This window comes from Parasteatoda tepidariorum, chromosome 5 (assembly GCF_982258835.1).
Source record: "Parasteatoda tepidariorum strain Cologne lab strain chromosome 5, Ptep-v5.0, whole genome shotgun sequence".
In the NCBI taxonomy this organism is placed as follows: domain Eukaryota; kingdom Metazoa; phylum Arthropoda; class Arachnida; order Araneae; family Theridiidae; genus Parasteatoda; species Parasteatoda tepidariorum.
The window spans coordinates 14,738,063-14,882,241 of NC_141759.1; the positions used below are offsets into that span (position 1 = coordinate 14,738,063).

Sequence of the window (144,179 nt, forward strand, 5' to 3'; positions counted from 1 at the left end):
TCCTCTTGCCCTTCCAAGAATTTGTGATCTCCAAGAGGACTTTTAATCTTCTAGGGATGATCGAGTCATAAATGTATTCGTACGGTACCAGAATCAGGATGGGGGAAAAAAATGCGGTGGCGTAAATTTAGACAAGGCTATTTTTTTATAATTTAAAAGTCTTATTTTTGTTTTCCCTTTAATTTTAACATATCTAATGAATGATTGTTCAAAGTGTTACTATATAATTTTTATTTTGAATTAAATAGTGATATGTTAAGAAATCAAATTATTATTGCTCCTCTCCCAAATAAATTGCTATAGAAATATTTTGCCTACCAGATCTATTTTATTTACCCAGATTGTCGCCACTCTAAGAATGCATGTATGACTTGCCCGTCTGGAAGAAGTTCATTGGAATTTTAGTTTGCGAAATGTTTTGGAATTTTCATTGCAAATTACTTTGAAATCTTCTTACAGCATGCTAAAAATATATGCCTCCAAATTAACTTGTGGGTAAAAATATTTTTGATAGTCGTCATACCCATAATTATGCCATGACCATCATCTGTAACTCTCAGCACCTATAAAGCCCGTTTCTTTAGGGATTCTATACAATCAAAATTTTTTTCTTCATTTTATTACCTTTCAGTTGCATCAGACTGGTGTAACCGGGGAGCACCCCAACAGAAGTTACAAACTACCTTGTCCTAGGTGGGTCCATCGGTTTTGCACTTACATTAACATTATTATTATTATTATGTTAATGTTAGATAGGCTATACTATATGAATAGCCATGTCATTATCTTATCTCTTTGAATCATCTCAGATCCGATGAATCAGTGAGAGCCCACCAGTTGCTGGTACAGAGTAACCGGAACTATTCAAAGACAAATATAGTTATCCCATAGTAACTCTTTTAAAGAGTAGGAGTAGTTATCTTTATTCTACAAGTTTAACTATTTAATTGGCTATCAATTTTTGACCGTTAGTGTCGTAAGTACATCTAGTTTTTGCCCTTGGTGTTGCCAAAATGAGCTAATATGGAAGATGGGAGCGAATTGTAAACCTGGTCACCAGAGGATCAATGTTTTAATGTACCTGTTCAACTTTAATGTTTGAAAATCCATCCTGCAGGGTTTGTTTCAAGGCTGACGGCTTGAACAGTTGAAATGTTCATAGGTAAATAACAGCATTAACAGGTACGCACTAATGTTGGATAACGGTAATGTCTGCGCACGGATCACAGTGGGTTTAAATTCCCGTATTATTGCTATAGTAACAAGCTTATTCGTGTGAGTTATACAATTTATAGAATGTCAATCATTTTCATTTACAAGTACATATCTTGTAGTTGGAAGGTTGCGATTTGCGCTGCAACGAGAATCTGAATAATTTGAATTTTTGGTGCTAAGTGGTTCATTATTATGTGTTTATGGTACAAGAGAGCTGAATTTTCGGTACGTTGTTAGATTCTTGAGTAAGGAATTCCGTGATTGGGCTTTAGGCGAACCTCGTTGAGCTGGACGGAAACTGCACTTAAAAGAGGAATAGTCAATTTGTTCACATCACCAGCAATCAATATCTTCAGCAAAGAATTCTTAAATAAAAATATCACACCCACCCCATAGGCTGCCTTCTTCTAATTGGATGGTATACCATCCAAGAAGTATTGCGAATAGTTTAAATATTATACATAGCCTCTTCATCCATTTTATTACCTTTCATTTATATCAGACTGGTGTGACTGGGGATCAAACCGCTAAAGCTGTGGACATCAGTAAGGGGGGGGGGGTCCATCGGCCGTGTACCTATATTGCCCTTTCTATTATTAATATTTTATTTTAATGCTTGTATCGTCCATTTACATGTGCTCTGAAAAGCTAAAAATTATAGCATTGTAATGCGCCTTTTAAATGTGGCAACGAGGGGAGTTTTCCACGCTGTCCAATCATTGTAAATTTTGCCTCGACTCATTGGCCAATTTTTTGCAGCTCCAGTGAGGTGAGAAATAGAATTAGTTTAAGATTCGGGTGTCTGGGGACTCACATGGGGTCTTTACCATCACCTTCTTCATAAGAAAGCATCCATTCAAGCTTTTATAAGTTGACAGCGCAGACTATTTAAAAATTTAACCAGCTTTGCGATTGAATCGTAATATTTTCGAATCGAATTTTATAAGTCTTACGAATTAGCTTATGAAAAAAAGATTTATTCTTTCTTTAATCATTATCCTGAGGAAAAAAAGCATTTTTACCGTCATTTGTTTAATTTTTATCACTATATTTTTAGTATCTTTTTTATCTTATTATAATTTTTTTATTTATTTATGTATTTATTTTTTGATGGATTTTCAAAGAATATGTAATCAATCCAATTGCAAGCAAGTGGATTGTGTGAATGCAATGTATAACGCTCCTGAGCAATTATTTTGCATAAAGAAAACGAACGTGATTTTACCCTTGGCCAACTTATAATTTATTTCTTCATTCATTCATATTATTCTTTTTTTCCCATTCATATTTTATTCATTCATATTTCTTTATTCCTTTTGCTCGTATAATAGGCTCTGAAGTACACTTGTATCTGGAAATTCTTGTTGGCAAAGAATGCCAATGCTTTTTAAAGAACAATGTAAAATATTTTCTGCATATGTTAAACAGAACTTATAAATTTGTACTAAGTACTGATTGCGCATTAAATTAATTTTTTTCCGGTTATTTCTGCGAAAAAACATTTATATTTTTCTGCTGATAATATCTGCCTTAAATCAAACAAGCTGGATATCTGAAAAACATCCGATAGCAGTATGGCAGCAACCATTTTTAACCGTTATTATAGGCACTTTGTTCCTGAAAAATCTTTTCAATGTGGTATCTTTCTTTATATATTTTCTTTGTGTTATCTTTTCATTATATGCACTATACATTGATGTTTTACAAAATGTCTTTTTTGTGGGCGTGAGACGAAATTTATTAAATATTTGTAAAATACACTCTAGATCAGGGATGGGCAAACTTTTTTGGTCGAGGGCCAAAAATAGAAAGAAAAAATTTTTGGTGGGCCAAGTAAAACTTTCAAAATTTAAGAAAAAAGCTATATACAAGTTTTAATTTAAATATTTAGTGAGATAAATGAAATTGCGATTTCATTTTTAAAAATTCTTTACATTAAGGTTCGAAGTGAGATGTGCTTATTTTAAGGAACAAGGCTAAATGCTTTTCTGTTAGGCTACTTCTGAAATGAATTTTTCTAAGGTTCATAGTTGAAAACTCTTGTTCACATATATAAGATTAAGCAACATTGTGCTGATTTTCTGGGCATGAAATATTAAATTTTGGAAACTAGCTTTTGGTAATGATTTGTAAAACTTTGGCATATTTAGAAACAACTGCTTCAGATGATTGTTAGATTGTCCGCTCGCTGGATCCTAAAATGAGCAGTCTGCCAAATGTGAAGTACAATTTACCTATATTAGATTCCTCAAGAAAGACAAATGCTAGTTGGAGCCAATCTAAGGCTATTCTATAAAGAACTTCTGAAGAACTTCTGAATTCTATAAAGAACGTTGAAGCTGTCTGTGCTATTTCCATTAATTTATGTTTTGTAGAACAAAAATAAAAAGGTCATCAGTACTTTGTTAAAAAAGGAAAAACAGAAATAATTTTAAATAGTTGACAAGAAAATGGATGCATATTGTTTATATTTGCCACTGATCGGCAAATTAAAATTCTATCCGCGGGCCGGATAAAACCTTCCGGCGGGCCACAGTTGGCCCGCGGGCCGTAGTTTGCCCATCCCTGCTCTAGATGAATGATTATTTGTCACAGACTGTCGGAAAGAATTTGCATCAGCGATGGCTCGCGAAACATTTTATAAATATTTTACTAGAATCATACTGGCTAACAATTTTGAGTAACGCCTACAATCAATGTAAAGCTTTGTAAGTGCAATGATGAACCTGTTCTCTCTCTCGATGAAGAAAAGTGGTCTACTATATTAGGTAAAGCAATATTTGTCTAAACTTTCAAAGCTAATTTAACTTACCTATTGCTACATCATATTTGAGATGAATAAAATACAATATGAAAAATTTTATTTTGCATACTCGGTAGTTTTAAAAAAGTTTATTAAAATAGTAAAATAAAATATTCCTTCTGGATACTACGCTATATAGTATAATAAATACCCTATGCTGTTTAAAATTTGAAATGAAACTCTAAGAATGAAGTAGGCGTTACTTTCATTTAAGATCTTATACAAAGTAAAACTTTCATCTACTGGTTTTCTTTTCTTCTAAGAAACTGTTGTTTTATATCAAATATCATAATCTGGTCTAGACAAATGGCTTGACAAACTATACGTCCTTAACACGTTCACGCCGGGGAAAAGTGAAAATACTGGTAGAAGAACTATTTCGATATTAGATAATATTCGGGAGGAGTTAATCTATTCTCAACAATAACAATTCACTGTGAGGAAATTTTTAACGGCGAAGAAGCAATTCAATCTAAAAACTGCATGTGCTAAAAACAATTGGTAGTTATTGATTTTTATTATTCCCGGAAAAAACTAAAAAATGAAATTTATTCTTACCAGTTTTTACTCCGGTGCGCCGCCAAGATGAGAAAATCTAACGTGACCCACCGGTGGGTCACCCCGGCGTGAACTTGTTAAATATCTTGGAAGAAGATTCCCAAATGTCTGTATTTCTTCCTGTCTTTCCACGAATTTGTGATTCCATGAGGGCTTTTAATCCTTTCTTGACAGTCGAGACATAAATGTATACGTTCGGAACCAGAATCAGGAATTGGAAAAAAATTAAATGCGGTAGCGTAAATTTAGATAAGGTTTATTTCTTATAATTTAAAAGCGCTATTTTTGCTTTTACTTTAATTTTAACTTATCTAATTAATGTTAGTTCAGAACGTTACTAAATATTTTTTTTTTAATTAAGTAGTGATATATTAAGAAATCAAACAATTCGCTCATGGACTGCAATAGGGGCATAACTCAAAAAACGCGCGATTTGGACTAAGAACAGATGTAAATGCTCATTCTTTTCAGCAGCAACAATAGCACAACTCATAATTCAACTTCGTGGTAATCTTTGTTCAAGAAAACTGAAGCATTTTCCTTCGCAATGAAAAGTTTAAACCCACTTATCTCAAAACATAATTTTTTTTTTAGTTGTTCCAGCCCATGAGCGAATTATTACTCCACCCTTTAATAAACTGCTATAGAAATATTTTTCCTACCAGTTCTATTTTTTTAACCCTGATTACCATCACCTTGAAAATGCATATATGACTCCCTCGTCATGCCATGCCCGAAGTCGTCAAATTAGAAAATCTATTTCGCAATTCATGCCTTTCGTACCTCATTTGAAAAGAAGAAAAGGCGTTAACTTTAGACACTTCCCATTATCTATCATCTGTGAATGGCAATTTTTAAAAACATATCATTTAAATTATGAGATTTATATACTGGTAATTTACAAATATTTATTTAAGATTCATTAAGATGCCTAATGCAAGGAACTTTTTTTTAAATTTTACGTTATTTTAGTATTCGTTAAGTTATTACAGAGATGCCAACTGATGTGGACACTCAAAAATAATTTAAAAAACGGTAAATAACTTCAAAGAAAATTTCGCAAATAGTTGACAATACTTGCTTGCTGTTTATTACAATACAAAGCATGAAATAAGTATTATTAAGTGGTGAATTATATAAGCCTACGCATTGTTTAGAAATAGTGGTGGAATAAAATCTACTAAATCGAACTTATTAAACCAAGAATTACAATTAATAGACTACCACTTAAAAATATTTATTCGCTGTGCCTATGTTAGCTCTTTTCTCCAGCAATAAATGATAAGTCGGCCTGTTTAATTCAGGGGCTCTAGGAAACAGGTTTGTTTTCATATGCGGTGTGAAGGTATTTGCAATCATTTGCAACAAGGAAGCAAAATCGTGTTTTGCGTCGCTGTGCGTTCGGCATGAAGTCACCTTTACCAACGCCTCCAATAACTGAAAGGCTTAAAACGATTACTTATAGGTGGTGCGTTCAGACTACCATGAAAATAAACCAGTTTGCGATAGAGCCATTTAATTCAGATCTAATAAAAATAAGAAAATGGTAGCAAATATATGTCTAAACATTTGTTTAATTTATGAATCTAATTGATCTGCCTTATTTATTTATAAACCACTACAGATTCAATTCTAAAATATGTATTATAAATTTTTCTCAGGTACCATTTGAGTCACAGCCACCCCATAGACTGCTGTACTCAAACTGTCTTTTATTTTAACTTTTTATACCATTTTATGATGTATGGGATATGGGCCTTCTGCGCGGCCCAGGTGCCCAATTTTTTGTAAATAAATAAAGAAAAAAAAACCATTTGAGTAAAATTTTGGTCCTGATAGGGAATTCAGGAAGTTAATTGGAATAACCTGAGTATTGCTACCACTTCAAATATGAAAATAAAATCTTCCGGAAGAGTTGGCAGGTATGTTGTTGAGAATAGATTAACTCCACCCAAATATTAGTTAATATTGAAATAGTTCTTCTACCCGTATTTTCTCTTTTCCCGTACCAGTATTTTCACTTTTCCCGGCGTGAACGTGTTAAATAAGTATTATTTCAGAAACACGTTTACAAGAATTAATATAAATAAAATAAGAGTGCGTGGTATCAAACAAAGTATAAATTTGGTGACGTGGACTACGTGTGCTACCAGGTAATGTTCATTGAATTTATCTAACATTGCGAATATTAAATATTTCAATAGGTGCAGTAAACTATTTTTTGATGAAATATAGCTATAAGCTAGCAATTATCACTGATGTTATCTAATTGATAATAAATGTTATCTAAAATTGAATTGTTAAATTTAAAACAATGGCAAACGCTTAACTAATCAGAAAATTCCATTTCATTTTTAACTCATCCCGCTGGATAGGTTTGTCGTAGAATGTTCTAATGTCGACAGTGACATTCCTCGTGATTTGAACTAGTATTTGTATGCCAATGTTTTTCGGTCTAATGGTTTCGGAGTCTATAAAGGACACACACATCCACATACATTCATTTTTATATATACAGATAAGTATATTTGCTATTTATTTCATAATCCTTCGACAATTTAGTTTATGCATATTTGTCAGTGACAGCCAACTAGAGCCGAAACTGTTTTTTTCTTTTTCTTTTAATATAATTTTTATTAGAACTTGCTAAGGTTTTTGGAGCATGGCTATTTTTCTATTTGACCTATAATTTACTGTTAAAATATTTATAAGAAGCAAAGTTCTAATACATTGAAATATTAATACACTATCTTTACCGCTGAAAAAAATATTTACTGAAATTACGGAAAACCCGTTGTAGAATTCTTATCAAAATTGTACCAATTATCATAATACCAGAAGAACAAATTACCGTTAGTAGTACACAATAAGTAAGCGACATCTGTAAATGGCGATTTTCTACAGCTTATTTTTGCTTTTTAGTTCAGAAGTTACTTTTTTTTTAATTTCAATTAATACATATTACCAACAATAATTAAACATAATTGTTGTTAATGATAGTATGACGATTTCTTACGGTTCTTCTAGACAATTAAATATCTTTACTCCATTTCTCTTGCATTCTAGTGTAAATCTTATTTCGTTTATTTAAATATGTACATATTACCTTAGTTAATTAAACATCATTGGCGTAATTTAACCTCATTCACACCAATTTTTTATTTTTCTCCCAAACCAATCAGTACCACTTCCCACTAATTTTTGCTTTTGAACACATAAATATTTTTTTTCTATTCCATTAACGTTGGTTTCGGTTAAAATAAGTAATTTCTCAGCAACATACGTAAAATATTTCATGAAGTAATAGAAAATTAAAGCTTAGTTAATTTCATTTAATTTCGCTGATACATTTAAACGCTCACTGAAGTTCTTTTACCCATCCATCATATGTTAATTTATGTTGAAGTTGTTTTAGTTATGAATTATTTCGAAGATATCCAAAGGAAATAAAAGAGAGTGAAAAAGAAATAAGTACTGCCAGAAAATAGCACAAATAATGTAGCATGTTGTATAAATATTTGAATTATTTTAATGTATTAGGCGGGCAGCAAACTTAAAATGAAATTATACTAACCCCAGAATATACATAATCTGCAACAAAACAAAAATCTTACAAATAACAAACAAAATAAAAATCTTACAACAAAAACTATTTCCACAAAGTGGGGCAAGTTGACATTCCTGCACGTTGTTCCAGTTCCTTTCCTGCACTTTGTTACAGTTCTTTCGTGATGAAACTTTTGGGCGATATTTCCGTATTGTGATCTATCGTGCCAACTACAATCGCTAAGATGCCAAACAGTTTTTGAACTTGCAAATTTTTTTTAAAAAAATTGTAGATGTTTGATCAGGGCTAGCTACAAGTTATTCCTATCCAGTTTTTCCCTTTCTGTGATGTTTTTTTTTTTGTTCCTCGTGGGCCTCTGCCCGGAAGTTGCCACGACTTGGCGATCACGATATGGAAATCTCCAACTTTTGAAATGTTGGCAAAATTACCAAACAAATATAGCTTCATTTTTTTTTTTTTACCATTCTATAAAATAAATTTCAAAAAGCGTAGTAGTTGCTAAGCCTGTATAAGTACCGAAAGGAAAAAAAAATATTCTCTTTGCTCATAAAAGAGCTTTTCTCATTTTAAAATGTGAATCCGGTAGGTACAAATTCAAAAACTGAGGTCAGGATTACGTTAATTAATATGAATTTTAATACACGCATATCTGTCAACTTTTCCGGATTTTCCGGAAGATTTTATTTTCATATTTAAAGTGGTAGTAAATATATACTATTTTTTTCTTTTATAAACTTAATTTTTAAATGATTTTAATCACCACTATTCTTTCAAAAATTAAGCACATATATTAATATGCGGTACTATCATGGTTGTAAACTTAAGTTTTTTCAAATGCAACGTATTTGCTTGCTTAAAATTGAAGTTTTAATTCCATTTTAATACCACTGGGAAAAATGATAATGGAAGGGATTAAAGGTTGGCAGGTATGTATACGTATTTTTTAATATTAACATCTTAAGTCTTAGTACAAGCGCAAAGAACGGGTGGAAAGATGGGTGAATTGACAATTTATCATCATTTCATTTACTAAAGTTAATTGTCAACCAATCCGGTAACAAAACCGTTTACAAAATTTCATTCCAAACAAAATAAATGCCGGTTTTGGAGCTTGCTCTAACAGTAAGATTCAAGCTACCTCGTGACACAATGTATCTCGTTTCGAAAAAGCTTAGTTGGAAAGTAGGCGTTACTTCAAATTAAAAAATGTGAAAAACTATTCGATAAGACGTATCTGTTATCAATTCAAAATCTCTCTATTTAAAGTATATTGTTATAGTTAACAATTTCTAGTCCTAGTGTTATGATTTAATTGGGCACCTGGACAGCGAATCGGCCCCTATCCCATTTATCTAGAATTTTAACAGTGTTTTGATTGAGCATTGAGATAAGCAGGCAGTGGGGTTGCTTTTATGAATTTTTCTAACACTTTGCTTGAATAACTAAAAAGGAATGAAAAAATTAAATGAGCAGCTTGCTCTAAACTGTTTGTTTGATTTTGGAGTAGTTCAGAATCGCATCAGCATGAGGAAACGTTATTTCCAGAAGAGTTGATGAAATTATTTGTTTTTATAGTTATGATATGAGGCGTCGGTGGTGAAATTTGCAGCTATTGATCTGTAGTTTTAATCTTTGATATAATTTTCAAATTTAAAGATTTCATTAAAATTTGCTGTTATACATTCTATGGTTTTGTCGAAAAAATCTGCGTATAGCTTATATATATGCTGTGATAGAGTTGGTATTTTGAGGTCTGCATGTATATTGGTATTCCGGATGAACAGGTTATTTTTCTTGTCTTGGCATTGGTTTAATTTCTGCAGTAGATGTTGAGGTATCACTGTCCAAGCAGGTGAGGCATATGTGAGTATTGGGCGGATCATTGCTGTATAAAGTAGCTTCTTTAGTTTAAGTGACATATTCTGATTATTACTGCATTTGCTTTATCTATTGTGCTTTTGATATGATCATTCCAGGTGAGTTTGCTATTGATTATAAGGCCAAAATTCTTTTTTTTTACTATTGGTATTGGTATATTGAGCATTTTTGGTTGAAGTTGTGGAAGTAATTCAATTTTTCATTTTTGTATAATTAATATTTATGATTTTCCAGCGTTTACTGCAGTTTTCCATTTTAAGCACCAGTCTTCGATTTTGTATATATGGTCCTGTAGTTTTAGAAGAGCTTGATTTGGGTTTTTGGATTTAATAATAATACCGGTGTATTTAATATATATATATATATATATATATATATATATATATATATATATATATATATATATATATATATATATATATATATATATATATATATATATATATATATATATTCAATATCATCAATATATATATATATCTATATATATAAAAATCTCTTGTCACAGTTTTAGTGGTTAAACTCCTCCTAAACGGCTCGGCCGATTTTGGCGAAATTTTATACGTATATTCAGTAGGTCTGAGAATAGGTTTATAACTAATTTTTTTTTCATTTTTTGGACAAATTTAACGTATATTTTGAATATATCTTTATTTAATCGTATTCGGATCCAAAAGAGACATAGAGACATGATAAATCAAAAGTAATATTCACGCACGTTGCAGCAAGTCATATTAAACTTTAATACTTATGCTCACCCTTAAAAGAAGAGCATCAAACATATTTGCAAGTATGTGAATGAAGGCAGTGATATGGCAGTATTTCGAGTCGAAAATACTGCTCTTCCAGTGAATAACAACGACGAAATAACGCTGTACCAAATTGGCCGGTACATCAGCTCCAATGAAGCTGTTTGGCGTAACTTTGGATTCCCAATTCATGATCCAACCGTTAGTCATTTAGCCGTCCATCTTGAAAACGGTCAGAGCGTATATTTCACGAACGAGACTGCGATTGACCGAGCTATAAATCCACCAAATACTACACTAACCGAATTTTTTTGAATTGTGTAATCGTGCGGATGCTTTTGGTGCCTTAGCACGGACATTACTCTACTCAGAAATACCACACTATTTCACATGGGCTCAAACAAAAAAATGGACACCCTGCAAGCAAGGCACACCGATTGATGCATGTCCCGGTTTATTCAAATCAAACACCGTAGGGGAGAGTATTTACAGTCAATCCAAGGCAGACTGAGTGCTTTTATTTTCGACTGTTGTTGGCTAATGTCACCGGCTCATTGTCATTTCAAGATATACGTAAAGTCGATGGACATCAGCATCCAAAGTATAAAGATGCATGCCTTGCACTCGGCTTGATGGAAGACGACAACCCGTGGAAATGTATGCTTGCTAAAGCAGCACTGAACTGTACTGCAAAGCAAATTCGTCTACTATTTGCTATAGTATTAACTACATGTATCCCGGCACGTATAGGAACGTTATGGGATAATCACAAAGATTCGATGACTGATGGCATACGGTATCAACATCGCACACGTTACAACGATCTAACGATAGCATTCAGCGATGCTATGTGCAATGAAGCACTGATTGCTATTGAGGATCTTTGCATTATTATTGCGAACTTGCAACTCAGTCATTTCGGTATGCCTTCGCCAAATCGAAGTGCATCTGATTTATTAACCACTGACATGAATCGTGAACTTCAATACAATACGATAGAAATGGCAGCGATTGTTACTCGCAATGCTCCACTAATGAATGAGGAACAAAGGAACATTTATGACCGCATTATGCTCGCAGTTTTGGCTGAACAAGGTGGATTTTTTTTGGATGCATTAGGTGGAACTGGCAAAACATTTATTATTTTGTTAATTCTCGCTGAAATGCGATCAAATAATGGCCTCACGTTGGCCGTCGCATGATCTGGCATTGCGGCAACTTTATTGGATGGAGGCAGAACAGCTCATTCAGTATTTAAGCTGCCACTAAATATTCAAAACAATCCAGATGCAGTGTGCAACATAAAAAAAGCAATCGTCTATGGCCACAGTGTTGAAACACTGTAAAATTATCACCTGGGATGAATGTACTATGGCACACAAACATTCGCTTTAAGCGTTGAACAGAACATTGAAAGATATAAAAAACAATGACAAATTATTTGGCGGCACTCTGTTACTCCTTTCAGGTGATTTCAGACAAACACTTCCATTAGATTGGCATTTGCAATGACAAGGCCAAACAATGTCTGTTTTTGTCTTAGATTTGAGCACACCATGTTTTTCACACGGTGTTCCCAAATCTAAGCATTCATACGTGGCATGCTGTCGAGTGGGCAAACCATCCAATTTATTTGTGTTAGCTTAAGATGGAAAGACAAAAAATATTGTACACTCCATTGCACTAAGAGATTAATATTGTTGACTAATACTTTCAGAATTCGTTGTATATATAATTTATAAATAAAAGTTACAATAAATTAAAAAAAACTATTATTTGGTGTGCTGTTATTTTCACATTTTGACACCGTTCACAGCGCTCCATGCCTCTTCCACTCAAATACCACATACGCACACATTTACTATAAATAAGATGTATATTCATACTCTAGAAATAATTCATGTGGCAAAGCAACGTTTGCCGGGTCAGCTAGTATATATATATATATATATATATATATTGATGATCACTGACTGAATTGAGAGTAGGTCGTGTTCACCTAAGCCTAGTTCACAGACCATGCCGTACCATCGAACAGCACGCGGCGGGAAGGTTTCGCTTCCCGGCCGCGATTACGACCTCAGCAAACAGGACGATATCAACGAGCTCTTCGACCGCCACCCCAGGTACGCCAGACGAGTTTTGGATGAAATAATCAAGACTTCAACTACTCCCAAGACGCCCACTCCCGCAGGACCAGCCCCCGAGGAGATGGAAATCCCAGCCGAAGTCCCTCCCGCCTCTGAGCCTGACACCGCAGAGCAGCCAACACCCCAGGATGCAGAGACTTCTACCCCGGAGCTCACTGTCGAGCCAACAGAAGTGATCAGCGCCTCTGAAATAACGACAAAGATAAATCCCGACTCCAAAAGACCGGAGAAGAAGAGGAAGAAGAGAAAGCTCTCCGAACCGACTCCAGACCCTCTCCCGGCTCCAACACTCCCTGAACCCATGAAAGAAATTCCCACCGATGCCTCTCCTGTTCTTATTAAGAAAAATAGGAAATTTCTTATTCGTGGACTTCCAGTGAACTTCGAAAGCAGTAAAATTTCCCTAGAAATAGAGAAACTCAACATAGAGACCCTCAAGATCGTCCAATTCAAGAAGCGGGTGGGCGGGGCCTTACGGCTCCTCCCTTTTTTTCTACTCATCGTGAGGGAAGCAGCCAACCAGCATCTCATATTCCACATCGAGTACTTCGTTCGAATCCCGGTCAAGATTGAGCGTTTCCGCGGCAGAAAAAGTCCTCTCCAATGCTACCGATGTCAGGCCTACGGCCACGCACAAAGTGCATGCTCGGCGCCGCCGAAATGACTAAAGTGCGCCGGAAGCCAGCGCTCATATGAATGCCCCAAGGAAAGGACGACTCCCCCGAGATGCTGCAACTGCAATAAAGAGCACACAGCGAATTTTTCTGGGTGCGAGGCCCGCCCCAGGAAAAAATTTCACCATCATAAAACGGACTCCCCAGCTTCAACATCCATTCGACTTGTTAACATCATCAAGGAACAGCAGGAGCTCCTCAAAAACGAAGAAGCAATCTTGCTTCTCACCTCCATTCTCAGGGGTAAAACCCCTGAACTCTGATGATTCCAACACCCAACAAAGACTTTCTACTCCCAGTTCAAGCTGCCTGCCCCATATTCTACGAAACAACTCTTACCCCACTCATCCCTTATTGTTCCTACATCTTCGATGGAGAGGCAGATAGCCCTTCGGGCTAGGTACCTCGTACAACATAGATTATATCAGTATCAGTATATATATATATATATATATATATATATATATATATATATATATATATATAGCTCAATGTAGACAAAAACGATTAAAAATGAGAGAAAAACGAAGAGAATTAATAAGTTTTTTTAACTGCGCATAAGCTACAAGTATATACAGAACTCATAAAATAAGTTTAAGTATTGAGAAAACATGGAAAATAATAAGGATTAATTAAAAGAGAAGAAGAAAGATTAAAAAAATAAAACGATTTAAAAAATATTCCTCGCTCCTCGCCTCGATTTCGCTCAACGCCTTATAAAATTCCTTTCGTGTTTTGTTATATATTTCCTTTACTTATTATGTTCTATTTTTTTTCTTGATTTGTTTTATTTCATATAAAGTTTTCAATTAATGTGTTCTATTTTCGTTTCATAAATTTTTTTTAGTGCTCCTCACACTATTGTATTAGTATATTTTGCTTTGGCTATATTAATACAATATTAGAAAGCACTTTTTTTGTGTATATAACCGTGTGAGCTGATGAAGAGGTTATATTTTTTTTTCTTCTTTTTTTTAAGATACGTAAGAAAATATTTTACATTTTTTTAAAAATAATTTTATGTTTATAATTTTTCCTTTTTTCTTTTATTTAATCTTTATATGTTTTCTCAATATTAAAACATGTTGGTTCAAAAGCATTGGCTTACGTTTTATCTATTATTTGAAACAGAAAGTTCTCTTGTTAAAAGATATTTTGTGTTGTTCTGACAGAAAAAAAAATAATGTTAGAATTAATTAAAAATCTTACTTTTTGCAGAACCTTCTATCGTAATGAGCCAAAAATCAGAAAAGTAGGAAAATTTGGAATTCTCTTTGGAGAAAAAAATTCACTAATATTTCACGAGAATTTACTATCACAACTCATGAAAAAAGTTTCTAACAACAACAATCTTCAGTTCTCCAATCACCAACTCAGAATATTTGAATAATTCTAAAGTAATACTTTCTGACCTATGCAAAATAATAATACTTTATTGATGTCAGCGATAGTGATTATAATGGTTAAAAAAGGTCAAGTAATCACTGGAAAAATTTATTGTTCACAGTAGTAGTACAGTATAGGGGGTAGTAGTACAGTATAGGGAAATGAAAATAAATTGATGTTAAATAATGTGTTGTTAAAAACAATTATAAAGTTATAGCATAATTTAATTATAAACTAATGGACAATCATTTCGAATTTCCAATTTAACAGTCACATCCTTTGCCTGATATGTAAAGTAACTCCAAGGGTCGAACTCCAAGGGCACCTGAAAATATAAAATATCAAAATTACAATGCATAAAATCGTTACACGTATTTAAAATTAAATTTTCATAAACACATTAAAAATTTGAAAAAAATTATTTTCCTTATTAACTTTTATTATTTCTTAAATTTTTTTTTTTATATATATTCAAAATTTTTTTTCTTTCTCTTTTTTGTTTACTTTCTTGTTTTGTTTGTGTTTTTATCGTATATACTGGGTTCTATGTACCTGCAGCTTATGTGCAGTTAATAAAACTTAATAAATCTTAAATTCTAATACTTAATAATTCTTACATTAATAACAATTCTACACTCTTAATAATTCTTAAATTCTAATAATCTTAAATTGTTCAAATACGAAGAATAATACATAGATGGAAAAATTAAAAACAATTTTTAAAAGAGAATAAAATTATGAAAAAATAATTAAAATTTTTAGAACATTGTATGTTAATTAAAAATATTGTGTTCATAAATTTTACGAAAGGTTAATGAAAACGCTATGATTGCGAAACGCTAACGAAAAACAATTAGCGTATGAAATGTAACCATTGATGATAATTGCAGTTTATTACTCTTGTGTTTTATTTTTAAGGTTAAGTGCCATTGCTCGGTATAAATTTTTCCGGAATACAAAAAGCAGATATGTTTTTTTTAAAGATTAAGTGCTTAAAAAACGAAAACCTAAAGAAAATAATAGAAAAAAAAGAATCATGAAACCTCTTAGAACATAGTATTTTCACTACAAATGAACAACTGGGCAGGCTCCTGCTTCCAAATTAAACAAAAAACGAACATCGTCATATTGCTATTTGCGCGGAAAATTACCATTTCGAACGCGTTTTGGAGATCTCTAGCAAAATAAGTTGAAAATATTACATTAACGAAACTTAATTCATAATCACCTTTCTTAAAGGTTAATGAGATAAATTCTGATAGATTATTCCATTTAACAGACATACTTGTTTATTATTAAGAACCTTGGTTAGTACGAATAATCTATATTATATTAAACGCCAATACGTATGTATCAATAAAACCGATGATATTTCTTTTCTCGCCTTGGCAACAGTTTTCATTTTTAATTGATAGGCTTCGGCGCGCAAGAGCACGCACTGAGCATCATATGGCTAATCTATATTATATAAAACGCTAATACGTTTTAATTGATAGGCTTCGGCGCGCAAGAGCACGTAGTGAGCATCATATGTCTAGTCGGGTGAATTCTCACCGAATTATCAAAAAAATTCTCACAAAATTATCTTCATCGAAGCCGATGCTTTACATCCGGCGTTCAGTACTATTACATATTGTTTTACAACACATGGTTTTAGCCCTCTGGTGGGAAAGACTTTAAAACAAAACTTACAACAGTTACTTTTCTCAACAACTGAAATTCAGAAAAGTGTGATTAAGAAAAATATGCGAACTGTTTGCAATTTCAAATTAATATTGAAATGCACAAATTTAGAATTTTCTACAGTGAAAAGTTTTCGGAACTTCAGTGTTCACAAAAGTATACAAAAGCTAGACGTTAAGAACGTATCCAATGAGCGAGCATCGGATTGCGAAGCTATCCGAAATGAACTGCCAAAGCAGTTCCGGGGGTTGGCGAGCACCAGCGAGCAGGGGGCGAAGCCTCCTAGTATATATTAAATTGTTGGGACGTATGGACGAACCTGTGAATAAAATAAAAAAATATGAGAATTAGGTTTGATCTTACTTTGGTTTGGGAGCATGTCTTAATGTTGAAGCAGCTAAGAACATAGACGAGACACACTTTGGAAGTAAGTCGGGCAAATGTCATACCGATACAATTTCTGGGTCCTAATCCAAAAGGAAAATAGACGTTGGGATCCCGTTTTGCTATTTCTTCAGCTGAAAATCTAAAATCACAATAACAATAGAAAGGCGTGGTAAAATAACACGTTGTTGATGAAAACCAGATTTAGAAAATATCTGTCTAAATTATACAATTTCTTAGAAGATAGCTTATTCTACAGGGTTTTTTAGGAAAGCGTTTACTTTTTTTCTCTTAATGAAAATAAAAAAAGCGATGTTCTTAGAGCGAATGTTGTTTCTAATGCCATTTGAGAATACCAGCTAGCCTGCTTTGTGGAACCAAGCGAATGTAAGGCAGATGTTTTTCGCGATGGTGCCATCTATGAACAAGAATATGACTTCAGTTACACACGCATGCATGTCACAGCCCGTTTTAAGAGGCCGACCCGTTCATACACTCTTTCTTTCACCAACAGATCATAATTTTGATCTGAAACAGAAAACGATCAATCTCCAATTGGGTACCCCCAGAGGTTGTAGTCGTAGGCCATTAAGGAAAGGGTTGCGATTGTTCTTGTTTTCTAGCGTCTCCAACTATTGCCAAGAATACGACTTCAGCCCCACACACCAACCCGTTCATACATCCATTCATTCATCCACAGATCGTAATTTTGACCTGAACCTGAGAACGATTAATCTCCAATTCAGTATCCCCATAGGTGTAATTTGTTATAGGAAACTGAAGAACTTCGTGACCCCATAGATTTAACGTGTCTCGGTCATCATTCACTACAACGGGAGTCTACAGCCGGCTGGATTCGAATTCCCGCTGTCACAAACGCGAGTCCAGAGCCGTGCCAATCACGGTCCTCACTCCTAGAGGTATTGGTTTGTTATGGGAATTTGGCGGACTTTGTGACACGATAAATTTAACGTGCACCAGTCACCATTTACTTCAAGGGTATTCTTTGGCTCACGGGGATTGAACTCACAACCCCTTGGACATGAGCCCGATGTCCTACCAACCAGGTTATCCTGTCACTCTTAGAGCGAATAAATACTTTTTGAATCATATAATGTGTATTCTGGTCTTTTGTCCTCTCTCTGGCAGTAGCATGATTCTACGCAGATAAAAGTTATGTCTTTTGGCTGGTAAAAAAATGATCCAGGTGATTTTTGACTTCCATATAGGAAGCGAAACTTTTACCGTCGAAAACATTTTATGAACATTATCGAAACATTTTATGAATATTATCGTATCTGTTTCTCACCTATAGTGATGATGCTCTCTCAAAATGGGAAAATTTTGTCTTACGCTTCAGAATCAAATTACAGAAGTCAACGGACGTTGCAAATTTCTTTCTGTAAGAGCATGAAGAACTCATGTAACGAGATTAAACGTTCAGGATCTTGAACGGTCGAGTTCGATAAAATTAATCTCTCGGTAATCTCAGTAGTTGTTATTCATCCATTTGTATAAATTAATGTCGTAATTTTGGTTTATGGCTTGTTAGAAATACATACATTTGCAGACTTGTGTGCTCAATTTAGGCTGATAAACCCTTGTCAATAGAAGGACATATAGCTCACTACAGAGAAGAACAGCACGAAAATACATCCAGGGTAACAGTAGGATTCAAACCAGCTACCTCAACGCTTTGCACAGCGCTTTGCGAGCTATACCGCTCGGCCACGGAGGCCCCGTCTAAATTTTGTCTTCAGCTTAAACTGTTGTGGTGTATCGTCATCAAAATGCTAGCAAATCCAAGTCCCGCAGTGGACTGATCGTTAAGACACGGTTCCCAGCAGATCACCGAAGTCAAGCATCACTGGCTGCGGTCAGTGAGCGGGTGGGTGACCACTTGGATCAGCCTGCGTAGGGGCCGAGGGTGTGCGGTATTGGTCCTCGTTAAACTATTCTACCGTAAAGTGCTCGACTTCGCGCGCAGGTCGTCGGGCTACCGAAGCGGGGGAGCTATCCCCTCCGCAGAGGATCAAAATTGTGATGGAATGTCTTCGGATCATCCTCAGGGATGTTTCCCAGACCGTCGCCAATAGCCCATTGTGCAGCTCTAGTGCGACGTAAATGAACAACAACTACAAATTCAAATTTTACAAACCTGTTTCGACATCGGTGTACTGCTAATACATTTCTACAAGCACATCGGATAATTTTTTTTTCTTGCTTAAACAGTAGTTCTTTTTGATAGTAAGAAAAGTATAACATGAAGAAACTTCAGTATATTAGTTTCCATATTTGAAATGATTCCAACCCATAAACTACAGTGTAGAATCAATCGAGCTTTTCCTAAACGTAAGTGTTTTGTTCTGTCAACTTTCAAAATATCGAACTATTATTCGGCTAAGTGAGAAGTTGGCTGCGAAAAATATAATTATGTCCTCAGTTTAAAAAGAAAAAAAAAAGAAAAAAAAAAGGAAATTACTTTCCGACAACCCAATTTCATAATATCAGGCACTGTTCGGAGCAGCTGAGTCAAAAATGCATTAAAAATATACTTAATTGCCTCATTTATCACAATTTGTATTCTAACGGATGTTCTCTATACATTGCGATAAGGAAGCGAACATCTTTAATAATTTTTAAGTTTCTGATCATATTTTCAAATACTCATATTTAATGTTCTAGAGATATAACCTTAAACTGGCAAATTAATTTGCTCAGACAATATTTGTTGTTGTTGTTGTTCATTTATGTCGCACTAGAGCTGCATAATGGGCTATTGGCGACGGTCTGGGAAACATCCCTGAGGATGATCCAAAGACATGCCATCACAATTTTGATCCTCTGCAGAGGGGATGGCACCCTCGCTTCGGTAGCCCGACGACCTGCGCGCGAAGTCGAGCACTTTCCGGTAGAACAGCTTAACGAGGACCCGTACCGCACACCCTCGGTCCCTACGCAGACTGATCCAAGTGGTCACCCACCCGCACACTGACCGTAGGCAGTGATGCTTAACCTCGGTGATCTACTGGGAACCGTGTCTTAACGATCAGTCCACTGCGGGACAGACAATATTTGAAGTTGAGAAATCAGGCAAAAAACCCGTTCTTTCTTTGATTTTTTTATTTTATTTCTTATGGCTAGGCAAATTTAAAAAAAAATAGTCAAACACAAACTAATAAAAATACAATAATAATAACCAGAGTTGACGGAAGTCTTTGCCTTAAAAGTTCTCTGGCCTGTCAAGGGATGGTTGACTGTGTAAATCTAAACTCAGGAGCTAAGGTTAAAATTCGTCGCAAGACTTCCAATTTACTACTTCCGTTTAGTTTAAGTTTTTAAAAACGCACCTTCCAATATTATTATACTTGTATTTTTTTTACAATGTAACGCCTTCTTTCAATCTAACGTTTAACGAAACAAACAACAAATTAATTTGGAAGACTCCGCAAGCTTGCTATGCTGCCACCCAAAAAATAACCGATGGTGCTATTTCACAGAAATATAGACAAATAAAGGCTGACACTCAAAACATGTATAACCTTACAATTTATTTATGTTGTGATATTAATTTCGTTAAGTTTGTCTCAGGCCTGTTAGAATTTATAAATTACAGAAAACTCTTATGAATTGTAAAATTACGTGTAAATTAAAGCACAAATCACAATAATAAGATTTCCTAGAATATTGTCACATTAAAGTGGTTTAACCCCTTGGGGACAAGCGATAAAGCATTCGTACAAAATCAGAATCAAGTTGTATTAAAATAAAAAACGGTAACTTAAATGTGGTCTTTGCTTAATTTGACAGACTTACTTTGCTTTTACTTTAATTATTGTTAGTTTAATCATATATATAATCTATGTTAATTCAAAGTATAACTATATAGTTTTATTTTGAACAAAGTAATGGTGAATTAAATAAATTAAACAATTATAACTCCGCCCACAAATAAACTGCTAAAGAAATACTTTGATTACCAGTTTTATCTTTTTATCCTGGTTGATACGGTTTTATGCTGTCACGTATTTGTGACAGTCGGTGCGAAAGGGTTAATACAGATGACAAGATGAGGTTTAAATGATGCATTTAATAAAGTGAATAAAGTGCAAATGACGAGAACAAGTCTGCACACAGAACTGCCTGTTTACAATGAGGGGATTGCTTATATACTAACAAAGAACGTTCTAGAGACTTCCTAGAAATAACTAAAGAGGAAATGATGTAAATTGAATGTACCAGAAGCTTCTGGAATGTTCATAGAATTAAATAAGAAAAATCGGGAATTAGTGTCCGCTTCCCGTATCGAACCTTGGACCTTCTGCTTTGTAGATTCGAATTATATCTCTGAGCTACTGAGACTTAGACTGCTCGGCAATATTAAGCCTGTTCACACACCACCTCATAAGCATAGCATAAGCGGAGGGATACACCGGAAGTTTTCTAAATTTCTTCCGGTTTTAAGAAGCATTTTATTGTTTACATTCAATCAACCATCCTTAGAGCGCCGTTTCAGAATTGCCTTTAAGAACTGCACAGTCAATGTGCAGTTCTTAATGTACACATTGTCTATATTTACAGAACTATAGAGGGACAACAAGGACTTGAGGCGATTTCAATTCGGTGTAGGTGTTCAGCCAGACACTAATGTCCAGTTAGTGGACGGAACAGTGGAATGCTGTGGATGTCTTCGAATCATCCTAGTGGGGAGTGAGTAGTGTGTCTACCACTACAATCCTCAGAGATTTTTCCCAGACCGTCGACAATATCTCATTGTGCGGCTCGAGAGCGACGTAAATTAAGTATCTACATATTTGATCAAAAATTCCAGGTAGTCTGATTTCATTTTCACAGCAGAAATCAGAATTATATTTTACACCTTCACTTGACGACAAAGAGAAAATAATGTTAAGTAAAATACAGCAGAAATTTAGAAAAATAACAAAATAATACAAATATATTGAAAAAAGGAAGACCGAATTTATACACCCCAAATATTCCAAATAATATTGAATAAACAAGCATTTAATTAACAAACATTGAATTAACAACAGCGTATAACATTTAAAAATTGTTCAACTCAAATTCACAAAAAAAATATGATCCAAACTACGCAACAAACCATTAACCTGAAATACTAACTAATTAATATTAAAAAAAGCTAATACCAAATTAATACTAAATAAAAAAATTTTCATCATATGGAAGACTTATACGAAATGTGAATAATTCCAGCTTATAATAGCGATCGCTGTAGAAATCAAAATGTACCGTGCGCCCCGGGGGTATTAAGTATATTTTTCGACTTATACTAAATAAAATAATAAAAAATAATAAATATTTGCTAACATTTATTTTTTTGGCAGAAATTACCTTTGGATAAACGAATTTTATAATTGTGAGGAAAAAGTTTTGAAATTCTCTTAAAAAGTTCTGGAGATATGGCGAAATGCGCAAAAACTAAAATTAACACGAAGGGGTTCAAACTTTGGACCGTTCTCCTGACCAAACTATGGGGACCCTATTTACCGGATTGCTGTACTTTCTATATTTGGGGGACAAAAATCTGAACCAGTTGAAAAAAGGGTATGTTTATTCAGATAAAGTACGTTTTTGTGTCTGATTTCATATTTTTTTAAAATACGAATTAATTGGTACAGACGTTATTTTAATATCGCCTGTACCAGTTAATTAGCATATTTGAAATCACCCCTGTTAAACCCCAAGGAATAAGTCTTAGAACATGAAGATCCGATCATTATATCGAAAGTTATTTAGACTGGTTCGTCTTTTTTTTTTCTTTCGATCCACTGTACCTTTGATCGTTTAGTAGCGTATTTTAACTATACGAAATAAAGGTTTAGAGAAAGAATTTTACATAGGTTACCTGTCTGGATCAAATTTCTCAGGATTTGGGTAATACTTTGGATCCCTATGGATACCCAGAATAGGCAATTGAAAGATGGTATTTTTCTGGAGAGTGATACCAGTTTCACCCAGCTTATAATCCTTATCAGATCTTCGGGTAGCTCTAAAAAATAAAAATAGAACAATTTATTTGCTGCTGTTGTTGCTTATCTTCAGCGATCAGCAAAGATGTAATCATGTCCATAAAAAATTTAACTCAAGGACCAACAGAGAACGGTCTTCAAGAGCTCAAAAAGAATGTCCTAAGCAGTCATAAATGTGCTCAGTTGAGAACTAAAGTGAAATCTCCAGGCAAACCCACCTCTATGTAGCGACCACTTTCGAGAGGCGCAGAAATTTTTCCACAGATTTTGCATTGAAGAAAACCATTAAAAGAGTGTGTCGAAACCTGTCCCAGCGACCGAGCAAAACTCTGCATCAAAAGCAGAAAAGGTCTATTAAGGAAACACGATATAATATCGAAACAATAAATACTAAAAATTTAAAAAAAATAAGTAATGAAAATATTTGTGTGAGATTCTATTTAGAGAGCTCTTTCTGATGATCTCTGAAAGAGATTACACAGCCCCATGTAGCATTTAGGGTACACTAAAGATGATGATTTATTTTTAGAGTTGAAAGTTTGAGTAAAAAATTAAATTTCATAGAAAAACTAAGCATACAAACCTCTTCTCATTTCTTAAAGCTAACCTCATTTTTATGATATAAAATTAAATGCATACTTAAACAAAATACATAATTGTTCATATATTTAAAATAGATCTATTATTCATAATCGGTAAATTTGTTTTTACTTATAATTAAATCAAAAAGAATCATTTTCGTTAATGCTAAATTATTTCATCGATCCGGTTTTCATGAAGCATGGCATTTCTAAACCAATGAAATGGCACTAACTAAAATTAAAATCGTTTGTGAAAAATCATGTACCTCCTATAACTGCAAGCCTCCACAAGATTTATTGTATGTAGTCCGATCAGACCATTGTGAAGGATATCCACTTTCCGAACGAGTCATTTAATACAAAATCTAGTTAAAATAAGAAAGTGGTAGCAAATATATAAATAAAATTTATTTTATTTCTGAATATTCTTGGTTTGCCTTATTCACTTGTCAACCACTACAGATTCAATTCTCAAAAATATAGGATGAATTTCTCTCAATTATTTTTATAAAAGGTTTTGGGTTCATGTGCACAACTGGTTCACTTTTTAAACAGTCTGCGCGGACTACTTAGAAAAGACCGTGTGGAGGCTTCTTGGTGTAGGAGGTGATGGTTGACCCCTTAGAACAGTGATGGGGAAACTACGGCCCGTGGGACAAGTCCGGCCCGCGGAAAGGTTTAATCCGGCATTCTCACGACGTGCAAACATTCTCACGACAGCACTCTTAAGAGTGCTGTCGTGAGAATGTTTGCACGCGTTCTTACTTCGAAATGTGACGACCCGCATAAAAACTACCTGCGGCGATATTTAAAACGCAATAGTATTCTGGACAAATCCATTAGACCTAAACAGATGACTCATCTTCGCTCGAAACTTCCAGACACTCTCGCATTTTCGATTAATTGTTCTGTTTTCTGGAAAGAACCGGAAAAATCCAATCCCCGAACAATCCTTGCAGGTACAAGCAGGTATAAATACATGCGAGATGAGATACAATCTTTGCAAGTAGGTATAAATGCAAGCGAGGCCGCCCGAAGTTCAGTTAGTTAGCGACTTAGTCATCTGCAACGACCCGCTGTGACTCGAGTAATTGTTTGTGCAATCCCCGAAACTCCCACTGCCTCAATAGTCCGTGGGCCGAAGACTCAAAAGCAGTTCCAAACTGATTTTCGTTCCTACACTCTGGCAATTTTAATCTTCCAAAATAGAACTCAATCTTGCCTGGGAAATATAAATTCACGAAGTTCTCCAAAATATAATAGTCCATTAATTGACAGTTATCAAAATATTGAAGAACCATTTTAATTTCATGAATACAGAATTTTGCCCATGAATATCCAAAGAGGAGGGTACTGTGACGTCACATGAAAATGAATTGACCAATCACAACCAAAAAGCTTCGCGATTTGCGTCTGCTCTAGTTCTTGTTTCCTTTGCTTCAAACTGCTTTACAATTTTTGTATACACGTTATAAAAGTTTAATAAAATTATAATTTCATTTTAAGAGGACCCGCGCAAGAGCATTAGTTAGCAGTAAGCTTTCGTCAATTGCGTTTCTGTGTGTTGTTCTCCGTAGTAAGTAACTTCTAAAATGGATGTTAAAAAAAGAAAAGTGGATTCAGAATGTCGAGTTTTTAAAGAAGAATGGACGTGGAAATATTTCTTTACTTTATTTAAAGAAAAACCTGTGTGCTTACTTTGCAATACAACTGTTGCAGTTTTAAAAGAATATAACATTCAACGCCATTTCAAGAGCAAACATGAAAACCACTCCTACTCATCGTTAAGTGAAGAGGTGAAAAAAATTAAATCGAAAGATTTAATAAAAAATTAATCAAGTCAACAACAATTATTTCAGAGAGCTAATGATTCTCAAAGATGCGCTACGAAAGCCAGTTATGTGTTGGCTTATAATATTGCTAAATCTAATAAAGCATTTTCAGATGGTGAATTTATAAAACAGTGCATGATAGATGTGTGCGATATTATGTGCCCTGAAAAGAAAAATGATTTTCAGTCACTGTCTCTCTCAAGAAGAAGAATCACCGAGAGAATTGAAAATATTGATAAAAATCTAATTTCACAACTGACTACAAAAACTCAAAAATTTATTTTTTATTCAATTACCATGGATGAAAGTCAGATATCAGCGATACTGCACAGTTACTTATATTTGTAAGAGGAATCAACGCCCACTTTGAAATTACAGAAGAACTTTCAGGGCTTCAGTCAATGAAAGGAACAACGACTGGTGCCGATATATTTTGTGAATTTGAAAATTGCATCGATAAACTTCGTTTACCTATTGATAAGTTATGTAACGTAACTACAGATGGTGCTCCTAATATGGTTGGAATCAATCAAGGATTTGTTGGGAAATTTAATTCTAAGTATCCGGAAAATGATGTTGTTTTTTTGCATTGCCTTATACATCAGGATGCTCTCTGTAAATCGGCTTTAGATATTGACCATATACTTAATATTGTTGTAAAATTAGTAAATATGATTCGTTCCAGAGGTTCAATAGTTTTTGGAGTCCGTACATGCTGAGCATTCCGATATCCTGTATTATTCAAAAGTTCGTTGGTTAAGTGCTGGAAAAGTATTTGAAAGAATTTGGGATTTCAAAGACGATATTGTGAATTTTCTTCTTGATAAAGACATTTATAGTCAATTTGACGTCTTAGAAAACGAAACGTGGCTTTCTGATTTCGCTTTTTTCACAGACCTCCTCGTACACATGAATATACTTAATCTCAAATTGCAAGGGAAAAATCAGTTTCTTCACGATATTTGGCAATACCTGAAAAGTTTCAAATTACAGTTATTATTATTTGCTAATCAGATCTCTAAATCTGATTTTTCTCATTTTCCAAGAATACAATCTCTAAAATTCACTATATCAAACAATAAGATTAAAAAATACGAAATTAATTTGAGAAAACTATCTTCACAATTTGAAAGGAGATTTCAGGACTTTAGAAAAATGGAACCAGAGTTTAGTATTTTTGCGACCCCATTCAATGTTAATTACGAAGAAGTTGATGCAAAATTTCAACTTGGGTTAATAGAACTGAACTGTAATACTCTCCTAAAACAAACTTTTCATACAGTACCATTACTAGAATCTTATAAAAATTTAAGTCCAGATAATTTCCCAAATCTAATTACTCATGCAATGAAGATAATGACAATGTTCGGCTCATCTTATATATGCGAACAAATCTTTTCAACAATGAAGCTTAGGAAAACTTCTTTAAGAAACAGAATTACAGGTGAGCACCTTTCATCAATTTTAAGAATTTCTGCTTCGCAAATGGAACCGGACTATGATGAAATTTTGAAGAAACAGTCTCAATTTCATTTTTCTCATGCACCATCAACCAGTAATGACACCAGAAAATAAAGTGATAATACTTCACATCAAGAACTACACTAAATTCATTTTATATTTTGTGCTTATAATTTTCTTACCTTTTCCTTTTTTATTATTAAAATAATAAGTGCATGTAATAATATATGTAAATGTTTATAGAACACATACATTTTTTAACGATTAAGCATTATTCTATTGCCCACTACGATTGTCTAGTTATTACAAATAAAAGTTTAAAAAAGTTTCTCCACCACTGCCTTAGAACGAACAGTCTCCATTAATGCCATTTTCATACCTGTTAACTTTTCCGGTTTTTCCCGAAGATTTTATTTTCATATTTAAAGTGGTAGTAAATATATACCATTTTTTGTTTTCTAATTTTAATTTTTAAATCATTTGATCACCACTATTCTTACAAAAATTAAGCACATATATTAATATGCGTTACTATCATGGTTGTCAACTTAAGTTTTCTCAAATACAACGTATTTGTTTGCTTAAAATTGAAGTTTTAATTCCATTTTAATGCTACTGGGAAAAGTTATAATGGAAAGGATTAAAAGTTGGCAGGTATGCATTTTACTGTGGAACAGATTGTGATAGCTCCCGAGAGGTTTATATATATTGGTGTAATACTTACACGTTTTAGTTTGTAAAATCTGGGTAAAAAAAATGTCTGGTTGAGTGTATAAACCCATAGCTTAAAAGAAGATAGAGAAAGGCTAGTTCATTCTTAACTTAAGGCTGAAGTTACGATTCCCCACCTCATGACGTCACGCCACACACAGATCTCGAAATCACAACTAAAGGATATGAAAACTTTGCTGTTTATACTTTAAGTAAGAAATGAGTTGAATGTTCGAAACTTTTCTGATAATAGTTGCCAAACTTTACTCCGCTAGTAAATTATTTCTGTTCAAAAATATAGTATTCATACATTTTCTTGGTATGGTTAATGGTATTAAAAAATAATATTTTTAAAGTGGAAAAATATCGCAATGGTTTTCGTCATCGTTTCAATATAGTTTTCTAATTTAATTTTTTAACTCTTTTTTGTTAAATCGGACACTTTTATAGTCACGTATTGTGCAATAATAATAGTTTGTTAATTTGGATGACCAATTTTAATATATTTTTTGACGTTTGACAGCAATTTTTTTTAATTCATTATCAGTAGGAAACAACAATGCTAATTTTTTACGCTTTATTTAACAAAAAACTGGGTGCCTGGGCCGCGTAGCGGCCCCTAACCCATACATCATGGAATAATTTACAGGTTGAATTACAAACATTTTGATTTATGCAGCATTAAAGTAGCAAAATAAAATAAAAGATCAGACATATTTGCTTGAAAAATTAAACATGAATTGTTACTTAATATGAATCATGATTTATGAAATAATCAAAAAAAAATTATTCATGAATATAATAAAGCACAGTTGGTGTTGAATCATTGTATGGGATTAAGTTTAATGCAATCATAAGTTGTGAATTTTAAAAATGAATGAAAAAATTTTAATATAAACAAGTACAATTTTAATCTTGAATGGAGTTTAAATTTAATGCAGTCATGAGTTGTGAAATAGATGTGAATAAAATCAAGATATATAGAAATACATTTGACATTTTAGCATTAATTGTGTTAGAATTACGTAATTTGTAAGAAAAATATGAAATGAAACAAAATCATGAAGTTTTAGCATAAGTTTTCATTACCTTAGTGGCGCCATCTAGCGTGGCAATAAACAGTATTTAATTTCGTGTTGATAAATTTACCAGTTCAAAGTTCAGTATAATAGAGTTCTATGTACAGATCAGAGAGAGACATTATTCAGAAGAGGACATAATTGATTGCAGTAGTTGAAAAAGTTCTCTGTCTTTTAGTAGTTCTTGTAGTTCTTTTAAAATTGAGACCAGTCTATGAGCTTTGCCTGCTTTTGTAGTGGGAACTGTAGCTGGAGTAACAGGATGGCCCCTCCTGGGGGGACGGATGCTGCATCCCGTGTAGTTAGCAGTGTGTGCTTCACCACAGTTACAGCATTTTGGTGGTATGTTGATGTCCTTATGGCACAAATAGGATCGGTGACCCGCGGCACATTTAACACATCTGGGAGGTAAACAGCAATTACTTTGAGTGTGACCAAAATTTTGGCAGTTGAAACATTGAGTTGGACTGTTTCCTCCGCGGAACCTTTCTATTTTCACTGGGACATCGCATATGCTATTGATTGAGTAGATTTGTCGGTTATTTTCAGATTCTATTAGTATTATGAGAAAAAGTGGGAGGAGCCGATAGGCCTCGCCCACTTTTCTCTTGAACTGAATTATTTTCTGTGATTTAATGCCATTCTTGTCCAATTCAGGGTAGATATAATCTGTAGGGAAACCCTCTGGAAGTCCTCGTACCAAAACTTTTATGTTCTTGACCGGTTGAACAGTTTCTGTAGTTGTGGGCGGAACTGTGACATCCTCTATGGGTGGAGCTATGTAGGAGGTGACTATTGCATCAGGTAATGGCAAGGAGGTGGCGGCAGCTATGGGTGAAGAAGAGGAGCATTCTGTAATCATAATTTGTGTATCCTCAATAGTTTTGGCTTTGTTGTGCTTTTTCTTCTTCCTTTTTCGTTTTTTTGGAGGGGGTTCTGTATTTGTTTTTGCTGTGCTTTCTGTATCCGTGGTTGTCCTTTCGTTTTTCTGTTCCAAGTTTTGGCCGTCATCATGAGTTTCCAAATCTGTATCCTCAGTTGTTTTAATCGGCATTTCTGGAGTGTTTTGGCTATGCGTGGAACTCAGGTTTGCCTCCACTGTTTTACTCAATGCTTCCAGTGTTTTCCTACCTTCTTCCATTTTTTCCCAATGTTCTTCCGATTCTTTCCTAGATTTCTCCACCATTTCCATCACTTGCTCATATATCTTTCGTTCGCTAGGACTCATGCTTTCCACATCCGCCACTGGCACTCGTAATGTCCTATCGACTAGTCGTTTTCCGCCTCGGCCATGATGATGATAGGTAGCCATATTGCTTGATTTGATTTATTAACTTAATAGTGATGAATCATAAATTGATGACTACAACGGCAGAAAAACTTTAAAACTTAACTTGTAACATACACAAACTCTTATAACAAATCAACTTTAGTAGATACTGGCATAATTGCAAGAGAATGAAATACGTACGACTCACTCGAAAGACACGAGTAAAATGGAAGCCAGTTCTGCACGCAAATGGTCTTGTGCACAATGCTAATTACTAAAAAATCTTTGGGCATATAATAATGGAAATATTATTCTTGCTGGTAAATATTTAAAATTAAGGCGTTATAATTAAAGATTAATTTGAATAATGATATTAAGAAATAGGCAATGAAATTGGAACAATTTTTAAGCATTAATAACTTTTATTTTTGAAGTTCGGAATTTAATTTTCTTCAACCTTGTTCATTTCTGTTTAAAGTTCCGAAACGGTATTGATTTCAATGGCGAAATTTTAATAAAAGTTCTTAAACGTCCAAACGTAAAACACAATGTCTTTTTTGTTCACAGCATTATAAATTCTTCTTGCGCATTTTATAATTCATTTGATGTTATCTTTCTATTTCCTGAGGTAAAACATGGAAAATTACGTTTTCTCATTTTGAGTTTTATAATAATTCTAGCTATCTCGCAAGCTGATATTTGACAGTTAAATGTTTGCAATCTGGTAAAAAGGGAATCATCTCAAAGTAAAAAATACATGGAAAACAATGAATGTATTTAAATTAGTTTCGAAAAGAATTGCAATTTATATTTAAAGTTGTTGATGAGTAGTTGATGCTGTGCCGCCATGACGTTACTGACTAAAATCAGATGCTCACGAGTCTCTTCACCTTTTATTTACTCCTTATCCCTGGTATTAGCCTCCTTATTAACAGAAAAACCTATACAGTCAGATAATTGGGGTCGGAAATTATTTTCATGAAATATTAGAACTAAATGCCAAAATGTTACAGCAAATGAAAACTTTTTTTTTTGAGAGATGTATCAGAACTTACCTTACAACTGGAGGATACAGCCTTAAAGTCTCCGATATAACATTATCCAAATATTTCATTTTTTGCAAAGCTTCATACGTTATTTCTCCCTAAAATATGATATATTTAAATTTGTTTTAAAGGATGAACAGAAAGGCATTAGCATATTGAAATTAAGAATAAGAAAATGGGAAATTCCTGTTACAATTTGAATTTATTCCAGATTTTGAAGTATGCACCATACTTATTTCTCGCTTTCCAGTGGGTTGTATTATTTCATTAATTCATCATAATTGAAAATGTCCAACGTAGTGTTTTATTGGAAGATGTTGGTATCGGCTGTTGATTACCTGATAAGATAAAATTGTAGGACAAACAAAATATGCGCTACGTATACATACTTCTAAAAAAATTCAACAGTTTTCGATGTCTAACTCACGGCAATAGCTTCAAAATTGTCGAAGCATCGGGGAAGCGAAAGAGAAAGACAGTAGAATAGTAACCTCACTTACGAGCGTTTCCGTACAATCTCACGTTCTTCCTCCATCATGAGAACTTATAACTAGCAGAGTAACTTTTATTATTATTTATCTTATTTCTTTCAGTATAATGTGATGTTTGAGTTGAAGATATGTATAACCTCTTCAGTAATTCGGTCCACATTTGTGAACCTCCGCTTCTTAGCTTATTAAAACACGCTAATAAGAAAATTTTCAGTTTTATCCACACTGAAACATTCAGCAACATTTTTAACTTTCTGGGGATTAAAATATAGGCGGAACACGAAAGTTATTTGAGTAGAATTCCAAATAAACAGAAGTTAATTTTCAAAAATTGACACTAAATGCACGAGCTAGATAACGTAAATGATTTTAAAAATTATATAAAGGGATACCTGCAAGGGATGTAGTGTGGGTAACTCGATTTTGATTGGTTGTTGAAACCTGGCATTTGTTTACTTTAGCAACTGTCCTTTCCATTTTACTTTGAGTAAGCTAAGCCTGTTTTGTATCAATTCTCTTAAGTGACCAATTCGAAATTCTTTCTTAAAAAAATTCTTTCACTAAGATTCTCACAGAAGGACGAAGCCATGTAGAATATAAACAAACTAATCAAGCATCGAAGTTACAATAAAATGTATAAACAAATAGTAAATCTAAGGTAAGTGAGAGAAATAGACGAATATTGATACGGCTCTGCATTTAATAAACTTCAAACTGGACGTTAAATATCCTCAGTGGTTGACGGATCATGGATTAGAGTCCCCGTCAATGTGAGAAGTTTTCGTGGTTTTCCTTTCCGTATAACGCAAGTGCTAGTTATTTCCTTCAAAAAGTTCTCCCAGAAGGCAAATTTCTCCCAATACTTAATCCAGGAGTTATCTTGTTTTCTGGATTGGGTTCAAAATTAAAAGGCTACTGAGTTGAACATTAGTAGTCATCCAAAAAAATTGGGTCGACTGTTCAACGGCGGTTATAAAATAAAATAAAAATGCTCATTTAACGTCGTAAGTCACATACACTATCTGGCCATTAATGACCGGACAACCCTCATTTCGGATAGATGAGGTGCTAGTATCAAGTCAGTAGGGCGTGGGACCGCCACGCGCCCGAATCACAGCTTTAACCTTTCTAGGAAGGCTATCCACTAGGTGTTGGTACACGGCGGCAGGTATTGCCCGCCATTCCTCCTGGAACATGGCGAAGAGTTGAGTGGTGGTTATGGGGCGTTGTGGTTTGGCCCTCAACCGGCGCTCCAACTCATCCCAGAGATGCTCAATTGGATTGATGTCGGGACTTTGGGATGGCCAGTCAAGCTCTTGCATCCCCATTTCATCAAACCAGTCCGTGATGGCATGTGCTGTATGAATGGAAGCGTTATCGTGTTGTAACACAAACGGGCCATTATCGAACTGTTGCCACAGGGTGGGAAGCACCGAATTGTCTCTATACCCTTCTGCGTTCAGGGTTCGACGCACTAACACCAAGGGTCCAAGGCTAAACCATGAGAAACAGGACCACACCATAATTCGCCGAACTTCACAGTGTCCGGTCATTAATGGCTAGATAGTGTATATGGTTATCGGTAATCTTCTTCTTCTTGAAGTGCAAGTATTCGATTTATTTATTCTGAAAATATATTTTTTTCTTTTGACTCAGAAGCTCTGTGATCTGTATGAATAAACATATATATTTTTTTACATAGTTGAATTCCTGATCCTCAAAATAGGATATGTAGACGAAATTTCGAAAATATAGGATCATACATCGGGGGATAATAAGTTATATATATTTGGTAATAATCCCAAAAAAAAACAGCCAAGCAAAGTCGCCGCCGCAAATGAATATTTTAAGATAGCCTATAGACTAGTTCGAAAGAGGAATACCTAATTTTACACCGTTGCTAAGCAGCCAAGTTCAATCTATTAAAAGAAAATCCAAATAATATGTTTCATTTGCATTTTATTTGATATCATTTCATCGTAACTTAAAAGTTAAAGAACTTATTAATAATTGGTTGGAACTGCATACATAATCAGAGCCATCAAAAATCATCACTGGTGATAAAAAGTACATACTCGCGGAATTCCATTAACTCCTCGCAGAGAATCCTAGGTTCTTGCGAACACCATTTGGGATAGGTTAATTTACATAATATAACTAACAGTGATCCTTTATTTAAAAAAAAAAAAAAAAACAATAACTGTATCGTTTTAAGGACATAGGTTGCTCCCCGTTTTAGGACGAATTTGCAGAATTTTTGCAATCTAAATTTATTTTAAATTTAAAAGTAGCTAAATGTTAAAATTTTTCAATTTTTTGAACTTTAATTTTGATTTATCTTCAAGTAAATTCTTGCTTTTGGCGAAACTTTTAGTGACTACATTTTGTTAAAATTAACGAGAAAATAAATTTTAAAAGTTCTGATTCTTCATTTATTACTTATCGGATTTGTTTTTCAGCTATTATTGAGTTTTGATTTAGATTTTTATGTATTTATGTAATTTTCTTTATATGGGTTTCTTTCCACTTACTTGTCTGAAAGATCATTTTGTTTTCTGTGAATAGTTATTTCATATTTTTGGAACTTACTTCTTGAATAGATATGGGTAGGACTCTTAAATGAATATTTTTTTGAGTAATTTCGAATATATTTTTAATTGTTGGAAAAGATTCATCAGTTTTGATTTATATATGTTTCATAATAAGATAAATGTTAAAGTTTCGATTTTTCAGCTTGAAATAAGTATTGGGCAAAAGTTATATTAATTTAAGAAATAAACAACTGAATAAATATTTGGCAGAAGGGATTAATTAATGTAATAGGACTGAAAGTATTATCGAACAATTTATTAAGAAAAAGAAGAAAAAGAAATGTTAGATTATAATTTCATAAGATGTAAAGTTGATATAATAATAGGCTGGAAGCAATATAATTAATTTATGAAAATATAATAAGGAATATAATGCATAATAGTTTCGTATATTGCCTCATATGGTTTTTATAAATATGTGATATCGTGCAATGATGGCTTGGATAAAGCTTTCGCCTTGCAATGAAGTGAACCGGGTTAGAATCCCAGCAATGGCTAGGCGATACGAATTCTGTATTTAACTTGTTACACCGACCACAGTGCTGACGTGCTCATGATGGATTAGAGTCCATTTGCTTTCAGGCTAATCGTGGAAAGGTTTTGTGGTTTTCTTCTCCATGTAACCCAAATGCGAATTAGTTCCATCAAAATGTCCTCCACAAAAGCAAATATCTCCCGATACTTGATCCAGGAGTTCCCTCGTCTTCTGAATTGGGTTCAAAATTACAGGGCTACGGAAATGAACATTAGTAGTCGTAAGCGCAAAAAATTGGGTCGGCTGTTTAATGACGGTTATAATATGTGGTATCAATATCTTACTTGTTAAATAATAATTAGATTGAAGTTGGATTGAATTAAATATTGATTCTTAGTTTTAATACAAAAATTTTTAATAATTTCCTTTCATTCTCTTTAAAGTTGGCCCAGGACTACTAGCATTTAATTTTTTGGCTTGTTCTAAGTTTTCTTCGATACATTTAACAAATTAATCTCTGGAAAAGTGTTGAGCTCTGAGATTTCTAAATTTGAAATATGTTTTTTTTCTAATGGCAGGCACTGAATTTTGAATCTTTGCCTATGAAGATGCCGGAATTGTTGCTCATTTAGCGTTACCCAGTGGGCACCTGCGAACCAAAGTCACGGAGGCAAGCAACGTTGCCCACGTCACACTGCCACAAACTGGGTGGGCCACATTCACACATCACACACACAACAGAGTACAGCACAAAGAGAGAGAGAAACATCCATGTTGTTTGCATATTGTTATGGGCAGATGTCAGATTTTATAAATTCCATAAATTTAATTGCAATTGAAAACAGATTTTGTGTCTTTTGGTATCTTATTTCTTTGTTGTCTTATTCTTTTATCGAAGTTATGATTTTTTTTAAATATCAAAAGATTTATTGATGTTTTGTCTTGTCCGCGAATCGAAAAGTTCATTTCGTTCACTTTTTTTCATAGTTTTGTTTACAAAAATTACTCACTGATTTACTGCTTAACTATTTGCTGTGTAACGTCATGAAACTTTCTTCACCATTTCGCCAATTATATCACGCACCATTCTGATTTTAAAATAATTAGGCAATAACCCTCTTATTTCAATATGAACCATTAATTTAAATACCCGATACAATCAGACTTGTCACAGCCGGTGTCATGCTAGAAGGCTCCACAGCTTTGCATTGCACGTTCTTCAATGAGATATTAAGAAATAAAGGATCTCTATGTAAGATTTTTCAGAGGTTCAGTTCATTTTTGTGCTGTCGCATAGGGCTAGATCTCCTAGAAAAGAGAAGGCCTCAGCATGAATCAATTTAGTAGTCCGACGTTTCGAGTATAAATTGTGCAGTGGGTGAAAAATAAGAAAGATGTCACTATGTTCAGACTACCAATCTGCGCAGTGGTGGTTAATACGAAGGATGCCACTACGTTTGAACTACTAAAGGATTAATGTTTATAGTAACCCGAGTTGAGGCCTTCTTCTTTCTCAAAGATATTGGCTGGACGGACAGAGAAATGCTTCAATTCAGATAATAAAGTGGCCAGCAGATTTCTTGACCTGAATCTCATAGTTCTTTTCAGGGATTCTCTTGATGGAGCATTTTTTATCACTTACCAGAAACCTCTGAGTGCTAAAAATTGCTTCAATTGAGCTACCTTAGTGATAAAGGAGGATTTACTGTAGGCTATCACCATTTACTGCATGAGAGTTTATTATGAGGCTAGATTGCAGTCAAGTTATGGTTACACCTCACATTAAATCTACAAGTGCCATTTAACTATAACATTTTTTAACTATTTTGATGTGATGTCAAATTAAGCTTGGTATTCAAGCCGTAAAATTTTATAGTTGCGATAGTTTCTTATTTGTTATAGCCTCATGAATATTCATTTTAAATTTTACTTTATTATTTCTTAATTTGTTCTCGAAAATATGTTCTTAGCAACTGTCTTTCAACAGGAAAAATTACAAACCAGATATGGCAGCTAAGTTATAAAATCTAGGTAAATACATTGCTGGCATGAAGTTTCTGTAAGAGATTAAACTATAATTTTGAACAACATTAATAAATTTCCAAAAATAACATTTACGAGGCCTTACGTTTGTTTCTTGTAAGTGTTCTCTAATTTCCTGATAGACATTTTCTTGTATGTTTTCATTGATAGCCAGTAAGTATATGATGAAAGTTAGTAATGAAGCTGAGTTGGCGTGAGCAGCTAAATAAAAGGAGAAACACTGGGAGACCAATTCGTCAAATGTAAGAGCTGAAATTCAATAAATTCATAAATAAAACGAAACGAGAATCCTTATAAAATACACAATGCCTTTGAAACGTGTTCAAACGCTTAAAATTAATGCTTTCTTTTTTTAACATACAAACTTTTCGCCAATTATCAGTAACTTATTTTTTTATTTTCTAAGTTATCCGAATTACCCATTATATTATTTTTATTTATAAATTTTCAGTAAATATTCAATTTCAACTCATCCCATTTTCTCACACATATATACTATATGGTAGTCACAAACTCAGCTAATTGACTAGATTTGTTAGCTGCAGTGGAGTTCGCGATTGTTTGGGACGATTAACGAGTGGACAGTAAAATTTACGAATATTTTATTACCGGTCGTCCACTATAGGACATCCGAAGCGAACGAGTAATAATAAATAGAAATAAACATTGCACGAATCTGTCACAAAAATCGATGAACTACTTTTCACATGACGACAACAATATTTCATTAATTGCCATCAACATTTTCCACTGCATTGAGTAATTGTGCTATTCAATTAACCATCAAGTAGACGATATAACAAATTAAAATTTCAATCATTTTGATATTTTTAAATATGCAACATTGTTATTATTATTCAATGAGAGTACGCAACACACAAGTGTAAGTAACAATATTACAAATAATTACAACTTTTTGTTCGCAATTATGAAATTCAAACTATTAACAAAAATTAAAATTATTCGATTGGCAGCAAACATAATTTAGAGATCGAACGTTTATATGTTCCTTTAGATGTCTGAATTATAGTTATACGTACAATATTATCTTTACCTCTTATAACTTTTATTATACAACTGAATGGCCAATTACTGACAGGTGTGTTGTCTTCTTTCAAAATAGCCTTGCTGCAAGGGAGAATATCAATCTTCTTAAATTTCCATTTGTATCTCTGTTGTAGGTGATTTCAGTAACCACGTTTACAGTTTCTCCAAATTGTTTGAACAAATTTAGTTAATAATTTCTCGTACTTAACTGATTTGTGCTTAACTGATTTGAAGAAACGTTTATTTCTGATTAGCAGTTTTCGGACTACTAATGTTCGGGAGTTAGAAAACTATTATATATATATATATATATATATATATATATATATATATATATATTATATACGGACTGAAACAAAGAAAGTGACAGGAGGTCCGAGCCTTGAAGTTTCTGAAGATCCTCAGTGATTAACACCAAACAACATACGAGCTCTTAATATATGTAGAAAAGTCTTCAATCGATCTCCACCTTTTGTTTCCTCTAGATTCACAGCTTCCATGCGTTTTACCATGTTTACTATTTCAACGTAGTTTCTTTAGCTAGTTTTCGTCCCCTTGATGCTTTTAATCATTCCTCCTATATTGTTCTGTCCATATTTTTAACATCCGGCATTTGAAACTTTACCATCTCAACCGGTCCCACAGTGGACGGATCGTAAAGACTCAGTTCCCAGCAGAACACAGAAGTCAAGCGTCACTGGTAGCAGTCAGTGTGAAGGGGGGGGGACCACTTTGATCAGCCTGTGTAGGAACCAAGGGTGTACGGTATCGGTCCTCGTTTAACTGTTTTACCGTAAATTGCTCGACTTCGCGAGCAGGTCATCGGGATAACAAAGCAGGAGAGCCATTCCCTCTGCAGAGAATCAAAATTGCGATGGTACGTCTTCGGATCATCCTCAGGTATGTTTCCAAGACCATCGCCAATAGCCCATTGTGCAGTTCCAGTGCGACGTTAATAAAATACAAACCTACCATCTCAACCGTTAAAACTTTTTATTTTATTTTGAGAGACGAAACAGGTTAAAATTTCTATTAAACATGTAGTTATGTGCCCCTCACTTCTCACCTCGGTATATAAAAGTGCTAGAAAAATGATTTGGAAACCATTGGTTCGGAAAAAAACAGGAAAAGTGATTACTTAAAATATAGTGTTCATATGGAACTTAGTCCTCGAAAAATACTATAGTACAGTGGTGGCCAACCTGCTGCTCGCGAGCCACATGCGGCTCATTGACGAATTATTTGTGGCTCTCGATAAATGTAACCGAGTTCCCTCTTAATTTTGTGCCAATTTTTTTAATTATTATCGTTCCGTTTGTGTTTCAAAGTGTCTTAAATTACTGCCAATAAATATTACTGGCAAACACTGAATTTACAATTGCAGGGAAAAGATAAAATAATATCTGACTTTTCACAGTGTATATTTAGTTTTCAAACTAAATTACAATTTTTTCAAAAGGTCATTAAAAACAAAACATTTTGTCATTTTCCTCGAATTAAAAAATTTTGCTCCAATATTAAACAAGAAAATCTCAACGAGAATATAAAAAAGCTAGAAGGAATATTGACGCAATTCCAAAATGGATTTCAAGACTTGAAATATTTTAAATCGTCTCTTGATTTTTTTTCTGAATCCATTTGAAATTTTCTAAATTGAAGGTGAATTTTCCATTTCCAATATAATTATGACTCAAAAAGCATCTAAAGAATTAGAATTAATAGAGATGCAAGAAGATCAAGCTCTACAATTTAAATAAGTCGACGTCGATTACTGAATTTTAGAAATTTGTACCAGAATCGAAGTATCCTGAATTAAAAAAGGCTTTTTGTCAAATTTTAAAGAACTATCAGGAGAAGTAAAAAAAATAATTTTTATATTTAAATTCAATACACATATTTTATACTTTTAATTATGTTTTTACAAAATATAATTTCTGTAAAAAAAATTTAATACCTTTTTTGCGTACCTTTTAATTCCGGAGAAATCACCGAAAATCACCATCAATTCCGTAGAAAAATGGCTCGACTATTAAGGAGCTTGACCACCCCTGCTATAGTACAATTTTGAGTCTAACTTATCTTCTTAGGCAACTCAGTTTACATTTTAGCTTTTCATCTTGTAATGTTTATTACAAAATTAGAATATGCAAGTTTCAGAAGGTATTCTTACTTTTCTGATGTGCATCAGTGGAACCATTTTGCTGAATATCTTGTCCGTTATTTGCGCTCTTATGATCCCCGTTTTCAACACAATCCTTTTTATTGTTAATGGGTGCTCCCTTATGAGCATTTAAGAGTAGCTGAAGAAAGTCATCTCTAGTCTAACAGGCAAAAAGAGAATTCAATATTATTTATATTAATAAAGGACTTTTAGTATAGACTGCGATACTTTTTATTGCATTTATAAGAAAGCAACACTTTGGTAGAAATCATTCATATGAAATTCTCCTTCAAGTAGAATATTAATTTGAAACGATAGAAAAAATAAGTCCCGGGAAACGAATACACGGGGAAATTTCAAATCCTGTCATAATATTATTATGATATAACTCTTCCCCTCTTTGTTACAACAACTAATCTCACCATAATTTGTTTGCTGTTGTTTAATACTTTGAAAAATAAAACACTTCAGCAACATAAACTGTACAGTTTACTCTTGATTTATCTGATATACTCATATTTTACTCTAATTTAAATTATAATTTCAGTTGCAAGAAAATTTGCCAGCAATGGTTTCTAAGACGGTATTTTAATTATGGTGAAAATTTTATCGAGGCTTAGTCCGGTAAGAACATCACTTTTTAGAAATGAATAACTTCATTAAAATAGTATGAGTAGAATTTGTTTCTTTTAGAATGAATCTTTTTTCTTACAATGAATCTTAGCATTAATCTTTGTTAAAAATATAAAAAGTTGAAAATTTGAAGAAAAAAAAAACATATTTACATAATTGCAGTGCATTCTTTAAAATCATGATTTACACTGGGGAATAAATTTTGTGCTGCATTTATACAAATACTTGATCTTTCCTAGTTCGGGTGTGAAAGTTTCAAATTTAAAATTAGTTTTTCCTCCAAGGCCTCAGATTTTTAATGAAATGCAATTTTTAATCTATACATTTTTTTAAGATGCTTAAAAACATTATATACCATAGGACAGGGGTGGCTAACCTTTATGCACCAACGTGCCATTTTTTCTAAAATATATTTTAATGAAGTCATAGACGTGCCGACAAATAGTTTTGACTTCGTGATTATTGGGTAAATAATAATACTAAATTTAATCAACTCAAAACTCTATATTTCCTACGAAAAAATGTTATTCTCAACTTTTGCAATGTCTCAGTTATACGCGTAATTCAACTTAAAGTAACATCAGTGTGACTTCTGTTGTTGCAGATTAGATGACAAATAACTTAGATTGGGGTTATAAGATGTTAGTTTAAGCAGAACTGTTACATTTTTTTGCTAGTGATTTATTGTTCGCTTGTTTTTTTGTGGTTATTAATTGCTTTTTTGGCTTTAATTGTTCTTTTTTTGTGAATTTTAATTGAATTGTTAATATGCTTCATAGTAAACTTTGTGATCGGTGGCGTGCCCAAAATATTGTGTCGCGTGCCATAAGTGGCACGCGTGCCACTGGTTCGCCATCCCTGCCATAGGAGGTGTGACAAATTCTAACGGAATGAGTACTCATTATCTGGATTAAAACGGCGTGGAATGACTCATTATTCAGAAGACAGAGTAAATAAAAGCTTAGCAACCCTATCAAGGTATAACGGCATTTCCGGGCATGGGTTTTTATGGAACCGTGATGATGTGCCCCGATTCCCCTCGTTTTTCGCAACATTTATGCGACTTTTTGTTGTAATAACGCGTCTATACTTTTGCGGCAAATTATAGACTAAAAATGTCATTAAAAATTGTAGTTTGGAAGGAGAAACCGATTGCGGACATGAAATCAGTGATATGAAAGTATCTAAGATTTGCTAAAAAAAATCTCGCACATCAGAAAAATTTGTTCCATAGTGTTATAATTTTTTGTATTTTCCATTAACAACTGCTGAAAATCTTAGTTAAAAATGCATTCAAGATACTGAATCATAAATTATAAATAAATGAATCGTACTTCTTTAGTTCGTTTTCTTTCAGAGATTATATTTTTTACGAAGGTAGTAAAAAATTCAGAAGAGCTTGAATCTAGCCCAGATACCTTGACAATTTTTCCAAGAAAGTCCATGGAGTTGAAAAGTACTTAATAAAGGAAAATAAAACAAGGATTAAAAATATTGCAGGAAATTATTTATATTTTAACCCCGAAACAAACCCAGAAGATTTCTATTAATTCAAACTTACATGTTAGACTCATTTTCAATTTGAACTTAATTCCATTATTTTTAACTACATGTTGAACAAAGACATTTGCTGGATCATTGAAGGAATCGATTTTCGTTGAAAAAATAGAACTTGCAGACACGTCCAATATAAAAGCATCAAAAAACCTTAAAAAAAAAACAAATAAAATTAGAAGCAAACACATATTGAAACTTTGTCCTATAATTATTGCAAACAATACGATAAATTAGAGTTTCGATTGATCTCTTGATTAAAAGGTTGAACTCAAATTCAACTCATTCCTTCTACAAGCCGGGATAGCTTGGTTGGGCATTGGGTTCGTGTTCTTGAGAACGTAAGTTTGAATCCCAATAGCCAAAGAATCTCCGTGCATTAAATGGTTAAAGTTCTTTAAATTCCAGTATCAAATCAATACCTCAAGGGATATTGAATTGGAGATTGATCGTTATCTAGATAGTTCAAAATTATGATATGTGGATGGATGAAGGAATGAATGTGACGAGTAGTGGCGTGTGTTCGGCTGAAGTCGTTTTCTTGTCTATCAATGGAACCACTGAAAAATCAAGAATCGCACCCTCTGCCTTAAAATATTATCCTTGATTTTGAGCAAGCTTGATGGTATTGCTCGAAACTTATCTACACTACCCATAAATCTTTGGCATTGCGAACAAATAAAATTTTTCGAATGTTATTGCTATATTTTTCTTTCAATGTATTTAAAGTAGTTCTTCAATTAGTTCTTTAATGAGAATTAAAAGAAGGCAAGGTTTCAAATATTCCCTTTCCCCCTAAGCTCCAATTTTTTCGCAACCTCTAGATTTCAATGAAAAACTAGACGCGGTTTTGTACTAAAAATCAAGATGTCCGAAGAAAAAAAATTATAATATCCTGCATTGTGATATTTTATTCTCGAATTATGTTTTATTAATGCTTTTCGAAATAATTCTTCAATTTGCTTATAGAAAACTGTAACCTATGCGAATTAAATATATTCGCAATGGATGAAAATATCTTAGTATTTTCTTAAATGGATCGAATGGCGTTTTGTCTTTGAAAAAATGGCACCTGTCCCGTAATACGACATAGTTTCATCAAAATAACTTATGTTTACAACTAAAACTAAACCACAGCGTCAGATCCAAATCATCCAGTCTCTTTTCCTTCAGCGTTCCATGAGAGAAGCATTTTCTTTTTTTCTTTCGACGAAGCAGCAAAAAGGTGGAAAATGAGTTGATCCAGCAACGTTGTTGTGAACGCTGGTGCATAGCATGACAGAAAAAAAAAGTGAGAAGGGAGCTGACAAATGCTAAAATAATAATGAAAGTAAATAAAATAGAAAGTGCTCTTTTACCAGGTAGAAAAACAGAGCTTGATATCACGTGACACTACGTCGTAGTGATTGAGTGGAGATAGCAATCGTTTTATCAAATTTAGTCTCATAACAATGGAAGATGGTCCCGCAGTGGACTGATCGTTAAGACACGGTTCCCAGCAGATCACCGAAGTCAAGCATCACTGGCTGCGGTCAGTGTGCGGGTGGGAGACCACCTGGATCAGCCTGCGTAGGGACCGAGGGTGTGCGGTATTGATCCTCGATAAACTGTTCTACCGTAAAGTGCTCGACATCGCGTGCAGGTCGTCGGGCTACCGAAGCAGGGGTGTCACCCCCTCTGCAGAGGATCAAAATTGTGATGGCATGTTTTCGGATCATCCTCAGGGATGTTTACCAGACCGTCGTCAATAGCCCGTTGTGCAGCTCCAGTGCGACGTAAATGAACTACAACAAAAACAACAACAATGGAAGATGTGCTAATGGACGCGGGATTGATCGACAAAATAATGCGGTCTACGTGATCAGCACGATATGAGGTGATGAGATTTACCCACCCTAGGACGCTTGATAAGGTTTTATGTACTTAGATCCTGGAAGAAATATATATTTTTAGCGCTGAGCTGTAACTTTTAAACTGAAGTACGTTTGAAAAAAATAACTATAAATGTTACATAAACTGATATGCTGGATTTGCAACAAATAAATAAATATTTTGCAGATATTATAGTTATTATTTAATTTATCAAAGAAAATTATAAAAATGAAATTAATGAATATTATTTTCATTTCAATTACTACAATAATAATAATAATAGCTATAATATTTTAACAATAATTACTTTTAACAAAAATATTATTTATAATATTTTACTTAAAGCTACAAGAGTGTTTACGATGCGTTTACGTAATGGCAATCATACAATGAATTAATCTTTCTGCAAACTAAGATTAATAGTTCAATCACTTTTCTTTTATATTAACTTTTTAACTGTTGTACCACATAATTTAAAGGTGAAATGAGATAAGTAAAAGGTACAAAAATAAAAACAATATATATATATATATATATATATATATATATATATATATATATATATATATATATATATATATATATATATATATATATATATATATATATATATATATATATATATATGAAATAACAGGGCAACAACCCCGATATTTATTTGATTAATTGTCCACATCACAGGAAAAATGAAGTTCTTTTCTGCATAATCTTTTTTATTTACTAACGATGGTGAAATTATACATCTCAGCCCCCTCCAAGCTGGAGAGGGGAAGACTCATATCCCGTCTAAACTGACGTACGTTAGCTAGGCATTATAAACAACAAAAAGATACGCAAAAACATTTGGTCCTGCATTTTATAGGATGATTAAAAAGTGTGAAGAGACCAGTCATTATTGCCTTTTCTGTATTCTTACGCCTCATCAAAATAATTTATTACTCACAGCAAATCGTTTAATCTTTTCTTATATGGAAGTGAAAGATCTTAAAATAACTTCTCTTTTGAAATATAAATCTAATTATTATTCGTTGGCAAGTTTTTAGCCTTGAAGTCCCAAAATAGAATTTCTACCTTTATCCTTTACCAAAGATATTTCATGAAAACGAATGAAGTTTTAATGCTTTAATTAATACAAAAGTATTTATAATTTTTGTATTACATCCCCCCCCCAAAAAAAAAAAATTTGGTAAGCCAAAATAAAATTCTAGAATACTATGAATTTATAAACTTTATGCTGGTATGACTGTCCTCTTTCTTACAAATAACCTTTTTTTAAACAATGTGAAAAAAATCATTTACAGTAACAAATCTTAATTATAATTGTTTCATCAAATAGATTAACAGACAAGATGTGAATATTGAAACGTGATATAGCGTTTAGTTTTGAATATATATATATATATATATATATATATATATATATATATATATATATATATATATATATATATATATATATATATATATATATATATATATATATATATATAAATATATATATATATATATATATATATATATATATATATATATATATATATATATATATATATATATGTATATATATATATATAAAACTATAAAAATGAGAAAACCAAAAGTATTCTTCAAGACACATCTTTTGTTGTAATTTAATGCGATATTTCTGAATAATGAATAATTATCCTAAGATAAAAATTATTCTTTATCTGCGTCGATATCACAAAAATTTTTTTTGAAAAATAGCATGAAGTAAAAGAAAGCAGTAATTAAACTTACTGGCTTGTAGCAAAACGCGGTTTAGGTTTAAAAGTGAAACACTAATTAAACAGTTAACAAAACTCGCCAAGAGGTAAAATCTTTAAAGCTGTGTTTATAGCTTGAATCGAATAAAATAAAATTACAAAATATATTTGGTTGAAAAAAAAATTTTAAGCAAGTAACATACTAGTGCTGCCGTCTATGAGAAAAACTAGTAAAAAAAATTTATTCTGAAAAATAATTTAATAAAACCCATAATAAGAAGAAAATGCAATTGCTTTTATTAAAAAAGATTGGTAAACGTTGTAATTTAATTAACAGTCTAAAATAAGGAATAAATCATTCACTTCCGTCCCATTACTCATAGGGTAACTTATTTAAAAGTCAGAGCCTGCACATATGGATAGAAAGCCGTTTATAGACTTTATCCTTCATTCATACATCCTTACATAATTTTAAGGCTTACACAGTCCCATCTTTCATAAAGTGATTGATTTAAAAGTCAGAGCCAACACATATGCATAGAAAGCCGTTTATAGACTTTATCCTTCATTCATACATCCTTGCATAATTTTAAAATCTACACTCTACACGTATCACCTGCATTCATCGGGGGATGTAGATTATAAACCGGAGCCCATTCCCTTCTTAAAAAATAATAATAATAATAAATACACAAAGGAATAAAATAATAATAATAAACTGTTTATTATACTGGACTATCAAAATAATTCAAGTTATTTTAAGAGGCTACAAATTATTAAGAAGTTACTTTAAAAAAATTTAATTAATCTAGTGTAAAAGGTAATACATCCGAACTATTCCGTCCAGTGTCTTTAAGAATAGTTTATCATAGTTAGTTCTTACCTTAAAAAAATCAGAGGTCATTCTAAAAGCAGAAATATTAAATAAAAAAGCAAAGATTAATGTACCAAATTTTTTAAAAATATTTTTGAAATACAATTTAAGAAATGGACTAGGAAAATAGCTATAAATTAAATCGTTTTTGTATTTATCATCATCTATTAAAAACTTTATTTGCTAAGTTAGAGTTTAAATATTAATGAAAAATTACACTTAAACTTTTTGACAAAAGAAATGATTTTAACTTTCCAATGAAAAAATTCATTTATTTTGAGTTAAATCTAAAACATTTGCTGAAGAATTACTATTATTTGTTTTATTAAGAATAAATTCATCTGGATAAATTTCTTTGTCTAGAATATCGAAATAGTTAAAATTAATAACTAATAGATCATCAATGAATCTGAGAAAGAAGGAGTTAATTGGAAAATTTACATGTGATTTTACAAACACACACACACACATATATATATATATATATATATATATATATATATATAAAAATTCAAAATGAAGAATAAAACAAAGAAAAAATATAGACATATGAAAAAAAGGGGTGGGAAATAATAAGTAAAAAATAACAAACAACATTTTATTTTAAAAAAAAATGAAATGTTAATTAAAAAACCGGAAAAAAAGATATAACCTTTTCTTCAGCCCACACGATTATATCCGCAAAACAGAGTGCTTTCTGATATTTTATCAATAAAGCCAAAGCAAAATATATTAATACAATAGTGTGAGGAGCACTCAAAAAATTTTTTTATAAAATAACTACAAATAGAATAGATCATAAAAAGTAAAAATAACATATAAAATAAGATAGTAAAATAAAATAAAAAGAAAAAACATTAAAAAGGGGGGACTATAAAGCGAGTAGCAAAATCATAACAACTTACAAGGACGGATATTTTTCAAGAATGATTTAAAAATGTTTTCGCAGAAAGATTGCCAGATTACAAAATATGAAAACATAAGATGAAAACAAAAGCGCAAATCGAGTGTAACAAGAGAGTTTTAAAGTGTCGTTCTTACTGCACTGCTGAAGTGATTAGTTATTATGAGTTTTGATTTGTTAGTTACCAAGGATGGGCCCGAAATGGATCTGCGCAAGGTAATATTATACTGGATAATTTTAAAAATTGATCATAGATAGTTTTAGAAGATAGATGTTTACTTAAGAAAAAATACAAAATAGAAAAGAGAAGCATAAATTGCCTGCTTTGCAAATAATTTTAGCCGTGGATTTGCACGATATGGATTAGCAAATAGAAAAATTATTTAAATTATCAAAGAAAAAATTTTAATAGATAATTTTAACACGGATTTGCCCGAAATGGATTTGCACATGGAAAATTGTATAAATTAACAAAGAAATTTTTAGCAAACAATTTTATCCACGGATTTGCCCGAAATGGATTTGCACATGGAAAAACTGTATAGATTAACAAGGGAAATTATTAATCTATACAGTTTTTCCATGTGCAAATCCATTTCGGGGCAAATCCATTTCCGTGGATAAAATTGCTTGCTAAAAATTTCTTTGTTAATTTATACAATTTTCCATGTGGAAATCCATTTCGGTCAAATCCGTGTTAAAATTATCTATATAAATTTTTTCTTTGATAATTTAAATAATTTTTCTATGTGCTAATCCATATCGTGCAAATCCACGGCTAAAATTATTTGCAAAGCAGGCAATTTATGTTTCTCTTTTCTATATAGTATTTTTTCTTAAGTAAACATCTATCTTCTAAAACTATCTATGATCAATTTTTAAAATTATCCAGTATAATATTACCTTGCGCACATCTATTTCGGGCCCATCCTTGGTAACAAACAAATCTAAACTCATAATAACTAATCACTTCAGCAGTGCAGTAAGAACGACACTTTAAAACCCTCTTGTTACACTCGATTTGCGCTTTTGTTTTCATCTTATGTTTTCATATTTTGTAATCTGGCAATCTTTCTGCGAAAACATTTTTAAATCATTCTTGAAAAATATCCGTCCTTGTAAGTTGTTATGATTTTGCTACTCGCTTTATAGTCCCCCCTTTTTAATGTTTTTTCTTTTTATTTTATTTTATTAATTAACAACATTTTATTTTTAAATAAAATGTTGTTTGTTATTTTTTACTTATTATTTCCCACCTCTTTTTTTCATATGTCTATATTTTTTCTTTGTTTTATTCTTCATTTTGAACTTATCTAATGAGTGCTGTTTACTTGCAGCTTAAGCGCAATAAATGATACTTATTGTTTTTCTTAACTTTCTTAGTGTTTTCTTGTATTTATTATATATATATATATATATATATATATATATATATATATATATATATATATATATATATATATATATATATATATATATATATATATAAAATTAATACCCATGGGAATACTATTAATTTGTTGAAAAATAAAATGAGGTAATTATATATTATATAATTTTAGCTGAGTTTAATATGTACTAGAGAATTCCAATTTTTCTTCATTAATAATATCACTGATATTAAATATGCTATGAATTTGAAGAAGGTCATCATGAATTTATTTGTTAGAAGGGAAGTATATAGGTTTTTGAAATCAAAACAGTGAATTCAATTTATTTAACTTACATTACATTATTTAAATTATTTAGTGTATTTAAAACCTGAATACTACTTGTAATATTCCAATTTAAATGATTATTATTTTCAGTATGCTTATTAATTTTTTAATAACTTTTTTAAGAATGTTCTCAAAGTAAATAAGTAATTGTAATATTCCAATGTAATAATTCTCAAAGTAATTGTAATATTCCAATTTGAATGATTATTATTTTCACTATGCTTATTAATTTTTTAATAACTTTTTTAAGAATGCTCTCAAAGTAAATACCGATTTATTTCATGTTACTTTTAACGCCACTAGCAATAAACCTAAATTTGGTTGAAGTCTTATGGAATTTTGGATTGGCAAAAAGAAAAGGAAAATGGTTAATATTTTTTGGTTTAATTTTAAGTCTTTTATAAATAGCATTAATTTTATTAATAATATAATCACTGTTGATGTTATGTTTTTTGTATGTTATATTGCTATTAAGTTCATTGGAAAGAAGTTGTTTATAAAAAAAAATTTCAAATAATTGCAAAATTATTACTAGCTTTATCAACAGTAGTAATACAAAATTTATTTTGAATATTTTTAATTTCTTATTTTAGAACAGAGTTAAAAATTAATTTCTTACGAAAAGCAAATCTGACCCTTTTAATATTGATTTTAAAATGATTTTCTTTCTCCATTCGAAAAAACCTTCAGTTGGGAAATTATGCTTGTAAGATAATCAAATCATCAAAATTTTTAATAAAAATAGAAATTACTTTATTTTTAGATGTTGGAAAAGATGGTCTAAATTTAGAACCTAGAAGCATAAATTTTTAAATTTTATCATTATCAATAATATCTAAATTCTCGGTAACAACATGTTTGTGGAAGGCATCAAAAAAAGAAGTATCTTTATACTCATCATAATTACACAAATAGTTCAAATTATCCGTAGCCCTATAATTGCAAATTAAATTTTTCAAATCTTTTGTTTATCTAAAAGTTGGTTTACAATTTAGTTGAATAGGAAGAAGCTTTTTATTTTTACCAAGAAGTACGTTTAAGTAAAGATTATTAGAAATTTTATTAGGAAAATCTATAATTAAAAAATCTTGTTTGGATATATTCTTCCGCGTATAATTATTTTTAAACCTATATCTAGCTAAATCTTCAACTAAGTTTAAAAAATTTTAAATTTCTTGTTTTGAATTAATTTTTATTTGATCTAACTTTAAAAAAAGTTTCTTATGAAATTAAGCTTAATCTCTAAAATCATAGTTTTAATAGATTTAATAGCATTGGGTTGATCATAGCAACTAATGCAATTATTAACAAAATCTTTTAAGTCATATTTAATTTTATTTTTGTTGTTACCTCTTTTCCCTCTATTATTATTGTAATTTTTTAAAAGTTTAAAAATAAAATAAATACACTCATTATTATTAAAAGACTTAAAATTGAAGTTAGTATTTAGACAGTAAGGATAAATATAGTGTAAATAGTGATCTCGCGTCGTGGCGGGTACTATGGTTACGAAGAAAGATCACTTCGAATAGGGGTGTGGGGTGAATAGCTTTGTCTTAATCTTAGCGTAGGTCGTTGTAAGTAAACCAATTGACATCTTCTTTCCTCCATTTCACCCCCATTAGAAATGTGCTCTCGCTTGTTACCATAGCAGCAGACAGCACCAGACTTTCAGTCTGGAAGAGTTCTCCTCAAAGCCGCAGTATCATGGATTCATTAATATATATATATACTAGCTGTACCCTGCGTTCGTTGCAACGCTTTCAGTTTGAATTTTGTATTTAAGTGTGTAAATGAGATTTCCAATTACGATTTGAAATGAGAATTTTATTTAATGGTGAAAAAACCAGTGATAGTCTCAACAGTTAATTCTCTAGGATATCGTTAGTGCATTTTCAAACAGACATGTATGGTGATGCACACGGACCATGAAACATGTTTTGGATGATGATTTGAAAAAATTCTGGATCAATGGCGATATCAGGTATTTCTGCTGATATGAGCTGACCAATTCGTCATGGTGTGATTTTTTCAATAAGCCATATCATGTGGCAATTCTCTTTTTTTGCCATTCAACAGAATACATCAAACACCGTGTCTCTCCAAAAACATGACGCTTCGCAATAAAACCAAGTATAGAGCTTAATATTTGTTTTAACTCACGTGCGGTAATGCCTCATGAAGATTCGATGATGTTTGCCTAGGTCTATGTTTGTATTCGATGATGTTGATGTTATAAGAGCTCTTTAATTTCAATTCAAGCAGGATTGCATGTGAATGTAATAGATAACTCTGGCTGCTCATATGCGCACCGATACTTGTAGCACTGAATGAAGTCATTTGGAAACACGAATATACCGACATATATTCGCCAAGAAAAGTTTCAATTAATTTCCTTGACCCGATAACAGCGTTGATAATGGCTCGTCTGGCGACGTTAAATCTGGTAGTTTCACTTTGCCTCCAGAACAGCAAATTCAAGCTGTTTCATTCTTACATTTGAAAGCACTGCAAAACATACATAATTGATCCATTTTTCTCGATGATGACGCTTGGCTGAAAACTGTAGCTCGTTGTCGGATCATAGTGAAATGCACTGAGATTCAAGTCAGAGTATTGGCAGCGTCTGAATAGGGAAGTGCGTTCTTGATTGATTTTCATTTTTGCATCCCGTTGCTCTGATGTGTCCAACGAACGGGCATGAGTAGTGCGCAGTTGATTCGTTAACAGTCTTCTTTCCTGTTGCTCAGATCTTTCTAAGGAACGGGCTAAAGCATTGTGTTCTCGATTTGTTTCAAGTCGTTTTTCGTTGCTCCGATGTTTCTGAAACACGGGTAGTTCTCTTTCTGCGTGCTTGAGATTTTGATCGACTAAGAGCAATTCGTTTAGGTGGCATATTTTTGCAAATTTTCTCTCTCAAACAAAAAGAAATTTAAAAGTTGACAGTGGTCGCAAATTTGCTAAATCGAAAATTCACATATTTATTTTGAGTAATAAAAAAGCAATAAAACTGCAATAAATTAACTAAGAAATATAATAATGATAAAATTTAAAACAAAAATCTATTTCTTAAATGAAAGATTGTTTGTTTTGTTTGTTTGTTTTGTTCATTTACGTCGCACTAAAGCTGCACAATGGGCTATTGGCGCCGGTCTGGGAAACATCCCTGAGGATGATCCGAAGACATGCCATCACAATTTTGATCCTCCGCAGAGGGGATGGCAACCCCGCTTCGGTAGCCCGACGACCTACACGCGAAGTCGAGCACTTTACGGTAGAACAGTTTAACGATGACCCATACCGCACACCCTCGGTCCCTACGCAAACTGATCCAAGTGGTCACCCACCCGCACACTGACCGCAGCCAGTGATGCTTGACTTCGGTGATCTGCTGGGAACCGTGTCTTAACGATCAGTCCACTGCCGGACCTTAAATGAAAGAAATAAAATGAATGTGAATACGAAAACTTTGTAATAATAAACAATCTAATAGTTTTCAAATGACAACTGTCAGCAATGAAATCTTCAAAAACTATTCTTAATTATGCTAACCTAAAATTGCATACTAAATATAAATAACTAGTGGGCTACACCCCCTGCTCGCTAATGCTCGCAAACCCCCGAAAATTGCTACGCAAACATATATGGTTAGCTTCGCAAAACAAGCTCGCTTCGCTCGCTACTAACTTGGGTATATTACAAATGCGCAAAATTCTAAGAATTGAAAACATTCATTCAAATCTATATAAAAACTTCTTTTTTAAAAAAAATTACATCTTTTTAGTAAATACTAAGTCATTAAAATAAATTTGAATTCAAATAAATCACCTGTAATTCGTTAAACATATTAGAAATATGCTATAGTATAAAATCTTAAAGCGTAACAGCACGACTGAGACTGTTTTTTCATAACTAATAACAATAATAAAACAAATAAAATCGTCAAATAAATTCGTAATATATAAATTCGTGAAAAAAGCGCTTTCGACAAAATACTGAAATAGAGATCTATCGACAAAGACTACTAGCTTAATAGTAAGAGATTGCCGCAGCTGATAAGGTGAACTTCGGAAGAGATCACATTTGATGAGAATGCTCTCTCCGGTTATTTCAGTTTCCGTTTTTAAAAGAGCTACATGTTGAGCCACCTCAGCTAGATTTAGCATGTGACATTTTTAACAACAACCATTGGTCGATTTTCTAACGTTGCCATTCGGGGAGTTGTAATGAGGTTTTTTTTGTCGCCGATATATATATATATATATATATATATATATATATATATATATATATATATATATATATATATATATATATATATATATATATATATATATATATATTATATATATATATATATATATATATATATATATATATATATATATATATATATATATATATATATATATATATATATAATATATATATATATATATATAATATATATATATATATATATATATATATATATATATATATATATATATATATATATATATATATATATATATATATATATTTAGGGGTACGCTTACAGATCTACCTCCCCGTGGTGTACCCTGGTAACGTCTTTTGACGGCTAAGAGATCTGTAGTTTCCGGCATGTCTTCGCTTTGCTCCCGCCCCTCGAGGGTTTTCGGCCTGCGCTTCCTGCAGTGGAATGCTGGTGGCCTTTCTCAGACCTATGATGATGTTAATGCTGCTGGTAAAGAGGTTGAAGACCTTCTCAATTCTAGTCTTCTTGAGCTTATCTTTAGAGACTCAGACATTCCCACATTCCCCCATTATAATGGAACTCTATCTAACCCTGACCTCCTACTTGTGTCTTCCCATCTTTGCCAATATACGAGGAGATCTGTGATTGAAGACTCAGGTTCTGGTCATAGACAAGTAATTGCCACTGTTAAAGTCCCAACTTCACAAATGGCTAATAAGGCCTCGAAGAAAAAGTCTTGGAACTTTAGAAAGGCCGACTGGAGAAAATTCTCTAACATCTTAGACGAAGTCCTACAAAACAATCCTATTAACCTGTCGTCTCACCCATCTACCTAGATCAACCAGTTTAATAAACACATAATGTACTCAGCTCGTAGATCTATACCAAGAGGTAGACCCAAGGCATATAAGTGTTTTGAGCCTTAACATTGAATGAAATTAAGACTAAGCGAGACCGTCTCAGAAGAAAAGCTGAGCTTACTGGAAGATCTGTAGATATCTCTGCTTGGAGGAAACAGACAGCCTTTTTTAAAAAGGCAGTACTTTCTGCAAAACGAATGTCTTTTGAGCCTTTTATTAACAACCTCAACTTTAGGGAAAACAGTACCGAAACTCATAAGTTCCTTAGCAAAATCCAGAATAAGTTTTCCCCACCTCAAAGACAACCTATCCATGCTGATCACCGATGCCTAACTGATGAAACTAAAATTGCAAACGCGTTTGGAAATTTCTATCACTCTTCCCAAAGAAAGCGCTGCTTTGCAAGAAAGAATTCGAAGGTTCTCAAGAGAAAATTTAATAGCTCTCCCGCTGAAGATCGGCAAAAAGACGATAATATCTTCTCTGATCTTTTCAGTGAATATGAATTCGATCTGTCTTTAAAAAGACTTTCTATAAAAAAGTCTCCTGGCGATGACGGGACACACTCTGAATTCTTGAAGCACATGGGAAATTACGCAAAAAAGGTACTTTTAGAAATCTTCAATGTTTTTTGGAAAAGGGGAGTCGTACCTAATTGCTGGAAGAGTGCCAAAATTATCCCTGTCTTGAAAAAGGGCAAAAGCCCAGACTCCAATGAAAATGTTTGGCCCATCTCTCTGACAAGTACTACTGCCAAACTAATGGAAAGAATGTTCAATACGAGACTCAACTGGTATCTGGAACATTTCAATTTAATACGTCACGAGCAAGCAGGTTTTAGAAGAAATCGATCCGCTGTTGACCAAGTTACCTTTTTCAGTCAGGCGGTAAAGGATTTCTTGGATAATAGAGAAGTACTGACTGCTGTTTATATAGATTTTAAATCTGCCTATGACTCCGTTTGGAGAGAATTCTTGATACAAAAACTCGCTGACTTTGGTGTCCACTCATGCATGCTTAATTGGTTTCGATCTTTCCTTTGTGGAAGAAGCTGCAGAGTTGAATTCGGAAATGGAAAATCGAGAGGCTTTAATCTCCGTACTGGTCTCCCACAGGGAGCTGTTACCAGATGTGCCCCTTTCAACGTCTACCTCAATGACTTGATAAACACCTTAACGGCAGTGCCTAACATCCATTGCCTCCTATACGCGGATGATCTTGTTTTCTGGACCACAGCATCAAAGCACCACGCTGAATCAACTGTTGAGACCACACTTAATCTTGCACTGGAATTTCTCAGTCGTTGGTGTGAGGAAACTAATATGGTAGTAAATCTGAATAAATGTGCCACTCAAACTTTCTTACTAATGCATCGACCTATTATACCAAATCTCTCTTTTTCTGGCACTACGCTTGAAAATGTTGATTCCTTCACTTATCTCGGAACCGTTTTTGATTCTAAACTGAGCTGGAGGAACCATGTTGCATTTGTTGCCGAACGGATAAAAAGAGGCTTCTCTATTTTAAAACGACTAGCTGGCACTCTCTGGGGATGTGCCCGGTCTACCCTCGCTCTGACTTATCAAAAAGACATCCTTCCAATTTTTACTTACTGCTCTGAACCACTCATCTCTATGCCTACATCCCTACTTCAAAAGCTTGAGGTCTTACAAAACCAGGCACTTAGACTAATAACAGGTGCTGTAAAAACTACACCTATAGACGCAATGACCTTGCTCACAGGCATTAAACCTTTGGATGTTGTCTTTAGGGAAAGGGCTGTCTTACTATACTTTAAACTTACCCAAATGGATAATTTCTGGACTAACTATCAACTTACTCCTCGAAATTTAAAAACTCAAAATGGATTTATTCAGACTGTCAAAGATCAATTGGTTGGGATCGATCCGCTCCAACTAGAAGGTCAGGTGGAACTGGTGAGCCCTCTTGACTACCAAAAAATTAATGTCAGGCTCTCTCTTGAACAGGACATTGCTAAAAGTGAAACATCTACCGCTGCTCTCCACCTTCTTGCGCTGGAGACGATGGGAATCCGTTACCCGGAACCGGTCCGGCTGAGAGTTTTTACAGATGGCTCTTTTCATCCCGTTCAACCAAATGCTGGAGCTGGTATCTCTTGTAATCTCTTCTCTTTTGGTGCCCCAGTGGGTGCCAATAGATCTGCTTTTGACGGGGAAGTTGTTGCAATCCGTATTGCTCTTGAACAGCTTTTTTGTTTAATTGAGTCTTTTTCAAATGTGGTTATCCTTTCAGACTCGAAGGCGGCGCTTTGCTCGATTGAATCTATGCATTGCCCTTCCAATTGCGACGTTTTAAAATGTCAGGATGCGATACGTAAATTCCACCATTTTGGCAAAACTGTAGACCTACAATGGATTCCCGGGCATTGTGATATTGCAGGAAATGAGAGGGCTGATGTTTTGGCAAAAGAGAGGCACAAGAATTCTCCAGGCTCTTAATAGCCCAGTCCCCTTTTCAACTTTAGAAAGGATTATTAGATCAAAAATCAATGGGGATTTCCACCATCAATTGTCAGAAAGGGTAAAAACCAGAGTGTGGAGAGATCTTCGACAGAACACCATTCCAGACTGGCTGCGCCGCGAAGTTGTGTGCTCAGTTTCGACTATATACCGAACATGACTGCCTTGCCGTGCACCTGTTTCGTTTAGGGCTGGCACCTGATCCCTATTGTTCTCTATGCATGAGCCAAGCTGTTTTGGATGGCAGCCACATCCTGTGCTGCAGGGCCCTCCGCGGGTCATCGTCTACCGAGTGATATTGGGAAGCAAGAGCGCTCCTAAGGAAATGACTTTTTACTTTCTTGTTTTGTTCCTATGTTTTTGCTTTTTCATGTTAATTACCTCTGCCATTTGAAATAAATATATATTGTAATACAAAAATTAAATACTTTTGTATTAATAAAAGCATTAAAACTTCATTCCTTTTCATAAAATATCTTTAGTAAAGGATAAGGGTAGAAATTCCATTTTGGGACTTCAAGGCTAAAAACATGCAAATGAATAATAATTAGATTTATACTTCAAAAGAGAAGTTATTTTAAGATCTTTCACTTCCATATAAGGAAAGATTAAACTATTTGCTATGAGTAATAAATAAATTGATGAGGCGTAAGAATACAGAAAAAGGCAATAATGACTGGCCGTTTTACAACTTGTAATCATCCTATAAAACGCAGGACCGAATGTTTTTGCGTGGCTTTTTGTTGTTTATCATGCTTAAATGAAATCCGTCAGCTTAGACGGGATATGGGTCTCCCCCATCTCCGTCTGGAGAGGGGTGAAACTGCTATTTCACCATCGTTTAGTAAAATAAAAGATTATGCCGAAACTGGACTCCTTAATCATGCTACTTTGACTGTAAATAACTAAAAAATAACGGTGTGGATACACCGTTATTATATATCTTTATATATATATTTCGTCTGTTCGTGTGTATGTCACTGAACTCCTCCTAAACGGCTGGACTGATTTAAATGAAATTTTCTGTGTACCTTCAGAAGGATTCGAGAATGGTTTAGATTCACAATAGAACATTCTGCCACAAACCGTTCCAGCGGTATCAGCGAAAATCGAAATGGAATTTTCTGATTGGTTAAAAGTTAGCCATTGTTTTAAATTTTGCTGTACACGAATCAGTTTTCAAATATCTTGAAGATAACAACAGTGATATTTTCTATCTTATAGCTCTATTCTTTTAGAAAAGTAAATTACATATACTTTAATATTTAATCATAATTCGGTTCTTTATTTCAGGTGAGCACAAGCACGTAAAATCAACGAGAATAAGTTTCGTAATTATTGGTCGTATCACGGATTTAGTATTGTGAAAACTGTTTAATAACAATCAAGGCAAAAGCAAATTTTATTCATCTTGCACGCTTTTAATAATTATTTATATTTAGTATGCAATTTTAGCTCAATTTAGTATGCAATTTTTCATTGCTGACAGTTGTCATTTGAAAACTATTAGATTGTTTATTATTACAAAGTTTGCGAATTCACATTCATTTTAATTATTTCATTTAAAAAATAGGAGTAGACTATATTTGAGGGTGCCCCTTGATTCTCACCAAGTTGTGATAGCGGTTGATCTCCAAGCTGGCCGATGTTGAATCCCAATCGTGATTCTGATTCGTTTAAATTTCAGCGTAATTTTTAAATGTTCAACGGTATATGTAATTTCAGAAGTCCGTTAGTTCTATGTTGAATACCGGCTGGTTAGGTTACTTTTGCTTCTGATCAATAGGATCGAAGGTATGTGGGCAGTCATAAAAAAAGGACTTTAGAAAAAAATGTCACCGCCATTCCGATACCACAGACGCCATTTTCAATTCGTATTTCGCCGAATTTATGTGGCGATGGAGGAACACAGATTCTATTCATGATAAATTTAGACAGTATCTAACTGCTATTAGAGAATTCTGTGCACCTAAAACTGAGGAAATTCAAGCTTAATGAATAAGTGAGATGTTTTTTTTTCCTTTTCTTTCTGTGCTTACTCCATTAATTTTTATTTCGATTCAAAATGCATTTTATTGGGTTTATTAATTTTGCTTACATTGGGTTCATTGCAATTTTATAAAGTTTTGGCCGATGTCTTGCTGAAATTTTCCAATGTATTATTAAAATATCATTATGTTTTGGCAGCCATTCCTGTTACCGCGGTGTTCCGTGCAAACAGGAATGGTGATAAACATAAGTTACCAATTTCGTCAAGGGGCACCCACAAGTATATTTTTTACCAAAAATAGATTTTTGTTTTAAATTTTATCATTATTATATTTCTTATTTCATTTATTTCATTTTTATTGCTTTTTTATTATTTAAAATAAATACGTGAATTTTCGAATTAGCAAATTTGCGACCACTGTCAACTTCTACATTTCTTTTTGTTTGAAAGAGAATATTTGCAAAAATATGCCGCCTAAACGAATCGCTCTTAGTCGATCAACATCTCAAGCACGCAAGAAGAGAACTAACCGTGTTTCAGAAAAATCGGAGCAACGGGAAGAAAGACTTGAAACTAATCGAGAACACAATGCTTTAGCCCGTTCCTTAGAAACGTCTGAGAAACAGGAAAGAAGACTGTTAACAAATCAACTACGCACTTATCAAGCCCGTTCGTCGGAAACATCAGAGCAACGGGATGCAAGAATAAAAATCAATCAAGAACGCACTTCGCTATTCAGACGCTGCCAATACTCTGATTTGAATCTCAGTGCATTTCACTATGATCCGACAACCAACTATAGTCTTTCACCCAAGCGTCATCATCGGAAAAATGGATCAATTATGTATGTTTTGTAGTGCTCTCAAATTTAAGAATGAAACAGCTGGAATTTGCTGTTCTGGAGGCAAAGTGTAACTACCAGATTTAACGTCGCCAGCCGAGCAATTATCAACGTTGTTATCGGGTCAAGCAAATCAATAGAAACTTTTCTTGGCGAATATAGGTCAGTACATTCGTGTTTCCAAGTGACTTCATTCGGTGCTGCTACAAGTATCGGTGCGCATATGGACAGCTAGAGTTATTTATTACATTCACATGCAATCCTGCTTGCGCTAAAATTAAAGAGCTTTAGTAACTTAGGCAAACATCATCGGATCTTCATGATGCATTATCACACGTGAGTTAAAACAAATATTAAGCTCTAAACTTGGTTTTATTGCGAAAAGTCATGTTTTTAGAGAGACACGGTGTTTGATGCATTCTATTGAACGGCAGAAAAAGAGAATTGCCACATGATTTGGCTTATTGAAAAACTCACACCAGGACAAATTGGTCAGCTCATATCAGCAGAAATATTCATGACGCCATTGATCCAGAATTATTTCAGATCATCATCCAAAATATGTTTCATGGTCGGTGTGCATCACCATACATGTCTGTTTGAAAATGCACTAACGATATCCTGGAGAATTAACTGTTGAGACTATCACTGGTTTTTTCACCATTAAATAAAATTCTCTATTCAAATCATAATCACAAATCTCATTTACACACTTAAATACAAAATTTAAATTCAAACTGAAAGCTTTGCAACGCACGCAGGGTACAGCTAGTATATATATATATTATTGAAAACGTGCAATTTGAATGAAATTTGCTTTTGCCTTTATTTTTATTAAACAGTTTTTACAATATTAAATCCGTGATACGACCGATAATTAAGAAATCTATTCTCGTTGATTTTACATGCTTGTGCTCACCTGGCATAAAGAAACTTGCGCGAATTATAATTAGATATTAAAGTATATAAAATTTATTTTCTAAATGAATAGAGCAATAAGAAAGAAAATATCACTGTTGTTATCTTCAAAATATTTGAAAACTGAATCGTATGTAGCAAAATTTAAAACAACGGCAAACTTTTAACCAATCAGAAAATTCCATTTCTATTTTCGCTCATTCCGCTGGAACGACTTTTCGCAGAATATTTTTACATTATTTCGCTTCAAATAATGTAAAAAATTTTTTCTTCTTTTCTCATCTTTTCCCATTTTTTTCTGCCTGATCTCCGCAAGAGCTACCTTTCTTAGAATTGCCTTCCTTATCTCTTAAGAAGTCATATACGTAACATCTCTTTCTGATTTCATCACCTTCATTTAAAAGCTGATCATGACCATGAGTCACAAATGACCACACGCTTCACGCTGGAAACTGAAAGAGAATTTTTTCATAGAGGATGGGTAGGGCAAGAATCACAAACGAAACTCATTTTCGTGCTTTGGACTCAAAGCATACTTTGTTGGTTGACTTAACAGTAAAAAAATGTATAAACAAACAAAAATATCGGATTTTTTCAATAAAAACCGTTGTCAAGTATGCTTCTTATATTATTTTACGATTTAATTCATTATTTCAATTGTTTTTAATATTAAACCATAATTAACACTCTGCGAATTAATTTTTTACTAATATATAAATATATTTATAAATATATAAATATGTTAATAGTTAATACATATATAACATTAACATTTAAAAAAATCTTACTGTGTCCTCGAAGTATGTAGGCCTCTATATAACAATACATCCCTCTATAACAATATATTTACTTGGCCCCCAAAATATTGCTGCATCGAGGTTTTACTTATATATATATATATATATATATATATATATATATATATATATATATATATATATATATATATATATATATATATATATATATATATATATATATACATATATATATATATATATATATATATATATATATATATATATATATATATATATATATATATATATATATATATATATATATATATATATATATATATATATATATATATATATATATACATATATATATATATATATATATATATACGTAATAAGTAAAAAATATAGAGAAAGCATGGAGAAAATTAATAAATAAGGATTTATAAAAAAGGAAGAAAAAAGTAATAGAAATAAATATTTTTAGAAGAAATATTTAAAAATTTAATTTAAAAAAAAATTAAAAAGCGAGAAAAAAATAATAAAAAGATAAAATTTCGTCATCAACTCTTATATTTGCAAATAAGAGTGCTTTTTAATATTGTAGAAAAATAGTCAAAGCAAAATCTTTTAATGCAACAGTGTGAAGAGCACCCCAAAAAATTGAACCTCAAATGAAATATTTTAAGCAAAAAATACAAAACAAATCTTATATAAAGCGAGTAACGAATTCAAATGAACTTACACATACCGCCATCTTTAAAGAAATTATTCAAAATATTTTCGTTACTAGTTTGACAGATTAAAAAAATATTAAAATAGAAGCGTAAATACAGGATAAAGGGATCATTCGATTTCGCGTTCTTACTGAAGCACGTTTGATTTGTTCGTTACTTTGAATTGGTCCAAAACAAGATGTGCGCAAGGCAATAATATTATACTAGTTAATTCAAAGTTTATAATTAATAATTTTCAATTTTAATTATGCAATTTTAAGGATTTTATATAAGTTTTGGAGAAGTTAAGTTAATATTTATTAAAAAAATATATTTAAAGTATAAAATTTTTAACCGAATTGGATTTGCACATGAAAAAAATGTAAACTTAGTCAATTAATTTACTAATAATTATAAAGCACGTGCTATATGATTCAAGGATTTTACATAGAACTTAATTACATTACTAGGTTATCCATTGTTTGTTTGTTTTTTCAATTCTGAAGGAGTTTGTCTATTTGTGATTAGGATAAATGAATATTGCTAGATATTCTTTTAATTTTATTCATTTGATTAAAAAGGAATTTAAAAATTTTTTTTAGAAACATTAGAATTCCATGTGCAATTGGCCTATTTATGTGTGAGCTGATGATGAGATTATATCTTTTCATTATTTTTTTTCTTAATTACCATTATTATTCTCTATTCTCTTTTTTCTCTTATGTATATATATATATATATATATATATATATATATATATATATATATATATATATATATATATATATATATATATATATATATATATATATATATATATATATATATATATATATATATAATATATATATATATATATATATATATATATATATATATATATATATATATATATATATATATATATATATATATATATATATATATATATATATATATATATATATATGTTAAGGCCATGGAATCGGACATAACTATAAACGCCGCTACATGGCGATAACTGATTACTAGACTATAGTAAATAACGAGAAACAATCTTGTAACGAGATTATTACGATGTATAGGTAACGAGATCTGTGATTGTCGACACACACCAGTCAGGGTCCGAATGTACAAGAATGTAATGAAATATTCGATCTTTCACCGACGTATTTGATGTTTGTCGACATTCACCGGTGAAAGTCAACAACCACCGATTTCGGCCTTTCGCCGTGACATATATATATATATATATATATATATATATATATATATATATATATATATATATATATATATATATATATATATGTGTGTGTGTGTGTGTGTGTGTGTTAAGGCCATGGAATTGAACATAACCATAAACGCCGCTAGATGGCGATAACTGATCACCAGACTATATTGTAATAAAAGAAAAGACAATGACGATCTGGTAACGAGATTATTACTATGTATAGGTAACGAGATGTAATGTACGATGTTGATGTTTGAAGAGAAGAGACGTTCTTCTCTGTTCGCTATACTACATATTTGTTGTTTTTGTCTTAACTAATTTACTTTTGTTAAATTAAATATTTAGTTACCAAGTACATGTACTTATTTACCACTCAAATACTAACAAATGGGGGCACGGCCTCCTTAACCCTCCCCTAGACTGTAAACCTAAAGCAATGTTTCGAATTGGATATTTATCGATAACGAAATTATCTTCTAAAAGAAAAAATAATAATAACTGTATTAAATATCAGCAAGAGAGAGCTGATTATTTGAAGTGAAAAAGAAAGACGACAACAAACCGGTGAGTTTGTTCAGATTTCTACTATTCTGAATTTTTAAATTGTCATCATGATTACTTTGAATGAAATATCTCTTATGAAAAACTTTCTTAAAACTGCACATTCATCTACCTTGAAATTACTATTTAAATGCATTTTTGATGACGAATATGACAGAAATTCAAGGAAAAAATTGCGTGTTTTTTCGTGATTTCCCCCTCAAACGGATATAGTTAAAAGAAAAGATAAAGTATTACAAGAATTAAATTCAGCGCAATTAATCATAGTTTGCAATAGTTTAGGAATAGAGTGTATCGGTACTGTTCCGGAATTAAGTGAAAATATTTTTGCTATATTAAATGATTTGGAAACACTTAAAAATTCCATCTCTGAGACATTAACTGAGGATGAATGTGAAACCGAAATTGAATCTTCAACTTACCTTGAGAATTATAAATTAGCGTCTTCGAGTGATTCTACTTCCGTGTTCACAAAAGATGAAAATTATTCAATTATGCGAGAACTTATTTTGACAATGAGGCAATTTAACGGTACCGACAACTTTTCAATCCAATCTTTTTTTTGCCAACTGTGAAGAAAATTTTACTTTTGTTAGAAACATTACGGATGCTCAAAAAATAATCTGTGTTAAGCGTTTGCTGAAGGGATCCGCTTTAACATTCCTCCATACTTTAAAAAATATTTTCTCATATCCTGAATTAAAGAACGCTTTATTCAAGGAATTTTCGGATCAATTAACTTCTTTTGAAGTACATAAAGAAATGCAGAATCGAAAATTGCGAAATAGAGAAACTTTGTTTGAATATTTTTTAGCGATGCGCGAAATCGCCTCTAAAAGTAACTTTACGATAGACGAACAATCAATTATTGAACATACTATTAATGATATACCGGATTCTAATCAAAACAAAATTATTTTGTATCAATGTAAGACTATCTCGGAATTTAAAGATAAGCTTAAAATTTATGAAAAAATATTTAATTCCAGAAATAAGACCTCGTCAAATTCGCATAGTATTGACGATAGACGATGAGTAACGAGATGTAATGTACGATGTTGATGTTTGAAGAGAAGAGACGTTCTTCTCTGTTCGCTATATTCCATATTTGTTGTTTTTGTCCTAACTAATTTACTTTTGTTATATTAAATATTTAGTTATCAAGTACATGTATATATATATATATATATATATATATATATATACAGATTACAGAAGATTACAAAATCGAAAGGTAAAATTTGAAACTAACTTCGATAAAAGTCACTATTCTTAATTCCTTGATTAAATTTTGCAACAACCCTGAAGTGAAAATTTTTTTTTCATAAGTTAATTAAATTAAACATTTTAAGTTAATGATCTCCTCTGGAGAAAGAACTCCGATCCTATCCATAAATCTCAATTTTACAAGAAATGAGCAGTGACATTACATGAAACTGAAAATCGCTGTACGATTTCATTGACTTTGGCTCAAGAAAGATCGCGGGCAAAATTAGAAATTAGAAAACATATTTAATTACGACTCTATTACTAATATGTAGAGAAATGGAGACATTGGATTTTTATATTTTCGCTGAAATTGCTTCAATTTTTCTAATTTCTAAATTTGCCCGCGATCCCGCGATTTGGCACGCAGGAAATATTCCTGCGTGCCAAATTAAGAAGCGGGCCCTAGAATTTATGTACACATAGAAAGATGTCTATAGAAACCTTACCTTCTCACAGATATTGATTCCTCTTTTTGGGCAGATATTTTGAAATTTTGAACCAATGTTTCGGAGCACTCTTTGAATATTCCCAAAAGCTAGAGGGAAAATTATTCATAAACTGACAATACAAAATACAATTCAAATTAGCACCACAAATAATTTTATTAATAGTTATAATATATGCTGTAGCTGTAGGATGATATTGTAAATGTCCCACTATGATGTCTTTATAAAAAGAAAAGTACATGAACCAAAACTTGCAAGATCAAAAAAATTTCAAATGACATTTTGCAAAAGTTCGTGTGTTGGGTTCATGATAGCAGATTCTGGCTTCTGTGTCATCAAATTGGAGGGAAATCGTGTTCAATCAATTTCAAACAAGTTCACGAGATTTAATGCTCTACAATAAAAAGCTAAAATAGTTGGGGGGGTTCTAGAATATGCGCCCCAGATTTATTCCAATAAGCAACAGAAATCTGCACCACGTTTTTCGTATGATAATAAAGTCTCGATTAGATCAGGGCTAAAGAGAATACAAGGGCTAGTTCACTCCGCTCTTAGAGCTGAAGCTACGATTTCCCTCCTCATGACGTCACTGTGTCTACAGATCTCGGAGATCGCAAGCAAAGATATGATAACTTTACATCTTTCTCTTGTTAAAATAAGTTAGACTTTTTCTGGTTATTAGCCTTCAAACTTTACGTAATTAACACATTATTTCCGTTCATAAACATAGTTCAAAAAAAACTTTCTTGGTTATTATATTAAAAAAATACCATTTTAAACTTATAAAAATGTTTTGCTAGTTGGTGAAAAATGACACGATAAATACTTTATTTTAAAAAGTTCAGTTTTAACTTTAACTATTAAGAAAAATGAAGGCATATATCGACACTTTTTTTATCTACATATTCTTTTATAAAGATAAGTTAAGTTAAATTTAGAATCCCTGATTTTAAAATATGTCGTTAATAGCAATTTGTTCATACTTAATCATTAGGAAACATCAACCTTAAACGCTAATTACTGAAACAAAATAATAATTTAGGTTCATAATGACATCAGAAATTTTACAATTGTTTATAGACATTTAAATTTACGATGATATAATACATAGATATTTAAATTGAAGAGAATATAATTTTTAAAAAAAATCATAAATATTTAGAATAACTACATTAAAAAATATGTTATGAAATTAGGAGAATTTCAACTATATACTATATATTTTATTTATACTTTTTACTTACATTTTAATTTTCTTTGACTTTATCTATTTTTTAATTCTTTTCACCTGCCTTTCTTTATGAAGTAGCGAGGCGGTTTCTATTTAGATAATGAATTTTTATAAAAGTTCTTTACGACAGAATAAACGTATTGCGGTTTTATATTAACTGTGTCATTTCGGAATCCATTCTTTACATAGTTGTTCATTTACTTTAGAGAACACGCGAAAAATTATACTTTTTCCTTTTGTTTTTATATCAGAATTTTTGCAAGTTGCAATCGCGCAAACTGGCATTTCGATAATAGTTTTAAATTCTTGTAAATTCACTGCAAAAACTGAGGAAAGTCATTATAGAAAATAACAAATGTCTTAGAATATCTCGCAAAAAGAAATGATCCTATATTAGTTAGAGCTAGTAAGGCCAAACGCTCCGTTCTTGAAGTAAAAGCGCGAGCTTTGCGCCAAAGTGACGTCACTAGAGTGACGTCGGAGGATCGGCGCGGCAAGAGATACTTCAAAGGAGTGAACCAGCCCTTCTATTCTCTTTAGCCCTGCGATTAGATAGTTATTGGACAGATTCAGGACCTTTATTCTTCCATGAGGTGAATCAACGCCTCCTATAGCTGAAAGCCTCCACACGGTTTTTTATAGGTAGTCCGATCAGACCACTGTGAAGGATATCCATTTACCGTACGAGTCATTTAATACAGAATATAGTTAAAAAAATAAAGTGTTAGCAAATATATGGCTAAAAATTTATTTTATTTATGAATACTATAGGCTTGCCTAACTTGTTGGCTTGTCTAACTTGGCTCACTTGTCAACCACTACAGATTCAATTCTCAAATATATAAGATGAATTTCTTTCAATTACTTTTATAAAAGGTTTTGGTTACATGCGCACAACTAGTTCGTTTTTTAAGCAGTCTGCGCGGACTACTTATAAAAGACTGTGTGGTGGCTTCTTGATGTAGGAGGTGATGGGTGAATCCTATTTCTGATTAGTAAGCTCTTGATTATATGTCGACTGGCTCATCATTTTCCATAAGAAGGAAAGCCTCTGCATGGACCTATTTAATAGTCTGACGTAAAGAACATAAACTGCGCAGTGGGATCGTAATACGAATTATGTCATAACGATCAGACTATTAAACGATTGGATTTATCGTTTATGGTTACCCGCGCGGAAGCCTTTTCTTTTCTAGGAGATGTTGACCGGCTGCCATATTCCACAAGGACAAATCGCCACTCTTTAGCCAATGATTTAAAATCACGCCACACACCAACTATTAATCTAAATGTTTCTCCTTTTGAACAAAATTATTTTTCAAAAGCTATTCCACACATAAGAAACTGTATTGATATGCTCGTGTGAACGTTATCTAAAGAGCGAAATTGCTTGACGCATATTTCAAAATAAAATAAGTTACAAAGCAAGACTTTTCTCATTAAATTATTCACATATCGTTAATCTGAGTAGAACAAAAAGAAAAGCATTGCTTTCAGAGGAGAAACACCCGTCGTTACCAGATAAAAATGATTAGAATTGTAAATCATGCATTATTCCTTCACTAATTCTTCATTTCCAATTAGATTGTGACCATTTGGATCATGTGATCTTTATAAGAAAACTAAAAATGCTTTATTTTAAAACTCTTTGGGTAATTACCATGATTGACAGTTACTCTATATATTACCACCATGTGTTGGGCTCAGTATGACAGATCACTGGTTTAGTACAGTGAAGTGGGAGATTTGATACCTGTCATGTGTGGTTGCTGAAACGTGGCATTTGTTTAAGTTAGCAACTGTTCTCTCTATTCTATTTCGAGTAAACCACGCTCGTCAAGTACCCATTCTCTTAAACGACACATTCTAAATTCTTTCCCAAAGATTTCAATTATTTACTATATATTTACACAGAGCGTTCTCCTTTCAATTACGTTCGAATCCCAGCGAGGGCTGGTCGATACAAATTCCGCATCCGCCTTGCACTGACCACAGTGCTGACGTGAAATATCCTCAGTGGTAGACGGATATTGGGTTAGAGCCTCTTGCCGTCAGGCTAACCGTGGGAGGTTCTAGTGGTCTTCCTCTCCATGTAACGCAAATGCGGTTAGCGCCATCAAAAAGCCTCCGCGGAGGCAAATTTCTCCGAATACTTGATCCAGAAGTTCTCTTGTCTTCTGGATTGGGTTCAAAATTACAAGGCTACGTAGTTAAACATTAGTAGTTGTGAAACCAAAAATTGGGTCGGCTGTTCAACAACAGTAATAAAATAAAATATTTATGTATTTACACAGATTCTTAACAGAAAGACAGCATGAAGTCATGTCGAACATAAAAAAAACTAATTATGCATCGAAGTTTCCAGGTATAGAAAAAAATATCATGGTTACAATAAAATACATTAAAAAAATAATAAATCTAAGTTAAGTAAAAGAATTATACTAGAAAGAATTGTTTTCCATTTAATTCGATGTCCGATACAGCTTTCACTTCCTAACTTCTGTAGAGAAACTTAGCTCAACTTTAATACGCTATTTTGCTGATAAAGATAAGCTGGTGCTGACGTCATAGATCACACGTGTGAGTGTGGGAGATCTTTTTCTTCTTGAAGTGCAAGTACCCAATTAAAGGGTAATTCCAGACAGTATTCTTTGGGGGCTAGGGAGAGTTAAGCGAGATGGGAAAGGAGACTACTAACATATTCTATATTCTTTGCTGATATTTTTAATATAGAGTTTATTTCAATTATATCCATTACAATATTTTTTAAATAACAAAAGTTCCTTGCAATCGATTTGAACGACTTACTCTTTTAAGCTTGCTTATTGAGAATGCAGGACTGATGATGGATCTAATTCTCTTCCAATCTTCTCCTTCGTTTACTAAAATAGATAGATCGAAATTTTTGAGCCCAGTAAAGAAACTCTAAATAAACAGAAAAAAAAATTGATTTAGTTAAATAAATCATGATATTTAGCGAAAAATAGTATTTTCTCTGCTACAAGAAGCTAATAGCTTGTGACGTAACTACCACTATAAATATTAAATACTGAATGAGTAGTATATAATATATTAACATGATTCTATCCAAAGGTACTTTGTGATAGATAAATGTTGACACTAGACAATAAAATATATCCCTTCACTGGTGACGTGCGGACGTGATCAGAACTCATTAACATGATAGATGGTCCACATTAAACAGTTGATTAGCGTAATATAAAACTGCACAAAGAAAAATCGGAGAAATTAAATAAAAATTAGCGAAATGCTATGAAGAAAAAATATATATAATGAGCAAAAATGTTACAAATAAATTAACAGCATGAATTAACTAGTGGTATCCGTTCATCGAATTCTAACCCAGATAATATTCTGCAAGTGGAGTAATGTGGCTTAACTACCACTATAAATATTAAATACTGAATCACTAGTATATAAGACATTTAAAAGTCGATTTTATCGAGAGGTACCTTATGATAGATGAAAGTTGACTTAGTCTATAATTAAATCTTGATCGTACGAACGGAAGTGTCTCTACACATTGTAGACTTAAGTGATTAACCAGCCTTAAAAGACTTTATGAACGTTTATTGAAATTAATTGAAGATAATGTAGGGGTGGAACAATAAATTATGAGTTCTGCCATAGTCTTTTTACGACTTATAAAATGAAGATAATGTAGTGGTGGAACAATAAAATATGAATTCTGCCACAGTTTTTTCACAGACAGGTATGCTGCCGATTATGAACCAAGAGAAACTGATAACGGATAGTGGTATTGCTTCGGCTGCCATAATATTACTCTATCAGTGCTACTATTAATTGAAACAAGTGAATTTATTCCGCTAAATTATTTAATCCCAAATTTTATGTTTACCGGAAGTATCACTTCTACTCTAACTACAAAAGATTTTTTTTTAATATTACTAACAGCCAGAGGTATAGAAAGACTTTTACGCAACAAAAGGGTGGGACAAATAAGAACATAAAGAAACGAAAAACATAACAGTCCATAGCAGTTCGTAGGGGTGCAATATAGATCTACCTCCTCGTGGTGCACCCTGCTAACGTTTTTGAGGCAAAGTGATCTTTGGCTAGTTCCTTGACTAGAAAAAAGAGTCTTGCCAAATGACAGTGGTGGTGAACGGCAAACGAAGACAATAAAATAAAATATTCAAATCAAATACATCAAAAGTTTGAAAGAAGTCGAGTTCGCGTCCAAGTAAATTATTATGAGTAATAGCTTTAAGGTATCTGCTCCAATACATCAGTAGAGAGGTCAGGCTGTTAATGATATTTCTCCATATTAATTATAATTTCTAAAACTCAATAGATGGCGCTCTGTGCAGTAATGTAAAATCATTAGTTTTCTAATCAGTTTCCTCCATGACACTGCACCATTATCATCATCCTTATTGTTATTAAATATATATAATGTTAAAAGGCGTTTATTATGATTGAAACCCCGAGATATGAGATAATATCACCGTATTTAATACAGGTCACTTTCTGTTACACAAAATAATCAAGGGAAACATGTTTGCTTAAGTAGCCTAGTAGCAACAGAACAAGTCAGTGAAGCATTAGAATCACTAACAGTCAATGCAAGCTAAAAGTGAAATAGCTGACATATACGATAATGAAAAACGTAATTTAAAATCACATACCTGCCAACTTTCAATCTTTCCGAGAATGGATTTTCAGAGTGGTTGTAAAACAATAAACGAAAAACAATCTGATTCGAAAATTTATTTATATTTTGATCCCGTTGAAATTCGCTTGCGCAAAGATTATTATGCTTTGGTATATTTATTGTAATTATTTATATGTAGTGGTGGCCAGACTCATTTAGAATTATCATTATAATTCAAAAAGTTAATTGGAATAACCTGAGTATTGCTACCACTTTAAATATGAAAATAAAATCTTCTGGAAAATCCTGAAGAATTGGCAAGTATGAAATCAATGGAAGCTAAAAGCGCCGGTGTAAATGGCAAGAATTAAAATGCGGATTAGACCTAGAAAATTAAAGATGAAAATAAAAAGACTAAATTATTAAAAAGTAATTAAGATGAGGGGGGTATAGAATTGTGGAGCTTACTGCTAACTCTGATGTAACCCTTCTACAGTTGATTCAGCTTTCGTAAAACTTGTGGGGAGTAGTTATCAACTATGTCAACCTTCATCAATGCATACCCTCCAACTTATAAGGATTTTGAAAATAATTCTTTCTAGTGGTAGCGAACCAAAGTAGAAATTTTTAAAGCAAATGGATCTCTCATAAAACTTTTATCAGAACTTAAGAATTTAGCCATATGGCCTGCACTTTTATAAGTAATAGTGGACAAGTTACGCTAAAATTAATTTTTTTTAAATATTAAGACATTAATTTTGCTACCGTCTGAAAAGAAGATTTCTGAAACTACGGATATTCCGTAGCAATTGGAGGGTATGTCAATAAAAAGGCACCCTAACATAGAATCGAGTTACCATGTCTTATATACTACGGAATAGTATTTCTGTAGTGGTAGGTACACTACAGTATACCCCACTGTCGTGACTATTTAAGGGATAATTTAAATATATCCAATAGATAAAATTTATATTAAACAAAACCCAAGTTCGGTCAGATTAGGATTGAAGCAATGTGTCTAAGAAACTAGAGAAGACAATCAATAACCATTAAATTAAAAAAAATACAATTTTATTTAATAAGATATTAGCTATTATTAATAACACGAATATAGTATATTTACCAGGAGGTATTAAAAATGAGGTGAGGCAATGAGGAGGAGGCCTAGAAAATTGACAAGAGAAAAACAATATTTAAAACATATTCTCACCACCTTCTGCGGGGGGGGGGGTGCTGTCTTCCTTCTCTCCTTTTTTGGTCAACAGTTCGTTCTCGCCTTCCATTCGTCTTCGCTCTTTTTTTCTCTTCCTCGTCCTCAGGAAACCTCGGTCCCCTTTCCATTGGTTGGGGTCCTTCTCCAACGAGGGTGCTAGCTCGATCCCCACCCGCAGATTATTGGCTAAGAAACCTAAAAGAAATCAAGACCGACAGGGTCCCGACTACCTGGCGACTGCTCAGGCCTCCCTCCTTTACAATAAATCTTCTTTTAATTGCCTATGTCACTACTACATCTCACCCCTTCCTTAACAAAAAACAAAAAAAAAAATTTTACACATAGATAATTATACTTGCTGAACAGCAATTATACTCAATCAGCATAGAAAGGAAGGGAAAAAAATTTAACATTAAAAACATTAATTTTAAAAATTAAACACATCAACACAACTATTATCACATATAAGTTAATCTCAATCGTCTGAAAAAAAGTTAGATATCAAAGATGGAATAGCACAATCACTGTCTATCTATGATCGATAAGAGTCACTTCCCATTGACATCGTCGCTATAGACACAAAGAATTGTCAAAAATAATTATTAGTTCAGTGAGATGTTCACTTTTTGTTGAATGAGTCCCTCTTTACGCTTCTCGAACCCCTTCGCGTTTTCGTTATCTTTTTCTTCTTACACACCTGCTGTACACAAAGGGTTAGACTTTCCTTCTGTCAGCCTGCACTTGATGACTCTATCCCCACCTTTCTGGACGTTCATTGTCTCGGGCGCCGCTCACTACAGGTGCTCCATATCATCGCCGAAAGTCCTATGCAGATGGCTTTCTACTCCTTTCATTCATACGTTATGACTTTCCGTCATCTGAGATTTTCGGACCTTTGGTCAGAGGAATTTGAGGCGCCAAAGGACCTAGGCGTGTAGTCTGGCTATCACTCCTGTCATCGCCATTTATGTATAAAGAATAGAAAACATCTAGTGAATAGTCTCAAGAAGGCAAACGTGGCGTGGGAAAACAGCTTTTTTTTTCTTTCTCATCTTATGCATTTTGCGTAAAGGGACGTCAACTTTTTTTTTCTTTTCTTATTAAAATATGTCAACCTCCTGTCAACCCTTTTGGCCTCTCCTCACCACAAAACAAACACCATATACATTTATCAATTCATATTTTCCTTCTTATTATCATATATCATATTTTATTATCAATATCATTTTATTATCATATTTTTCTTTATTATGTACACTAATTATCCTCATTATTAATCATATTTTAGTAAATTTAATTTACTCTTAAATGAGGCAATCTTTCCTGCATTTTTTTTATCCTACGTGTGTTAACCTTTATTATTTTCGAAAAGTTCTCATCCATCGATTTTAAAGACAATAAATTTGGTGAATGCACTCTAACTACCTCAAAAGGACCGTCAAATTTTGTTCTAAAACGAGTCTTATTCTCTACAAAGACTTTGTCGCCGATTTTAAATTCAGTCTTAACTGCTTTCTTTCTTTGTCTTTCGTTTTGCAAATCTCTGGAAGTTACCATATTTTTTTCAGCTTGTTTACTGACCGATTCTATTGTCTTTACTGTATCAAAATAATACTTATTGTAATTACAATAGTCCGATTCAATTTTTTGCTCCCAAGTATCTGTTAATAATTTTAACTTCCTACCAAAGAATATTTGATTGGGGCTGAATTTCGTAGACGGGTGCAAAGATTCGTTGTAGAATGACTGGTGAAGCATCACCGCTAAATCAAAATCTCTATCTTCTAAAGCGCTAGCATAAATTGTCTTTTTTAATGAACTATGTATTCGCTCCAACTTACCATTTAGATTTGGGTTATAGCTACTCGTTCGCATAATTTTAATTTTCAAGCGTTCATTAATTGCTTCATAAACTTCTGATAAAAATTGACTACCGATCGTACTATCAGATAAAATTGCTTCGATTCTCCCAAAATTACACTGATATTCTAACAATTTGGACGTTACGATATGTGTTCTAATACTAGACACTGGGTATAACTGTATTCGCCGCGAAAAATGATCTATCATTGAAATGACATACTTCCCATTCGGAAAAACACCACACATATCTATACTAAGAATCGATCCCGGTTCCCTTGGAAGAGGAGTGTTTCCAAATTCCCTTTGCTTTTGTTTATTCGGCTTAATCTGACAACAAATTTCGCAAGACGCAACGTAATTTCTTATGTCACGATATAATCCCTTCCACCAAAATTGCCTTTGAATTAAATGAAAAGTCTTGTCTGCGCCTAAGTGTGATAAGTGCATATTCTGTATTATAGTACGCCGTAAACAACTCGGTACAACAATTTGTTTGACAAACTCTTTATTAACATCAATCTTTCCTAAATGCATTAATAACCCTGACTCATCTATATAGAATCTTTCCGTATTTTGCTTAATAGGCAATTTCCCATTGACTATTCCTTTTTTAAATTTTATTATTTCTTTGTCTTCCAAGGATTCTTTAAGTAATATCGACCTATCGATGATATTATTATTCTCATTCTTTTTTTTATCTTCTTCTAACACCGCCACTTGCTTTATGAGAGTTTCCCCTCCTTCATTCTGATTTTCCGGCAGCTCTTTTGTTATACTCTCAGGGGTCCGCACATTCTCCTGTTTCATACCCTGCTCCTTTTGACGCTCCTCGTCATTCAACTGATTATTATCCCCCTGGCTAAAGTCAACAAATCGCGATAGGTAATCTATTAAATGATTGTCTACTCCTGCTATGTGTTCAATTTGAAAATCGTACTCCGCCAAATACATTAACCACCGACCTATAATTGCGGGGGGATTGTCCAATTTTAAATTATGTAAGAGTGGCTTATGATCGGTTTTTATTATAAATTTTTCCCCGAATAGGTACTCCCGAAAATATTTAACTGCCTCGTATACCGCTAATAACTCAAGCTTTACAGCTGAATACTTTGATTCACTCATTTTCAATTTTCTTGAAAAAAACTTAATTGGTCTCAGGGTGTTATCTACTTTTTGGGCTAACAGTTCGTTCTCGCCTTCCATTCGTCTTCGCTCTTTTTTTCTCTTCCTCGTCCTCAGGAAACCTCGGTCCCCTTTCCATTGGTTGGGGTCCTTCTCCAACGAGGGTGCTAGCTCGATCCCCACCCGCAGATTATTGGCTAAGAAACCTAAAAGAAATCAAGACCGACAGGGTCCCGACTACCTGGCGACTGCTCAGGCCTCCCTCCTTTACAATAAATCTTCTTTTAATTGCCTATGTCACTACTACACCCACCAGAATTATATCTGTGATAGAATTGGATGAGAGGATACCACTAGTTGATTCGTTGCTGTTTTTGTGAGAAGCCGGGAGAGCTGTATTAAGATCACTGTATTTTTTGCTGATCGAGAGAGCTGTATTAAGTTCACGGTCATGGCCATGCCTGTTGCCTTTATCAGTGCAGTGTATGCAGGCCGACGTTGCGTGAGATCGAGACTGAGTAGCAACAGCTCGAGGAGGTGGATGATGTCGCAGTCACAAGTAGCAAGTCAATTGTTCAATGTGGCCAATTCATTGAAGTAGGCGTGCTCTAATCGAAGTGGGCGTTACTGTTAAGATAGGAGTGTTCATATCAAAGTGGGAGTTTCTGTCAAGGTAGGCATATTCACATCACGTCCGAAGGTTACCAATTATCTTTGTTGAGAATCGGTTGCGTGTGTTTTATTCTACATTTTTAGTTAAGTCAGCCGCCAAAGATAAAAAAGGAATTACAAAATACGAAATTACGAAATTTAAATGTCACTTAAATGAAATTTTAACAACTAAATTAATTACATCCAAGATTAATCGAAGACGTAAAAACAAAAGAATAGACGTGAAGCAATCACAATATGAGAAAAGTTTTACGATGGTTCAGTTCAGTTCATTAAGGAGACAAAAATACATTGAGGGTACTTTGAAGTTTACAGGTTCGCCAGAACATGAACTTCGGTACTTGAACCAAGTACGCTGATTACACCACAAGCTTACCAGATCCAATCAGATCCTTTCATTTCTTACAGTGCAACTAGTCACTTTATCGTTTTCATATTGATTTACTAAACAATTACTAATAAGTCAGTGACAGTAGCTATCAATTTAGCTAAAGCTCTATTTTCTTACAATTTTTTTAAAAGGTTTTTAAGGGGGAATCATGGTCAGGAAAAATATATAAATATAGTTAACTGAAGATATCGTAGTCGTTCTATATTTAAAAAAAGGGGGGTTGAAACGAATGGATCTTGCGAAAAACAGTTACGTCATTGTACTTTGAAAGGTTTTTAAAAATTTAAGGCATGTGGTGAAATGGTGGCAATATTAAGACCATCTGGAAGGGTTTTGATTTAGTGATAGTTCGTTAGTGTGAATATAATTAATATGTAAAGTGACTATTGAACAAAGAACTTAAGAACGTTAGTGATTTTGATCGATGTAGTTCTTAGTAATATAGTAATAGTTGGTAAAATGCTCATATTATTTTGATTTGTGTTACCTATTATAGATAATAGAGTCATATGATTTTCGGATATTAATATCTTAATTTTCATGTAATTTTGTTGCTGGTCAAAGTTACCCTTTTATCAAAACAACTTTTGTGCTATTGCCTTTTCGCGCACAAATATAGTATTCAATAAATAATCATAAGAAACTGGAGAGGTAAAATATAACTTGATTAAAAACCTCACTCCCTTCAAAAGCATATAAAAATGGATATAACAGTCGACATGTTCCAAGAGCTAAAAAATAGTCTCCATTTTCAAGTCTTGCCAAGTGTGAATCTAAAAAAAAAAAAAAAAAAAAAAAGCTTTGCTTGGCAAAAGTTTTTACTCCAAGCTGCTATATATATTTATTCAACGATCATAAGTTTGCATTTTAAATATCCATAGCTGCAAAAGATTCTTGTAATTAAATGGTAATTATTTTTTTATGTGCAATTCTATAGTAAAATATCAATGAGAAATGTTGCCATAGCTGTATGATAAAGATGTACCATAGCATATGGAAAAACTTTCTTAGTTTTATGGCAAAAATTTGCCATACAACAAAATGCCATAGGATATTCCTATGGGATTTTATCTATGGTAAAATTTTGCCTTGCACTTTTGCCATATACGTATGGCAAAAGTTTGCCATACATGTATGGCAGAATTTTGCCATACGTATATGGTAATTTTTGCCATGCGCGTACGGCAAATGTTTGCCTGACATGTATGGCAAAATTTTGGTATACGTATATGGCAAAAGTGCGTGGCAAAAATTTACCGTAGGCAAAACCCCGTAGTAATATCCTATGGCAAATTTTCCAAAGGGAATGTAAAAAATCAAAAGTGATTAGAACAAGGAAATGTAAAGATCGTTGCCAATAAAATCATTTTGTTTCTTCTCATTCTCTGGCAAGTCTTGAAAATGGGAGTGTATTTTTGAGCGCTTGAAACATGTGGACTGTTATTTCTATTTTGTATATTTTTGAAGGAAAGGAAGTTTTTAATCAAGAAATACTTAGAGTGTTTTTGACCCCATTGTTTATAAACAAATGTATTTATGTACTGTCTTTATCCTCACCTTCACATTCTACTTTGATATAGTATTTACATTGCTGATTAAAACTGATTGAGAAGTCGGTGTCTAAATGTGGTTTGGAAAATTAAAGCACGCAAATCTGTGATTTGACTCAGACTTTTTATTGGGCATATTTTTCATTATTTTGAATTAATTTATGTCAAAATAAGTGAAAAATGTTATTATATTTAGCATTTAAATATTTAATTGTTGGAAAGTACAGCATAAAACACCGGCATTACATTTTTACACACAATTATAAAATTCGTTTATTCAAAGACAATTCCATGCACAAAAAAAAACTTTTAGTATATATTTATTATTTTTTATTATTTAATTTAAGAATGGGTGTATATTAAAATAAAAATTAAGGATGCATACAAATAATTGTACATTAAAATAAAATTAATTTATTAATAAAATAAATACACGACACGGTGAGAGAATATTAATGTGCATATGAATAAGACTTAAATAAACTGAAGTGAATTGATATCAAACATTATAAATTTATTTAATATATTTATGTATGGGGGACGAACTTATGAGAATATCGTTATGTTTTTTGTTCAACTACAAACATACATAACAATTTACTTGTGTTTCTGTATAATATTCAGCAACGTGCGAGGCGAAATTTCTGTACGTGAACCTTCTGTACGTTATAGTAAACTAAAAATATCGATCGTCTATTTATTTTGAAATTTGAGCCAAACTTGGTGAAAACAATTCTTCAATGGAGTAAGTGCATGTCATCTTGGAGTAAGTTTTCTCATTCATTAGATTAGAGTTTAGATTTCATGACATGCTTTAAAGTGTGTAAAAACATTCGCTTCTTTCAGAACTTTTAAAAACACACAATTTTTAGCGTTTTACAACACTTCAACACCTAATTCGTTTAGACATTTTTACAACTTATCTTCTTATTTGAGAACAGGTTTTCTTTACACTAGTTTAAAAAAGAGAGGAATTTATTACCCTTGCTCTTCTATCTACTGCATCCTGCTCATAGCATTTAAGGTCGTTAAATACAGAAATATAACTTTCATTTTTAGCTCTCTTTCAATTCGTTGACCATTAATAGCTTTTAACCTATAAAACTAATATTAACTCTTAACTATTATTAACCTATAAAACTAACATTAACTTTGAACAAATATTAACTGCCTATTCGCCAAATAGTAACATGAATGTGGAGCTAAATGAATCTATTTTAAATCTACTTATCATAGTTTCTAAGAAATGTTTCCCAAAATGTTTGGATAATGATATTGTATCAAATAGATATTTTGTTTTTATTTTATACGCGTCGTTAAGCAGCCGACCCAATTTTTGGGTTTACGACTACTAATATTCAACTCCGCAACCTTGTAATTTTGAGCCCAATCCAGAAGACAAGGAAACTCCTGGATCAGTAGCTCCAGAGGTATTGATTTGTTATGGGAACATGGAGGACTTTGCGACTTGACAGATTTAACGTGCATCAGTCACCATTTACTACACGGGGAGTCTTCGGCCGGCGAGGATCGAACCCACGACCTCTTGGATATGGGCCCAGCGCCCTACCGACCAGGCTATCCCGGCCCCCATCAAATAGATATTATTATATACCTTTGTATCAATAGATACTTTAAATAATTTTTTTATTAGAAAAAGAAAGAATACATCCTTATAAATTTGAGATTCTGCCGAATAAAAATGGGTCTTTTTCTCGAAGGTTCCGCGGAACACTAATTGGAAATTCTATACATTGCTTCTTTAGGAATCAAAAATTTTGAAAGAGAAATGATTTTGACAATTTTTCTCTATGATTGCTTGATTCAGTGATAACTTGAAATAAAATATTCATTCTCACAATTTTAAGAATTTTCGACATCGAATTCGAAGAGGTATTGTAGTTTTTGTTGTATTGATTTCTTTAAAATTTTCAAGAAACTTTAATGTGACACAAATAATGCTCTCTTGCACAAGTATGAACTACTAAAACACGTGATACAGGAAATAAGGAATAAAAATTAATTTATACTGAGTGAATAATTTTCATGCATTTTTAAACATCTAGTAAAATTATAGAAGAATTAAACTTACTCTTCTGTTTATAAAAGTTGGGAAATCTTTGATAAAAACATCTCGGATGAGTTTTGGGTCACCTACAACTAGAACAGGACGATGACCTTCAAAAGAGCTGAAAAAAATTTTAAACTCAATACAAAGTACAAAATAATTGCATAAATACAATGATAAAAATACAAAAGTATGACATAAGTACTAAGTACAAAAGTATGACATAAGTACAAAATACAATATTACGACATAAATACAAAGTACAAAATTATGGCATGAATACAAAAGTTATTACAAGAACACAATAAACTTAATAAACATAGCTTTCGACTAAATATCAAGAATTTTCAAACTTTCTTATTAAGCACATGGTTAGATGATATGTTAAAAATATTTCTGTAGAATATGAGTGGGTGTTTCCTTGAATTTTTATTAAAAATTTTCTTTATGCTTCTATAAAATTAAAAAAATTTTATCACCAACGGAGATTCGGCTGTTAATCCTTGTGCAAATATTGGAACTCTATTGTAGATAAGTGTTTTGAAACTTAGTGTCAATTACAAAGCTTGAGTTATAATCATTCAATCCATAAAAAAACTATAAATACAGTTTAAACAATATGTTAGAAGTATTATTTCAGAATGTGGGTGGATGTTTTCTGAAATTTTTATTAAAAATTTTCTTTATGCTTCTGTAAAATTTAAAAAATTTAACGGCTCATGGAGACTCAGCTGTAAATCGTAGTGCAAACATTGAAATTAAGATAAATATTTTTTTAATAATTCAATGCCTTTTACAAAATTTGAGTTTATAATCATTTAATCAATGCAAAACTATAAATGAAATTGAAAAATAAATCCTTATAATAAATAATTTGTTACACAATTACGCGCTGTTAAATTAAGTTAATGGGCTAAAAATTAAAGAAATTGTCAAGTCAGTGATTATTCACTGCGTTGTTTCAAGAAAAAAAAAACATTGAAATTTTGTAAAAGCTTATCACACCCAGACTGGTGTCATTAGAAAATCTTTAATAATATTGATATGAATATCAACTTATTTTAGAAAAATGTTTAAAAATGTGAATTTTGTTATTGAGTAGGTATACTGAAAACTCGGAATTTGTACATTTTTTAAATTTCGTGAATATTTTTAATAACAAATTCCTAAAACTACAAAATTTTAAAGATAAGTCCCAAAAATTAAAAAAAAAAAAAAACTAGACTAGTTCCTAGTGTTATTTTCGAATTTGGCATCCCAACTAAATGTATCCATTAAATTCATGCCGGATAAAGCTTTGAATAATCCGTAACAGGACCAAAACTAGGGCAATTTTAAGGGCTATAGTCCATTGAACTTAAAACTTCTCTGGTTTTTTAGACGATTCCTTAACAATAGATGTAGAGTTATTTGTTTTAGGTACATATAAGACACTGATATAACCTCTCTTACTTCATACAAGAGAAACATGGACTTTCGATATATACCTACAACATTTATTGAGCATGTTTGGGGAAAAAGATCTCGTAGCATTCGTTTGTACAGTGCAGGAGGAACAAGATACAAGACTATTGTAAACTGTACAGCAAGCATTGTAAACTACCACAAATAACCCAAGTCATTAATAGCAATGGATAAAGAAGCTATGAGGATAATGCTGCGACTAAGATATCAATATTCATAAAACCTTTAGATTCCGAGTTAGTAAAAGAAGACCACCAACCAACCTATTAAGAAATTCAATGACAAAATACAAGTCATGAAAAAATGGTGTGCAGAAAATAAAATTGCGAAGGGCACTGACAAATGTAAGCTCATATTTATAATAAGAAAAAAAATAAATGAAACTCATATGAGACCGAGTCTCAAATGCCATCCCGATTGTTACTAATGCTGACTATCATGGTTTGGCAGTCAACAACAAACATAACGGGATAAAATTATAAAAGAAGGCACAAGCTGCTTCAGCATGCTTCAGACCACTTCTAAACACAAGATCGAAGCTTCCCTTAAATCTAGAGACTATCATATATTATTTGCATTAGACATATTATAAAAAATGCTGGTTCCACCTAAACAATAGACAGATCAAGAAATTAGAAATTATTCAAAATAAGTTCCTGAGAAGAATCACATGAGCACCGTGAAACATTCTGCTGGCTCTACCTTAACGGTAGGCAGATCAAGAAATTAGAAAATGTACAAAATAAGTTTTTTAGGAAGATGACGGGAACACCGCTGAACCTTCTGCTTGCTCTGCCGAAACAGTAAACATATTAAGAAATTAGAAACTATTCAAAATAAGTTCCTAAGAAGAATCACGGGAGTACCGTTGAATATTTTGCTTGCTCTGCCTAAACAGTGAACAGATTAAGGAATTAGAAACTATTCAAAATAAGTTCCTAAGATGGATCACGGGAGCACCGTAGAACATTCTGCTGGCTCTGCCTAAACAGTGAACAGATTAAGGATATAGAAACTATTCGAAATAGGTTCCTAAGAAGGATCACATGAGCACCGTGGAACATTCTGCTGGCTCTACCTTAACGGTAGGCAGATCAAGAAATTAGAAAATGTACAAAATAAGTTTTTTAGGAAGATGACGGGAACACCGCTGCACCTTCTGCTTGCTCTGCCGAAACAGTAAACATATTAAGAAATTAGAAACTATTCAAAATAAGTTCCTAAGAAGAATCACGGGAGTACAGTTGAATATTTTGCTTGCTCTGCGTAAACACTGAACAGATTAAGGAATTAGAAACTATTCAAAATAAGTTCCTAAGATGGATCACGGGAGCACCGTGGAACATTCTGCTGGCTCTGCCTAAACAGTGAACAGATTAAGGATATAGAAACTATTCGAAATAGGTTCCTAAGAAGGATCACATGAGCACCGTGGAACATTCTGCTGGCTCTACCTTAACGGTAGGCAGATCAAGAAATTAGAAAATGTACAAAATAAGTTTTTTAGGAAGATGACGGGAACACCGCTGAACCTTCTGCTTGCTCTGCCGAAACAGTAAACATATTAAGAAATTAGAAACTATTCAAAATAAGTTCCTAAGAAGAATCACGGGAGTACCGTTGAATATTTTGCTTGCTCTGCGTAAACACTGAACAGATTAAGGAATTAGAAACTATTCAAAATAAGTTCCTAAGATGGATCACGGGAGCACCGTAGAACATTCTGCTGGCTCTGCCTAAACAGTGAACAGATTAAGGATATAGAAACTATTCGAAATAGGTTCCTGAGAAGAATCACATGAGCACCGTGAAACATTCTGCTGGCTCTACCTTAACGGTAGGGAGATCAAGAAATTAGAAAATGTACAAAATAAGTTTTTTAGGAAGATGACGGGAACACCGCTGAACCTTCTGCTTGCTCTGCCGAAACAGTAAACATATTAAGAAATTAGAAACTATTCAAAATAAGTTCCTAAGAAGAATCACGGGAGTACCGTTGAATATTTTGCTTGCTCTGCGTGAACACTGAACAGATTAAGGAATTAGAAACTATTCAAAATAAGTTCCTAAGATGGATCACGGGAGCACCGTAGAACATTCTGCTGGCTCTGCCTAAACAGTGAACAGATTAAGGATATAGAAACTATTCGAAATAGGTTCCTGAGAAGAATCACATGAGCACCGTGAAACATTCTGCTGGCTCTACCTTAACGGTAGGCAGATCAAGAAATTAGAAAATGTACAAAATAAGTTTTTTAGGAAGATGACGGGAACACCGCTGAACCTTCTGCTTGCTCTGCCGAAACAGTAAACATATTAAGAAATTAGAAACTATTCAAAATAAGTTCCTAAGAAGAATCACGGGAGTACCGTTGAATATTTTGCTTGCTCTGCGTGAACACTGAACAGATTAAGGAATTAGAAACTATTCAAAATAAGTTCCTAAGATGGATCACGGGAGCACCGTAGAACATTCTGCTGGCTCTGCCTAAACAGTGAACAGATTAAGGATATAGAAACTATTCGAAATAGGTTCCTGAGAAGAATCACATGAGCACCGTGAAACATTCTGCTGGCTCTACCTTAACGGTAGGCAGATCAAGAAATTAGAAAATGTACAAAATAAGTTTTTTAGGAAGATGACGGGAACACCGCTGAACCTTCTGCTTGCTCTGCCGAAACAGTAAACATATTAAGAAATTAGAAACTATTCAAAATAAGTTCCTAAGAAGAATCACGGGAGTACCGTTGAATATTTTGCTTGCTCTGCGTGAACACTGAACAGATTAAGGAATTAGAAACTATTCAAAATAAGTTCCTAAGATGGATCACGGGAGCACCGTAGAACATTCTGCTGGCTCTGCCTAAACAGTGAACAGATTAAGGATATAGAAACTATTCGAAATAGGTTCCTAAGAAGGATCACATGAGCACCGTGGAACATTCTGCTGGCTCTACCTTAACGGTAGGCAGATCAAGAAATTAGAAAATGTACAAAATAAGTTTTTTAGGAAGATGACGGGAACACCGCTGAACCTTCTGCTTGCTCTGCCGAAACAGTAAACATATTAAGAAATTAGAAACTATTCAAAATAAGTTCCTAAGAAGAATCACGGGAGTACAGTTGAATATTTTGCTTGCTCTGCGTAAACACTGAACAGATTAAGGAATTAGAAACTATTCAAAATAAGTTCCTAAGATGGATCACGGGAGCACCGTGGAACATTCTGCTGGCTCTGCCAAAACAGTGAACAGATTACGAAAGTAGAAAATGTACAAAATAAGTTCTTTAGAAAGATCACGGGAGCACCGTTGAACCTTCTGCTTGCTCTGCCTAAACAGTGAACAGATTAAGAAATTAGAAAATATTCAAAATAAGTTCCTAAGAAGAATCACGGGAGTACCGTTGAATATTTTGCTTGCTCTGCCTAAACAGTGAACAGATTAAGGAATTAGAAACTATTAAAAATAAGTTCCTAAGATGGATCACGGGAGCACCGTAGAACATTCTGCTGGCTCTGCCAAAACAGTGAACAGATTACGAAAGTAGAAAATGTACAAAATGAGTTCTTTAGAAAGATCACGGGAGCACCGTTGAACCTTCTGCTTGCTCTGCCTAAACAGTGAACAGATTAAGGATATAGAAACTATTCGAAATAGGTTCCTAAGAAGGATCACATGAGCACCGTGGAACATTCTGCTGGCTCTACCTTAACAGTAGTAATCAGGAAATTAGAAACTATTCAAAATAAGTTCATGAGAAGGATAACGGGAGCACAGCGGTACCTTCCAAAGAAACTTAATAGAAAAGATCTTAACAAAGAAGTGATTTAAGAATTCATGAAAATACATATCGCTAGCTTCTTTAACAGTCCTGAAGAGAGCACTACAGCCAACTTCCATCTCTTCTTGAACAAGGAACTCATTCATAATGTCATAATCCAATTACAAATTTCCTTCTCTCAGACGGGTCTTCTTTTCGAATAAATTTAACAGATAACCCGATTTAGCCATCCCCCCATTTCTACAGGAATACTCCCAAAGAACGGAAAGGACCAAAAGCTAACCTCGACTCGGGAGGATTCCACCTCTAAAATATAAACCTAGTTGCGCCCTAGAATCAATATTTTTACTACAATCTGAATTTCATGTTTTTTTAGTCTAAATTTTATATTTCTTTCAATAACTAAATCGTGTCTCAGTTTTACTGACAAATACACCATTCGCAGACTGCCTCACGTTTTAATCCATCTATCAGTTTTTATCCTAGTCTTTTATCTATCAGTCTTAGTTGTCCTAGGACTCATCCAACGCCTCCTATATCTGAAAGCCTCCACACGGTTTTTTATAGGTAGTCCGATCAGACCATTGTAAAGGATATACACTTTCCGAACGAGTCATTAAATACAAAATCTAGTTAAAATAAGAAAGTGGTAGCAAATATATGACTAAAAATTTTTTTTATTTATGAATATGATTGGTTTGTCTTATTCACTTGTCAACCGCTACAGATTCAATTCTCAAATATATATGATAAATTTTCTCAATTTCATTTATAAAAGGTTTTGGGCACATGCGCATAACTGGTTCACTTTTTAAATAGTCTGCACGGACTACATATAAAAGACCACGTGAAGGCTTTTTGATGTAGGAGGTGATGACTCATCAGAGATGAAAGAGTGGAGTGTGCGGACAGGTACTCTGCTAGAAATCATATTAAGTCAAGTGAAAACTACCAATTATGATGGGATGAAATTGAAAAAGACTTGAAAATTAAAAATTAGGAAAATCCCCTAGTAGAGGTAGCCAATGTCGTCAAGGGGAGGTTCAGTTTATGAAAAAAAGAAAAAGAATTGTAGTTAGGCGCAGAGAATTAAAATTAAAGTTACTTACCCATAAATTGGGCCCAAAGAAAAATATCTCTCTAGTTCAAGATCATGCAGTGGCTGTGAATAAAATTTTAAACGGTCAAAATTTTCATAAAATTTTTATACTCTATACACTAATTCACAAGTAAAAATAATAAAATTAGAAAATAATGTTTACATTTGCTTGTCATAATATCAATAGTATAATGTAATTTAGATTCAATAATATTTTTATGTAACTACCACATACAACAAAATAGAGTTAAGAATATTATACAAGGTGTTCTTTAATCACTTGCATTCATATATACTTTTAGAACTCTTATCAAAAATGATGATAATGAAATACATATCCGTTGAGTGCCACAAATAAATATTTAAATGTAGAAGAAACAAAAATACCAGAGGACAAACGAATTGCTTGTGAAAAAGGCGGCTCCCAAACTAATTTGTTTGTCGAGTGAAATAGTGCTAATAATCACCATTCAATATATATCTGTGCTATCCGGTTATGAATAAGATTTGTATGATTGTTGTGCTGCTTTCTCCATTAGTGACTAGTTAGGTTTTGATACTATTTTTGTTTTTAATGTTAACTAAAATGTAACTTTATAATCATTAATCAATGTATTATTTTGAATCCATTTTCGTTAAGGATTCTAAAATTACAGCAATTTTGGTGATTGCGGAAGATCTTTTTAAACCAGGTTGTTAATAATACAACATTAAAAATTTAGAAATTCCCACTTCTATCTGGAAATTCTTAACGATTTATGTTGCCAACTTATAAAATAAAATAATAGAAAAATGTGTTTGAAAAATATGGCGTAGATTCTAAAAGTATTATTAAGTCGTAAATCCCCTAATAAGATTTGACATTTTACATTGCTTTTTGAATTTTGAACTGAATTAATTACGAAATGTGTACAGAAACAAACGTTTATAAAAAAATTTTAATACAGCATTAAATATTTTAAAAAGTTGCATATTTCGGAAACATTTTAATTAAAATTTTAAAAATAGCAATGAAGATTATGTAATGTTATGATATCCGCGTGTGATATATATATATATATATATATATATATATATATATATATATATATATATATATATATATATATATATATATATATATATATATATATATATATATATATATATATATATATATATATATATATATATATAATTGTGGGATTTACATATATGTCACGGCGAAGACCGAAATCGGTGGTTGTTGACTTTCACCGGTGAATAACGACAAACACCAAATACGTCGGTGAAAGATCGAATATTTCATTACATTCTTGTACATTCGGACCCTCACCGGTGTAAGTCGACAATCACAGATATGCTTTAGTGAATGTCCGAAATTTTTTTTCCGTTCAATTTGATATGAATTTATTCGTGAATATAATTGCATTTATTCGATATTTTAGCCATACACTGATTTTTTTTTAAGGTTAAGTGCCACTGCCCGGTATACATTTGCCCGATACTCCAAACACTGATGTTTCTTCTAATCTATCGTCAGTAAGTATTAAAATATAGCTTAAATATAAATATATCAAATAAATATAATAATATTAACGAAAAAATTAATATAATATTGGATATAACAAATATTTTGGACATTCACCAAAGCGACTATGTGATTGTTGACCTTCACCGGTGAATGTCGACATTCTCCAGATTTCGGTGTTTCATCTTAACATATACATATGATTTCGTTCTGCGTTTTGTTCTGTATTTTCTTTATATTTTATTTTCTGTTTTTTTGCTTGATATGTCTTAATTCGCATATATTTTTTGCTTAAAGTGTTCTATTTTAGTTTCAATTTTTTTGAGTTCCCCTCACGCTGCTGCATTTTGCTTTGGCTATATTGATACAGTATTAGAAAGCACTTCTTTTTGCGGATGTAGTCGTGTGAGCTGATGAAGAGATTATAACTTTTCATTATTTTGTTTTCCGGCTTTTCCATAATTCTTTTTCCACAAATAAAAAAAATCATAATTTAAAAAAAAAAAAATTTTATGATTTTCCTTCTTTTCTTTTCTTTAATTTTTAATATTTTTCATGCTTTCTCTCTGTATATATATATATATATATATATATATATATATATATATATATATATATATATATATATATATATATATATATATATATATATATATATATATATATATATATACACAGGGTGTCTCAGTTAAAAGTTTTAGATCTCTTAAGGGGGATAGGGTGCATCCTGACGACTCGAAATCATATAGCAATGTGGGGTCGGAAATGCTTCCCTGAAGCGGTGATGCACACAGAAGCACCATAAAGAAAAGAGACCGAATGAGAAAGTGAAAAATCGTTTTAATAATATATTGAAAAAAGCATAAGGTACATGGGTAGAAGTAAGTGATTGAAGTTTCTGCCACCGGCTACAATGCACACCTTACATCTCCGGTGTATGGACATCCGAACATTCTGCAATACTCCAGGCATATCTCGAATTTCTCTGGCAGCTACTGCGATTCTTGCAACCAGCTCCTCGGCATTGTCAACAGGGGTGTCATAAACCAGTGTTTTCATATGACCCCAGAAATTAAGATCAAGACATGATTGGTCAGGTGACCGAGGAGGGCAACGCACTGGAAAGCTCGGAACTTTCGAGCAACGCCATCTACCGCTGCGTCTGGAAAGCATTTCCGACCCCGCATTGCTATATGATTTCGAGTCGTCAGGATGCACTCTACCCCCTTAAGAGTTCTGAAACGTTTAACTGAGACACCCTGTATATATATATATATATATATATATATATATATATATATATATATATATATATATATATATATATATATATATATATATATATATATATATATATATATATATATAAACTGCTGTTTGTAGAAAATGCAACACCATGAAAGAATCATCAGAATCAAATGAAATTTAATGCAGAAACGACTTGTACTGATACAAATAAATGATGAAATTTTCAAAACAAAAGAAACAAATTAAGCGTCCGAAATCAGTATTTGGTGCAGCCACCACGCGCTGCAATAAGTGCTGCTATACGACGTGGCATGGAGTCAAACAGATGTTGAATATCTGCTTGAGGAAGAGAATTCCATATCGCTTGTATGCGCAACCAAAGTTCGTCTTTGGAAACTGCAGGACGCGGATCACGAGTGAGACGCCGACCAACCATATCCCACACGTGCTCAATAGGCGACATATCCGGCGAATAAGCAGGCCAAGGAAGAAATTGCATGCGTTGTGCTGAACAGAAGTCTCTAACAGTCCGCGCAACATGTGGGCGTGCATTATCCTGCTGAAAGATAGCTCCAGGGATGCCTTGAAGGAAAGGAACGACTTCGGGCTGTAGCACTTCACGGACGTATCTGTTGCTATTGAGATTACCCTCAATTCGTATCAAATTGGATCGTCCATGATACGAAATCGCACCCCAGACCATAACTCCGGGTGTTCGACCACTATGTCGTTCAATAATACACTCAGGAAGGCAGCGTTGACCGGCATAACGTCTAACACGAACACGGCCATCATGGGTCCACAAATTGAAGCGTGATTCATCTGAAAAGACAACTTGGTGCCAATCAGCTCGCCAGTCTCTGTGCTCAAGAGCCCACTGCCGACGCAGCCGTCGATGATCCGCCGTGAGGGGAATCCTGTATAATGGCACCCTTGCACGCAATCCACGGCGCAGCAGACGACGACGAATTGACGAAGCCGACAATTGTACACCTGTAGCAGTAGACCAATGTGCTGCCAGCTGCCTGGAGGAAGCTGTGCGATCATTCACCGCCATGCGGAGCAGGTGTCGATCATCGCGCTCTGACGTCACCTTCTGTCGTCCAGTGCCTGTTTTTCGAGTTGTTCGGTGCTCGTCGGTCCACTGCTTCCAAACTCGCATCACTGTGGAACTGTTCCGCTGCATACGAGCTGCTATTGCGCGATAGGAAAATCCTCCTTCTCGAAGGCCGATTATCCTCCCTCGTTCAAACTCCGTAAGTTGCTTGAATTTCTTATTCTTCCGTCGTGGAGGCATACTCAGGTCTCACTAAACGTTTGCCACTAACAAATAATCATAGACTATTTTCAACGTCCCGCTACAGCACTTTATTTATACGCTTTCAGCATCAATTCAGAGGGCGCTGCGCGCGCCACGCACGCGCGATGGCTCTGAATCTTTATTAATTTACATAATATCCGATAATTGACATTTGCTGCGAATTTCATTTGATTCTGATGATTCCTTCATGGTGTTGCATTTTCTACAAACAGCAGTTTATATATATGGGTCATTCTCACAAAAACAGTCATTTTCATGTCCCCAGTATATTTTATGTTTTATGTTTGTTTTACAGCTTATGAAGAAAAAAAATTCAGGGAAAGTGTCCTTCAGAATGCAAGTTAACAAAAGAATAAAAATAAAATTATCAATTTTTATTTTTTATTTATTTTAAGTAATTAAAATATACCAATATGTCATTCCCTCACTTGTCCCCACTGCTGATTTAAAAAAGAAAAAAATTGTTTCTGAAATAAAAAGAAATTTTTTACAAATTCGTGTTTTTTATTTCAGAATACTGAAATATAGAATTCAGGAAATCAATTTTAAATTTAATTTCTGATAAAAATATTAACACAGCACTATTTTAAACTTTGTCCCCAGTGTTTCGCGTCATTCCCTCACAACTATGTTCTTATCACCTGCAATCTTCTTAGAATAAAAATATTTTAATAAAAACTTCAGAAGTTAACAACTGGCATCATAGAACAAAATTGCAGTATGTTTTCATTTTCAACTTAAAGAAGCTTTGCTGTGGAATAAATTTGAATGAATCAAATCAGGTAAAATTTTTTACATTCGTCATTCCCTCATGTCATTTTTTAGAGTAAAATAAAATACAACTTCATCGAGAAAGTGGATAATTATATGTTGCTTTCTTGTATGAATATAATTGTATGCGATCGACTTCAGAAATTAATTAGGCCTAACTGTTATTTTTAAATTTTATTGAATTCGTCATTCCCTCACTAGTGTATAAAGTGAGGGAATGACGCTGAAGTGAGGGAATGATTCAAGATGAGTATATTATCAAATATTTTTTTGTTCAATCGTGCCAGCCAATTTTATTTCCCAAACCTGTAAAAACTATTAAATATATAAGACTAAATTATAATAAATATTAGATATACTTAGTATGTTATAATTTTCAAACTTTAGGTAGATGTAACTTAGATAAAAACATGTATTAAAATAAAATATCATTCCCTCACTTTTTAAATAGTGAAAATAATTAATTTACTTATTAATTAATTTGAAAAATAAATTAAAAAATTAATAAATTAATTTATTAAATTAATTAATTTATTTATTTAATTAATTTATTTATTAAATTAATTAATTATTAATTATTATAAATTAATTAATTATGAATTAATTATTTAAAATAATTAATTAATTTAAATATTAAGTATAATTTATAGGATATATACTTTCTTTATAATGCCATTACATATTTCTATTAATATAAAAAGTTTCAGAGCTTTTTATTCACTTTACTTTTTTGGGATTTTATGAACTGAAAAATGACAGTTTTCGTGAGAATGACCCATATATATATATATATATATATATATTTACTTTTTGCCAGAGTGTTTTCAGTAAAGGCTAGTTATTACGTTTATTTTTTAGTAATCCGATCGAAAATGATTAGAATTTTTAAAAGAATGAAAATTAAATCATATTGCTAACAAAGAAAACATAATTCGAATTAGAATATGTTAAATTACATATTTTAATCCAAAAGAATTTTAAAAATAAACGTATTTCATTCATTATTATTTCGTATGGAAATCTATCTTTTTCACATTTACACTTAAAATTCCGTATTCCTGAAATATGTTGAAAGTTATGGATTTTAGGCATAAAGTTTTCTTAATCAATTAAAATAATACGAGAAAAATCTTACCGTTGTCGCAACATCTAACACAGATCCAATAAAAGGAAATGACTTCACATACGGAATATTTCGTTCTTTCCAATACGAAAACTTTTTATTTGAGTGCCTAAATTGAGAAAAATGAATGTTATTACAGCTAAAACCTCTCAGAATTATACCTGTCTGAACTGTCTCAAAGCATCTTCCTCCTTTTTGTAAAAAAAAATTTTCAAATAAATTATTTTTCGAAAACTATCTTCTGAGAGGACTAAAACATAAAAAAATCACTTTTTTTAAAAAATCACGTCTAAAACAAAAAACCGGCACTATCGAAAGAGATGCGACAGAAATTCCGAATATAACGATAATATTTCACACTACTTTTTTGTTTTAGGTGAGGTAAAAAAATACATAGAGATAAATATTTTCTTGTTTTTAATGCTTTTATTTTTTTTTAAATTTTGATTTAATTTAATAATTTTCTGTTCTTAAATTCAATATCTGGTATTCTAAATTGAAAAGTGATCAAAAATTTGATTGGGAATAACTTTTGCTTCCAACATTTAAAAAGCGATTTGAACTTGCACAATCATCTGGCGCAAAGTTCCATTTTATATTTTATCACTCTAGTTCAAAAAAAAAGATGAAATTTCTAATCGAAAATAAATTCTAATTAGCAATAAAATGTCGACAAAATTTGCTGGTGCCACCATGAAACGAAGAAAGGTTGTATACAATTAAGCACGACTAACAAGATGCAGCAATGGGATACCTGCAAGTGACGTAGTTTGGGTATCTCAATCCTGATTGGTTGTCGAAAAATAATGTTTACTTAGCAACTGTTCTTTCTATTCCATTTCGCGCAAGTCAAGCCTGTTAATTATTAATTCTTCAACTGTTTCTATATTCTTTCACTATATACTTCTTACTTAACGCATAGACAGGCACGAAATCAATTCGATCATAAACAAACTTTTTATACATCGAAGTTGACAGGTACGCAAAAAATCACTATTAGTACACTATCACTATTAATCACTAAAGTGAAGTATCACGGTTACAATAAAATGCACATAATAAATCTAAGTTAAGTAAAAGAATTAGACGAGACAGACTTATATTTCAACTCATTCGATGCACGATACGACTCTATGTTTAATTAAACTTATCGTTAATTAACATTCTTACTTATGTAGAAAGACTAAGCTCAGCTTTAATACGCCATTTTACAGATAAAGATTAGCTGGTGCTGACGTCATAGGTCACATGTGTGAGTATAGAAGGCTTTCTTCTTCTCGAGGTGCAAGTTTCTCATTGTAACATATATTAAAAAGCCTCCATTTTGTTGTCACATAAGAACTGAACTTTTAGCTACGCTCGTAGAATAAGTCTTCCTAAGTCAATAAGACAGAAAAGACTACCCTCCCATTTAGACTGTGCTTAAGTATTATTCCGGCTGCCCATGTAGCGGAGGATCAAGGATACGCAGTGGATAAACTGCGTTCAGAAAAGACTACCCTCCCATTTAGACTGTGCTTAAGTATTATTCCGGCTGCCCATGTAGCGGAGGATCAAGGATACGCAGTGGATAAACTGCGTTAGTAGAACTTTCCCATTTGGTTCCATGTGTGGCAACATAGTTGAAGAGCTTGGAGTAGGTGGTTGTTTGCGTAGTTGGAAAAAAGTTCCTCGTAGCAAGGGGACTGATGCCCCCATCCTATTGATCCCAGAGACGAAAATTTTTGGAATGGATGGTGAAGTCTTTTTAGAATATTTGATGAAATAGTGATATAGGAATCACTTTCGATCCGATTACATTTTTTTCTTGATTCACTTTACAAAAGTTTTTTTCACTTACATCCCATCATGTATCTGATTTTAGCCCTATTTAAGTTTTTTTTTAAAATTTGTTTCTTGTGATTCTAACTAGATTTTGAGCAGCTCAATAAATGCTGTGAGTATAGCATTCTTGCTTCTGCCTCCCTTTATATTGATTTAATTCATTTATTTTCTCAACTATGTAGCTTTTTCTTATACTTTTATGAATGAATGGGAGAAACTTGCCTTCGAGGAGGACGTTTTGGTGGAGTTAACCCGCATTTGCGTTACACGAAGAGGAAGACCACGAAAACCTTCACGGTTAGATTGACGACAAGGGAACTCTAACCCATGATCCGCCTACCACTGAGTATATTTCACGTCAACACTGTGGTTGTCGCAATCCGGATGCGGAATTCGTAACGACTGGAATTCGAACTCTGTTCGCCGAAATTGAGAGGCGAACGCTCTATTCCCTGAGCTATCGTGGCTCATGTAGCTTTATTTATAAAAAAAAAAATCATTCTAGAGAATTTCGACATACACTTTTATACTGGCCCATACGGGTCAAGGTATTATAATCTTGCATGCGCAAGTGTGGTGGTGGAAATCTTAATAATGTTCTGAGATTTTAGTAAACTGTTCTGACTTAATTTTGTAGGAATTAATTTTTTCACCACTACGTGTAGTAGTGTAATTATTAGATCCAAGTCTAATATTGAGGTACCATGTGCATGGTACATTAAGTTTTTTTTTCAACACAAGTTATAACGCAGTCTTCGGAATTCCTTTGCAGTTTGTTTCATTGAAATTTAGATTAAAGCGTTTCATTGAAAACACTACAAGTATAATAATAGTGGATGGTGCGTTTTTTCGATCGTAGTTGTAAAAGTCAGTCGGAAATAGAAACCCAAAAGTCTTACGACGGATTTTTACCCCTAACGCCATCTTCGCTTAGGTTTACACGATCAACCATCCCATTGAGATAAAATATTTCAAGAATAAGTGTCTGCAAATATATACGGGTGGATCACTGTCCTTAAGACACCAGATTGTCCGAGCCAGTGTTTATTCAAAACCTTTTTTGGAAAAGAGCTATACTGCCGTTGAACAGGAAGTAAAGGCAATACGCAACACTCTTAAACAGCAAACATGTCATCCGTGTACATTTAAAAATGTAGTTCTACTGTCTGACTCAATTCATCAGATCCATTCATGTTTCCACTATCAAATGAAAAATTTCTGAATTCAGCTGCTATATTTTTTGACGTCTCATCAAAAATACGTTGTTTTGCAATGGATCCCTGGTCATTGCTATTTATATGGTTATGAGCAAACAAAAATTCTTGCCATAAAGGTTGCTATGCTAACACACTGTACTAAACACACAAAAAATCTTTTCACTCCTCTGAACTAGTTATTAACCAAATTATGCTGTTGACACGCTAATCTGCATACTTGGTTAAAACAGAAACCAGATATGGAAGAAATAACAGTCTACTAGACATTCCTCACAAACCTAGACGGGAAGTAGTGGCAGCTTTTCATTTACTTAAAGGGAAAGTGCAATTTTTTTGCATTTGCCTTCTGCGTGAGACTGCCTGCCCCCTGTACAGCAAAAAAATAGAGTACTGTTTGTCTAAGATAGGTACTCTGACCACCACTAAGTCTGCGGCAGTCTGGTCCTATGAAAACAAGAAGAGGGCATTTTAGGAAGGGTAGCTTCGATAAAGAGGTCTCCTTTTTTCTCAAAAGAGGGACCCCGCACCCCTTCTTAAAATAATCATACCTCGTTACCATAGTAACTGCCACAGCTCCAGACGAATGTATGGCAGAGTACCTATCTTAGACAAACAGTAAATACCGCATGCATACCTGTGAATTTCTCCATCTCTCGCCTCCCATTATCAAAATAATGGGGGGGTGACGAAAGATATTATAAGGCAAAAACCTTTTGCTATCTCATGAACTTTTATATGTTATTGTTGCTGTTAATTTCCTTGTTCAAATTTTGTTTTTCCTGTACTTTTACTCACTGATCCAGACATTGGAAATAAAATAAAATATTTCACCTAAAACTTTTGATACATAAAAGTACTGGAAAAAATAACACATTACCAGAAAATCATTAATTTTAATCAAAAGGAATGAAACAACTTTTATAAATTTTAAGTACACAGTAAGAAACCGAGAGCTGTATTTACTCATGATTTATTCTCTTTATTATTTCTATATCTTCGAGGAAAAAAAATTATGGATGCATATTATTAGAAACTATGTCAGTTTAACTGGTATAAATGCCGGAGAGGATTGAATATTTAGAGCAATAGAGCAAAAGCCTAAATTGTTTTATCTATCACTAATGTAAGCAATGATACATTTTGACCGCTGAACAGGAAACAAATTGCTAGTTTATATTGCTAAAAATATTTTCATTGCCTGCCATGAATGCTGCTTTTCTGATTTAAAATATTGTTTATTCTCTTCAAAAAATAGCAGTACCTCGAAGATTCTGTAAATTTCAATTAAACACCATTCATGAATAAAAATATACATACCAACAGAGCAAAACAGTAATAATTCCTATAAGCAGGACTTCTGTTGAAATATAGTTGAAATATTCAAACATAGGCTCATTAATAGTCATTATATTGTGACGTAGTTTCTTAAAGTCCTGTGTCTCTTAATTTCTGCTTCAAGCAGCTTGCCACATAGACAGGAAAATAATAATTCCTATGAAGTTACCAATGCTTAATAGGAGTACCAGTTTTTGCACCTGATTTTATGGTTTTCAATATTCGTTTTATATTGTTTATTTGAGACTTTTCTTAAGTGAATGTATCCGAAAAAATGGTTTTATTTGATTTTAAGTAGCATTTAAAACATAAACCTTCCAGAAATCAAGCAACAAATATGACACATTTCATACTTCTTAATGATCAATAAAATTCCGCTATATTTTGTAATGGCAGATTTTTTTTAAACTCTAAATTGCAAGCTTGAAATCGACAACAGGTACATTAATTCTGATGAGAAGGTGCACTTAAGGATATTTTAAGAATCTCAAAACCATTTCTGCAAAAAAATCAAATATCAATATCTTTCATGTGTAAGATGGCCAATCTTCACAAATGCTAAAAGAAATTCTTAAAAGAATTGGGTAAACATTTCATTTGTTATTTCAGCTTTTTTTTAATCACCTGACTGGTCAACTGGCAAGCAGATGAGACTCAATTTATAACGTCGTTGCAGAGTGGAAGGATTAAAACAGGTCATAGGTCGGGAAGGAGGATACTAAATTTATTTATTAATTATTAGACAACAGCAGTCATGAGAGTGAGTGAAAGTGCACATGATAAGTTGCGCTCCTTGGTTATATGTTAGGGAAAATCTTGCAAAGTAAAATCCGCAAAATGTCTTAATTTAGGGAAAGAGGGAAATCTTAGTAGTTGCTATTGGTTTATGAGATAGATCGAATGTTTCCCACACAGAGCAAAGGGAAAAATGTCCTGCTTTTAATTAAATGCATACTTGAGCCAAAAATAGATTTAAGAACAGGATGTGGCTTTTAAAAGTGTGAGAAAGTATTTCATTTAGAATAATTAATTAGGATGAAGTTTTATAGCAAAGAAACTAACATAAAAAGATTAATTGAAGCTTTTTATGTTACATCCCCCTTTGCCAAAATTGTCTAATTAGAATCCAAAAATTTTGAAATTATCCATTTGCAAAATCTTCCCTATGGTAGAAGTACAAATAAAATAACCAAATTTGTAATGGTAACAATATATAAAAGTAATATTACTTATAAAACATTTACATATGTTCTCATTGTAAAAATTTTAACACAATCAAAAACCTGTAGTAGCTTTATCACCAATTTTAAGATTTTCATTTTCAACAGTTTTTTTGACTTAACAGTTTTTTCAGTTTCAAAAGTCTTTTGTTTAAAAATCACAAAACAGCTTTTTCACTATAAGAAGTATTCTTCATAAAAACACTATTTAAGTTATCTCTTCAGTCATGATGACAAAAATTTATAAACATTTGTTAAAAATGTGTAATTTAAAATGTAAAACACAAAAAACATTTTTACAGGAAAAATTTCAATCTGGAATTAGACTTGAGTATTGTTTACCTTGTTTGAAAAAAAAATTAAAAAAAATGACACAGTGGTTGTTATTGTCAAGTCTAAGATTTCAGTATTGTCTTTATTTCACTTTATTTATTATTTACCTTACATATTTATCACTTAAATAGCTAATTATCCTAAAAAAATTTCATTTTTTTTTTATGTCCAAAATATGCCTTCTGTAAATTTTTTTTTTCTTTTTCTTTCTTATTTTTCTTTCTACTTTCTTTATATTTATTTATTTATACTTTTCTTTCTTGGTATTTTTATTGCAATTATTAACCCGGATTTCGGGAAATATGTAAAGACAAATTGCTTTTATAATCAGAAAAGGTGATTAGTCTTCTTAGATTTTACATTACAACCCGTTTAACACAATCACTAATTGAAATCCAAAACAAGCTTTCAAATTTAATATGGTATTAAGGTACATCAGTTTTTAATTTTTGACTGATTTAGCTATTTTCCTTATTTTTAATCTGAAGTGCAAGTTTGGTTTATTTGCAAATTACCTTTTTTTTTTTCATTTATATCTTTTTTTCTTTCTTTTTGGACATAATTTTTTTTTTCAAAAATTTTAGTTCGGACATTTTTTAAAGTAATTTTTGTGTAGAGATTTTAATTGGTAATTTAATTTGTCACAATTGTTAGGGAAATCAAATATTTTCATTTCTATTTTAAACGTGTTTTTGAAGTGAATTTGGTTACTAAATTTTTCAATTTGTGTTTGATCATTTTCCTATCTGTATGCTGGAATTAAAGTTCAGAAATAAAGAAACGATTTGTTTATGGAAATTACTGAGCTAGAACAGAGCTTTGAACAAATTACCAACGTTGGACTAAAGCATTAATGTCTGGTTGTACTTCAATTTAAATTCTAACAGCAAGTATTTTATTCATTTTTCCAAACTATTTGTATTAGTTTTAACATTTCTTGATTTAATTTTTTGCCACACCGTAATTGCATTCATATATTAAAATTGAATTTCAATAATTATTGTAGTTGCAGTACGAAGAGAAAAATATTTAAATAGCATTTTCATCTTAACCCTACATCCTATAGTAAAACAAAAACATAAATTAAACTAATCAATAAATCATAGAAGCTGTAACACATAAAACAATATGAAAATAATTTCTTGAAACACTTTTCAATCAAATAAATCAATTGACTGAAAATAAAAATTTAAAGAAAAAAATTTCAATAGTAAATACGATTAATGTATAAAAAAAATTTCAATTGACACATCAAAAATGAGGAAAAAAAATTTAAAATAATAATCAATAAAACAATAAAAATTCAAGAAATTGTTTTATGAGAATTGTAAAAAAAAAAAATAACACAAAAGGATACATGAAAAAGTTCGAATTAGTCCAAGATATTTTGAAAACCACAACATCAGAGATGAAACTTGATAGGAAAAAAAATTTGTTTCTTCCAATTCTAAAACGCATTTTGAAAATCACAACATCAGTTGTGAAAGTTTTTTTTTCTTTTTTAAGAGGAATCATAAATTAACACCAATAGTGACGGAGAAATTGAAGCTTATTTTTCTTTTGAATGTCGAACATCTAAGGAGACCATCGTAAACCATTCCGGGGTGTGAAAACAATTCATCGACGATAAGATCCAGCTCAGCACTTAAGAGTGGTAAAATCAACGCTTTCTCAAAGGGATAGGGTTTCAATAAAACATTTTAATTATCAGGAGTTCGATGCAGTTATTCTTTTTAGTCCAAGGAAGGAAATTGAAGCTCAGCTTTCTAGTAGTCTCAGGAACGTAGACAAAATATGCAGCATAGACATATGGAAAATCGATGATCGTTTAGTTCCACTGTGCGTAGGTATCATTTATAACAAACAAAAAGTTTTGAAGAGTTTATTTTTTTGATGAAGATACTGGATGAATTAATTATTGCCATTAGTTGAAGAAGAATTTGACTGCTTATTTACCAAATGTTCATTTGAATAAATGATTTGAAGTTATTCCATATTTTTGATATACCCTCTTCCGAAGTTGATTTATTTAATTTCAAATGAGAGATATTCCATATCGTTGATGTACCGTACCCCGTTCCCGACAGTTTAATCCTGGCGACTTATAACGTCGTTGCCGAGTGGAAGGATTAAAACAGGTCATAGGTCGGGAAGGAGGATACAAAATTTATTTATTAATTATTAGACAACAGCAGTCATGAGAGTGAGTGAAAGTGCACATGATAAGTTGCGCTCCTTGGTTATATGTTAGGGAAAATCTTGCAAAGTAAAATCCGTAAAATGTCTTAATTTAGGGAAAGAGGGAAATCTTAGTAGTTGCTATTGGTTTATGAGATAGATCGAATGTTTCCCACACAGAGCAAAGGGAAAAATGTCCTGCTTTTAATTAAATGCATACTTCAGCCAAAAATAGATTTAAGAACAGGATGTGGCTTTTAAAAGTGTGAGAAAGTATTTCGTTTAGAATAATTAATTAGGATGAAGTTTTATAGCAAAGAAACTAACATAAAAAGATTAATTGAAGCTTTTTATGTTACATATATATATATATATATATATATATATATATATATATATATATATATATATATATATATATATATATATATATATATATATATATATATATATATATATATATATATATATATATATATATATATATGTATATGCGACAGAAGTAGAAATAATTTTAATATTTCTGTTGCCTACTATGCCAAAATGTTCCGAACTCATACTTAAAGTGGTTTGTCTGATTTAATGGCTTCCGGTTAAATTTCCTAAATTAGTAAAATTACAAATTCAAACCGTTAAGAACTTTGACGACTTCTTCAGCATGGACATATAGTATATCTTTAGGTTGCTGTGCAACATACTTTTACTGTCAACTTTTTTATTGTTTCTCGCAAATAAAATTGTTAATTGGTAAAATTTTGTTTTCGTTTCATCTATCATCAATATTTTACGATGGAAAACCTAGAGGTCTGCAGTATACACTTATTTCTAATTGATTGATTATTGTTTGTGAGTCAACTTCTTATTGCAACATTTTTATTATTACTTATTGTGTTTAGAATTATTTTAGAGTGTCAATCTAAAGTGGAGTAATAAGTTATTTTGAGAAATATATTTTAATAATATATACTTTTTATAGCATTCAATTAGGTACTTCCACTTCAAGAAGAAAACGACCTCCCATACCCACACATGTGAGCTATGTCGTCAGCGCCAGCTAATATGAGCAAAATGGCATATAAAAGTTGAGCTAAGTTTCTCAACATAAGTTAAAATCTCAGTTAACGATAAGTTAATTAAAAACAGAGCCGTATCGCACACCAAATTAATGGAAATATAATTTTTTTCCCCGTCTTCTTCTTTCATTCAACTTAGATTTATTATTTGTTTATGTATTTTATTGTAACCGTGATAAATTTTTGTTTTGTGTACCTGGCAACTTCGATTGCGTAATTAGTTTTGTTTATGTTCTCCATGACTTCGTACCTGCATTTGTGTTAAGTCACTATGTACTAAATATATAGTGAAAGAATTGAAATCTTTGAGAAAGAATATTTGTGCAAGCATTTAGAATGTGTCACTTTAGGGAATTGATACTTGATGGTCTTGACTTACTCGAAATTGAATGGAGAGAATAGTTGCTAACATAAGCAAGCGTCACGTTTCTACAACCAATCACGATCGAGATACTCCTACTACGTCACTTGCAGATGTCAAATTGCGACGAAAACGTTCTGAGTTGTTCAGGTCGCTTTGATCTGGTAATGCCACATAGATATTACCCAATTTATTAAATCATGAAACAATCATGGTTCTAAGTTAACATGACATCGAGTTTTCATATACAATTTAAAGGGTGTGATTAAATATTAAATTATGTAAGAGTTAACACCAAGCCAGTGGCGTACGCAAGGGAGGGGTTTAGGGGTTTAAACATCCCCCTTGAGCTCAGACAAAATGGCAGAAAAAAATTTTGTAGTAGAAATTATGCGAGCTATTATTTTTTAAGACTATATATTTTTATTAGCCTTATGCCTACTTTTTTTTCTCACGGTATTTCTCAGAGTACTGAAAGAACATTTACTGTAATAGGGTTGTACTTTTGAAACCAAATTCACGTGATACTGTTACGGACTGGTTCCTTTCTGTCCTGCCAGTATAGTTTTCGAGACTGGCAGTCATTCGTGAGGTCTTGACGCGATGATTCTGGAATCCTAGACGTTCTGTCGTCTCTGAGACAATTCGAGAATTTTGGAGATGCGGTGAAAAATTACATAAAAGGGGGAACGGGGTACAGTGAAGTTAGTTAGTCAGACTAAGAGGTATCTCTGCCGCTTGTCGCTAAATCTGTTTTGTTTTGTCTTCACAAAAATTACATTCAATCACTGAAGCCGTCGTCGCCACTATTTCGACTAGTGAAGAAATCAGTAACAATACCATTGGAGATACTGTGCTCGTTGAAGTTATTCATTCCAGCTCGAAACTTTGAGATCGTAGCATAGCGGATATTTTTTTTGCCAATGTATATAAATATATATTTGCTGTTCTTGGATCTTTACGATGTCAAAACGCAAGAATTTAACAATTTTTAATTATTTTGAGAAAAAATCACGACTGAAATTAGTGAGGTGACAGCATCTAGTACCAATGTAAGTTTTTCTGTTTAACAGAAATGTGATACTTTCGTCGAAGAAAACGTTTCTAGCATAACAAAATCTGATGAATGTGAAAGTGGCCCTCAAAGTGTTACTTTCCACCCATATGACACTGGACTTTTTTCAGAAGATATTACATTATGTTCTTAAACTTAAAAAATCAAATCAAAATTTAACTAAACAATGTTGTCTAAATAAAAAGTCAAAATTTTCTAGCTGTCTAAATTAGGGAAATAATAGCGATTTATTACAGATTCGAATTTCTTATGGTAGTTTCAGAAAATTATGAACACCCCCCTTGAAAAAATTCTGCGTACGCCACTGCACCAAGCTTATGCGCTTTCACACCATACGTTAATTATTTTCGCTCCCAGAAACAATGTTGGCCCACTTAAGATATCGCCTGTAAGCTGTTCGTGCTTTAAGGAGATTTACATCTTAGTTCTTCTGTTTTTAAACTGTATTGAATAAATTTATAACGTATAATTTCCATTTGCTTAAGCGTAGTTCAAATTCGTCTTATTATTTTCTCTGCACTATGCGTATGCTTCACTAAAAAACTAATTTTATTTCCAGAAATCAGCGCATCCTAAATTCTTATTTTGTATTGTCTCGCAAAAATAACTTTACCGACTCTTATGCGTTTGTTAACTTTATGTAATTATAAGTATTTGTGTCATTGAATACTAAAAAAAAAGTCTTAATTTAGTTATTTAAATGAAACCTATTACGACACTTACCTTTTAAACTACCAGGCAACGTTATGTTTGTGTCCAAAATGTGTAAATTAATATGAAGTGCTGACCGCAAAGACGAAATTCAGTTGCAAAACTTTTACCTTGAAACTATGCTCCAAGTTCAACTAGACCAAACAAACCAGCGGGTCAATGTGAAGACAGATATGACAACACTATCTAGAAAAGAGAATTAAATGGAAGGTAAAAAAAAAAAAACCCTGTAAAGGGAAACTTGCCCTTATTTGACAGCAAATATATTTTAAACGAATCTTTGAGTAGTCATAGCAAGGAAAATTATTTTTTTTTATAAAAAGTAAATAAATAAATAAGTAAATAAAACAGATTAGTGAAATAAATTTACAATATCGTTAATAGAAAAAAAGTATTTCAGTGTATCTTTCTCATTTCTTATAATTATTATCAGAAATTCAATTATCTGAATACATGTAATGTTCTATTTATTCAGACATAGCGATATATACACCGAAAAGCCATTACATTATGACCACCCTCCATCTATAACAATGGGCTCGCCCAGGTTTACATGGATTCTCGGACAGGAACAATGTTTTCATGGGGCACATTAGGACCCATAATCCTTATAGAACAATCCTTGACGTCTATAAGCTACTTGAACATAGTTGCAGACCAGGTTCACTCATTCATGGCAACAGTTTTTATTGTGGGGAATGGTGTTTACCAACAGGATAATTCACCATGTCATAAGGGTCGAATCGTCATGGATTGGTTCGAAGAGCATTCCAGTGACTTTCAAGTCATGTCTAGGCCCCCAAATTCAACTAACTTTAATCAAATAGAGCATTTGTGGTCCTACTTGGAAAACAGAATTCGTGCTGCCACGCTACCCTCTCGCAATGTGAGGGAATTGCAGATGAGGGCTTGGTACCAGATACCTCAGACTACCTATCAGCACCTTGTGGAATCAATGCCACGACGAGTGCTAGCAGTTTTGAGGGCTAAAGGTGGTCCTACGTGTTATTAGCAGGGTGGTCATAATGTAATGACTCATCGGTGTATATATATATATATATATATATATATATATATATATATATATATATATATATATATATATATATATATATATATATATATATATATATATCCTAAATCCTGTTTGGTGAGCCCCAGGCAAGCGAGGATGTGGTGAGGCGAAGGCTGGTCTGAAGAACAGTTGGTACAAATTTCAAAGTTCTTGGATCGTTCCGGAAATTTCATTGATTTAAGGTGACCAATTCGAAAGCGGGTAAGAATAGTTTGTTCCTGTCTATTAAAACCTAGGGCCAGGGAGCATCCAGGTCGAGAACACTGATGCAATGGGTGCTTTGGGGGGACATTCCAAGTGGTCTTGTATTTGTGTTTTATTTTTGAAAAGATTTCCAAAAAGGTGAGGGGTGCCGATGGCACAGAGGCCTCGCAAGCACCAGCCTTAGCCAAAGTGTCCGCAATCTCGTTTCCTTCAAGATCGACGTGGGAAGGAATCCACTGCAGATGAATCTGATGCGAAATGGAAAGGCGTTTTAACTTTTTTAGTATTGACATTCCAACACTATTTCTCACGCTTTGCCAATTGGTCAAGTGCTGTATTGCACTTCTGCTGTCAGACAGAACCCATATCTCGTTTTCACGGGGGAAGAACACAAGAGAGTCAAGGGCTTCATCAATGGCTACTAGCTCACTACGAAATACTGAGCAGTAGTCGGGATTTCTTTTCTGCATTTTTAAGTCAGGGTCTTGCAATTTGATGTAAATTCCACTGCCAGATCTGTTACATTCGTCTCTACTGCCATCCGTGTATATATATATTATATTGATGTAAATAAATTTCTGAAAGCACTTTAAAATAAATCTGTGTTTAAATTAACCTGATGTGGATTTAAAACTACAGAAAGAAAATGAGTTTCTTTCTTGGATAAAAACCCTGTTTTTTTTTTCTCGGAGAGTCACATCATAGAAATTGTGTATGCACCTTACTTTGCTGAAAATAATCCCCTATACTGATATGGAATTGATAAATTATCTTCCTAACACACTGCTGACCGGTCACGAGTTAACTCGTGTTTTTGTGGCCAAGCATTGGCGACCGGTCACGAGTTAACTCGTGTTTTCGTTAGCAGTGATCTCGTGTTGATAATTTGAAAAAGTGGGAGTAATTTTCCTTACTTTTCAAGTTTTACTATTTAATTCCTCACCAATTTATTATAACCTTACGAAACCTGATATATTTGAAAAACTTGTGGTGTAGCATTACATAAAGATCCCAGGTTCGACCCCAACTAATATCACTTTTTCTAAATATCATCAGAATCATCCATCCTTTCTCGTCAAATCATTAGAAACAGCATCATCGATCGCAGTAAAAATCATCAACTTTCCAATGCATCCGGAGCTACATCAATCTCATGTGTCATCTTGCAGTCTATTCTGAGCAGCTGAAAATAAAAATAAAAAACACAAACTCTGAACGTTTAACAGAACTTTAAAAAATCCATTATTATTAAAATCTAGAAACCTACTGTAAAAATTATGAAATAACATGTTCCAATAGAACTGACAAATATGTAATCTACAAACAATGCCTGTAATTTCTGTTCTTTTTATATTTTCTTATTTCCTGTCTTTCTAATCTTGCCACCACAATGTTGCATAATAAAAAATGCTTTCAAACAATGTAAATTATTTCATGATGAATGGGTTAGGGGCCACTGCGCGGCCCAGGTACCCAGCTTGATTTAAATAAAGAAAAAGAAAGTGTAGCATTACAAGTAGGCGATTGTCATACATTAAAAATTAAAAATTTTTAAAGTTTATTTATATTGTTTTAATTCCACATTCACTTCCAAAACAATAGCCGGGCACAGGGGATAATTTTCAGAAAAGTTGCCAGTCAGCAATGTGTTAATTAGCAATTCAATAATTGTTTTGAATTAGATCATTTTTATCACATTTATATTTGGAGAAATTTTCATGCCGAAAATAAAATTAAAACTATATTAACTCTTGATTTTATTAGATATTAAACACTGCAGAAGCAATATGTATCCTTTTTTTCTTCTAGAAATTACTCTAGTAAGAAATATATGTTCATCCTTGAAATAAAAATGTTTTAAAGATACAAAAAGGTGAGTAAATAGTTTACGCAAACAAAAATGTCATTTTCTCAAAGTGATAAAAAATATTCAATTTTCTCTTACAAATAATTTCTTCCGTATTTCTTATTTTGTTCGCAGTTTGTATTTTTTATCGAAATATGCTTGAAGTGAATATGATCAGATTTTAGTAATAGCCAATTCAACTTTTTTTGAAATTTCATTTCAATGTGGCAAACCGTATTTACAGCTATACAATTTACAGGTAGTAGCACATAATTGCTTCACGTCAACAAGAGTTTTTCCTCCCAAAATACTGATAAATTTTCGCTGTTAATTTGTATTCAATACCGTTTGCATGAGCTACGGCTCAAAGATATTTTTCATGAAGTTCTTAAATTATGCTTTTGTAGTCTGCCAATATCGTCTTTTTGAGCCGTGATGGCTCACAGGATAGAGCATTCACCATCCAATGAGGTGAAACGAGGATTCGAATCGAAGTGATGATTGGTTCATACAAATTCGGCACCCGGCTCGCACCGACAGCTTTCCTGCCTTAAAATATTCTCAGTGGTAGACAGATCATGGGATAAAATCCCGTTGTTGTCAACCTAACCGTGGGAATTTTCGTGGTTTTGCTCCCCATGTAGCGCAAATGCGGGTTAGTTCCATCAAAAAGTTCTCCATGGGAGATTTCTCCCAATACTTGAACCAAAAGTTCCCTTGTCTTCTGGATTAGGTTCACAATTAAAAGACTGCGGAGTTGAACATTAGTAATCGTAAATCAATTCCTAACTAATCATGGCTGACATGGACAACATCAGGTCAGGTCCTTTCGGGGAGCTCAGCTGTGCCGTACCTGTCAGCTTGTTGAGGATTGGGAACATATATTCATCCATTGTACAAATTTTAAGCACGTTAGAGAGAAATTTTTTTCATTCGAAAACTACCTATGAGTTTATAGAGCAACGTTGGTCAAACCCTAAAATAAAAAAAAGGGAATTGAGGAAATAGTAAGAAAATTGTTTAGTAACAAGGCACCTCCCTAAATCCTGATGGCCTCTTGCTGCCTATTGTTAGGAAAGACATACTTTACATCTCTTATTGATTTACCAGTTATGATTTGATTTTTATTTGGATTTTCTCCTAAACTGTTTTTTGCATTTTAATTTCATGCTTTTTGTCAATCTCTGTCCCTATGTGATTCCTCATTCTGAATTTTTAATCACTTGTTTGTGTTCCTAGTGTATATATATATGTCTTTTTCCGCCTTAAAAAAAAAAAGAAGAAAAATGCTAGAATTCCGTACCTTAAGTACTGTTGCGCCAGCTGTGACTGATTATACATATTTTGAGTTACAAACATCTTATATTTAAACATGTGAAATTGTTTCTTTTTATTAACTTTGCACCCCTACTGAAGATGCGACATCTCTTCTGATTGATACTGTTTTTTTTTTTCTTCTTCTTTGAAATGTTTGTTTGTATTTAGTTCATTTCTAAGTAACGCTGTTTTCTGGATTTCATATTTAATATTCTACCTATTTGATAAAACTCTAATTTTAAAATTTTGAATATGTTTGCTTATGTGATTGAACTGTTGCCGGCACTTTGAACTTTCGGAGTGCCCCGGATGCCCCCCACGGCGGGGGCGGGGCGGGTTTAAGCTAGTTATTAGTAGCCGTAAACCCAAACATTTGGTCGGCTGCTCAACGACGTTTATAAAAAGAAATCGTCTTTTTGTACATTTTTGAATCAAGTTTTTCTTGAAAGAGGTACCACTTTTTCGCCGATCGAAGTATACACCTTCCACACTGATGCCTATAAGCTTATTTCGAAGTGCCTGTTTAATCATTAGAGCTGCATTTTCTTCATTAGTCAGTCTCACATCTTATAAAGGACCCGAAATAGCCTGGTTGGCAGGGCGCTGGACTAACGTTCTTGAGAATAGGAGTTTGAATCTAGCCGGCCGAAGACACCCCGTGCAGTAAATGGTGACTGGTGCACGCTAAATGTGTTGGATTACAAAGTGCTCCATGTTTCTATGACAAATTATTATTTTAAATAATTTCCTAAAAAAATAACCAATTTTATGGTATTTTAAATTAAATTGCATTATATTTCTACACATTTTAAATTAATTGATACTTGATTTTTATTAAATAATATGAAAAGTTAAAAAACTGATATATATTTAATAGTGTAAAAAATTATTTTCAGTGGTTGAAATAAATAAATGTTTATTGCTATTCCGGTAAAACTTTATAATCATAATTGAAAGATGTTCCTAATAAAAATTATATTAATTTTCACTTGTGAGAACTCAGTAAAATAAATTTGCAGCAGCAATTTTTTAAGCTAGCTATTTACTCTTTTAATTATGCATCTTTATTGACTTAATTTATTTTCCTTTTGCAATAAGTTATAATTTGTAAACATTTTAATAAGAAAGTAATTCTCATGAGAATGGTACAGTATATGAGGTATTTTCAACCAACAAGTTTTGTAATTATAGTATTTATTAAAGAGAAATTAAACATTAATAATAATATCAATAAGATGGTAATCTAATCAATTCCCTTTCAGTTTACATTTAGCCGGCTAAAGGCGAGAGAAATTCCTATATTTGTATATTTTTTACCTTCAATTGTAACCATATTAGATGAATCGGCGCGAGCCTACAAGCTTGCATCAAGCAACAAGATGATGTCTTGGTGAAAGGTATTAGGGTACTTATTATGCCAACTTAAACAGGAGATTTGCTTAGTTTAGGTGAGCAAAACTGTTGTAACTAGCCTATAGATAATATTGCATTAATCTTAATATCCCTGATTCTCATACGCATCTTACAGAACTTCAGGAATTTGATCGTCAAAAAGTAGCATCCCTTTAAACAAATACTCGATGAGAAGAGCAATTTTTTCTACAGACACTACCAACCAATAACACTTTGAGCCAAATTTTTATTATTCAAACATTTAATTTCATATAAAAAGTGGTAGTAACATAAGTTTAAAAACTTGGAGAGTGAATTAAAGCTTAGGAGTCGGAACTGTATAATTCAACTTTTTATAATTTCTAGGGTGCTCTAACCTCTGTTCTCGCTTTCTTTCGGATTACTTCTTCATTCGTAAAATGTTGAGAAAAAAAAGGAATAGGTTACAAAATATATAATTAGAAAAAATAAGTATAGCAATAAAGTAGATAAAAATGTAGGTAGTATACTAGGTGTTTAAAAAAATAATAATTTATTAATTTACATACAGTAAATCAGCTATGCATTTTTCAGCCACATCCACTTACAAATGACCTCTTTTCCACACGTTAATTAATAAGGATTTTTTAAGTAAAAATATAGATCTAAATTATTATGTTATTTGGTAAATTAATATAATCATAATTAAAACAAAAGGAAAAAACAAAACCTTTCGCTATGAACCTTTCATTTCTGATCAACTTTTAGTTTAGTTTGTTTTTGATTTTTGTTACCAAAATTTAATCGATTTTGTGACATATTTTACCTCATCTCCATAACAGTAATTGGAAACGGAAGTTAAGATGATAAAGATTTATTGTTTTTTTTAATTAAATGCTGAACAAATATTTTATAATTTGCTAAGAAACGCAATATGATCAATTTATATTTCTAATTGGGTATAATTAATTTTAAATTAATTTTGTTTACTTCTTTTCTGTTTAAAGAAAATAGGTCAAAATGATAGTTTTTTGTAATGGTGAATTTTTAACATTTTTTGAAATATAATTTTAGTTTAGACATTGCCTGAATACCTGGAATATCATACCACCCAAGATTACGTTAACATTACCTTTTATTGTCTTAAAAAATAATGTCAAATGAATTAAATCTAGTGAATCCTATCTGGAGATTGGTTCCCACAGGTTTCAGACTGTTCAGAATTTTACTTACCTTGGTTCAATTGTTACTGCCGACAATAACATAGACAATGAGATTCGGAGTCGTCTAATTTGTTCAAATAAGGCTTTTTATGGTTTAAAAGTTTTTTCAAATCATCTCTTTTATCAAAAAATACAAAACTTTTACTCTATAAAACATTAATTAGGCCAATACTTACCTATGGCTCTGAGACCTGGAACCTAACTCTAGCTGGTGAAAATAAAATTGCCATTTTTGAGAGAAAAGTTTTGAGGGCCATCCTTGGTGGGATAAAAATAAATAATTCCTGGAGAAGACGATATAATACTGAACTGTATAAAATCTACAGAGAGCCAGATATTGTGAATTTCATTAAAATAAATCGAATGAACTGGGCAGCTCACATTTTCAGAAGGAATGATGACTCAAATTTAAAGAAAATCCTATTACACAAACCCCTAACGAACAGGAAAAGAGGTAGACCCAGGCTGAGATGGCTGGATTTAGTTGAGACTGATTTCCTTACTCTAAAGGAGAAAAACTGGCGAACAAGTGTCAAAAGTAGAGAGAAGTAGATTCGAATTCAAAGGAAGGCACTGGCCCACCCTGTGCTGTCTAGCCAGATATGATGATGAATTAAAATAGAAGAATATTCAATAGATTGTATTTTTATGTCTTTTGGAAGCATTATTTATATTTATTTTTATGTTTTGAAGTAATACTATAATATTAATATTTTTGCGCTTTTTGACTGTTGATACCCTGTATTCATAAAAACTATTAACCAACAATAAATAGCAACAATAAATAATTACAATAGATAGCAACAATAAATAGAATTATAGAAATAGATTAACAATAGATTAGCAATAGATTACAATAAATAGCAACAATAAATACCAACAATAAATAGTTTTAATTATCATTAAAACTATTTATTGTTAATTAAAATTAACAATAAATAGTTTTTACGATAATTGCTTTTCAATAAACCTGCTTTAAAAGAATAAATTAATAACTAAATAAAAAGAGATTGATGGTTTAGATAACAATACTGTGACGTAGGCATCTATATGTTTATGCACTTACTATAAATTTTTACTAATTTACACTGTATACTCTATACTCGTACAATTATTAGAAAACATGTCATCTACGAAGTGTAAAGCGAAACTACTATACATAGCTTTCTTAATTTTTCAAAACGGTCTGACTTTTCAGTTCTCAATAATTTCGCAATCAAATGTTTGGGTTCTCAATATTAAATTCACGTATTTCAAAACGCGAGAATTTTTACATAAATCAAAAACTTTTTGTACACAATAATAAAACTTGTTGTACGCTATAACTGGGTGCTGGCATGCTCCTAACAGAAATAATTCAGTCTCCAAAGCATACCTGCCAACTTTTAATCTCTTCCATTATCATTTTTCCCAGTGGTATTAAAATGGAATTAAAACTTCAATTTTAAGCAAGCAAATACGTTGCAATTGAAAAAACTTAAGTTGATAACCATGAGAGTAACGCATATTAATATCTGTGCTTAATTTTTGTAAGAATAGTGGTGATCAAAATCATTTAAAAATTAAGTTTATAAAAGAAAAAATAGTATATATTTACTACCACTTTAAATATGAAAACAAAATCTTCCGCAAAATCCAGAAGAGTTAGCAGGTATGCCAAAGTATAGATACTTTACATTAAATACTAATTTTTTAAAAAAGGTAAAGGAGTAATTTATTATTCATAAAAATTAGAAATGTTATTCGCATAGCAGCTTAGGAAAAGAGATCCAGTTTTGCATAACTTATCTATTATGCATAAGTAATTTTGTCTTGTGAACATATTCCATACCTGCCAACTTTGAATCCCTTCCATTATGATTTTTCCCAGTGGTATTAAAATGGAATAAAAGTTTTAATTTTAAGCAAAAAAATACGTTGTATTTGAAAAAGCTTAAGCTGCCTACCATGATAGTGACACATATTAATATATATGCTTAATTTTTCTAAGAATAGTGGTGATGAAAATCATTTAAAAATTTTATTTATAAAAGAAAAAAATAGTATATATTTACTACCACTTTAAATATAAAAATAAAATTTTACGCCAAATGCGTAAAAGTTGGCAGGTATGATATTCTAACTACTTCCCTCATTCGGTGTTATTTTTCCATATTTCTTATTCAATTTAAGCTAAGGTATTCAATAGGCAAGGATGCACCTTCTCGAAATAAAAGATATGTTGACTCGATTAGAAAGGAACAAGAAAACATTTATCAAAAGCAATATTTTTTCCAAAACAGCAACTTTTATTGGAAAGACGTGACTGTATTTCGAATTTTCCGATGCGGAGATTTCGTTCTGTCAAATACACGTCGGTCGTATTTCGAACAATTGGAAGAGCATGATAAATGCCTTTAGTTTCTGATTGAGTTTGTTTTACAATAGAATAGCCAGAAATTTTGTAAAAACATTTGCTTTTATCAAACAATGAAGTCAAAATAGAGAATATTTGCAATTAGTCGTTTGAAATGATGTTATCGTTCGCAAACCACAGTCCAAATACTTTTTTCTTTTGATATATTATGAAAATGCTTTTAGAACTATTATACCAAATATAGTCAAGTAATCTTTATTTCAAGTAGTTTATAAATCGTATTTATTTTCGTAATTAATTTAATAATGATCGAAAAAACTTTGAAAAACAATAATTGAAATGTTTTTCGTCATTTTAAATTAAGTAGTTTTAAATAACCAACTACAAAATTTGAGCAACAGCAGTCGAGTAATTTCAAACACATAAAATTTCAAAGAAAATCTCATTTTTAAATTTTCATTTCTCAAAAAAATTTCAACCGATTCTGTTGAACCAATTTCAGTTATTAAAGACACAAAATTATTTCTTATAATTAATTTTAAACAAATCTTTTTCTTTTTTAATTTGAAAACTATCGAATAAATTTTGAATAGTGAAAATGAAAATATTTACATCATTTTAAATTATCCTTTTTTAAGAAACAAAATTTGAACAATATTTATCGAATAGTTTCAGAGTTATATAGTTTCAAATGTTTTTGAACTTTCAGAACTCAAAAATTATTCGGTGTTTAAGATAGTAATGAATTTAAATCTGTCGAAAACAAAGTATGTTTCATGTCTGATTTTGAAATTAAATTAGTTCTTCACATTAATAAATTTGATTAAAAGTACATTAAATGTAAAAAAGCACTACAAATTCTGAATTTAGGGGATCTTATTTTTCAAACCATGCTCTAAATCATAAATGTTATTGATGAAAGTTAAATAGTATAAAAATGTCAATAAATTAAAAAAAAAAGAAAATAAATTTTATTTTAGCAACAATTTAATTTTTGTTTGATACGTTTACGATTAATTTCCCTTTTTAACGTAGATATGTTTAGTAAAAATAATATGCTTTAAAGAAAGGTCATATTTTATTATTATTGTGGGAAAAAAATTTCAATCCGAGGTAGGAAATTATTATAGATTATTAATTTTAAAGAAAGAATTCATCCAACTAACATTCCTGCTTCGTAGAAAGAACAAATATAATAAAAAAACATATTATTCTTTTACCCACATAAAATGTATTAATAAAAATTTTATGATCTCAGATCTTAAAAATAAAATACACCATAAAAAAAAACATTATTTGACAATCGGGATTTGCAAATTAAATTGAAAGAAAAAGTAATATGCTAAGAGCAAAAAATTAAATTTAAAAATTATATTATCATAATTTTAAGGATTGTTTATTTAAAACAATCCTTAGTATCATCAAAAAATTCGTAGAATTAACATAATAATTATAATGATAATCAATAAAATGAACTTTATATTTTGTCGCTCGATTACACGTAATCAGCTAGCCCTTATTATTTTTTTAACATAAAAATTTATATTTTTATATCTTGTAAAATATAATTTATTGACACAAAAAATTGGAATCAGTTATTGTTTTAAAATGCATTTATGGTTGCATAAATAAAAATAGTTTCGCTAGCAGCGTTATTGTATAAACAATTACAATGTATTTGAATTCGACAGTCAAAATTCCACAACCACATGCTGTTACTTTATTATCATCTGCCAACAAAAAACTAAAAGTTTGAGCAAATTTCTTCGCTACTAAATTATTTCCTACAAACTAAACAACGACTAACAAACTAAAATTTTTGATAAAGCTGCTTCTTATTATTTCCAATAATTTTAATTTTTTTCGAGCAAAGTGTCTGAAAGGCCGATTCGCGTCCCAGGTGCCCCATTCCAGAGCACTACTATAACTATGAAATTCCACAATTCCTCGTTTATAATAATAATTTCAATATCGGTTTGGTTGAAACTTAATTTTTATTTTAGTATTTATAAAGGACCATTATGCCTTCTTTAAAGTTACGATCTAGGAAATATATCAATTAGGTTTTTAGGGACTTTGGAAGGAGTATTTTTTTTTTACCCTCTTGATTTTACTAACCAAGAACCATTATAGTAGTATTTAACAAATCAATAACCAAGAAAGGAAAACAAACAACATTAATCCCATTGTTGCAGTGACATAAATAATAATTTACTTCAAGTATATTTTTACAATTATTTTTTGTGATATTTTTCTGTGTTGGAAATTCGCATTTTATTGTTTATTTATTTATTTTTAAATTGAGCCATTCATAATTTTTTTTTCTCCCGTTCCTTTTTGTTTCTGTATTTATACTTCAATAAAGAATGGAATAATGAGAAAAAAATTTGCCAAAACTAGATAAAAAGATTTCTTTTTTAAAATTTTAACAGCTCAGTTTATAATACACTTTTCTATTGCAGTACAAATGTTGCAAAAGAAAGCAAATAATTAAAAAGGCATTTTCTTTTTTTTATTCTTCAGAATAAGTGAAGTAATTAGATTTACGCTGGTGACATTAAATAAGTGACAGGAAATTAGTGAAGGAAATCGTATTTTATGAAACTGATTAGTAAGAAAATACATTTTCTATTTTTATTTTGTCTTCATTCTTTTTCATTTTTCTCCCAATTTTCTCTTTATTTCAAAATGAGTCCGCACTCCCATGCACCCTCCCTCTGTCACGTTACATATTATGATTATTTTACTTCGAAAAAATATAAAAAGTTAAATCGAAATAATTGATATTTAAATGGTGATTCTTTATTTGATATTTAAAATATGTATATATGATTCCAAATACAATGCTTTAAAAGTATTAAAAATTATGATATATGTATTTTTTTATTATAATTTTCTCATAACTCTTTATAATTCTTCACTTTTAAGTGTATGATCATTTATTATTATAAATGCCACAAATTTTAAAATCATTATTGAATAAATAATATAGACAATAAAATATTCAATAATGAAAAAATTTATTTGAAGTTTTTAAAATAACTAAATTAAAAATCTTTTTGAGAAATAAATTCCATTTCCAAATTCTAGATTATATTTAATATTGAAATAATATTTGATTTGATTTATTGATTATACACCTTTTGAAACATGAAAAAATTTCATTTGAGAAAAGTACAACTTTTTTTTCTTTTTTAGTTTCCGTCCTCTCCTGTTTTGTTTATAGAAAGTTTAAGATTAAAAAAATGAAAAATATACTAACGTGAAAAGTCAAAAATATGAATTCAGTTAAATTTTTTGGATCTCAAAGAAATGCGATAATTCGCTGTTGTTGCTTTTAATACTATAGATTTTAATTTTAATAAAATGAGATTCTTGCTCACATCTATGCAAACCTCACAAAAATACTGGTTTAAATAAACTAGGATTCTGTTGAATTTTACTAAAATAAACCAGATTTATAATTAAAATTATCTACAATATCTATAAAATTTATTTAACCATGATTAACACTTATTCTTTTATTTACTCTACCCTTGGCGAACAAAAAACAAGGGGCGCGCTCAAATGATCAGAAAGTCGGGTCCACAATCGTGGTTGCCGGGAGAAAAGTGTTGCACCAAGCAGACTCCTCAATTCTGCTTTTAACATGTAAAGTCTATGGCGGGCTTGTCATACTTTGAATCGATTTTTCTTGTTCAGGAATCGGAGTGATCAATTAAAAAAAAATACTAATAATTTTTTCAATCTTTCCTATCCACGAAAATGTAGGTTAATTTTTTTAATCTTTATTACTTTTTGTAATATTGCCTTTGAAACACAAGTCACTTTCTACCTTTGAGTAAGGGAGGAAGGCAACTTCCACCCCCAAGTTCACTAATCTTCTTGCTCCCTTTTGAAAGTCTTTTTCTCTCTCTGTCCTTCTGAAGAACTGATATGGGAAACGCTTTAAAAACCGATAGCTTTCTTTTTAGTTATAAGCTTGTAATTAATTATGAAAATTATATTTGCTGATAATTCGTTCATTCTATATACATTTTATTTATTTAGTAGTAATAATTTTCTTGTTTTTATTCATTTTGAGAATGGAATTTATTTTTTAAATACATTATTCCCCCTTTTTTTAAACTTTATTTCTTGTTTTTTAGAGATGTTTCAGAATTAAAAAAATTAGCTGTTGAATAAAGTGAGATTAATTAAAATCGAATAAATGACGTAAAGATCTTCCAATATACTATAAAGCATCACAAAACTGCAGTTTTCCTTTTTTTCTAAAAAAATATATCGTACACTCATTTGTAGGTTTAAAAAAACATTTACATTAAAAAAATTCAAAAGGTTCCAATTTTTTCATTCCGTAAATAGTTTTAATTACTCCAATAGCTGGGATAGTATGTTTTTTCACGGTAAGGAAAAAAAATAGCTAGTGCACAAGACCACGCATCATCCAAACATGAACAAGCACTTAACCCTGTTTTAAGGGCTTTAATGTAAATACACAAGAACACTAAAGTATTATGAAATTTTCATTTCAATCAGTAAACGAAGAAAAAAATGAAATTTACAATATAGCTATATTGTAAATTTCTTTAAAAAAAAAGGAAGTAAAAGAACATTAGTGGTCATAATTAATATTCACGAGAGAAAAATACAAACGGTATCAAAATATAATGAATCGATGCTTAGGAACGCAGCACTGAAAATATTGAAACCAGTTTGATTGCCAGATGAAATAGAAAGAATGAGAAATGTGATTATTATAAACACCACGAAATTTCATCACGATAAATTAAAAAATAAAAATAAGCTGTAATACTTAGAGTTAAGCTACTCTTTGTTACTTCAGACAGTCAAACTGGTTTTGATGTTTTCAGACCTGATTCCTTAGTTGATTCCCAGATCTGTAGTTCCTAATTAATACACTTTTTATAACTTTTTTTCGCAATATTCTAAAAATATATATTAAGAGTAGTAATTATGCTATATCTTATGTATTTAATAACGAGATATTTTTCGAATTCATATTAAAAGTGTATAATGTAATTTTTATTCATAATATTTTGCTAGAACAAAGTATGTAATCAATGTGTTATTTTAATTTCTCTTCCCTGACCCTCTTTTGCCATTCATGGAGAAGAGTTTTAGTAGAAATTTCTATACTGAAAACTTTAATTAGTGTAATTATAGTTAATTAAAATATAAGAAAACTAACCGTCATTAGCATTACATAAAGAGGAAAAACACGAAAACCTCCCAGGGTTAGCCAGCATGCCATCTACATGAATATATCTCCTAGATAACCATAATTTTCTGTATTTTTGTATTTGATAAAATTTTGTAAAGTAAACTTGTCTCAATCTGTTGTTATGTTGTAAGTTTTAATCAAAACCAATAAATGCCTTTTTCTTTCAAAAATTTCGTTATCGTACTTTTTTATAAATTAATTTCGATTATTTTGATAAATCTTTATATTAATTACAGTAAGCAGTCTCACAAATCTATGTACTAAAATGTAAAATAACATAGAATTGTTTTATTTTGTTGTTTTTAATGATCCATCGAAATGATCTATTAGAAAAATAAATTTAAACTGTCACTTCAGCTTATTAGTTGAAAATGTTATAATTTATTTTTACGACAGAAATAATGGTATTTTTTATGAATCCTCAAAACTGAAATGAAAGAGTTACATCAATTTTCTTATAATATTACTTCTACGTTTAGAAAATTATAAAGCTTATCAAAGATAGTTTTTAAGGAATTTCTTCGAAATAAGTTATACTTTTGTAAGTTATTTATTTGTCCCTTTATTTACGACATTTACAAATAAAATGCGTTCATTACCCACTTTTACCATTATTCTTTGTTATTAGGGTTATAATAATTTTAATTAAAATTAAAAATTAAGTCGTTCCTTTATTATATAACGTAATCACAAGATATTACTTGATAAAAATTATTTGATAAAATGTAAATACCTTTTAACAAGCAAAAGCTGATAAATGAAATATATTCACTTTTTAATAAGTTAAATTTTACTTTATTCCTTTAAAATAAACTTCATATAAAACTGCGCTCTCAAAATATGCAGTTTAATAAATTTATACTAAATAACTGTTTTAGATCAATAAGGAATTTCTTTTGTAATATTGTTAAATAATATCTCTGGCGATAAGTTTTTAAAGTAACTATAACTGAGAAGAAATAATGTAAGTAAAAATGATGAATATGAGTTTGTGAGTTAAGTTTTAAATGTATCCGAGCTAAATTATTTGAATAAGTTAAGTGATATAATCGGAAACTAGATCTGTCTTAATATGATTTAAAATTTTGTGATAATTAAATCGAATAATTTTCAATTTTGATGTTTCAATTTGTTTGTGACAAATAACAAATAACCCCGGTGTTTATTTTTTAAGATCAATTCATAATTCCAATTCGGAGTTATTTATACAATAATAATTGTAGTTAGCAAAAGTAATAATTAAAATGAAGTGAGTTTTTAGTGAAGGTTAATTTAGTTCATTCAAATTGCGAAATTCAAATATTTAAGTCTAAATCAAATTTACATAGTAAGCAACCATATTTGCTTAAATAATGGATTAAATGTTAACATAGTTTTTTAAAGTGGTAGAATTTAATTAGTTTCAAAACGGTGTAACAATCTTTAAAAAATTAATTAAAATTAAAAAAAGATTGTGAAAAATATTTGTATTTGAATTGTAATTGAAAGAAGAAAATTAAATACGTAATAAAAAAATAAAATCTTGAACTCAAGGTTTTACTTTAACATAAAAAGTTTTAAAAATTAGCAAATCAATTTTAAAAAAATTAACTTTAAAAATTAACTTTATTTGATCTATAGAGAAAATATAAATTTATTTTTAATGTAGTTACTTTATATGAATTACTTTCATATGACTACATAGTAAAATTTTATAAATTTAAATACTCTGGTTATTATTAGTTCTCTAAATAATCAAATCAAAATAATAAACAATTCAAGATATAATTAGAAAAAGTGCATGTTAAATAAAATGATAAAACTATTTTGAAAATAAATAAAGTCGTTTTAGAGTTAAAAAAATATTTTTTAAGTTTTTCAAAGAAAGAGAAAAAGCATAATATAAGATGAAGAGTGAGTTTCTTTTGATATCTTTTGAAAGCTAGTTGACCCCCGCAGGTTGCAATCCCCCTTCTGTGACAGTGGTTAGTCGATTAGTTTCGGGTTACTTAACACACGCACCCCCACAAAAAATGTAGGGGAGACAGTGGATCGGGTTTTGGAGGTGCAATATATTTCGTCCCTTTTCGAACCTATCCTTACTGAAGGTTAGAATTGAAATGGAAAGGCCTCCTTAGGTATTCTTTGGCCAAGACTCTACCGAACAGCAGAAATTTAAACAAAAATAGTGGCGCCATCTATTGGTTTCTAATTTAGTAGTTGTCTTGTTCATGCATATCTTGGTGTACAAAATTAATGCCCTCCAAATGAAGATTAAATATAAGATAATTAAATTCTAGAAATATCGAAATCCGACAATTGTATAACAATAAAAAAAATTATTGATAGATTGATTTTTGTTTTCAAATCTTGCATTCCTTTCCTTTATAAAAGAAAAAAAAAATTCATATAGGAAATGATGAATTTTATTAATACGGTTATATTTTATGTCTAACAACTTTACTAAAAATTTACTTATGATAATATTAAAAACTTAATTAAAAAAATCGAATTAATGAAACTTCATTAAAAAAATCATAATTCTTTAAAATAAAATATCGAAAACATTTTAATATTCTCCACGATAAAGTGAATTGGTGTAATCAAATCAAAAATCCTTTTTAAGAGCTAATAGCTCACCTAAATTTCAAAAATAATTTTAACTATAATAACGTTACAATAAAGCGTTCTTTGTAAGAGTTTTGGTCGTGCTTAAACTCTGGGGTTAGATTTAATTTTATATCTGATATAAAAAAGTTTTTTTTGTTATTTTAATATATTCCAAGAATTAAATAAAGTCAAATATTAGTCATTGAAACTTATTAATAATTCATTACTTATTATTGCATTGAACATTAAGTGTAATTATGCTAATTAATCTCATTAATTAATTCTATGAATCCTGTTTATGCCGATTAATTAAAAAACAAATTGCAACAACTTAATTAAAATTATATCGATTAATTTGAACAATAATTCTATACTTAGCAACGGTTAATCTCATTATAAAATATCGATTTAACTGAGTATCGATCGAGTCTCAGTACCAGATGTGCCACTGCCAATATAATTTCTAATAATGCTAAGCTAGGTCGTCAACTACTGTTGTACGATTCTAGCTGTTATTTATAAGATGACAACCATCTTATGTATCTAACTTTCTGCCAAATGGGTGTTTATATTTAAGTATTTTCGTAATTCTAAAAAATATATTGGTACTTCTTTCAGCGACTAAATTGTGAATTAAAATAATGATTAAATTAAATAATTTAGCGCAACGCTGTACTTCTACTGCGTGCATAACAAATTTCATATATTTATTCTATTCAATGTTCAACTATTGTCTGTCGTTAAACCAATACCTTTTACTAACTGAATTATAAATATTTATATTTCTCCGAAATTGAATTCACAGTTAACACTGATTTGGAAACGCCTACTTTCATCTTTCCACGCCTCTGGAAGCAATTTCTTTGCTGTGATAAATGTTGCTGTTACTTTTGTTCGAATATCATAACGGATAACGGCGTCCAGTTACTGTTTGACTTTGAACGTGAAGCCAAAATTTCTATTTTGATCATTTGTATAATTTGTTAGCATTTCTATAATTTGTGGTCTGATAAAATTGTTACATAATGAAGAATCTTTAAAATAATCTTATTACAATATTTTTTTTTTCTCTAGCATATGTTTGAATATATAGTTAAATTTTCATTTACCCTGAAAATTTAAAGCAAAGTATATTTTTTATTGATTTTTTTTTCTAGATGTTTTATTATAAATTATACAGTATATAAAAATCTAAAATTGAAAAATATATATTTTTGCGAGTTTGTTAATATTGAAATATAATCGAATCAAAAGATATCATTTAAAGACTAGGTATTTTTACGTCAAATTATTTACAATTAAATTTTAAGGTGTGAAATTAATAAAGTTTTCTATCTTCTTTTTCTTTTCAGCCTAATTTGGCGAGTTGTTGCTTTTGTGAAAAGAACGTGGCGAAAAGAAAATAAAAGAAATTAGATAAAAAGAAAAACATAGAAAGCAAGAAATCAGAAAAAATGAACATGTAATTAATATATGGAAATTTTAAAGAAATATGCGCAAATATTTAAAATTTTTCTTTACTTATAACGTTAAATTTAATTTATAGCGCGTGAGAGTGTGTAGTGGTTACGAAACTGCAATTACACTTCGGAGTTCGCGTATTGACAAAACATACCGTAGATTGTAATGGGGTTGGCGAAAATATCTATCGGCGTTGAAGGAGCGTCTCGCAAATCGCCAAACCTGCATTAAATGAAATATAAAGCGTATTTTTTTGTTATAGCTCCGACATAATCGTTTGTATTTGTTAACATAATTGTGTTTATTACCTTTTTTTTAGAAGATCGTAATAAAACTAAGATAAAAAAAAATTATATATTATTACCTCCATAGCCCCCTTCTGTATTTTCATAACTTTCATTAAATGTACACGCGTATTTCGAGTAGTGCACTTCTTTACCTACTCATCCACTAATTAAAATTAAAAATTTCACAATAACCTCTAATCCTTAATAATGAAATGATTATTACAATAAAGTTTGTTTACTTAAAAGATTAAAAAAAAATTATTGTTCAGCAGTGACTTTGTTACTAATTCTAACTTAATGGTTCTGCTCGATAACCATTTACAATTTTTTTTAAATTTTATTTAATTTTCAGTTATTATGGAATTACTTAAATATTTTTCGACGTAGAGATTATTTAGCAATAATGCGAAAAGCTGAAATTTATAAATGTATAATATTTATAAATGTTAAGAGAATTATTAGCAGCTATTTTGTACTAATTATTTAAGTTGAAATGTTCATTATACACAGTTTTATAAAAATAATCGTAAAATTCATTGAACGATGGAGACATTGACATTTTAAAGTGCAAGTAGAATTCAATAATCATTTCATTTTATAACTGTAAAACGGTAGATAAGTAACTTCGTTATAAAGTTTTACATGATACGAGAATATTATGCTATTGCTTTATAATGAAAGAACAACAATTTAAGTTTCTAGTTTTCGCTAGGTTTCTAATTTCCTGAGGCAGTTTGAGAAAATTAATTTTATATTCTTTTTCTGTGGAAGCTTCCCCGTATGCGTCAGTGATGATGTTCTCAATGCTAGTGATATGATTGTTGATGTGATATGGGTTGTTTAACTCTAGATTGGGAGGCGGTTTGGCAGTGAGGATATTTTGAAAGAGGTCCCAGTTCGTGGTTTTAATCATCTCGCGCGTATGAATTACAGATATGCCAACATTTAAGAGAACAGGTCAATGGTTAATTCATTAATAACTGAGCTGCTCATCGGTATTTTAATATTGGTAAAAGCAAAATCCAGAATGTCTGGAATTTGGAAACTAATATTGGGGAAGTAGGTGAGTTCAAGTGGGGATATATTAGAGGTCATCATACACCCTATAAGACATTATCTGACTGACAGGGAGTCGGTTAACTGCTCTGCTGCTAAACCAGCTTCCTTATTTAGGGGTCCCGCAGTGGACTGATCGTTAAGACATGGTTCCCAGCAGATCACCGAAGTCAAGCATCACTGGCTGCTGTCAGTGTGTGGGTGGGTGACCACTTGGATCAGCCTGCGTAGGGACCGAGGGTGTGCGGTATTGGTCCTCGTTAAACTGTTCTACCGTAAAGTGCTCGACTTCGCGTGCAGGTCGTCGGGCTACCAAAGCGAGGGTGCCATCCCCTCTGCAGAGGATCAAAATTGTGATGGCATGTCTTCGGATCATCCTCAGGGATGTTTCCCAGACCGTCGCCAATAGCCCATTGCGCAGGTCTAGTGCGACGTAAATGAACAACAACAACAACAACCATATTTAGGGTGCATGTTGAGCTCATTTTTGTTTTCCGATACATTGGTCTGAAATCGGATGATATTTTAGCCAGGTTGGGCTTTATTTGCTTCGTCAGTTCCTTTATCAAGAAAAAAAGCTAAAACAATTGTCCCTTCAATTGCTTTTCACAGTATATCAAGACAAAAAAGAGCAAAGACAGGTATGGAAATTATTTACATTTCAGCTAATTTGATAGAAAATTAAAATATCCGCAACTATTAAGATTTTGCTTACAGCTCTGACATGTGCATATATAAAACAATTTTTTCTCCTAGAAAAAGCTCCGTATCGTCGACTGTATGGGTAGAGGTGTTATAAATAAACAATTTTTAATGATAGATATCCGTAAAAGTATTCGACCGCGTTTGATACCCACGTATCTTATTCCAACTTTTCACAATTTAATTTTCAACCTGGAATACTTAAATTTATTCTCTTCTCTCTTACAAATAGAAACCTACAAGCATAATAAACATTGTAAAATCATCAATCCGCAATATCAGAAATACCCTGATGTCCATTATTTACTTCCTATTAACACAATTAATTGCCAGGATCATCCACTCAGTAACTCCTAATACTGTACCAAACTTCAAGATTTGCTTTATATTATAGAGGATAAACCCTCAGATGGAAGACTTGTGAGAATATGTGAATGCTGAAAAATCGCAAAACATAGTTCAAAACAATTAATTATAAAAATTTAAGGTTGAAATTTCTTAATTGTAGCCTTGGGACTTGTCAAAAACTTATTGGTAATTATGTTGTGAGGAATTGCTTATTGTTAAGTCCTAGATAGGTACCTTTGTTTCCTGCCTTAATTGGATTATTGAAGATAGCTGATTGGTTAAGAGGTTGTATTGTAAAATAAAAAAATGAGAATTTTACTACAACCTCTTAACCAATCAGCAATCTTCAATAATCCAATTAAGGCAGGAAACAAAGGTACCTATCTAGGACTTAACAATAAACAATTCTTCACAACATAATTACCAATAAGTTTTTGACAAGTCCCAAGGTTACAATTAGGCAAATTCCACCTTGAATTTTTATAATTAATTTACAAACATAGATTGAACCTCTATCTAAAAAGACCCTTTTACACCTCCTATACGATTCATCATCACCTACGCATCACCAGCTTAAGTGCACACTCCTCTCGAATCAACAAAAAATACTTAAAATCTACCAGAATAAGATTCTCCGTAAGATGCCTGATGGTATCTCCAACATATTCATTGAAACCACAAAATCCACACTGATGAAATACGTCCATAAACTCAGTGCTGATTTTTTCCGACAAGGTTAGTAATTGCAATGCAGCGAATTTTAAGCAAATTTTAAATTTTGAAAATTTTGCTAAAGGCATCAATGTTAAACCCATTAAAGCTCCTTTTTAAGGAGATGCTTCATACAGAAACTACCACAACTACTAACTTTTTACCATCCTGACTAGATACGTTCAATCTGCAAAAAGTATACAGTTCACCCAAAAAGACTTTTGATCTAATGATCGGGTCTTCTCGTTATAGGACTCAATCTTAATGATTCGAGGGGGGTGACTTCAAATACGCTAATTAATTAGTACAGACAATATTTAGAGTTACGAAATCAGATACAAAAACGTACTTTCTCTGACTAAACATACCATAACCATTCTGTCAACACATTCGAAATTTTGACTCCAAATTATAGGGGTAGCCGCAATTAGGGAAATAAGGTCCCATTTGCATGGTCGGGAGAGCTATCCAAAGTTTGAACCTCTCAGTGTTAACTTTGTGCTCATTTCGTCATATATAGAGAACGTTTTAAGTGCATTGAAGAATTTTTACACGCAATTATAAAAAACTTTTTATTATTGTTGTTGTAAAAAGTACCCTTATTAAATATTTCATTTAATAGTCGAAAAAATTTTGAGTTACAAACTATACAGTTTTTACATCATTTCAAAAAATGTGTTTTTGATGAAGCAAAGTTTGAGTGAAATCGATTGAATAGTACCTGAGAAATCAAATTTTCAAAATACGACGCTTTTAATATTCGTTTTCTCAGGAAGATTTTGATCGATTTCTCTAAACTTTTATATACTTTTACCTACTTATACCCTAACTTTTTTATGTAAAATTACATTTTTTAAAATAAATTAAAAATCATCAATCTCACAGTTCAAAATTTTTCGACTAATAATAAATAATAAAAATTCAAATTGATAAATATTTATTAAAAAATATTGTTTGCACGGAAATATTTCTTTAAAAATGCATTTTATAATTGTTTGCAAAAATGTTTCATTTCGCCTATAAAATTCTCGAGATATGGCGAAAGAAGCAAAAAGTGAAATTAGCATTCGCTTTGGACCGTTATCCTTATTAAACTATTGTGACCATATTTTCCCAGATAACCACTACTGTCATATATTTTGAGGATCTGAAATCCGAATCGGACGAAAAAAAAGCTATGTTTATTCAGAAAAAATACATTTTTGTGTTTAATTTCGTAACTTAAAGTATCGTCTGTCTGAACTAATTAGCATATTTGAAGTCACATCCTTGAATCATCAAAATTGAGTCCCAGAACGAGAAGACCTGATCTTTAGATCACAAGTTATTCAGGGTGGTGTGTTTTTTACTTTGCGCACTGTAAAATTGGAGTGACCTTAAGTCTGACAGTAATTTAGCGAAAAAAAACTGAAATTTTGCACAACATTCGAGGTTATTAACTGATTTAACCTAAACTAGGCAAGCATTAAATTTGCAGGAAAATAAGCCTTAACCCCTTGGGGACGGGTGATTCAGAAAAGCATTCGTACAAAATCAGAATCAAGTTGTAATTAAATAAAAAACGGTAACATAAATGTAGTCGTTGCTATTTTGACAGACTTACTTTGATTTTACTTTAATTATCGTTTGTTTAATCATATAAATAATCAATGTTAATTCATAGTGTAACTAAATAGTTTTATTTTGAACAAAGTAATGGTGAATTAAGAAAATCAAACAATTATAACTCCGCCCACAAATAAACTGCTAAAGAAATACTTTGATTACCAGTTTTATCTTTTTACCCTGATTGATACGGTTTTATGCTGGCACGTATTTGTGACAGTCGGCGCGAAAGGGTTAAGCATAGAATAAATAATATCATTTCACTAATCTAGAGTGACTGATTCAAATTTTACGTAATATTTTCTTGAACCTTCAGGCCGTACCTGAATACAAATATAGTAACTGGCGATTGGTAATTTGTTTTATATGGCTATCTCAAATTAACAGCTCTCCCGTGGTGAGCTTTAGTCTCTATATGAAATTTACTGAGGAAGAAGGGGGGGGGGTGCAAAAGCAGACAAGTAAGGTATTCTTACTGATGTAATTTTTTGCGCTTAATCAAAGGAAATTAAGGCCCAGTCATTATCTGTAATACTTAAGTTTTATGTATAGAGAGAATAAATTCAGACTTATACACAATTATGTGACTGACATTGCTATAAAAGCAAATAAGGCATTGATTGAAAAGTATTTTTTAAGCAATCGATAACTTACAGCTTATTTTGTAAGCTATTGGAGTACTTCAATTCACTTACAGTTTTAAAGTTATCAAGATTCGCATATAAAAAAAAATACAGAAATGCGCTTTTTTCACTTAAAAACTTTAAATTTTCATAACTTATAAACTTGTGCGTGAACTGAAGTTGAAGGTGAGTTAAATGTTTTTTAGTTGATTATGCTTTTCAATCATTTAAAATCCTTGAATCGAGTATAAACTCCACTCTGAATATTTGAATGTTACGCAGCAAATTCAGTTAAAAAAAAAAAAAGTCTCATTATTCTTAAATTTTCCGCATAATTTTTCATGATGTATCATAGATCTCCTTATATCTGACATCAGTTGATTTCTTCCATAAATTGGAGAAATCAACTGATGGAGTTTTTGACTGAAATCATTAAAATGAATGTCGTTAAAGAAAGTACTTTTTTTTAAAATACTGACATTTTGTAGATTCTTCTTCCAGTTGTTTAGGAACAACGAGAATCCTTTTTTAATCCCAAAGAATTCTTCAAGAGTCTTAACTGCCTTATATGATTGTACAGCAGCAATTCGTCTCAGGGTGCTTTAATATTCTCCCAAAACTGAAATAGTTGCAGAGAATTACAATTTACACCTCTTAAAAGTTATTAATTTTATGAGAATCTAGAAAGCTTCTTTTTCTTTCAAAGCATATAATACAATAGCGAATTTTCCCACAAAGCAATCCAATGAATTGTCGTACAAGTTACCCCATTTTTTCAAAAAAAGAAAGTGTAATTTAATGCATGTTTTCTTGAATGCTAAGGAAACATTTCTTGGAAAAAATTTTAATTGGCGCCTTTGATACACTTTATTTTCATGCGAGCAGAGAAAAGCTATTTATTCTTGCGAATGAATCATTCGAAAGCCAAATAGATTTTAAATGAAAATTTTCACCAAAAATAATCCGTTTTCAGAATTATTAGTTGCATAAAACGCCATCACTGACCGGATGCGGACCACTAGTTCTTCTTCTACTACTAATAAATATTTCCTGGAAGAACGTAAGATCGTTTGTGCACGCAAGCCGCCGAAACTCAACACACAGATATTAATGCTTACAGAACAGGTTGTTAAAATAGATAGTCTTTAAATACTTAAAGGTTGGATAAACCAACGCCTCCTATAACTGAAAGCCAACAGATGGTTTCTTATATGTATTTGATGAGATCACTATGAAGCTAAACTAGTTCTGTTTAATCTAGTTGGGCTCCTGAGGTCAATAATGGCCCTTTTCCCATTCATCCTGTAATGAGAACTGAAGCAAAAACAATATACAGATTACATGAAATGCAACAATTAAATGGCACATGTTAAGGTAGAGAAAAAAGAATGGCACTTTGCCATGGTAATAGGAAACAAATAATTGAATGTATGGAAAAATACAATACACATTTACAAGTAGGGGAACAATATTAAACACGTTCAAGCCAGGGTGACCCACCGGTGGGTCACGCTAGATTGCCTCATCGGGCGGCGCACCGGAGTAAAAACTGATAACAAATAAATTTCATTTTTTAGTTTTTTCCGGGAACAATAAAAATCCATAACCACCAATTGTTTTTAACGGATGCAATTTTTATATTGAATTGCTTCTTCGCCGGTGAATTGTTATTGTTGAGAATAGATTAACGCCTCCCGAATATTATCTAATATTGAAATAGTTCTTCTAGCAGTATTTTCTCTTTTCCGTCCCGCTTTCAGGCGCAACACCCAGCGTGAACATGTTAGAGGAAGAACAACTATTTACAAAATAGGAGAAGAGTTAGCAAAATTCAAGATGAGAAACGACAAGATCATAAAAAAGTCATTAACAAAAAACTGTACATCTGTTAAAGTAGAGACCCGACCGCCTTGATTAGACCAACACCTCCTAAAAAAGAGTAGGCCTCTGCACGGGTTACCATAAATATCCTTTTGTAGTCCAAACGTAATGACATATTTCGTATTTTCAACCACTGCGCAGCTTAGTACCCCGAATGTAATGACATCTTTCTTATTTTTCATCTACTGCGCAGTTAACTTCGTCACATCGGACTACTAAATTGATCCGTGCTGAGGCTTTCCTTATTCTAGGAGGTGTTGATTAGACCCACATGGGGTTGCAGGTAAACTAAATCACAAAAGCAGGGTTGCCAACTGCTCCGCTTTCTGGAATAATGTTAATAAAGTGGTAGCAAATTATGTAGTATAATTCCTCAAAGAGGGATAGTTACACCTACTTTTTAATACAGTAACCAGTAAATGAATGCTTTAATGTTGCAGTTTACATTATACTTATAATTTTTGATATTTAGTGGTGTGAAAATTACTTAAAATGAAAAATACTAAACTAAAAGTAAGTTATATTTCACTACCACTAGAAAATACTATTTTACACAGCAGAGCAAGTTGGTATCTAGTCCTAGTCCTAGTGTTTTGATTTTATTGGGCACCTGGGCCGCGAAGCGGCCCCTATCCCATTCATCTGGAATTTTAGAACAGTTTTGGTTGAGCAATGTGGTAAGCAGTCAATGGAGTTGCTTTTATGAATGTTTCAAGCTCTTTGCTTGAATAACTAAAAAGTAATCAAAAATAAATTGAGCAGCTTGCTCTAAACTGTGTTTGTTTGATTCTGGAGTTTGGAGTCAGAATTGTATCAGCATGAGTAAACGTTATTTTCAGAAAGGTTGATGAAATTATTTGTTTTGATAGTTATGATATGAGGCGTCGGAGGTGAAATGTGCAGCTATTGGTCTGTAGTTTTTATCTTTGATATAATTTTCAAATTTAAAGATTTCATTAAAATTTGCTGTTTTACATTCTATGGCTTTATCGAAAAAATCTGCATTTAGCTTGTATACATGCTGTGATAGAGTTGGTATTTTGAGATCTGCATGTATATTGGTATTCCGGATGAACCATCTTGCACAGGTTATTTTTCTAAGGATCTTGTTTTGGCATTGGTTTAATTTCTTCAGTAGATGTTGAGGTATCGTTGTCCAGGCAGGTGAGGCATAGGTAAGTATTGGGCGGATCATTGCTGTATATAGTAGCTTCTTTAGTTTAAGTGACATATTCTGATTATATATTAATGGTTGTATGGCTATTATTGCTGCATTTGCTTTATCTATTGTGCTTTTGATGTGATCATTCCAGGTGAGTTTGCTATTGATTATAAGGCCAAGATAATTTGCTTTTTTAACTATTGGTATTGGTATTTTGAACATTTTTGGTTAACCCCTTGGGGACGGTTGATTCTTAAAAGCATTCGTACAAAATCAAAATCTGGATGTAAATAAATAAAAAACGGTAGCTTAAATGCAGGCGTTGCTGATTTAATTGACTTACTTTGCTTTTACTTTAATTATTGTCAGTTTAATCATATATATAATCAAGGTTATTTCAAAGTATAACTAAATAATTTTATTTTGAACTAAGTAATGGTGACTAAAATAAATCAAAAACTTATAACCCCGCCCACAAATAAACTGCTAAAGAATTACTTTGATTACCAGTTTTATCTTTTTACCCTGGTTGATACGCTTTTATGCTGGCACGTATTTGTGACAGTCGGCGCGAAAGGGTTAAGTTGGTATCTCTGCAAAAGAGGCATTAAATATAAAATCTAGTCAAAATAAGAAAGTGGTAGCAAATATTCGCCTAAATTTTTTTCTAATTTATGAATATAATTGGTTTGTCTTATTCACTTATCAACCACCAAAGATTTAATTCTTAAATATATATGATAACGTTCTCTCAATTACTTTTTCAAAAAATCGCAGCTTGCTGTGATTTTTTCTCTTTTTTTACAGATTCTTCCTCTCCTTGGAGCGGAAAAGTGTCTGAATCAACATCATCTATCTATCCCACATCCGATGAATCGGTTAACTTTATATATTGAAATGATACAAGAAGTGGTTTTATGGAAAAGGTGGTATAATATATTATCGAAATTAATTGGTTTTCCTACTGTTAGGGCACTCAAAAAGTCTTTGATAGATCAAAAAGTACTTACTCCTTTTAATTCTAAATCTAGTCAGAAATTACTAAATCATTGTGGTATTTGAGAATCTTTTAATTCACCCAGATAAATGACAATTCTGAAAAAAGTTTCCCACCACAATGAATGTGTTTGAAAAAAGGAACTGTCCTATATATAATGACGCTGGGCGTTAACCGGTTAAAGTCTCTACGCCGCTGTGCACCGAACTGAAGTAAATTTCTAACGTTCTAACGCAGGGGTGAAAGCGAGACGGAAAAGAGGAAAGGCTGGTAGTAAAACCATTTCAGTTATAGCTAGTTTTGGGGAGCAGTATACATATTCCTTTTTTAAATTTTTCAACGATATCTACTTTATCTTGGAAAAGAAGCAGTTTTATATATATGCCAGAATTATAAAAGAAATCTTGATAGTTACAGATATTTCATTTTTTTCGAAAAAAATGCTATAATGAAATGTTTTACGTACCAGGTTTTTCTCTTTTCCGTCTTGCTATATAAGGGCTTTCACCCATGTTCTAACGTACTTTTTCAAAATCGAATTTGGTTGCATGCACACAACTGGTTCGCTCTTAATCCCTTTTGCGCCCGACTGTCACAAATACGTGCCAGCAAAAAACAGAATCAATCAGGGTAAAAAGATAAAACTGGTAATCAAAGTATTTCTTTAGCAGTTTATTTGTGGGCGGAGTTATAATTGTTTGATTTATTTAATTCACTATTACTTTGTTCAAAATAAAACTATTTTGTTATACTTTGAATTAACATTGATTATATATGATTAAACTAACAATAATTAAAGTAAAATCAAAGTAAGTCTGTCAAATTAGCAACGACTACATTTAAGTTACCGTTTTTTATTTATTTACAACTTGATTCTGATTTTGTACGAATGCTTTTCTGACTCACCAGCAGTTGATTGGAGGTGAATAAAATTTAAAACTTTACGTGTGATTGCCATTTTTTTATTATTGAACGGCCCTGAGGCACTAACATAGATCATATGAGGCATAATTTCATCAGCCAAGTTTAGGATTGAGATTTGAGCCCAAAATAATATTTCTTTTCTTACCCATCTGAGTTGAGCTACATGCGGCAACGCATAAGCAATTCATGAGGGCTTTATTTATTTTTTAACAAATATAGAATGGAGTCTAGGAAAATTAAATATTTGAAATCCAGTAAAATTAAATATTTGAATAAAACTGGTAGTTATGTATGCCAAAAAAAATAGCATAATTTGAACGCTGGAAATTTCAGGTAGCTCGGTGCGCTCGAAGCGGCAATAGCCGACTCATCGGATGTTGTATAGCTCGATGATGTAGATTCTGGAATTCATCCACTCAGGGAAGGAGAGAATCTGTAATCAAAAGAGAATATCACAGCAAGCTGTGATCACGAAAAACAAAAAGCTGCGAAGGGGCGTGGCTTTCTGGATGCTGTCTCGTGATTGGCCGATCATCTAAGTCTCTGGGAGCGGGGGATCGAAGAAGCTTAACATGCTCTTCATCTTTTAAATGTTCTTTCATTTCAGTAAAAAGTCGTAAAAAACGACTAGCAGAATCTATTGTTTTCTTGGGGAGGATCTTTTTTCCTTTTGGCACTTTCCTGGGTCTTGCACCACAGACCGAATAACAGGCCGGCTACCGTTGCAGTCTAAGCAGGTCGCCGGTTCTGAGATTGGTTTCGTAAATTCATAAATAGTGGGGCTTTAGTACACTTCAGGCAGGCGGGATCCGCTGTACAGCTACGCTGGGTAAACGTGATTTTTTACTTACTTTATTTAACAAAAGCTGGGCACATAGGCCGCGCAGAAGACCTATTCATCGTGAAATTACAGAAAAATTAAAAAATATAAACAGTTTGTATACAGTCTCTGGGGTGACTGAGATATAATGTAATGATTTAACATATTTCTTTATTTATTTATAAAAAATTGGGCACCTGGGCTGCGCAGAAGGCCCATATCCCATACATTCAACATATTTGAGATACAAAATTTGTCCATCGTGCATTAGATAAATAATTCAGAGTGGTAGTGGTTTAATATATATTTCGTGGTTTATTTAATTTAATTCAAGATTTTTGCTCACCGCTACTTCTAAATCCTAAGACTTATCTGTTACGCCATTCTTTTCTGCAGCTAAACAGCGAATCTTTAAAAAGGTGGCAAAATTATCGGACAATTTTAAAAATTTTGAACTTCAGTTCTCCATCGTTTTTTTCTTTTTTTAAATGCTTTATGATTCCAGAGATGTTGTCCTCTATGGGTTTCAAAAGAAACTAACATTAGTCGAAAATTGGTGCATTAAGTGGAAGACACAATTGCATCCTGATAAAAGTCAATTTATTAAGAAAAAGAAGACTCATTCAATAACCCTCTTTAATACTATTATAAACCCTGTAAGCAATCTTAAATACTTAGGAGTGACCATCGCTCAAAATCTCAGTTGGAGCCAACACATAAATGAAATAATTAAAAAAGCTAAAGGAGCATACTTTTGTCTCAGTTCAATAATTAACAAAAACTCAATTCTAAATTTATCTAACAAAAGGTTAATTTACTAGCGAAATATAGGACCTGTATTAACGTATGCTTGCCCAGCCTTAGTTACAATGACTAACAACTTAAAGAAAAAACTTTCTAAAGCTGAAGGCAAAATACTAAGAATGATGCTGCACCTAGAACCATAAGTAATGATTCAATTAGGAAGGACTCAGACTTTAATCATATTTTTAACATAGATATTATTGCGGATAATATCAATTATAGTCCAGTCACTGCCTTCTTAAGTTCTGACTATATTATCTCAAAATAGTTTAAGATTTAAATAACACTACACCACAACACAAACACACATAGGTTATAACACCAGGATGCAGCGAGCCCGGGGAAGGAATAACCCGAAAGGGTTCGAACTGGGTGAGCTGCATTCCTGTTAATTTCCACAGCGAGCAACCCGGCACGAGCGGTAATTACCAGGACGGCCGGGTCGCTGTGTTAGCAGAGCTACACTTATTACACAAACTCAATTATAATCTTATATATAGGTTGTAAAAAATGTACATAGTTTGTAAATTATTTTTCTGCCTCATTTTATTCGAAATGAGTTTTATTTTCATTTTTTTGTCTTATATTTTCGCTTTATTTTGTATTTTTCTTAATTTTTCGTATATTTGTCTTGTCTACAAATTGGAAATCGGTTTCTTCTTTATTCTTTGTATTTTCTATACTTTGTGCTCCTCAAAATATTGTATTGATATATATTATATAAACAATATTAGAAAGCGCTATTTTGCAGATGTAATCGTCTGAGCTGATGACTAGATTTGATATATTCCTTACTTTTTTTCTGGTGATTATTCTCTTTTTAAATGTAAAAATTTAACTAGTTTTTAAATAAAAAAAAGCTATATTTCCCCCTCCTCCTGATTTCAAATCTGCAACACTGTTCTACATAAGTGCTACAGTTTTATGTAACTTAAAATAACCAGGGAATTCCGAATAATTCCTAAACAGGATTTTGAAAAATTCACTTCAGAATATACGTAGTGCTACGCAGTGGGTAGTAGGAAGAGAGCAATGATGCCATTCAGTTTAAGATGCAATACCTTGTCATACATTTTTTGTCAAAGTAGCGGCAGATTATTTCTACGGTATTAAGTATATAATTTTTCTTATATACAGCTATACGCGTTCCTTATAAACCTCACATTAAAAAAAAAAAGCGTAAACTTAACTAAAAATATCATTTTGAAAAAAATTTATAGATTTAAAAACCAAATTAATTTCGGATTTAAAATGCTTTCCCCTAAGTTTTTTTTTTTTTTTTTTTTTAAATAACCCTCGTTGAACAGCTGACACAATTTTATGGGTATACGTCAACTAATGTTCAGCTCCGTAACCTTGCAATTTCGAGCCCAATCCAGATGACAAGGGAACTCCTGGATCAAGTATAGGGAGAAATTTGCCTTCGTGGAGGACTTTTTGATGGAACTAACCCGCATTTGCGTTACATGGAGAGGAAGACCACGAGAACCTCCCACTGTTAGACTGACGGCAAGGGGACTCTAACCCATGATCCGTCAACCACTGAGGATATTCCCCCGAGTTTGCTAAGAATACGCACTTTTATAATTGCAACGAAATTTGTACAGCGTACAAGTACAAAGGGCACTCTATGCATCTCTATGATAAGATTGATAACACATATTACTTCTTATCTGCATCATCTTCGCCTTTGGAATGAAGCATCAAGTAAAAAGTAGGCGTTACTTTTCTTTATCAAGGGTATTTTTTTCATTATATTGTTTATGATGCTGTAACTAAAGGCCTGCAGCACATGGAGGAAATGAGCGGGAAGCGAAAATTCTCCAGTTTGACTCTTGCCTCTCGACCAAGAGGGTTTTCAAGGTCGAACGCAGACAACGCAGACATAGGTTCGACAGCCATTTGTGTGAATTGGCAAGTAAAGAAGTTTTTCTTCTCTCTATATATATATTTAAAAGTTATTTTCTCCTTAAAAGTGTTCATAATAATTTTTAAATATTTTAATTTAACTGAAGAAAATAGTTTTATTATATTTGGAGTAAGAAGAATAAAAAAAACCTTTCTTTCCAATTAATTCAGACATTGTAAATATTTTTGTATATCACTAAGATATATATATATATATATATATATATATATATATATATATATATATATATATATATATATATATATATATATATATATATATATATATATATATATATATATATATATATATATATAAATATTTATAGAGAATTATAGAGAAAGATATATATATATATATAAAAATTATTATGAACACTTTCAAGGAGAAAATAACTTTTAAATGCAAATAAAATCAGCTTTTTACTGATTAATAATATTTCTTCACAGTTTATTAAGAACAATTTTGGGTGCACAGAATTGTTCTTCACATTTTTTATTCAAAGTAATTTAATTTACTATGAAAATGGCACATCATAATTAGCAATACTAAGAGTCTTTACAAATATTAATCATAAAATATTATCAATTAAAAATATTTAATTTTTTTTAAATTCAATAAAAAAGTAACTTCGAAAAATTAGAACAAAAAAATCGTCTCTTTTTATAATGTGAATAATTAGTTCTGAAAAATAATTATTGAAAACATAAATTATGCCTGTAATATTAATTAAGAACAATTTTGTTCACTTTAAATTGTTCTACTGACTAATTTTTAAAGCGAATTTCTTGTTTTTATTTCTCAGATAATATTTAATTTTTTAAATTTTGCAAAATAAATTCTAAATAAGTAACTTCTAGAACAATATTCTCTTGAATATTCTCCAGGAAAAAATTATTGTTTGTCAACGATAGGTACTCTGTCCGCCATTCGTCTGGAGGAGTGGCGGTGACTATGGTAACGAGGTATGATTATTTCAAGAAGGGGTGCGGGGTCCCTCTTTAAGACTGGTTTCGGTGGGAGAAAAGGACACTTCTTTCTTCGATCTATTGTATTAGCCCTAGAGTTAAGAGAAATGAGCATTCGCGCCTGAAACATCGTTTAGAGCGTTTGATTCCTTTTTTTTTAAAAATCTTTTCTCTTTTTCAAAAGCTTCTGTTTTAGAAAAAAAATTTAAAAAATTTATTTGTGTTGTAAATTTTTTATTTTATTTTTCCTCCTTTAACTTTTTTGAATTCATGTTCATAATAAAGAGTATCCTTCTTATTGTACTATTCATAAATGCCAAACTCCTGTTTGGAGAATGAATATTTATTTTTACACATTTTCAGACCTTTTGAAGAAAAACCCCTTTGATGTTTTCCCTGGCCTTCAAATGGTTTTAAAAGAGATACCGTGTTTTTACAAAAGAAGCATTAGTAACGAACATTTTCATAAATAGGATATATATGGAAATTGTATAAAATTGTTTAAAGCAGCTCAATGTTTTATTAATAAATAACTCATCTATAAATTTATCATACATAGTAAATTGGTTATTAAGAAAAAAATAAATTTGCTAATAAAAACTGTTTTTAATAAATAGTGAAAAAAAACTGTACAGGTTACAATAAAATATGAATAAGAAAACGTAATTTAAGCAAAAAAAACTTTGATGGGTGCTGATAAAAATCATCGTTGATAGTTTTAGATTTCATCCTAGTTGCAGTCACTTGCTTTCAGTTTAAAAAAAAAAAATATAAATGAATAAAATATTTAAAAATTAATAATCAAATCAAAGATATTTAATATTTCTCCGGCACAGATAACGTGAACTATTTGCACTTTCAGCAAAAGTTTTATCTCCTTTTAAAATCAGAGTTTTAAGCTCTTCACTTTTTCCAGAAAATTCAAGTAATAAAAGAAATTAACTGCTTTAAAAAATGTGCAAGTTTAGAAATTAAACCATCTAACAATCAATGAACATTCATAATAAATATCGTAAAATTAAAAAGTAATATTAAAAAAACCTGTACTACCCTTAATGTCAGAATTTGTTCACTTTTTTTCCTTTGTATTTAAAAAATAACAACTGATTGAATCGAGAGAATTATTTTAAGTAAGAAAAAAATATTCATGCGAATCTTAAAAAAGTTCTTGAATCAGATTAAATAAGCCTCCTACTGGTGGCTGAGTCAGCCAATCTGGTATACTCCCCATACAAGCTATCATCGAAGGCGAAAGAAAAGGAGACCTCTTCATCGAAGCCACCCTCCCTAAAATGCTCTCTTCTTGTTTCCATAGCACCAGACTGCCGCAGACTTTGTGGCGGACAGAGTACCTATCGTAGACAAACAGTACCGAGAATTTCATAACTATAATGAAATTATTTAATGCAGAGAAAAATTTTCACTTTCTAAAAATAATGAATTTTTTTCAAGACAAATAAATGTTTACTCGATTCAAATTTTTTTGTAAATAACCTAAAAAAGATATTTTTTAGAAAATAGAAAATATGTACAAAATTAGTACAGAACCTATTTAAACTTCAAATTCCCAATCAGAAATAATTAAATTAATTACATTTAGATTCATAACATTACATTCATAACAAATATTGTTAATTCAATTCAGAACCGCTCCTCATTTTGAGTATAACAAAAGCTCTTGTGTAGAAGAGGCAAGATTTCGAACCTAATTGAGAGGTTTGTAGGAGTTGTTTGCCTTTTGGACGGAAATAAACTCTTCACTTCCTCAATGTGCGCTTCTAAATGAAAACCAATGAGAAACAAATTTGTCCCATTGTCTGTATTCCTCTTGCTTCCCGCCTGCCTTCTCAGTGTGCGTCCGGCCTAAGGATTCAAAATATACTTCGATATCCACTCTCCTTACAAAGCATTCTTCGAGTATAGTTTGTCTATGTTAAGAACTCCTCTAGCCATTCATCTGGAATTGGGGTGGTGACTATGGTTACGAGGTTTAACTATTTCAAGTAGGAGTGTTCGATCATAGTTTAAGACAGGATTTGGTTCGAGTCGGTGAGAGAAAGGGAATCAGGGGAGAAAGAAGCTCCCTTCTTTGAGATGCGCTATTTCTTGATTCCATAGCAGCAGACGACCTTACATATTATAGTGAGGGTAGTTCTTTCGATCGACAAACTATACGTTCCCTTTCAAGAACCATTTTCTCTCGAGTATGAAAAGTTTTTTAAGTTCAGAGGACAACTCAGAGTAACCGTAAAATAAAATAATTTGTTACTAACAGAAGACGAACCATTTCCTTCCTTCCTCAATGGCACGACAGCCCCGGGTGGGCCCTGGCCTTCTCAATCAATTTCCTCCAGGCCTGCCTCCGCCTGGCAGTTGTCTTCCAGTTTGAGACTTTTAAGACTGAAAAGTATCTTTCCACGCAGTCGGCCCATCTCAGTTTTGGTCGACCTCTGGGCCTTGATCCGATGGGCTGAGCCGAAAAAATTCTGTTTGTCGAACGCTCTCTGTTCATTCGAATGATGTGACCAGCCCATTTAATTCTTTGGATTTTTACATACTTAACAACATCAGGCTCTCTAAAGGCGAACCATTTACAGTATCAATTTAGTTTTAGGAATTAGGTTTGTAATGTGTTTGTTTGCGAGAAGTACTAACACAAATGAGTATTTTGGGTCAACTATTTATCAGGGGTGCCGAGTACATTTTTTACTCTGGAAAAAACTTCATGTGTCTTCCACTCTCGATAATTTTTGCGACCTTTTATTCCAAATTACGAATATTTGTAAATATCTGTCTCCCTTTATCTTTGAAATACCTTATTTTAATTGATATCAGGTGTCATAGAAACTTGATACTCAGAAATAAAGTGTAATATTTGAATCACAAGCCCTTGAATACCACAATAAATCTGTATGAGACTGGATAATTCCACTTCGTTTGAAGTTGAGGTGGATTGAGTTTATTGCACAGACCTGCTTTCGAAACACACAGTGAATCCGTTTCAATATATCCTTATAACACACTTTAACCCTTTTGAAGGCCGTGGTAAGTATAGTTACCACCCCGTTTTACAACTTTTAATTTAGGTTTCCATTTTTCAATAACTTCAGCTTTCTTGAAGTGAGCTTGTATAAAATTTGTAACCATTTGTCACTTTTAAAAAACGTATAAAAGTTATAAAATACATAATTCCTTTTGAAGTTTGTAGCATTTAAGGAATTTATTTTATAAATAAAGAAAATTAAAAGTCAGTAAGTTCCTAACAGGTCATGTTAAATATATTTACCACCAAAAAAATGACATTTTTATAAACTAAATGAGTTTTTTTTAATATTAATTACTGTTCTTAAAATAATTTCAATTCCAAAAATACTTTAATTTACCTTTACTAGAAATAAAGGGCCCATTAAAGGGTTAACTCTTCGAATCTAATTCTCTGTCTGCATAGGAAATTTTTGAAATAAAAATGATGGCGCCAACTACTAAATTTAGTTTAAATAAATACTTTACTTATAAATATTTCTAATAAGTTCAAAACTAAAGGGATATTTTTAAAAATAACGCTCTAAATACAATAATTATGCTTTTAAAAGCATAATTAGCTTTATATAGCGTCTGAAATTTCTTTTAGATATTTTTCAGGAATTTCAAATTAAAGTAGAGAGAAAAAAATAGAGAGCTTAATAAATCCAATTATAAATTATGTGTAATTTTGAATTACATTATAAAATTTACTTAATTTTAAAATCAAGAATTTAGTTAAATTTTGTAGAATTATTCAAATATAAAGATATTAACATCAAACTACGTATTTTAATTTATAAATACTTATTTTGACTTGCATGAGTTTTTATTTACTTTCAATAAATTATATTTTATCTTTCTGTTTATTGTTTAAAGATGATTATTATTAAAAAAATTTCATAATTTAAATTTTTAAAATTTAATCCATTTCTTATATTTAATTTCCTCTTATAGATTATATTTCTGTTTATTGATTAACTGTGACTATTAAAAAAAATAGAAATTGAATCCTGAAATTGTGATTTAAGAGAGAGGGGTTAACAAGAAGCGTGATATCAAATATTTGAATTAATGTAAAAACACCTAACTATATATTTTTATATATATTAATATTATTTATTTTTAAATCTTGAATTTTACTTTGAAAAGATAAATATTATGTATATGGTTACTAGGAAAATGATATTGTGGATAATGACATTTTATTATTTTATGGCTTTTAACTTCCATGTTTTTCTACCTTTAGGCTTGAAACTTTCACTTTTTGCTATTAAATAATAACATTGCTTTTTAAAAGAACTCAAACTAAATAAAGGATTGAATAGTTGAGAGAATAAAGTTTATGTTATTAATGATTTGGAAAAAGCATGAAAATGACAGCATAAGAGTAAAAATCTACTTACTTTCGAAAATCTCTTTACTGAACTCTACGAAACCGTTTCATCAATTCCTACTGGAAAATTTAATTTAACAAAATGACTTACTAACCATTTTATTTAAACAAAATGCCTCACAAAAAAATATTTACGCTCGTGGCACTTTTGTAAGTTATCATAGAGGAATTAAAATGAGTGCCCAGGAAAATGACATACTTTCGTGAGATATACAAATTATTAACTGGAAAAATATTATTTTTACAAAATATTTGTAAATTATTCCTTGTGCGCGCACTCCTGAAAGCCTTTAATAGCTAGGAAATAAAAAAAAAAATTGACAAAGAAAAATGTATATGCAGTTTTGAAGCATGTAATTATTAGACAATAACGCTGGTTACACCTAGGAAATGATAATTTGGAACTCAACATTTTTAAACAAATATTATTGCTAAATCCAGTTGAAAATCATTCCTGAAACGCTAACAAGTAATGGTATCAATTAAACTAATTTGAAACAAAATTTTCGCGGTTTTTAACATTCCGGAATCCTCTTCCGCCTAAACGCGTGTCAAAATTGTATTGTTCAAATATTTTTTTTTCTTAAAAAATGGAACGTGAGCGAAACAACTGAATAGAGTATATTAAATATTTAGAGAAACGTGAGCTCTGCGAATGTGCTACGCATACTCTATGACTACGCATCGATACGAGAATTGCATTTGTTGCAATATAATCGTTATTTACAACTTTGAAAACACTTATTGCTACCCGGCCGAGAACAACAGTCTCCAAGCGGGACTCTAAAAGTTACAGACATGTCAAGTTCAACCATTCATCGCAGTAGTTGAAGAAATAGTATTAAATTAATAACTAGAATAAAACTGGTAAAATCGATCTTTGAGGAAAACTTAAATAAGTTTTTTTTTTTTTTGTAAACTTTTGTGTACATCATAGGGTGTTTTCCAATATTCACACTAGTCACGCTGATTTCCGGCACCATTCTTTCCAAAAGTAAAACTAATTACACTAGTGCACCGCACCAATCGTTCCTTAATTCGAACTAGTATCACCAATTACTGATGAAATGCACCAGGTATTTAGACGAGTTGGCCTGTTCGTTTGACGTCATATGTGACGCTTTTATTTGTTTAAGCTGCATTGTACCCTGATAGAACAGTGCACAAAAATAAACAAATAAATAAACAGACTTTAATAACTTTTAACCTAACGATCAGATCTTCACATTTTAGAACTCAATCTTAAGTATTCAAGAAAGGTGATCTTAAATATGCTAATTAAATAGTGCGGACGATATTGTAAGTTGTTGTTAATTTCCTTCGCACTAGAGCTGCACAATGGGCTATTGGCGAAGGTCTGGGAAACATCCCGCAGGATGATCCGAAGACATGCCATCGCAATTTTGATCCTCTGCGGAGGGGATGGCACCCCCGCTTCGGTAGCCCGACGACCTGCGCGCGAAGTCGAGCACTTTACGGTAGCACAGTTTAACGAGGACCCATACCGCACACCCTCGGTCCCTACGCAGACTGATCCAAGTGGTCACCCACCCGCACACTGATCGCAGCCACTGATGCTTGACTTCGGTGATCTGTTGGGAACCGTGTCTTAACGATCAGTCCACTGCGGGACCGATATTGTAAGTTATGAAAGTAGCCAAAGCGTAATTTAACTGACTAAATGTACCTTTCCTTCGACGGATTAGAACTTCTGACCCTTGGAGGAGATATTTGTTCCGATATTAGTTCCGACATTAGTTAGGAGATATTAATTCTCAAAATTTTGACCCCTAAACTGCAGGGGGTATCCACAAACTGGGTAATATGGTCCCCTAAGTTTGGTCAGGAGAGCCGTCTAAATGTTGGACCCCCTCCCCCAATGTTAATTTCACTTTTTGCAGATTTCACTATAACTCGATAGGTGTTTAAGCAAATTAAAAAAAGTTAGCACACTATTACAAAATTAATTTTTTTTTAGAGTTAATTTCATGCGAAATATTTTTCAGTAAATATATATTATTTTTTATAATTTGATTTTAAAATAGTCGAAAAAATTTTGAATTGCAAGGTATGAAATTTTTTTACATCTTTTTAAAGAATGCAACTTAGGGCAAAATGCAAAATTTAAGCGAAATTGGTTGAATAGTTCCTGAGAAATTGAATTTTATAAAATTCTTATTTTTAAAATTCAATTTCTCCAGAACTATTTGACCGTGCCCTCTCAAATTTTGTATTTTGTCATTTAAAATTGCATTCTTTAAAATGATGTAAAAATTTTAGACCTTACAATTCAAATTATAAAATAAAATAAAATAATCAAAAATGATGAATATTTACTGAAAGTTTTATTTTGCATGAAATTATCTTTGGAAAAATAAATTTTATGCTTGCGTGCAAAATTTTTTAATTTGCCTATAAAGTTCTCGAGACATAGTAATATACGCAGGAAGTAAAAATAACAATAAGGTGTCTAAACTTAGG

At 32.0% G+C, this 144,179-nt stretch overlaps 1 protein-coding gene across 1 annotated transcript; it reads right to left on the reverse strand.

The window, feature by feature from the left end:
- Positions 1 to 15,075: 15,075 nt before the first annotated feature.
- On the reverse strand, positions 15,076 to 97,019 carry LOC107456759 (cytochrome P450 3A27-like). Its single transcript, XM_071184919.2, has 14 exons — positions 96,829 to 97,019; positions 92,483 to 92,579; positions 86,508 to 86,560; positions 80,175 to 80,271; positions 69,441 to 69,557; positions 65,402 to 65,490; positions 42,042 to 42,187; positions 41,815 to 41,939; positions 39,857 to 40,007; positions 36,725 to 36,888; positions 31,049 to 31,137; positions 22,936 to 23,079; positions 17,028 to 17,190; positions 15,076 to 15,306 (listed from the first exon to the last, which is right to left on the reverse strand). The coding sequence occupies exons 1-14, from the start codon at positions 96,915 to 96,917 to the stop codon at positions 15,205 to 15,207; spliced, it is 1,626 nt and encodes a 541-aa protein (XP_071041020.2). The 5' UTR covers positions 96,918 to 97,019; the 3' UTR covers positions 15,076 to 15,204.
- Between the last annotated feature and the right edge of the window lie 47,160 nt (positions 97,020 to 144,179).

Bases quoted from the DNA above. Each gene is read 5' to 3' on its own strand.
- LOC107456759 (XM_071184919.2), bottom strand. From the start codon at position 96,917: ATGACTATTAATGAGCCTATGTTTGAATATTTCAACTATATTTCAACA. The intron at 31,138-36,724 runs GTAAGGCCTCGT...ATCATATTTTAG, and splicing joins AACACTTACAAGAAACAAAC to GGAGAAATAACGTATGAAGC. The intron at 17,191-22,935 runs GTAACCTATGTA...TTGTGATTTTAG, and splicing joins GAGAAATTTGATCCAGACAG to ATTTTCAGCTGAAGAAATAG.